General features: G+C 41.2%; 1 protein-coding gene, 2 long non-coding RNA genes and 1 other non-coding gene across 8 annotated transcripts; 2 read left to right on the top strand and 2 right to left on the bottom strand.

The window, feature by feature from the left end:
* Window positions 1-18084: 18084 nt before the first annotated feature.
* On the bottom strand, window positions 18085-29531 carry LOC129058929 (uncharacterized). The gene is made up of 5 exons (XR_008524378.1): window positions 28843-29531; window positions 25243-25589; window positions 22504-22558; window positions 20675-20925; window positions 18085-18511 (listed from the first exon to the last, which is right to left on the bottom strand). It is a non-coding gene; the product is annotated as an uncharacterized LOC129058929 (long non-coding RNA).
* A 20645-nt stretch (window positions 29532-50176) lies between these two features.
* Window positions 50177-89681, bottom strand: SEPSECS (Sep (O-phosphoserine) tRNA:Sec (selenocysteine) tRNA synthase). Of its 5 annotated transcripts, XM_054553237.2 has the most exons (12): window positions 89361-89588; window positions 88612-88866; window positions 88063-88217; window positions 85973-86091; window positions 85171-85329; window positions 84135-84288; window positions 81092-81194; window positions 74115-74244; window positions 73902-73993; window positions 56475-56568; window positions 54904-54994; window positions 50177-53418 (listed from the first exon to the last, which is right to left on the bottom strand). In XM_054553237.2, the coding sequence occupies exons 1-12, from the start codon at window positions 89472-89474 to the stop codon at window positions 53124-53126; spliced, it is 1761 nt and encodes a 586-aa protein (XP_054409212.1). In that variant the 5' UTR covers window positions 89475-89588; the 3' UTR covers window positions 50177-53123.
* LOC103890387 (uncharacterized) lies at window positions 89585-90789 on the top strand. The gene is made up of 2 exons (XR_008524380.1): window positions 89585-89857; window positions 90518-90789. It is a non-coding gene; the product is annotated as an uncharacterized LOC103890387 (long non-coding RNA).
* A 12933-nt stretch (window positions 90790-103722) lies between these two features.
* On the top strand, window positions 103723-103784 carry LOC112133249 (U7 small nuclear RNA). The gene has a single exon (XR_002914923.1). It is a non-coding gene; the product is annotated as a U7 small nuclear RNA (small nuclear RNA).
* Window positions 103785-144179: the final 40395 nt, after the last annotated feature.

Here is a 144179-nt window from a genome sequence, read left to right on the forward strand (position 1 = left end):
TTGAGACCAGCCTGGGCAACATGGTGAAACCCTGTCTCTACAAAAATTAGCCAGGTGTGGTGGTGGGTGCCTGTAATCCCAGCTACCTGGGAGGCTGAGGCAGGAGAATCGCTTGAACCCAGGCAGCCGAGGTTGCAGTGAGCCGAGATTGCACCACTGCACTTTAACCTGGGCGACAGAGCCAGACTCCGTCTCAAAAAACAAACAAAAAAAATGACACCAGCAAATCAGAAAGGAGGAGGTATGGCGAGAACATAGAAGGAAGCTTCTCAGCGGGGACCTCTCACTAAAACAGAAATTCAGCTCCTCCCACACAGGCAAAGTGCAAGGAAAGAGGTTTCTTCTGTTCCCCATTTTCTTTAGGGTGTCATTTTCTCTTCTGGCTCTTCCAGGCCTTCCTTCGACTTCATCTCCTTGGTGAGGCTCCAGGCACCTTGGGTCACTTCAGGGCTCCAGAAGGAGACTCTGCAGAGGGGCAATGCTTAACCCACAGAAAGGGTGATTTGAATTAAGTCATCCTGTTGTGTGCATTTACTAATGCTTCCAGAAATTCCAAGAGTAGATGGTATCAGCTCCTTTTTACAGATAAGGAGAGTAAAGCTCAGAGAGATTAACACCTTACCCAAAGTCACAGAGGGACTCAGATACAAAACAGACACAACATGGCACCAAACATGGAAGAGGCCCTTGGCAAATGCTGACAGGCTTGGTTTCCCCTTAGCCATCCACCAGCTTTTGTATGTTTATTGAACACTTACTGTGTACCAGGTGCAGTGCACGGTCTTTACTTGCATCTCCCAGTTGAGTCTCCCAATAGCCCTTTCACTATCCCCATTGTGGAGATGAAGAAACTGAGGCACAGAGAGATTAAGTATTCTATCCAAGGTGGCCCAGCTGATAATGGACAGAACCAGAGTTTGAGCCTGAGCCTGTGCCCTCCCTTAGCACTGCCAGACAAAATGCATGGTGCCCAGTTACATTTACATTTCAGATAAATAACAAATACTTTTTTCGTACAAATATACCCCAATATTGCATGAGACATACAAAAAAATGATTCACTGCTGATCTGAAATTCAAATGTAACTAGGCATCTGGTATTTTAGTTGCTAAATCTGGCCACCCTACTCTATTTCAATGCTTGAGTAAAAAATATTTACCTCTCTGTTCTGTGAGGTTCATAATGTGGAAAGTTTTCTAACATTTTCTTTTCACTCTTGTTGCTGCTCCACATCCAACTTTACTTTTCTAAGTTCCCAGATGTATGTTCTATCTCTGGGTCATTTTTCTACACTTTCCTCTTCAAAGTTTTAAAAAGGTTATCAAGCTCTTAGCTTGTTGTGATGAAACAGATATTGATATAGAATAGAGAAGAAACATTCTGTTGAAACACTTTTTTAAAAACAGGAGATAGTAGTGGGTGATGTGCTAAGAAGAAATGACATTATGTTTAGACCAAAGACTGGGAGAAGCAGCCTTGCTGGGTGACAGCCAGTTGAGACAGCCTTTCCTAATGGATAGTGCAAGCATTGTTTGGGGACATTTACTGCAGAATACAATGGGGTAAAGGCACCAAAGGTGAACAAAATATCATCCTTCATAGGCAGAAAGCACAGGCTGTGACAGGAAATAAATTGCTGGTGAAGCATCTCTTAAAGAAGAATAGGTTTAAATGTCTGCCTGACTTGAGGACCAGAGGCTCCTGGGATTTTTATCAACTGGAGGGTTGTAGCTCAGCAAAAGAAGCTTGTTTTATTTTTCTTTTGGGGAATAGCAAGATGTACAGAGGGTAGTTTGGTGTGGAAAGAGGGACATATGAAAATGCCTAGCTTTTTGTACAGAAGTAAGCAGTTTTTTAAGGCCATCTATTTAACCTCAAATAGATAGTTTGAGTGCAATGTGGACAATACAGTAACAGCAGAGTGTAATGCCAAGGCCACCAAATAGGGTATCAGAGAGAAGTGGGGTTGAATACTGACTCCAGTGGCTATTAGCTATAAAAAGTGATATGGTTGGCTGTGTCCCACCCAAATCTCATCTTGAATTGTAACTCCCACAATTCCCATATATGTGGGAAGGACCCAGTGGGAGGTAACTGAATCATGGGGGTGGGTCTATCCTGTGCTATTCTCATGATAGTGAATAAGTCTCACAACATCTGACAGTTTTAGAAAGCAGTTTCCCAGAACAAGTTCTCTTCTCTTGTCTGCCACCATGTGAGATGTGCCTTTCACCTTCTGCCATGATTGTAAGGCTTCCCCAGCCACGTGGAACTGTGAGTCCATTAAACCTCTTTTTCTTCATAAATTACCCTGTCTCAGGTATGTCTTTATCAGCAGTGTGAAAATGAACTAATACAGTAAGTCATTGGGTCTCTCTATATTAGGGTAGGATAGGCTTTGCTACAGTAATAAATATGCACAATATCTCAATTTGATTTCTTGTTCATGCCCCAGTTTGATGCAGGTTGGACACCAATTCTTGATGGCTCTGTCCAAGCAGGGACTCAAGATTCAGACTCTTGTCATCTTTTAACACTGCCACCTTAAATATGTAGCCTCTTAGGTTGCTGCAGAAGGGTGAAAGAGTGTGGGAGATAGCACAGGGGGTTATGGCCAGGCTTGGAAATGATATTCATCACTTCTGCCTATTTTCTATTGGCTAGAACCTAGTAGTAAGGCCCCACCTACCCTGCATAGAGGCTAGAAAAGGTGGTCTTCCAGTGTGAGCACATAGAATTGTCTCTGCCACACTGCGTGGTCATCTGTTCAGTGGAGGTTGCAATAGTACCTACTGAGATAGTTGCTCTGTAATTAACTGCTTAATCAAGGGTAGTTATAGTTATTTGATTTTATTTGAGCTGTTATAGGAATAACTAATCTGTCATAAAATTAGGTCTGGGTTGCAGTCAGATTCGGAGACAGAAAGTAGAACGCTGGTTGCCAGGGGCTAGCAGGAGGGAGGAATGGGGAGTTATTGTTGAATGGGCACAGAGTCTCAGTTTCGCAAGATGAAAAGTTTCTGAAAATGAATAGTGGGTTTATTAGTTCATTTTCACACTGCTATAAAGAAATACCCGAGACTGGGTAATTTATAAAGGAAAGAGGTTTAATTGACTCACAGTTCTGCATGGCGGGGAAGCCTCAGGAAACTTACAATCATGGGGGAAGGCAAAGGGGATGCAAGCTTGGGCCTTCTCACATGGTGGCAGGAGACAGAAGAGTGAGCAAGAGCAGGAAAAACTGCCTTAGAAAACCATCAGATCTCGTGAGAACTCACTCACTATCACAACAGCATGGGGGAAACCGGCTCATGACCCAATCACCTCCCACCAGGTCCCTCCCTCAACACGTGGGGATTATGTGGATTACAATTTAAGATGAGATTTGGGTGGGGACACAGAGTCAAACCATATCAATGGGGATGGCTGCACAACATTGTGTATAGAGTTAATGCCACCAAGCTGTATAGGTAAAAATGATTAAAGTGGTAAATTTTATGTTACGTATATTTGACCACGATTTTAAAAATTAAAAAAAAAATACATTAAATCAGGTCTGGATTAACTCCAGGTATAGGTTAACCTGGCCCAGGGACAGGATGACGGCTCTCTAGTGGCATTTGTGTCAGACGGTAGTCTGGCTGGTTCTGGGCCTGAGCTACTGATGAAATTAAAGAAGTTTCAGATGGTTTGCTCTCTGTGCTTTAGGGAAACGTGGTATTTAAAGTTCTTCAAGTTTATCTTGAATGCAGAGTCACTTATCATTAAAAAGAAGGAAGAAGAAAGAAATTGTGATTCTTGTCTTCCTTCTCCCAGGCTCCCTAGTCTCGGAGTCTTACCTCTGCCCAGGTCACCTCAGGACTTACTTTCAGCTCCAACCCATCCAGCCGTGGTTCACAGCCCTGATTGCACATCAGATTCACCTGGGGAGCTTTAGAAGCAAACTGATGCCCAGGCCGCAGCCCAGTTCAATTCAGTCAGGCTCTCCAGGAGGCGCCTGGGCCCAGTGCTGTTTTAAAGGCTCCCCAGCTGATGTGAATGTGCCTCCAGGGCTGAGAACCGCTGACTGCAGTCTGTTCTGGCTTCTTCCTGGCTGCGTCTCTGCAGAACTGCTAAGAGCCAGGAGCTTCAGGCAGATGCAGGCTGAAGACCCACCTCAGCCGCCCCGGCACTGAGTGGTCTTGCGCACACTGTATAACCTCTCTGTCTTCTCGTCTGTACAATGAGGGCAATGAGAGTGGATAATTCGTGGGAAATGGTGCAGTTCCTGGCACACAGATTAAGTACTTCGTACTCAGTACTTGTTATTGTGAACATTTCTTGTTACTATGACTTCCTAATGTGAGGACAAACTTGCCATTTTCTCACAGGAATATGATTTGTATTTTGTAGCCTGCTCCACTGAGATCCCTAACTCCGTCAAAAGTGAGGAAGCGGCTACCTCTTTCCCCTCTGTTAAAGTGTCCCCCCCCCTTACCCCGCATCCGCCCGTCACCTCTCTTCTCTTGACACATTCCTTTCCTTCCCTCAGATCATTCTAAATCCTATCAAGCAGAACCAAAAGTGAATATAAATAATCAAATACAGATCTCTGCCTATCATGCACCTGCCATGAAGTGTGACAGGGCTGTTTTTACAGGAGCGGGTGGCTCTCTCCCCAAGGCGGCTTGCAGGAATTTGTTCAGGCTGGCTTGAAGCTTAAGACTGTGGGGTAATAACGAGTTGGAACCAGCCTGAGTTAAGCCAAGTCTGGTTCTTAATCTCCTTAAACAAACCCAATTCAGACAGGCTGAGGCAAGAGGCCACTTGAACTGTTGGGGGTGTCAAGGCTGCTGGAGCAGCAGCTGGTGGAGGCTGGGATGGAGCTCCAGGAGCCTGCCCAGGGATGGCATGACCTAGGACTTGGTCAGAATGGGAGGCGAGGCCCAGAAGCAAAATTACCAGAATCCTGTGGCCCCAGACATTGTGTGAGTTTTATTCTGGCACAATACTCGCTTTATTTATTATATGTAAAATTAAATTCGAGTCAAGCCACCACCCAACAGAGTCCTTTGCTTGGGAAGAATCTTTTTCAGGGTTGAGTGGAGGGAGGCAGGAGTTTATAGGTAACAAAGAGCATGTCCGAACGGTCCTTTAGTGCCCGACTCTCACTAGACAGGGCTGATGAGCCCATTGTCCGAGCCTTCTGCCAGGAGGAACCTGGGGACCTCCTGTGCCGTGCCCCATGTGGGAGGCTCCCAGAGTCCATGCTCAGTGAATCCCCTTCTGGGAGCTCTCAGGCCAAAGGAGCCTCAGAACTGAGGGGTAGGCTGTGCCACCTCCTGCCAGTCTCCCAAACCCACAGACTTCCAGTCTTTGGGAACCTCCCTTGCAGTTCTTGCAACTTTGAAGTCACCCACTTAACTGCTCAGTGCTTCCGTTTTCTTATCTATAAAATGAAAACAATTGTGTTCTCCTCATAGGGTCAGATTGAAAAATAAATGAGTTCATATCAAATCCTTGGCACAGTGCTCAGCACAAAGGAAGTGCTGAATAAGTGTGATACTCTGCAGATATTGTGAACCCTCAGAGTGTCCCCAACCCCTTCCCAGCCTCTCCCAACCCCTCCCAGTCTCCCCCAACCTTCCAGCCCCCTCCCAACCGCTCTCAGTGTCCCCCAACCTCCTTCCAGCCCCTCCCAACACCTCCTACTCTCCCCCAACCTCCTTCCAGCCCTCAGACTCCTAAGTAAGCTTTCAGGAACAGGGACCTCTTCCTTCTGCCCCAAAGGTAACAAAATACATACTCTCAAGACTCCAAGTTTCCAAGTTCTGCTAGCTTCTTGAGGAGGAAAAGACAAAAAAAGGCCTTCTAGAAGCCACAAGGACAAACACAAACTGTGGCTCAATACCTTTTCCAGCAGCTGGGAGCATAAGGTTCAGTTCCCGAAGAAGGAAGGCAGGGCCATCCATCATTCATTCACTTGTTCATCTTTTATTAAGCACCAACTGTGTGCCAGTAAGACAGCCCCCTGCCCTCAAGGACACCACAGCCTAGGACGGGGTTCTCAAGCCCAGGTCACATTAGGATTACCTAGAAGCTCTAAAAAGCTTCTGTGCATCCAGACACATTAAATCAGAATCTCCAAGGGTGGAAGCCAGGTAGCAATTTTTTTTTTTTTTTTTTTTTTTTGAGATGGAGCCTTGCTCTGTTGCCCGGGCTGGAGTGCAGTGGTGGGATCTCAGCTCAATGCAACCTCCGCCTCCTGGGTTCAAGCAATTCCCCTGCCTCAGCCTCCCGAAGTGCTAGGATTACAGGCATAAGCCACCATGCCCAGCCCAGGTGGCAATTTTTTTTACGTTCCCCAGATGAATCCAAAGTGAGAACCAGTAGGAATGGCATATATAAGATTATTCCAAGCCAGTGTTGTTAGAAATGAAAGGTGATGTATGGTACGTATATATCTCAATAAAGCTGAAGAAAAAGAAAAAGAGAGAGACAGAGAGGAAGGAGGGAAGGAAAGAAGGCAGGCAGGAAGGAAAGAATAAAGAAAAGAAAAGAAATTAGAAAAAAAAGGAAAAAAATGAAGCTGTTGAAAATACACAGGAAGGGTAGGGTTACAGAAACCCAGTGGGGGAGCCTGATTCAGGCTGTGGCTGGGGTCACAATCAGGGAAGGCTCCCCAAAAGGAGGAGTGTATTCTGTTTAGATATCAGCAATAGTCAGACATGCTGAGGTAATGAAAGGGAAAGTGTGTATTTAATTCTCATTGCTAAAGCAACAGCAACCTATGGTATTGACATTATAGAACACACTGCATAATTAAGTCTGTTAATGAGTATTAATAAAATTGGCACTTCTTTTTTCATTGAGATGAACACTTCGCAAGCCTCAGGAATAGTTTTTGATGGTTCTGTGAGAACCGATTAGGAACTCTGAGAGAGGAAATCTGATGTGTGAGCAAAAACAGCAAGTCCTGAAGCAGAACATCTCAGTGGCAGCTTTGACTCACCCCCATGTCTGAGCAGTCTCCAATCCTGACCAGGTCGCCATGGTGGAAAGAATCCAGAGACAGCTTCCAATAATTTCTCCCCTCCCTGGGTTTTTGTGCCCTTCCTCAGTCCAAGAGATGGAGTCCGTGTGCCCTCCCCTGGGATCTGACCGGCCTATGGCTTGTTTTTCACTGGTAGAAGGTTATGGAGGCTATTCTGTAGAACTTCCAAGCCTGGGCCTGAAGAGGATGGGCAGATGCTACTATCGCTCTGGAGCACAGGTGCCATGCTTTAAGGAAGTCTAGGCTAGATGACTTCGAGGTCAGAGGTTATGTGAAGAGAGGCCTTGAAGGAAGAGCAGTTTCAGATCTAGCCAAGCTTCTAAGTGAATTCAGATGCATGAGAAACCCAAGGGAAACCAACAGAAAATCACCCTGCTGAGCCCTGGTGTATTAGTCTGTTTTCATGATGCTTATAAAGACATACCCTAGGCTGGGCAATTTACAAAAGAAAGAGGGTTAATTGGACTTACAGTTCCACGTGACTGGGGAAGCTTCACAATCATGGCGGAAGGTAAGGAGGAGCAAGTCACATCTTACTTGAATGGCAGCAGGCAAAGAGAGAATGAGCACCAAAGAGAAGGGTTTCCTCTTATCAAACCATCAGATCTTGTGAAACTTACTACCATGAGAAAGGCATGGGAGAAGCCTCCCCCACGATTCAATGATTTTCCACCGGGTCCCTCCCAAGACATGTGGGAATTCAAGATGAGATTGGGGTGGGGACACAGCCAAATTATATCACCTGGCCAGAGTCCTGATCTACAGAATCATGAGGAAATGTAAACCATTGTTCTAAGCCACTAAGTTTTGGAGTTTTATTACAGCAATAATAATTGAAAAGTTTCTCCTTCTGGCTCTGTAATTGGACTGTAAGTTCAATTAGTCCAATTATGGCATTGTATTATATTTTCATTGTATTTCTATTGTATTGCAGTCTGGCCTAAGCCCATTTGGTCATACCCAATAATTAGCTGGGCAGCTATTGGTAGCCTCCAATCAAGGGTGTTTATCCCAAGAATCATGAAATTCAAGGAAGTTGTGAACACAGATTGGGAAAAAGATAACATCTTTATTTTCATTAATGCTTAACTGAAATTTAGCATTGCCTTTCATTACAAATGAGACAAGAAACCACAGTAGTATAAAAATTCTTGTGGCTTTGTCACAAGTGATTTCTACTGTCACTAATAGAAATCACAGATTTTTTTCATATCACATTACAATTGACTTCGTTGTTTAAGATACTAACAAGGAAGTACATATATAGTTACATAATAAATTTGTTTTTAATAATTTGATAACTATAATATAATTGGTTTCCTCTGTAGTAATAAGTATTTTATTTTATGCATTTGGAACCATTATTTTGCAAAGGGATCCAGAGGCATTACCAGACTCTTAAAGGGTCCAAGGCCCTAAAAAATATAAGAACATCTCTACCCAGAGGTAGAGATGGGTCAAAGATCATTACTCCACAAACCTCCTACTCAGTTTTGTTGAAAGCAAGTTTCATACAGACTCCTGCCATCCACACAGACATTGATTAGCAAACTGACACTAAAACAGTTCCTGCCTACAACTTGTTCTGGAAGCAAGATCAAGTTCTGGCACCCTCTCTCTTTTTAGGAGTTCCAACAGTATCTCATATGAAAGGTTCATTCAGGGCAAATATTCCAGTAGCAGGTTTCAGCCAATTAGTTACAGCGGACTACGAACATGAATTCTCCAAGATAGCAGCTAGACACCATAATCATGCCTTGGGAAATTTTCCAAAGACCAAAGTAAAAATAGTTGAATAAGAATAATATAATAATGGCTAACACTTAATTGATAACTTCCTGCTTGCCAGACACTATTCTAAGCACTCATCATAGAATAATTCATGAAATCCTCATGATCAGCAGATGGGGTAGGCATTATCATACCCATCTTACAGATTAGGAGACAGGCTCAGAGAGGTTAAAGAACTTACGCAAGGTCACATAGCTCCTAAGAGACAGACTTAAGTGTGAGCTGTTGCAATGCTTCTCAAACTCTGCCATGCATTAGAATCACTGTGCAGCTTTAAAAATCCCAATTCCCAGGGTGCACACCAGCAACACACCATTACATTGGCCCTTGCCAAGTCTGCCAATTAAGTCAGTCTCTAGAAGTAGAGCCCAGATACTACATTGATATTTTTTAAAGCTTCCCATCAGGTGATTACAATATGCAGCCAAGACTGGGCTCCTTGGATTATTAAATGCAGTTCATCAAGAGCAGGGGTCCTGCTATAACACATCAAGCCAATCTTGAATGCTCCTTATTTCACCAATAACAAAAATAACTTCTAGCACCTATTACGTTAGCTAACAAAGCCTCTGATATTGATCTGAAATTTAAAAATAGTAACTGAAATCTTGTGGTAGCCACCTCAGGTTAGACGTCTGGCTTGAAGTTATTAAATGCTAACCAACCAGCCTTGCAGTGTTGTGATTAGAACACTTAAAACATTAACTGTCTCTAGAGAATAGATTAAAATGAACCCACACACACTGGATATTACACTATTTCTGTTAAAATATTTTAAATGAAACTACAGACAGCGTAACACATTGCCATCACATTCACTCCCTTCTTATGTTGAAAAGCCTACCAATGCTCCCACCTGCCCTGCAGTCACCAGATGAAATTGCCTAAATCACCTAATTAGTAATTGATATGGTTTGGATATTTGTCTCCTCTAAATCGCATGTTAAAACGTGATTCCTAATATTGGAGGTGGAGCCTGGTGGGAGATATTTGGGCCATGGAGGTGGGTCCCTTGTGAATGGATTGGTGCCCTCCTCTTGGTAATGAGTGAGTTCTCGCTCAGTTAGTTCACATGAGATCTGGTTGTTTAAGAGTGTGGCACCTCCTCCCCCTCTCTCTCTTGCTCCCACTACCACTATGTGATGAGCCTGCTCCCCCTTCACCTTCTGCCGTGATTGTAAGCTCCCTGAGGCCTCACCTGGAGCAGATGCCAGCACCATGCTTCCTGTATAGCCTGCAGAACCTGAGCCAATTAATCCTCTTTTCTTTATAAATTACTCAGTCCCGGATATTCCTTTATAGTGACACAAAAACAAACTAACACGATAATGTTACAGTTCTTTTTTACCTCCCAGATCTTCGACATGTGACTTTGAGGTCAGGTGGTGTTTCCTTACCCCTTGAGATCAAAGTTAGATCATCTTAAGACACCTGTCCCCTGTCCTTACTCTACCACCATCATTCTGTCAGGGTCTGAGAGGAGTCTGAAACATTCCCTACTTGCAAGCTTATAAGTTAGCCTGGCCAAGTCCAGTGACTCACACCTATAATCCCAGCACTTTGGGAGGCTGAGGCACGTGGATCACTTGAGGTCAGGGGTTTGGGACCAGCCTGGCCAACATGGTGAAACCCCGTTTCTACCAAAAAATACAAAAATTAGCTGGGTGTGGTGGCACACACCTGTAGTCCTAGCTACTCAGGAGGCTGAGGCGGGAGAATCGCTTGAACCTGGGAGGCAGAGATTGCAATGAGCCAAAGATCACGCCACTGCACTCCAGCCTGGGTTATAGAGAGAGACTCCATCTCAAAAAAAAAAAAAAAAAAAGTTAGCCTGCTACTGTTTCATGGATGCTGGCAGAAGATATGAAACTCTTGGGTCAGAGACAAAGGAATTTTTATTAGTCACAGCAGAACAAGTAGAGAGCATGATGTTAGCTCGGGTCTCGACGTCTCCCAAGTCCTATGGAGGTGACAGAGGCAGGCCCAGGGAGATGCCACACATTACGGGTGATTTCCATCACACCCAAAGAACACTGATCCTGGGAAAGTGAGCAGTAAACAAACCTGCTCTTTGTCTGGTGGGAAACAAGACTGCCTGATGCAAACACAACCCTGAGAAATAACCCAGGTAAAAGCAGGATGGTTTGGCATTCCTGGCATACCCAGCAATCAAGAGCAGGGACGCTCAGAACTCACAATGGATTGCCTCTTCCGACACCCATTGACTTTGTTTTATTTTCTTCTCAGCACTTAACTTCCAGATATATTCTTATTAGTATGTCCTTATCTGTCTCTTTCAATGCAGTGGAAGTTCCAGGAGCTTGGGGTCATCTGTCCGTTCATTGTTAATTTCCCAGCACGAAGGAGAATGACAGGCCTGCAGAAGGCATTCAGTGGAAGTTTGTTGAATGAATGAGTGGGACTAACCTCAATTTCCAACATAGGCCACAAATTCTCCACTCCAATCAAACAGGATTCTTAACTGCCCCCAAACCTGCCTAACTTCATGGCTTTGGCCTGGAGAAACCTTGGCCGCAGGTGGCTTACCTCTCCTGCCCCACACGGTTCAACCCCTGCAAAGCCCACTGCGGTATCTTCTCTGTTTCCTTCTACCCATGAATCTTCTCTGAACTTTTATAGCTCTCCTCTTTGGCCTCATACATTATTAATATTTCCATCATTATATTCTTTTTTTCATCATTATTATGTAGTTGTTAAGGCCTATGAGTCTTGTTAAAACGTAAATATCCCTGAGTTGGGAAAAGAAAGAAAGATGAGACCACAGCGGTGGTAAAGGGTAATGGTGACAGCCTCTAGACACCTGTGTTGCTACTTACTAGCTGTTTTACCTTAGGCAAGCAGTTAAACCTCTCCGAGTCTTAGTTTTCTCATCTGCAAAATGGGGAAAGTGACCATACCTACCTCCTAGGGTTATTCTGAGGATCCAGTGAGATATTTTATGGAAAGGACTGAGAAAAGTGCTTTTGGTTATTTGTGGTACATCATGCCATGCCATGCTGGATGCATTCCCTGGAGACCCCTCAAGAGCACCTCACCCCATTGGAGTGCCAGCCCCTTGAAAGAGAAGATGCATGGACTTCATTCTGTATCCACTGCATTTCCTCACTCTGTCCCAGAACATAGGACTGGGAGGAGGGGAAGGGCATGAGAAGCACGTTGAGCAGATGTTCCCAGATGAAGTTAAATCTTTCACAGGAGTGGGAGTGTAGCAGAAAGAGCTGCAGACAAAACCCCTCAGACACCGAGTTAAAGAAGGAAGGGCTTTATTCGGTCGGGAGCATCAGCAAGACTCACGTCTCAAAAACCGAGCTCACCAAGTGAGTAATTCCTGTCCCTTTTAAGGGCTTACAACTCTAAGGGGGTCCACATGAGAGGGTCATGATCGATTGAGCAAGCAGGGGGTACGTGACTGGGGGCTGCATGCACCAGTAATCAGAACGGAACAGAACAGAACAGGGATTTTCACAGTGCTTTTCCATACAATGTCTGAAATCTATAGATAACACAAGCAGTTAGGTTAGGGGTGGATTTTTAACTACCAGGCCCAGGGTGTGGTGCTGGGCTATCTGCCTGTGGATTCCATTTCTGCCTTTTAGTTTTTACTTCTTTTTTCTTTGGAGGCAGAAATTGGGCATAAGACAATATGAGGGGTGGTCTCCTCCCTTAGGAGGAATGTTCAGTTGATGCAGCCCCACATGAGAAAGGACTCTTCCATGACTTTGACTTTGATTCTGGTCAAAAAGAAGAGACTCGCTGAGCGAAATGGCTAGACAGCAGTTATTTCACATTTCAGGTCTGGCAATGGAAGCAAGAGTTATAGTGGGTAACCTTGGAGCTGAGTTTTCTGCGCTGCAGAAGGCAAGTATTTCTAACTGGTGCTGGGCTGGCCTGAAGCAGTCTTTCTCTTTGAGTACTATTTTATTCAATAATAAGAAGTTATACATTCATAGAACTTTGCAAAGCACTTGAACATGTATCATCTCCTTTGACCTTCACAATCTTCAGAGGGAGGTATGTCCAGCAGCTTCATCATCCCCCATTTTACAGAGGAGGAAACTGAGGCACAGAGGCTACACATGGTAGAGCTGGGATTCAAACTCTGCCTCAACCTTATAGTAAGTAGAGTAAGGCATTCCCAAAGATGCCCATGTCCTAATTCCCAAAACTTATGAATATGTTACCTTACATGACAAAAGGAACTTTGCAGATGTGATGAAGTCAAGCATCTTTTTTTTTAGATGGAGTCTCGCTCTGTTGCCCAAGCTGGAGTGCAATGGCTCGATCTCAGCTCTCTGCAACCTCCACCTCCTGGGTTCAAGCTATTCTCCTGCCTCAGCCTCCCAAGTAGCTGGGATTACAGGCACGTGGCACCGTGCCTGGCTAATTTTTCTATTTTTTAGTAGAGACAGGGTTTCACCATGTTGGCCAGACTGGTCTCAAACTCCTGACCTTGTGATCTGCCTGCCTCAGCCTGCCAAAGTGCTGGGATTACAGGCATGAGCCACTGTGACCAACCCAAGTCAAGCATCTTGAGAGGGGAAGATGATCCCGAATTATCCAGGTGAGCCTAATCACAAGGATCCTTACCCAGACGAGGTCAGAGTTGTAGACTGGAAGATGCCACCAACTTTGACAATGAAGAGGCTACAGCCAAGGAAAGCAGCCAGCCACTGGAAGCTGGAAGGGCAAAGGATGCCTCTCCTCTAGCGCCTCCAGAAGGAATACAGCCCCGCCAATACCTTGATGTTAGCCTAATTAGACCCAGTTAAGACTTCTGACCTCCTGCACTGGAAGCTAAATCTGTATTAAGCTACCAAGTTTGTGGCAATTTGTTACAGCAGCATCAGGAAATTAACACACCCCCCCAAAGCCTGCCAGGGCATCATGGTCATTTCAGGCAGCATGGTATTTTTAAATAAATTCATACTTGATGGGAACAGCACAGACGGCATGCAGGACCCACAAAGGCCCTCCAACTACCCTGTGCTACCAGCTCCCGGAATTCTTCAGCAGGATGTCCGTGGAGGCAGGACAGTGCATGGCTGGAAACACACCTTCTGGAGCTGGCAGCCTGGATTTATAACCCCAGCTCACTAGCTGTGAGACTATAAACAAGTTATTTAGCCTCCCTGTTCCTTGTTTTCCTCATCTGTGGATGGAAGTGAAAATAGCACAGACTTCAAGGACCAGAAGAATTAACAGATGCTTAGGACAGTGCTGGGCACATGGCTGTTAGTTATTATTATTATTATTAAAGGGCTTTTAGTTTTTTTTTTTTTTTTTTTTTTTTGATAGAGGGTCTTGCTCTGTTGCCCAGGCTGGAGTGCAGTGGTGCAATCTGGGCTCACTGCAGCCTCCACCTCCTGAGCTCAAGCAATCCTCCCACCTCAACCTCCTGAGCAGCGGGGATAAAGTGACTAATAGGCACGTCCCAGGACTATTGGAAGAACCAAAAGAGATAATAGGCATGAGATTCTTTTGCAAACGGAAACATGCCATTCAGATGAAATGGGTGAGCATAATTACTGGCAAGGGGTCATTCCGGCTGGAATGAAATTGAGGAGAGGCAGGGGTGGGGGGTAACCCAGATGCAGATGCAGCACCTCGGGGATGGGGAACAGGACTGGAGCCAAAGACCAGCCTGGTGCATTTCCACCAAGCAGCGTGTGTTTTGGAGGCTGGCTCTGGGCAGGGCACTGCGCAAGACAGTTGAGCACTTAGCCCACGGGCCAGCCCTGCTCCCCAGGAGTGGCAGATTCCCACACACTTCCTCCTACTTAGAGAAAAAAAGAAATGGAGGCTTTGAAGGAAGTGTGTGAACATTTCAAAGTGCCACTAATTCATGACCAGCAACCACAGCTGAAATGCTGAGTAGAGTAAGTTCTGGCTCACAGCGCATCAGCTGATAGATTTCTCAGTAAGAAGTGGCCAGGCCCTTTGGGGTGAGTTAGCAACCTGCTCCAAAAGCAGATGTTTTGCAGTGGCTGGTAGGTCTCTGTGCTGCATGCTCCAGACAGGGTGGCTAACCATCCCGGTTTTCTGAGGACACAGGAGTTTCCTGGGACACAGAACTCTCAGTGCTAAAACTGGGAATGTCTTGGCCAAACTAGGACAAATTGATCACCTTATTCCCAGGACTCTGCACCTCCCTTCACCAAAATCCTCCTGGAAATGCTGCCCAGCTCACCCTGAAATAGTACAGCCTTCATGCTCTTGCTTTTAGATTCATTACATAAAGCAGAGATTGGCAGTGTTTCCAGACCAATTCCAAACACTGTCCATTCACTGAGTGCTTTACAGTTTGCAAAGTGGTTTCCCATACATTCACATGTTTGGTCTTTAGAACAATCTCAAGGCCAAGGATAATAAAGATGGCTGTGCGGCCGGGTGCGGTGGCTCACGCCTGTAATCCCAGCACTTTGGGAGGCCGAGGAGGGTGGATCACAAGGTCAGGAGACCGAGACCATCCTGGATAACATGGTGAAACCCTTTCTCTACTAAAAAATACAAAAAATTAGCCAGTGGTGGTGGACGCCTGTAGTCCCAGCTACTCGGGAGGCTGAGGCAGGAGAATGGCGTGAACCCGGGAGGCGGAGCTTGCAGTGAGCTGAGATCGCGCCACTGCACTCCAGCCTGGGCGACAGAGCAAGACTCTGTCTCAAAAAAAAAAAAAAAAAAAAAAAGATGGCTGTGCTAGAAATGCTTCAGAATGTAAAAGACAGAAAATATAACTAGAATGACTTAAGGAAATAGGTTGTTATTGTTTTCCAAAACAAAAAGTCTAGAAGTAGGCAGTTGCTGGGTTTGTGTCCTTAGCATGATATCAAGGCAAGCTGACTGCAACTCTTCCAGTCTTCCCTCATGGCTGCCACAACACTAGATACCTGGTTTCATCTTAGGGAGGAAGAAGGCGGCTGATGGAACACAGCCGGCAGAATTCTGCTTAGGTTTCTTTGGCCAGAGCAGTGTTACAGGGGCATTTCCAGCTGCATGGCCATTAGAGATATGAAGTATTTAGCTTCCTAGCCTCTGTAGTAGAGGAAGGTGAGGGATAAAAGGAATAGGAGCAGTGTTGAATGAGTCACTTACAGTATCCGCCACGGTATGAACAGAGGGCGGCTTACTACAAGGCAGACAAGGCTAGCGGGACTTGGGATCTCATGGAGCCCTGTGATTCTCAACACTTTTGTACATTGAATCAGCTGGAGCCCTTTTAAAATAATGATGCCCTGGTCTACCCCAGACAACCAAAATCAGAATCTCTGAGAATAGGTCCTAGCATAATTATCTTTCAAATCTCCCTAGTTGACTGAAGTGTGCAGCTGGCCTTCTAAAGCTGCACCGTTCAAGAGCTAGCCCCTAGCCACATGTGGTTATTGACATTGAAATTAAGTGAAATAGTTTCTCGGTCATAGTGGCCACATTTCAAACAGTCAGTAGCTGCACGTGGCTCGTGGCTACCCTTTGTACAGAGCAGATACAAAACATTTCCACCATCATAGAGAGTGCTGTGACTGGACAGTGCTGTTCTAGGGGAACCTGAGAGCGACGGAGCCTGTTTGGAAGTTCAAGCAGGGCTGGGCTGAGTGAGGCAAGTCGGATAGCCCTGACCTGGATGCAGTACAGAAGAATGGTTAAGGGCATGAACAGGGAGCCAGGTGGCCCCAGTTTCAATCGCAGACCCTCCACTCACCAGCTGGGCAACTTCAAACAAGTCACTGTCCTCTCTGGCCTCTCTTTCTCCGCCTGCAAAATGCAGGTGATAACAGCATACCAACTTGAGGGGTTGCAGTGAGGACTCTAAGCTGATCCTTGTAACATGCTCAGGATGGTGCCCTGGCACATGCTACCTGCTGCAAATGTCGGCTGTTGATGTTATCCAGGAGGCCTCACAGAGGGCCTCTTCCCGGGCACATCAGTGATTTTAACTGTCAACCCAAGACTTTCTCCCAGGTTTCCCAGCTGGGGCCCTGACACTGGCTTTTCCATGTCACCCCTTGCTCTGGGTCTGATTTCCTGGTACTCAGCCAGTCAGCCCACCCCAGGTCCAAGTATGTAGGAGGAGTGAAAGAATGAATGAGTGCACAAACACCGAACACATCCCTGGGATCATTCACTGAGTATAACCAGCCCCTTGACTTGTAACTTGGCCCTGGGTTCAGCAGGTGCAGAGGGCGTGGAGCAGGGAGTCAGTCTGTGTGGGCCTGGGCAGGTCGCTGGGCCTCTCTGAGAATACCTGATCTATAAAATCAGGGGTTCAATCCAACACAGAGTACAGCCTCTCTGAAAGGCATTTAATCTCTGAAACACAGAATTTTCCTTCCTTGGGGAAAAATTACAGCTTCTTAACTAGGGTGCCTGTGCCCTGATCTTCCCAGGTTTCCCATCTCCCCAGGATGCAATAGGAGTCCTTGGTCATCGCTCAGAGCTGCCACCCAGCCTTCCCTGTCCCCTCCATCTCTCCAGGTTGTGCTGTCTAGGAAGTTGGCCCAGGGGGTGCATCAGGAAGAAGACATATTCACTGCAGCAGAAATGAGTGAGATGCCCCCTCCTTGCTCTATGAGGACTGTCAGAAACTGGGGGGCGACGCCCCTTGATACAGGCCTGCTCAAACAGCCCCACCTCCCAGGGAAGGAAGGGCACTTTCAGATGCAACAACCTTGAGCCTCAGCACATCTGCTCCTGGCGTGCGAATGCCACAGCGCGGCAGACACGCCGCGATGGGTCCCGGTCATTAACTGGCTGTCAGGTTCCTCAGATGATGGAGCTAAAAATAGCGCGCTATAGATAGAAGCTTCTCCCACGCAGGCAGGCGCCGGCTGCAAATGGAAGTGGGGAGCAGGGGCTGTGCGCGGCTCTCTCCCCTAAAGCGAGGTTCGTGCTCATCTCTAGCCCCCGCCGCTCTCGTGGGCCACGTCCTGCTTCGCTCCGCAGCATCCCCGCTCGGGAACCGCAGATGCGCCCAAATGTTCCAAACCCGCGCGGGGCGGGGGCTCATTTGTATGCCGCACCCTGGATACAAGTGATAAGGCCCCAAACACTCCAAGGAAACCGCGCAGATGAAACCCGGCGCTGCTCGCTCAGGAGGCGAGATATTTATAGAATCCAAATATCAGCATTTTCTACCCATTTACACAAAGCAATTTCAGCCTTTTCGGATGAGAAAAGAGCAGCCCCGGCCGTCATTCACTCGGGTGCCGGAATCACATTTGGGACCAGGAAGCCCTGATTTTATAGGAAACCTCGAGGCAGGCTCGGATTAAAGATCAATGGCGACATAAAATGTGGGCTGTCATATTTTCGCTCTGAACATGTCCTGGTAATAAAAAATGTTGTTTTAGTAAATAAACTCAAGGAGATGCATTGCCCGCTGTTTATTCTCTTCAGCTTTGGTGCTTGGAGCAAAGGATGACGAGAGAGAGAGAGAGAGAGACAGAGAGAGAGAGAGAGAGAGAGAGAATGAATATCATCTTCAGAGTCCACAGCTGAGCCTACCAGCTGCAGGGGAAGCCTCTGACCCTCTCTCCATCTCCTGAGCCAGCGCAGCGCACTGTGTATTTCTCTGCCGAGATGCTCATTTTGCTGCTTCTTTAAGAAAAGTGTGAAATGTGTTTCCAAAAAATAATGAGGCCGGCAGCTGAACAGGCGGGCTGTCAGTGCAGATCCTGGGGAGAGATAGGCGGGAGGTCAAGTCCTGGCCCTGCCGCATCCGGGCTGAATGGGTCTGGGGAAGTTACGTAATACCGCTAAGGCTCAGTCTCCTCATCTGTTAGATGGGGATATCGTAGTCCCTCCCTCATTGAGGCATAGTGAGGATTAAATGATAAAACGCAGGAAAAGTGCCTGGCAGGCCAGTCAATAGTAGATTTTATTATTGTGCCCAGGAATTGGAAGGTGAATTCAGGGTATCCGTGGATATCTCCCTGAACCATAGGTCTTCAAGATTTGCTGAGCAGCTCCCAATCTGCCTGAAGTTTGACCAGGAAAAACATCATTATGGGGTTCCCCCATAATCCAGTTTTGTTAAATATAACAGGCAGCCAGGCACTGGGGCTCACACCTGTAATCCCAGCACTTTGGGAGGCTGAGGTGGGAGGATCACTTGAGCCCAAGAGTTAGAGACCAGACTGAGCAGCATAGTGAGAACTCATTTCTACAAAAACTTTAAAAAATTAGCCGGGTGTGGCAGCTTGTGCCTGTAGTCCCAACTATTTGGGAGGCTAAGGCTGGAGGATCACTTGTGCCCTGGAGTTAGAGGCTGTAGTGAGCTATGATTGCACCATTGCACTCCAGACTGGATGACAGAGTGAGGACTTGTCTCAAATAGTAATAATAATAACATGCTTAATATGAGGGCAGAGATCTGGGCCTTTCTGGCTTTGCAGTCTGAATGATCCTCGGGAGGAACTTAAGAGGTCTTCCCAACATGTCCCAAAGCCCTGTTGACAGTGGGCCAAGGCGGTGGCTTTGTGGGTCCAGCATGCAGTCATGCCTCATCTGAGATCTCTTTGGGAAACTGGGCATAGATCCTTGTGTATTCAGACCAATCCCCTCCAAGCCTCCTGGGCATTTCTGACACCACCCTCCTCCTTTGGGCACACCAGGCAGGGGGGGACCTGGCATAGGGCTATCTTGTCTCAGGATCTCACTCATTCCCTGCTTTTCTGCAACTCACCTTTCTCCCTGATGTCTAGCTTAGTCGTTCTCAAATTTTAGTATCATTAAAATCACCAGGACAGATCCTAGACTGCTTGAGCTCCACCCCCAGAGTTTCTGATTCAGTATCACTGGGATTAGGGCCCAGGAATATATATTCCTAACAAGTTCTCAGATTATGCCAAGTGATGTTGATTTCCAGACCACATTGGGAGAACCGACGGTCTAAAGAAATTCATATGGAGGGTGAGGGACTGGGAAGTTCTGCAATTACTCATCATGTCTCATAGGGTCTTGATGCATCAGCTCTTTTGGTTTTGTGGGTCTGAATCCTTTGAAATACTACAATAAATAATTATAAATTTAGATAAGTGCTCTGTAGGAAAACTCAGTGTGCCTTCAGAGAGCACATAGAGGGTCCTGACTGAGAGTCGGGAAGGACTGCTTTAAAGACACGGCAATAGAAGCTGAGGATGAGGGTGCATAAAATTAGTTAGATGAGGAGCCAGGGAACAGCATTCCAAGGAGCAGGACTGGACTATGCTTTGGAGCCACATTGTCATGGGTTTGTTGCTCAAAGAAACCAACTAACAGCTGTGATTTCATTGAGCCTCAATGATAAGAGGTCAGGGCCAGGTGCCATGGGTCATGCCTATAATCTCAGCATTTTGAGAGGCTGAGGTGAGAGGATCACTTGAGTCCAGGAGTTTGAGCCAGGCTGGGCAACATACTGAGACCTCATTTCTACAAAAAAATTTAAAAATTAGCCAGGTGTGGTGGTGCGTGCCTATGGTCCCAGCTATCAGGAGGCTGAGGTGGGAGGATCACTTGAGCCTGGGAGTTTGAGGCTGCAGTGAGCTGTGATCGAAGCACTGCACTCCAGCCTGGGAGACAGAGGGAGACCTGTCTCAAAAGTAATAGTCATAATAATAAAAGGTCAGAAGAGAGACCCAGGCCCTTCCTTCTCACCTGTCCCTGCCCCTTCCTCCTCCCCTGTTTCCCCTCCTATCTGCCCTAGCACCATCAAGTCCTATTGCTGGGTGCCCTGCCTTAGTTGACTCTTGTCTTCATTGTACATTGTGTCAGTTATCTATTATCGCTGCATAACAAACCCTAACATTTAGTTCTCCCAATTTGTGCGGTTGGCTGGGTGGTTTGGCTGCTGGACTCACCTGGGCTCACTCATGCAGCTGCACTCGGCTAGCAGCTGGTGAGGCAGCTGGGCTCTGGCTCTCTGGGCTGGGCATCTCTCTCCATATGGTCTTTCACTGCTCGTTCTTCATGGTATGGCCATGTCAGGGCAATATTCCAAGATGGGCAGGAGGGAAGCACCAGGCCTTCCAAGGTCCAGGCTCCAGAACCTACCTACTTGTCACTTCTGCCACATTCTATTGGTTGAGAGTGTTGGCCTGAAAGGAAGAGGCTGAGGCATAAAATATAATTTAAAGAGTTTACTTAAGCCAAAGTGAGGAGAGCTGCCTGGAAGACTCAGACCCAAGTAACCTTGCCTATGGGCTTCATTCTGCCTTTCTTAAAAGCAGGTTTTTAAAGGCAAAGAAGGGGGACACGGAGGCAGTGGGCTGCTACAACACTGTCAGGAATCCTCATTGGTTTACAGAAATAACATTGATTAGGGATTGGCTATACATTGTGAAGCTATAGGGTATGGGTTATAGTGTCTGGTGTGGCATTATTGGGTTAATTTACAGCTCCTTGTGGTAATAGCAAGCAGTTTCAAGAGATGAATGCATAGCTCACAGTGAAGTGTAGGATGTGAGTGCTGTCTCATTGTCTTGTCTCTCTGGGCTTGATCATTTAAAAGGACTTGCATTCCTCAGATAAAAGTTCTTTTTTTCTCAGGGGAAACCGGAAGGTAGTGGAGCAGAGAAAATGAGCTTGTTTCCTCCTGTTTTCTTCCTGTTCCCATCTGCACAGCCTCAGCACCAGCCTTCAGCCTTGCAGCAGCGGTTGTTTCCAGCTTTTTCCCACCCTTCCAGAGCCAGCCTGGATACCAGCTTTACAGGGCACTTCCTCCGTGCCTCTAAGTCCTCATAACCCCAACCTCTTCTGATTCTCCAGTCTTAAGGGTGGAAGCTGCTTCCTTCAGTTACTACCTCTTTGAGATCTCAGTGGTCCCACTTTGCCTTTTCAATACTCAGTTCAGCCAATTCCTTGTATTAAACTATCTCTATTAATATAATAGATGTGGCCGGGCATGGTGGCTCATGCCTGTAATCCCAGCACTTTGGGAGGCTGAGGTGGGTGGATCACTTGAGGTCAGGAGTTCGAGACCAGCCTGGCCAATATGGAGAAACCCCTTCTCTACTAAAAATACAAAATTTAGCCAGGCATGGTTGCATGAGCCTGTAATCCCAGCTACTCAGGAGGCTGAGGCAGAAGAATCACTTGAACCTTGGAGGTGGAGGTTGCAGTGAGCCGAGATCGCACTACAGCATTCTAGCCTGGGTGACAGAGCAAAACTCTGTCTCAAAAAAATAAAAATAAAAAATAGATGTAGTTTCTATTTTCCTGACTGAACCCTAATACTTAGTATATCAACAAAAATACACTCTGCTGCAAGTATCAGATACCCAAATATTGGTGGATTAAACCATAAGGTCATTTACAATTTACTCAAGAAAAGGCCTAGAGCCTTTGGTTTAGTTTCTCAACAAAAGATCTTCTTGCAAAAGATCCAACTTCTATCTTCCTACTCTGCCATCTATGGATGGTTGTCTTTTCATCCTCATGCTTGTTACCTCATGGTAGCAAGATGGCTGCTTTTGTTCCAGACATCATGGCTACATTCAAAGGCAGAAAGCCAGCATCTCTTCTTCCTTGGCTCTCAGAACTTCTTCCTTGGCTTGCTCTTACTCTCTCTCTCAAAATTTCCTCAACAGACTTTCCTTTACATCTCATTGGCCCAAACTAAAACAATAGTCACACCTAGCTGCAAGAGAGGCTGGTAAATTTAATACTTAGCAAAGGAGGATAGGATTACCATGATGGGCTGAGGTCAATCATCATTCTACCCCTGGGGCTGTATCTTCTACTACCTGAAAGAAAAATCAGAGATCTCTCCTCAGTGGAGAGCAGGGAAGGGGTATCAGGAGTGGGATTGCAGCTGAGAAAACACTTCTGCATCCACCCGCTGGCCTTGACTGCCTTCCTTGCCCCTGGCAGATGCACTGGCACTTTGCTTGCTTCCAAGTTTCCTTATCCATGGTTTGCTGGAACCTCTGGGTCCAACCCACGCAGCTCAGGAAAGCAGACTGAGAAACAAACCCTGGCCCTCCTGGTGCTCCACATGCAGGCCACTGGACAGGCCTGAGCTCCAGGGCTTCTGGGCCTCTCCAACTGTGCTTGGCTTCCACACTGCTAGCTGAAGGTTCACTTTCTCTTCCCCCAAGCTCTGTCTCTCCACGTGTACCCTGGGTTGTGAGGCAGAAGAGAAACCCAGTTCTTTAGAAAATTCACAGTCTAACCAGCAGCCTGTGTCCCTTTCTTCCTGTGACTGCCTGTTTTCTGGCCTATGTTAAATAGTGAAATGAAGGAATTTAGAAAAAAAGCAATTTCTCTCCCTTCAGGGCTTGGTTTTTTCAAAACAAAAGAGGGCAGGAAGCTGGAAAGCGCCACCTCAGGCTTGTGTGGTGGCCAGCTCCCGCTCCCTCCTCTGCTTCTCATCATCGCTCCAGAGCTGAGTTGGGGCCTGCAGCCTCCCCTGAGCCCTGACTACCCAGTGGAAAAGGTGCAAGCTCTGTGTGCTCTAGTACACTCGTGCCTGTCTGGATATTCCTAGAGCTACCCACTCCAGCCATGCCTGCTGGGAATGGAAAAACTACGTGACATTTTCAGTCTCTCTCTAGTGCCATTTTTCTCCCACAACCACTGTCTCCCATCCCCCAGGGACAGAAGGAAGGTGATACAGTGATGTGTGTCCCTGCCCAAATCTCATGCTGAAATGGAATCCCCATTGTTGAAGGTGGGGCCTGGTGAGAGGTGATTGGATAATGGAGGTGGATTTCTTATGAATGGTTTAGCACCATTTTCATGGTGCTGTCCACATGATAGTGAGCTCTCCAGAGATCTGGTCATTTAAAAGTGTGTGGCACCTCCACCCCCTTGCTCTTGCTTTCACCATGTGAGATGCCCACTCCCTCTTTGCCTTCCACCATGATTGTAAGTTTCCTGAGGCCTCCCGGAAGCCAAGCAGATCCTAGCATCAAGCTTCCTGTACAGCCTGCAGAAATGTGACCCAGTTAAATCCCTTTCTTTAGAAATTACCCAGTCTCAGGTATTTCCTTATAACAATGCGAAAATGACCCAATACAGATAATAAGGGATTTCCATCCCCTTTGTTATATTTTCTTTTTCTTAATTTGTAACTTAATATGTAACATATGTAACTAAATACATATACACCGATAAACTATATATACCATGTACATATTTTATGTATATGTATATTATATGTGCATATGTAATATGTGTTATAACATGGATTATACATTACAATATATAATTGCACACATGCAGGTATACTAAATTGCATATATACAGGTAAATTATATATACAATGTACATATTTTATGTATATGTATATTATACATTATGTGTATATGTAATATTTGTAATAACATATGGATTATATATTATGTATAATAATTCTAATAATGAGCCTTCCTTTGTTCCAGGCACAGGTCTACATTCTTTATTTTTTTTTGACACAGAGTCTCGCTCTGTCTCCCAGGCTGAAGTGCAATGGCACGATCTCGGTTCACTGCAACCTCTGCCTCCCGGGTTCAAGCAATTCTCCTGCCTCAGCCTCCTGAGCAGCTGGGATTACAGGCCTGCACCATCATGCCCGGCTAATTTTTGTATTTTTAATAAAAAGGGGGTTTCACCACGTTGGCCAGGCTGGTCCGGAAATCCTCACCTCGTGATCTGCCCGCCTCAGCCTCCCAAAGTGCTGGGATTACAGCCGTGAACCACCACCGTGCCCGGCCAGGTCTACATTCTTTGCATATTACCTCACTCCATCCCCCCAGCAGCCCGGAGAGTTGCCCAAGGCCACGCAGTCAGTGGGTAAAACAACTGAGATTCTAGTATTGGAAACCACCTGGTTTGAAAAGTGATCCTAAGGAAAGGGCAGGTGGCCTTTTGCCCTTGGTAAATCCGGGAAAGCTTCTTGAAGGTGGGGGTGGGTTCGCTGGTTAAAGGAGAGGAAGAGTGTCCTCTTGGTGGGAGGTGGCGGAAAATAACCCGGAGGAGTGGGCGGTCCTGGGCACAGCCGTTTGCTCTTCATCTGTCCTCCACTCATCTGGCCTTAAGTCAGCAACATCAAGAGCAACTGCATTATCTGGTTCCAGGGCATGATGGTTCCAACGCACATTACCCCCATATGCTGACTGCGCCAGCCCTGCGCTGCTGGAAATGCGCCGGTCTCGGCCTATCAAAGCTCTAGTGAGCGGTTCCGGCGGATTATCAGGATGCATTATTTCCCGCCTAGGCATTCAGTGAATTGCATAAATGCCATCCACTGTGGCTAAAGGGCTCCTGCTCCATCTGCATCATTTCCGAGGCTGTCAGTCGGCGTGACATGTGTGCGCCGGGCCTCTCGCCGCCATCTGGCAGCCTCTTGGAAACCACAGCTCCCCCTGCATCCCCCATCCCGTGCTCCATCAGGAGCGGGGGCCTGAGCCAAGACCGTGGGTAAAGCAAGATCGGGACTTAGGCGTACCTGTGCAGTGATAGCCAGGATTTAGGCGCCTCGATTGCTTTCTGACATGTCCATAGCTCTTCCGGGCGTTACCTCTGCAGCCGTTGAATCCGCAGGAGGCAAGAAGCAGAAATTGCATTTTCCACAGTGCACGCTTTGGGGAGGCCCATTCTTCAGGTCTAGAGGCAACTACCTGGGAAGGTTCCAGCAGCTGCCACTGCCTCCAACGGCCTGCCCTGGCCAGCTCCCCACGGGGGGAAGTTGCCCGTCCCAGGCAAGGGGACTGTCACTCGGACAGACAGAGCAGCAAGAGTGTGCTCTCCTCTGCGGCCACTGAGTAGGCAAATGGAAGTCCTCCCCTGAGAATCCTGAAAAATCCCAAGAGAATTTCGCATTTTAGGGACAACTTAGCCACAAACATTCCCACGGCAGCAGGGGTACGGACACATCAGCAGCCACACTTAGCCAGTTCTCTAAATCCCGCAGACCAAAGAATGTTCTCCCACAGCGAGGTTACACAAGAACCAGGGAGAGAGATTTCGCCTCCTGACACCAGAACAAAGGGGCTGATGTGAGGGTGTAAAGGGCAGGGAGGGTGCTGGAAGAACGGGTTATTTGTTTTGATGCAAACCCTAAATCCCCCTTCTCTATTTCACTCTAACATCTACTAGGTGAGTGTTGCCCCGAGCCATGGCTCCCAAGTTTCGCCATGTCAAGGAATTTCCTGATAGAGGTGCCAGGACCTGCCCAATCTCAGGAGCTCCAACCCACTTGCTTTGTGGTGAAGACAGGAAAATGCATTTTTAATAAGTATTCATTCAGGGCTCTCCTGCAGGTGGTTCTGAGCTGTAGGTTAAGAAACCGCGGCCACTGCACAGAGAGTCCCTTCCTCCTTCATGGGATCTCTCCCTGAGGGGTGAGGCAAGGATGCCAACCGCGAATGCAGTGAGGGAGTGTCTGCCTCATTGAGGGAGGTCTCACTGCTCCGCGCTTCCTCCTTTCCACCTTAGACACTATGTCGTCTCCCAGGACACGCCCTCTGTAACCCACCCCATGGGGGGACCCTCATTTTCTTGTGTTCTCCCTCCCACAGCATTGTTTCTTTCCAAAGGTGGGTGCCGACCATGTAAGATAACATGTCATGTCTCCATGTGGCCAGCAGCAGAAACAATGACATATTTCTCTGCATGTCCTTGGGCACCTAGCACGGTGATGGGCTTTACAGACATTCTTAAGCAACTGCATTACATGTTTATTAAGTACTTCCCTTACTTCAGGCTCTGGGCTAGCTACTGGTAAAGAAAAGAAAGAAGGCAGACGAATAATTTTAACTCAAATTGATAAATGGAGCTTTAAGTATAAAGCATCAAACCTATCTGATTGGCAAAGACTGAAAAAAAGGAGAAGACCCAGCTGCGGTGGAGCAAGGAGGAACTCCGACAACGTATGGCGGACCGTAAGTGGGCAGGACTGTTCTGGAAGGCGAGGGGGCAATGTGTGACCAAAATTAAAATGTCTGTTCCCTTTGATCCCAAAATTCTAGTTCTAGGTACTTTTCCTAAGGAGATAACAGAACGAGGATATGAAGCTGTTTGCTCAAGTTATTCCCCAAACATCTGCAGAGAACCTACCAGACACAGGGCAGGTGCTAGGTACGAGGCACAGAGTAGAAATGAAATGGGCAGGAGGATGTCTGAGAGTGGATGGGTGCAGAGAGGATCACTCTGGTGGGGTCTCTGAGAGCAAAAAAGTGGCAACAACCTAAGAGTCCATCCATGGGTGTCTGAGTCCATTTATTTTGATACAGCCATTAACAGAATATTAAGCCATCATTTAAAATGTTGATGTGAGCCAGGCTCGGAGGTTCATGCCTACAATCCCAACACTTTGGGAGGCTGAGGTGGGAGAATCACTTGAGGCAAGGAGCTCAAGACCAGCCTGGGCAACATAGCAAGACACCGTCTCTATAAAAATAATAAATAGGCCAGGCATGGTGGCTCATGCCGGTAATCCCAGCACTTTGGGAGGCTGAGGCGGGTGGATCACAAAGTCAGGAGCTCGAGATCAGCCTGGCCAAGATGGTGAAACCCCGTCTCTACTAAAAATATAAAAATTAGCTGGGCACGGTGACAGGCGCCTGTGATCCCAGCTACTTGGGAGGCTGAGGCAGGAGAATCACTTGAACCCGAGATTGTGCCACTGCACTCTAGCCTGGGCAACAGAGAAGGACTCTGTCTCAAAAAATACATCATCATCATAATAAATAAAATAATTTTAAATGTTGAGGTGGGCCGGGCATGGTGGCTTATGCCTGTAATCCCAGCATTTTGGGAGGCTGAGGCAAGTGGATCACTTGAGGTCAGGAGTTCAAGACCAGCCTGGCCAACATGGTGAAACCCCATCTCTACTAAAAATACAAAATTCAGCTGAGTGTGTTGGCGCACGCCTGTAATCCCAGCTACTCAGGGGGCTGAGGCACAAGAATCGCTTGATCCTGGGAGGCAGAGGTTGCAGTGAGCCAAGATCACACCACTGCATTCCAGCCTGGGAGACAGAGCAAGATTCTGTCTCAAAATAATAATAATAATATAAAAATGTTGATGTGTGCATGTATAGTTATTGTTGGAGGAAGCTGTGTATGGCATTGTTGAGTAAAAAATGCAAATTAGGAAACCAAAAATTCTCATTATGTAAAATTACATATAAATGTCTATGTGAGTACATACATAGGAGAAAGTTGTCGAAGATGTCATCTGTTAGATGTCAGAATGTTCAAATAATTTGTTTCCAGCACATTCCTCCTTCTACCTTTCTGTTTTTGAATTTTCTACAATAGCATGGAGCCAGAATGCAAACATTATCTTTGCAAGCAGAACAAACGAACAAACAAATGAACAAAGGAAAGAAAGAAAGAAAGAAAGAAAGAAGAGAAAGTGAAAGAGAGAAAGAAGGAAAGAAAGAGAAAAAAGAGAAAGAAAGAAAGAAGAGGAGAAACAAAGAGGAGAAAGAAAGAAGAAGAGAAAGTGAGAGAAAGAGAGAAAGAAGAAGGAAAGAAAGAAAAAAGAGAAAGAAAGAAAGAAGGAAAGAGGAGAAACAAAGAGGAGAAAGAAAAAGAAAGAAAAAGAAAGAAAGAAAGAAAGAAAGAAAGAAAGAAAGAAAGAAAGAAAGAAAGAAAGAAAGAAAGAAAGAGAAAGAAAAGAAAGAGAAAGCAAAACAGCACCAAAGCCCAACCAGGGCGCTAACAGCCTCAGAGGGTGAAGCAGCCTCTTGGGAAGCCTGGTACTCCTCACACTGCCTCGAGTACTATTTGCCCTGCAGGATTTCAGTTCACAGAGGTTAGGAGTGGGGCTGGCACATGGTGGGGATCTGATAACTGTTTGTCCCTTTGTTGTGGCTGCTGTCCTCCTGCTGTGTTCTGAGATGAAACACTTGTACCCCAGAAAGACTCATGGGTCTCCTCTAACCTGACAAGTGCTCCATGACCTTCCTGGGCTTCTGTCTTCCAACGTGAGAATCTCAGAGGCTGGGACTGCCATCTGACAACATGTATCATCAACCCCGGGCCCAACGCCAGGCTGGGATTTGGCCGGCTGGCCCCGGGCCTGGGTTGTTCTTTCTTACCTACTGAGGCTTCGTTGAACTGGCCAACTGATGAGGCACAGCTGAGGTGGTGAAATCTTCCCGAGCAATACATGTGGCTGTCAGGATTATTCACAGTAGTTTGTGTCCCCTGTCCAAGACCCTTCTCCCCATAGACACCCTTCCAAACCCAGCTCATGACTAATAAACCCATACCCAAATTGATCTCACAGCTGTTCTGCAAATGTTGTGCCAGCCCACTCCTCGGAGCCAAGCTGTTTGGACTTGCAGTAAATTGGGGCAATTTCTCATCTGGGGCTTGTCACTGGTTTCAGAAACTGTTCTCATTCAGCACAGGCTTTTCAGTGGCGACAGTAACATGTCTTGGCAAAAACACTGAGTTTGGAGAACTGGTTTCTCCTACCACCAGACACACTAGCAAAAAGCCCCTGTCCAGCTGCTAATTCATTCAGTTCTTCAATGGATGCATGATTTGCTCATGAAAAAGAAAACAGTCAAGGCCCCCTCCTCATGGCTTTCTTCCAACAAACTGAGGCACGACTTCAAACGGTGTGGCCCAGATGGAGGAGGGAGACAGGAAATTAAACATCAGTTGACCAAGTTAGTATTAGGCAGCTGGGGAAAGAGGATGGGGTGGAGGTTATTTGGAATAGGTGTCAGGTTATCCATGAGGGCAAGAGCTGCCAACCACTTGAAGGCCAGCAGTGGCCAAAGTTCTAGAACCAGTAGCTACGATCGAGGTAGTAACAGTGGTGGGAGAAGTAACAATTGTAACCACAAACATCTGTGTGAAGCTCTACCCTTTATAAAGCCTGTTTCCATACATAATCCCATCAGCTGAAGTTAAAAAAGCAGGCTTTCCCTTAGATCCAGAGCACCCAAGGGCCATAAGGATCCGTTTATTCATTTATTCATTCATTCACTTATCCACAAAGACTTTTTGCCAAGCACTCCACTAGGTAACTATATTCACCAACATTCTACAGAGAAACAGAACCAATAAGATGTGCATATATAAAGAGGGAGGTTTATTTTGAGAAGTCACTTACAAAATTACGGAGGCTGGCAAGTCCATCCACATTTTGGAGGGTGGGCCAGAAGGCTGGAGATCCAGGAAGAGCCAATTTGCAGTTGACTTCAAAGGTCATCTGCTGTCAGAGTCCCTTCTTGCTCATGGGAGGTCAGTCTCTGTTTTATTCAGGCCTTCAACTGATTGGATGAGGCCCACCCATATTATGGAGGGCAGTTCGCTTTATTCAAAGTTCACTGATTTAAATGTTCATCTCATCCAAAAACACCCTCACAGAAACATCGAGAAAAATATTTGGCCAAATAGCTGGGCATCATGGCCCAGCTAAGTTGACAGATAACATTTTATTTGCTTATTATCCTTTTTATTTTTACAAATTGATGGGGTACATGTGCAATTTTGTTACATGCATAAATTGCACAGTGGCCAAGTCAGGGCTTTTAGGGTATCCATCACCCAAATAGTGTACCTTGTAACCATTCATCAATTTCTCTTCATCCTCCCCACCTCCACCTCCTCACCCTTCCGAGTCTCTATTGCACATGAAATTAACCATCACAGTAATGAAGGCACTGAGCTGAATAAACCTAGCCCTCTAGAAGGTCATAGGCTAGTAGTAAAAGCAATGGTATGTGCTAGAATAACTGTACAAGATTGAAAGTGATGCATGCTATAAAATAGACATAGATGAAAGTGCTAGAAACCTGAATGTATTTCCTTTAGTCATGGGAGGAAGTGAGGGGGCAAGGGGCTTTCTGGAAAAGGAGGATTTGAGTGGGATCTTGAAGAGTAGGTAGGATTTGGATGGGTGCACATGCACATAGAGGGAGGAACATGACACCAGCTAGATGGACGAGCATAAACAAAGAGAGATTAGAATCTGTACAGGGAGCATCCAGGAAGTCATTGTACTTATAGGCAGATGAAATACTGAAAGAATTAAAAAGCAATATGGCAACCAACAGAGTAGACACAGGCCCATGCACCCTGTTGATGCATACCAGCTATTCAGCCTCAGCTATAGCACAGGGTTTTGAATATCTTCTTTCCCGTCCCACTCCTGTAATAAGTGGTCTTATTTCTTTGCACAGTTATCACTAACAATGGGTGAGCCAGGTTGTAGGAGGCAAGCATTACGGTGCTTGCCCCAGCATCCACTAAACCCAACTGTGGTTTCCCTCCCCAGTCTCCAGCCCATACTCTTCAGTTTGTACTTCATCACTGGCTCTAGATGGGCCATGTGATGCAGTCCTAAGCTAGTCAGAGCCTCACACCCTCACTGCCAGGGCGATTGGTCAGGAACAATGACACCACTGGAGCCAATTATACACTGCAAGGCTATTGCTGTATTTTCACTCTTCTGCTCTCATCCTGAATACAAGAGGTGATAGGAGTGGAGCCACTGTCCTGTGTTCAGTTTGAGACTGAAGCCCAATACATTCATGGGCAGAGCAGAGAAACAGAGAGAAGATGGGTCCTGGTTACTTCAAATCCAGCCCACAGCACATGGAGGAGGCTGTGAGACAGAAAGCATGAGTCCAAATCCACAAGCAGCTGGCAGTGATTCAAAACCATGAAAATAATCTTAACATCCAATGTTTATTAAGCACTTACCATGTATCAAGCACTAACATTGTATTTAATCCTTTCAACCTTCAAAGGCAGTTACTATGATCTCTCATTTTATAGCTGAGAAAACTGCCTCAAAAAAAAAAATTTAAGAAACATTCTCAAGGGCCCCCTCACAAGTCAGCAGTGAAATCAAGTTTCAAAACCAGGTCTCTCAGATGTTGAACTCCGAGCTCTTGCTGCCTAAGTGGTTCAGAAATACCTGGAAAAAGGCCGGGTGTGGTGACTTATGCCTATAAATTCCAGCATTTTGGGAGGCCGAGGTGGGTGGATCACCTGAGGTCAGGAGTTCAAGACCAGCCTGGGCAACAAGGTGAAATCCCATCTCTACTAAAAATACAAAAATTAGCCAGGTGTGGTGGCGCACATCTGCAGTCCCAGCTACTGGGGAGGCTGAGGAGGGAGAATTGCTTGAACCCAGGAGGCAGAGGTTGCAGTGAGCTCGGATTGCATGACTCCACTCCAGCCTGGGTGACAGAGCGAGACTCTGCCTCAAAAAAGAAAGGAGACAGACAGACAGACAGACAGACAGACAGAAAGAAAGAAAGAAAGAAAGAAAGAAAGAAAGAAAGAAAGAAAGAAAGAAAGGAGGGAGGGAAGAAAGAAAGAAAGAAAAGACTGGAAAGATTTTTTTTTTTAATTACAGAGATCCAGGCCAACCCCTAGAGATCTGGGTCACTGGGTCTGGGGTGGGGGCCCAGACACCAGATTTTTTTCAGTGCTCCCAAAGTACTGCAAATGGGCAGCCAGGATCAAGAGCCACTGGTCAAGGCATGTGGGATGAAGCTCTTATTTCTGTAAAGCAGTTTCAGGCATTTGTACAAAAACCATGTGATACTGACCTCCCAAACTCCCAGCAGCTTGGGGCAACCCCATGTTTCAGTAAACAACTTCCTTTAGATTACCTACACAATCTCGGCCAGCTCCTGATGGATGGAACTGAGATCTGACTTAAAGGAAGTGAGTGAGGGGTGAGGAATGGACTAGGTGAGAAGAAGAGAAGCTCTCTTTTTTATTTGGCCTGTCATTTTTAGAAAACACACTTTATAGTACTATGAAGGAACAGAAAGCAGCTGCTTTGGGAAACTCTGGGGGATGTCAGCTCCTGGCTTGTCACGGTTATGATCCATGTTCTGTTCCACTTCACTTACAAGAACAAATTTCCCCATGAAACGCCGGGTACAGTGTACACAGCTGGGCCCACCACACACACTGCAGCAAGGGCCAGGAAAGGGCCTGGCTGAGATAGGGCACGAGCCAGCCTTCCACATCCTGGGGCCAGTTGGTTTTGTAGTTGTTGGAGGAGGGGAAGGGAGTTATTTGGTTTTTTTCCCAGAGGTTGGATGAATATAACCATTCAGGAGTTCCTCTCTGAACATTCTTCCTTGCTTTTAAAAAAAAAAAAAAAAGCCTGGACTGCAATTTTGTCTTTATGGCCTTTCCCAGGAGATCGGCTTTTATTTCAAAAGTAAAACCCCAGCACAAAGGGTAAGGAAGCTTGCAAACCTTTTGAGGATGGCTGTATAGCAAAAGCTTTCATGAGAATGATTCTGCAAGTCCTATATTATCAGGAAAACGGCTTTTGCACTTGTTCTCAAAAATCTCCAGGTTCCTTCTGATTTTATGATTCTGAGTCTCTTGGTTCTAACACAGTGCTGGGCACATAGTTGATATTAAGCAGGAAAATGGTGGTTTTTTGTTTTGTTTTGTTTTGTTTTGTTTGTGTGTGTGTGTGTGTGTGTGTGAAAAAACATGAGCAGAAAAGAACGCCTATTGGCCAACTAGCTTCCTTCTTCATCAGCAAGACTCAGGACTTCAGTATCCCCTGAAATGTGAAATGATTACCAAATGGCTTGAATTTTGATGATACATTTCACCACTGGAGTGAAATTTAAGAAAAAAAATGCAAATACAAAATTATCCTATGTTTGTTGTTAGTATTTTAATGTGTTTCTACAAACAAACAAGAAAATGTTAAAACTATATTCAGAGGGGTGGGGAGGGAGAGGAGATTCCATCCAGTGCTGGGAAGGATTTTATCCATTTCTAAAAGGCAACAGGGAGACCTTTGAACCCAGGACTCAACTCTTAAGACCTTCCTTTCAAACTGATTGTTACTCAACATCCTTTGCCTACAACCAAAGACAAATCAACCTATCTGTGCCAGATCACACTTCTCCTTCCTGTCCAAAAGGATAATGTGAGGGTCTCTGATAACATCTCACAAGATCAAGGTCCACCTGGTCTGCAGCATTTCGCAAATCTATATTAACCACATCCCAAAAGAGCCAGTGAGCCCATGAGAGTCCTGGGTGATTTTTACTCTTTTCTTTTACCAGTGTGCCAAACTGCCTAACAATTTTATAAGGGATTAACACCCTCCTGTCTGGAATTTCTGCAATTTACCCTTTTTCCCTTAAAAAGGAACTAAAAAAGCTCTTTCCATCGCCGGCTCTCTCATGCCACTCCCATACCTCGTGATTCCTCAGGGAATACTCACAGCTGTTCCATGGCCATATCAGCAAGTTTTTCAGTGTCCTAGGGTGCAATTTAGCTGAGCTTTGGACATGGATGGCACTAATTTAAAGGAACTAGACATTTTTTCACTGTCCTCCCGGTCCAAAGGATCAGTTTGCTTGTTCCCTAAATAGTTGCTTTAAAGGTAAGCTTCTCTGAAGAAGCTAAAAGCAGACTTAGTGTGGTTATAGTCTGTTCTGGGCTTCAACACTTGCTGCTTATAGGCTCACAAGGAATCCTTGCAACAACTCTATGCAGTAGGTACAGCTGTTTACCCTCTCGTGCAGAAGAGAAAACTGAAGCACAAAGAGGGTAACTTTCCCAAGGTCACACAGCTCGTAAGTGGCAGAGCCGGCCATGCAACCCCTGTCCTGAACCGCCATGCTACACTGATCTGTTCCTTGTCACTTTTTTTGAGCTTAGCTTGAAAAGTCCTTCATGATTGGCGGGTGGAATTATGGGAAATGATTTTCTCTTTTCTGTTCAAGTGTTTTGCATCAAACAATTGTTTTTAAAGCCCTTTGAGATAGCTCTAGTGCCCCGACTGGCCCCAGCCTTCATGGAACCCGAGCCTTCCTCTACCAGCCCCTGGCCTCCCTGCCTCCTTCAGGCTCCCCCTGGTTGAGAGCATCAGTCACGGGGCTGCTGCCTCCTTCACTCTGCAGCGGGAAAGCCCACCTGGCTCCTTGTCTGCCTCCTGACTCACCCCCTGTCAGTCCTTTTGGGAGCCACAGATCCAATGGAGCTGGATGGTAAGGACCAAAGTCTCTCCCCTGGAAACATCATGACTCCAAGAAAAGACTTGACATTATGAGTTGAATTCTGTCCCCTCAAATTCATATGTTGAAGCCCTAACTCCCAGCTCCTTAGAATGTGACCTTACTTAGAAATAGGGTCATTGCAGATGTAATTAATTAAGATGAGGTCATAGTGGAGGTGAGTAGGCCCAATCCAGTAAGACTGGTGTCCTTACAGAAAGGGGAAATTTGAACACAGATCTACACAGAGAACACCATGGGAAGATGAAGGCAGAGATGGGGTGATGCATCTACAAACCAAGGAACACCAAAGACAGCCAGCAAACCACCAGGAGCTAGGCAGGGGCATGGAACAGATGCTGCCTCACAGCCTCAGAAGGAACCAGCTCAGCTGACACATTGACCTGGGCTTCCAGCCTCCAGAATTATGAGGTAATATACTTCTGTTGATTATACCACCCAGTTTGTGGTACTTAGTTACACAGCCCTAGGAAACGAATACACTGAATATCACATGATAAAGAGGAAAAAAAGAAAATTCCAGTTAACAAAATCCTCCAGCTCTCCTCTTAGATTCCCTTCTTTTGGGAAGCCTTTCCAGAGGCCTTGACCATGGCCCTACTGAAGAGGGGACTGGCAGAGCTCGCTGGCAGAAGAGAAGGCCAGGACGTGGCGTTGAGATGGTGTGTTGCAGGGATAACATGCTAGTGTGTTTATTTGTGGTGCCTTTGGTGGAAAGCTTGTGAGGCTGGGAGGAAATAAAGGCACCTCCGAGGCCCCCGTAAGGCTCCATCCTGCCCCGAGTCTGGGTAAGGTGCTCCTTCCACGTGTTTCCTGCCTTAGCTCCTTAGGCTTCCCCCGTCCTCCCTCCCATCGCATGGCCTGAAGGTCATCTCTTTCCTTGTTGGCTCCCCAGCTAGACTCACCCTCAGGACCAGACTAAGGTCAGGACATGCCCACTGGCTCCCCATTGTATCTGCATGGCCAAGCAACATGCCAGGGCCACCGTACACATCTGTTAGGTGGATGGATGGATCATGTGTGTATAGGAGGAAAACGAGAGCCAAAGAGCTACGAAGATGAAGCCAGGTGTGGTGGCTCATGCCTGTAATTCCAACATTTTGGGAGGCCAAGGTGGAAGGATAGCTTGAGACCAGGTGTTCAAGACCAGCCTGCGCAACAAAGCAAGACCCCGTCTGTACAAAAAGTAAAAAAAAAACCAGTTTAGTGGCATGCATCTACAGTCTCAGCTACTTGGGAGGCCGAGAGAGAGGATTTCTTGAGCCCAGGAGTTCAAGGTTACAGTGAGCTATGATTGCATCACTACACCCCAGCCTGAGTGACACAGCAAGACTCTTTCTCAAAAAACAAACAACAACAACAAAAACTATGAAGATGAAAAGCAGAAAGGGAAGGTAAAGAAGAAGCAGAATATTTTTAAAATAGGAGTGAAAAGGGAGAGAAAAGAGAGAAAAAGGACAAAGAAAGAATGAGAGAAGGACAAGAAGAATATGCATTTTTCTGACATGGATTCACAATTCCTGGTCTGATCCTCTTGGGACCAGGTGTTTCCCATATTCCAAATCTGGGGGTTTTTAAGGAGGGTACTGTGGGGCATTGTACCCATATGGGGGCAGCCTCCTGTACACAAACACACATTGGCATTTCTGCAGCAAAAAGGTATGTAAACACACATTGGCATTTCTGCAGCAAAAAGGTTCACACAACGTGGGATAAACAAAGACTAGAAAGAGCCTCGTGTAGTTGGAGTCGGGTCAGATTTTCTTAAACTTTAGGTTTTCAGAGGATTTTGGACTTAGGAGGATGTTCATGGAGCATGGTTCTGTTATGGGGCCTCTGCAGCCCAAGCCAGGCTAAGATGGAGTCTGCTCACACTTCTTGTATCTAAGAAGGCAAAATGCCCGGGGCCGAGAGCCTTTCCCTGCTGTTGTGTTCTCAGGTCTCATCCAAGGTGAGTTTTGGGCCAAGTGTTCCCAAAGAAAGCATTGAGGACAAACCATTTGTTCAATCTAGAAAAAGACAGGGTTTTGTTCACAATCAAAGCAAGATGAAGAATTAGAGAAAGGGAGAGAAGCCTTCGTATGGAAAATCCAGTCCTTTAGTTGCATACTCTTCACTTTTCCCCACTAATAAGCCCCATTTTCCATTATTCTTTTCTGGGAAATAGTTCCACAGTCATTTTCCCAGCTGCTGGGCCCCCGCCCCTGCTGTCCTGGCTGCAGATGGTCTGGGCAGCGTCTGGTGGAATCCCCAATGGGGCCTCCAAGCATTGAGAGTGCTCCCCTCCTACAGGATTTGTCCTGGAACCAGCTGAGCTTACTATTCAATGGCCTACGGCAGCCACAGACATATTTCTGCTGTCACTCAAGGATCCTGGAGCGTGTCCAAGCCCAACTCCCAGCGCCATATCTAGAGGTGAGGGTTAGGATAGGGCAGAGAAAAGAAAATAAGATTCACGGCCAGGCAGGTCTGGCTTTCAGGCTTGTACCCTGCCACTTGTCATGTGATCTTAGGCACATGACTTCATCTTTCTGAATTTCAGTCTCCTCCTCTGTAGAAAGTGAATAGTGATATTCTCTTGCAGAGCTGTTGTGAAGGTGAAAGGAGATAACATAGGATAATATAGAAAAAGCCTAGGCCCTTACTGAATAGCAAGTGTTCCTATGTTTGTTGTTCCATGAACCATCTGTTGACTCTTCTTCGGGGAGTGGTTTCCTGTTTCCTAGGTGGTGGTTGGGGTGATGGCTGTGGGAGAAATTGGAAGACTTTTGGAGCAAGTCCCTGAGTTTCTCCTGCCCTGGTCCATACTCCCCAGACCTCAGGCAATTCCACAACTTTTGGAACCCTCCAGAAAGCTGTCCTGCAATTGAACCGGTTCCTACAAAGGGAAGTTGACTTCAAAACCTCCAAGATGTCAATGGTTAGAAGCAATCCACTGGTGATCACACCAGCTCACTCGACCTGGCCTACCTAGGGCCCAGTGCAGCTCCAGGGCTGGCCCTGCCCCACGCAGACACCTCCACCTGCCTGAGCACATCTGCCCTGGACCAGCCTCTTGGTGCTTCCCAAGTCAGCTGCTGCAGTGTTCGGCAGCTCACAGAGCTCTCATAGACAGGGAGGAGACCCAGCCAGCACTGACCACTGGTATTGATGCCCAGGGCAACACAAGGCCTCCTCAGCTCCCAGCTCTTAGGACTCACCTGCATCAGGTTGAGATTCTACTCACTGTGCATGGTCACTATTGTCTGTGCAGTGCTGTTGGCTGCTGGTGTCTCTCCGTGGAGTCCTCATGGTCCAAGATGGTTGCTTGAGCTCCAGCTACCATGTCTGTGTTCCGATTGCTTCCTAGGGGCCTCCCCACCCAGTGACCATCACTGAGCACACGTCTCACTGATTCATGTGATGGTTCTAAACAAATCTACACATTCTTTGAGAAAGGCGGGAGTCTATGTCCCCTCCTCCTGAGACTGGGCCAGCCTTTGTGACTTACTTGTTACCAATAAAAGGCAATGGAAGAAAGGCCGCGTGCCTCATCCCAGAAAGGTCATGCACTTTCCAGCTGGTACTCTTGCCAGGCATGCTCTTGGGGACAGCCACCACTAAGTCTCACGCCCCAGGATCGTCATGTTGAAAGGTCACACCTGAAGGGAATAGTGTTGTTATAAAGACTACTGGATAGGGCCAGGCACGGTGGCTCATGCTTGTAATCCCAGCACTTTGGGAGGCCGAGGCGGGCAGATCACTTGAGGTCAGGAGTTTGAGACCAGCCTGGCCAACATGGTGAAATCCCGTCTCTACTAAAAATACAAAAATTAGCCAGGTGTGGTGTCACGCGCCTGTAGTCCCAGCTACTTGGGAGGCTGAGGCAGGAGAATCACTTGGGGAGGCAGGAGAATCACCTGGGAGGCGGAGGTTACAGAGAGACAAGATTGCTCCACTGCACTCCAGCCTAGGCAACAGAGCCAGACTCCGTCTCAAAAAAAAAAAAAGACTACTGCATCGGAGTCAGTGGGCCCAGTGCTGGTCAGGCCAAAGTTCCTGAGAAGTAGTTCCTTTCTCTACCCTGCCGTGGAAGTAGTTGGGGGAGCTGCTAGGAGTGTGAGCTCTGGAGGCTGAGTGTTGGGAGTCACATGCCACTTCTTCCACTCCTTGGCGTGTGTCCTTATGCAGGCAATGTTACCCACCTCCCGGGCCTCCTTTTTCATCTGTAAAATGGGTATGATCATTGTCACCGCCTCACAGAGTTGACATGAAAATTAGATTAGCTAATACACGAGACAGTCTCACCTGTTTTATTTCATGCCACCAATTATTTCATAAAATTACTGTTTCCTCATATATAGCTTTCTCTCCACTAAAATGTGGCTGTACAGGGCAGGCACTATGGTCACTGTGCTGGTGACCATCCTATCCTCACTGCTGGGTCACCACAGCCTCAAAGAGTGTCTGTCACACAGCAGGGACTTCAATCAGTTTGGATCAGGGTTTTTTGCTTTTTCTTTTATTTTTGAGTTTGGATCAGGTTTGACTATGTGTAACAGATCAACTCAAAACAATAGCGGCTTTAAAAGGGAGCAGTTTATCTGCCTCTCAGGAATAAGAGGTGTCTGGAGGCATACACCCCAGGAAAAGTTTTGTGAAACTGTCATTGTCAGAGGTCCAGACTCCTTCCACCTTGCTCCAGCAGCAGGTTTAGTGTGTCTACTTCATGGTCCACGATGGCTGCTTAAGCTCCAGCCATCACATCTGATTTCTGTGTCAGGAACGAAAAGGCACAAAGAGGCGTAAAAAGGCATACCAGTTTTCTTTTAGGGAAAATTTCTAGCAGTTCTATACAATAATTCAGTTTACATCTCATTGGCCTAACCTTAATGCATGGTTACATCAGCTAGGAAGCTTATCCCACTGGGAAAGGCAGTGTTATTCCCACCGGGAAGGGCAGCGTTATTCCCAGTTAAAGTTAGGATTCTAAGGGACAGGAGGAAATACTGAGAAGCAATGAGCAGTCTCTGGCCAGTGCTCAGTAACTCTCAGACAGACAGATAAATGGTCCAGCCTGCCTCCACCCTTTCCACCCACGCCCTGGGGGTTCCCACCGCCCTGCAGGCCAGCTGACCTGTGATTTGCGCCAGCTTCGTCTCTAGAAGGCTGTGACTACTGCCTGAGAGGGAGTCAAAAGGTAGGAAGGAGGCTGGCTCAGGAGAGGGGAATGGTGCAAGGCAGAAGCAGCCACTCTTCCATCCTTGGCATATCCATCCTTGACAATGACACTGTCATCAGTCATCCCTTCCATGCCCAGGGCCTGCTGTGGCAGGGACTTTGGGGGCTTGCTCCAAGGGAGTGAGGATGGCTAAGGACAAGACCAATCTTCTTTACTTTCTAAGATTTCATCACCCGAGGACTTCATCTGCTTGGTTACCAGATGGTTATCACCATCTACCCCCACAGGACACAAGCTGTCACCTTGTGGCCACTGTCAGTGCAAGTCAGCAGTCCTCTGGGCAGGTGTGAAGGTTCCAGCTGATGAATGGGAAACTTCAGGCCGGAGAGGGAGGGCAGGAGCCCTACTCAGCCTCTTGGGTCCCAAGAGCCCTGCATCCTCTTTGGCTCAAGGTGCAAAATCTTCTGAGAAGGTTGGGCCATAGTGAGTTCCGGAAACAGGTGCCAAGTCACAAGCTTCTGCTTCTGAAAGGGGAGAGCAGGGAGCCGGATTTGGGCAAATCTAGGCCAGGTTCACACATGCTGAGTGGACAGACTCTGGCTCCTACCTGGATCCTGCTCCTCTGCAGCTTTCTATGCTCACCGTCATTGTCCGCCTCGCTCTATCCTGGCCTTTTCTGCTGACCACCAGAGCCCCACAGACCATGACCTCTGGCCTGGGCTGAGTCTTCTGGCTGCTAGGAGTGGAGGATTCGCAAAGTTCACAGTCTCATTAGTCCTCAGGAATAAAAGGTCCTACTTAGCTACTAGATGATTCCTCACCGCCATCACCATCACCAAAGCCAAGATCAAGGGAAGACCGTCACGGGTCTCTTGAGGACCTGAGCATGGAGGCGGGCACCAATGCAGAACACTGAGCTCTTCATTGACTTTGGCAAAGTTCTTGTCCCATTCTATGCACTTTGCACCTAGCATCCTATTTCATTTTCCCCTCAACCCCGTGCTGTTGAGACCATTGTTATTATCCCCATTTCACCGATGAGGAAACTGAGGCGTAGAGAGGTAGACTTGCCCAAGGACCTCACCTACAGGGAAGCCCCAGTGACCCTGTGGGGAGGTAAAAAAAGACATCTAGAAAACATGTGATCTCCCCTTGGTGGCAGGGGCCTTGCTAGCAAAGCAAGAGCATTGCAGACATGAATTCTGGATCTAGATATTTTGGTTATCACCTGGCATGACAGAGTGTTAGAGGTGGACTGACCTGGGAGAGGACCATATCCAAAATTCTCCTTATACAGAGGAGGAAACAGAGGCCAGAGTGGGGAAGCACCTTGCCCTGGCTTCATGTCAGCAGGTCCAACGTGCAGCCTGCTCTCATTTAGTTTGGACATTTCTTGTCCCTGATTAAGTTGCTATTTGGTAAAAAGGCTTTTCTTTGGTTTAAAAAAAAAAAAGTATTTCTGTCCTGTTGGATTTACCCTCAACTTTTCACTAGCACCAAGTGCAAAAAAGGCTGAAGTTGTTACACAGTGACAAGCACCCCCTATCAGTATATTTTGGGAGGACAAACAACTTCAAGGGACTCTGCATCATCTTACCACGACACCTCCCACTCCGAAGAGTGATCTACGTAAGTATCATGCTAAACACTTCACAGTTACTCCATGGCATCCCCCAGTCCCTGACGGAGGAACTCCTCCTTAGTTTTCCCATCTTGTAGCTGAGGACACTGAGGTTTATCCAGGGAACCTATCCAAGATTACACACTTGATAAACAGCAGAACCAGCTCTAAAGGAGGGTTGGCAAACCACAGCCCACAAGTGAGATCCAACCAGCCGCCTATTTTTGCATGGCCCATGAGCTGAGAATAATTCTTACACTTTTAGAGGACTGGCGGGGGGGGAAGCAACCAAAGAAGAATATTTCACGACTCATGAAAATTATACGAATTTCAAATGTCAGAGTCCATAAATAAAGTTTTATTGGGACACTGCCATGCCCATTCATTTACAGATTGTGGCTGCTTTCGAGTAGTTGCAACAGAAATAGTATGGCCAGCAAAGCCTAAAATATTTACTGCCTGGCCCTTTACAGAAAAAGTTTGCTGACCACCCCCACTCTAAAGCAAAGGCTCCTACCCCATGTTTTAACATTCCAAGAAAGCTCCAAGGCTGGCATCAGAACTGTGAGCATCAGGGTTTCCAGACCTTACCCTCAGAATGATGCCAGACAAGACAAGCCATGGAAGTCACCAAACTTCTCTGGGGCTTAATTGCAAAATAAGGATAATCATCATGCCCTGCCTGGCTCCTAAAACTGTCAGAAGATGAAAACAAAATAATGTACATGAAAGCATTTTGTAATCCAGAAAGCACTCTACAGAAATGGAAATGATTCAGAGAAAGAGGGCTGGTATAAAGGAAAGAAGCCAACTGGAGGAGATGGGGGCGGGTTTGCCTTGCTTTTGCAGGATTCATTAATAAAACAGACCAAGCCTGTTGGGAATGGCCTTTGTCATAAACCCTGTGCCCCTTGCTCCCCCATGGAGCATATTCTTTGACCCTGAAGCATGGATTCATCTCTTAAAACATTTACATTTGGGGCCAGTGTCAGTGTCCCAGAGAAATGGCTTGCAGGGCATTCCCAGGTTTGGGCTTCTTCCCAAGGTGTGGGCTTCCTCCACGAGGCAATTTTAAGGTACTAGGAAGACTTCCCTGTCCCCAAATTCACTCTGCTCTTTTCTGCTCACTGATTTGCAAAATTTCACAGAGATTCTTTTCTGTGATTATTCCAAATCTGTTAAAACAAATATTTCTGGACTAGGCTATCATTAAACCCTGTTGGTTATTTCTAGAGTGTGAACAAATCGGTTGATCGTTTGTTCAAGAAATATTTGCTAAGGTCCCACAAAATGTAGGAGACCAATGGGCATTCGAGGGACAGACAGGAGAAGCTAGGAGGGTGAAACTGAATCAGATGCAGTCACCACTGTGTCCAACCAGCTCCATTTTTTAAGGTGTTTAAGAAAGAGAAGGGAGAAAGAAAAGAAGGTGTAGCAAGAGTTCCAGCAGGCATGGTGAGGGCTGGAATCCTTCTACGATGGAGAAGGGTGAGGCAGCAGAGCCCAAGAGCTAAGTTTTGTGGAGACATATTTTGATTGTGTGAAGGGGTATTTGGAGCTGCTGCCTGGTAACTCTGGGGTGGAGTCCACTGCTGCCATGAACCCCCTCCCACTTACAGGGGAATCTGCTGTTTTTGACTGTCAGCACACAAGCCATTCTGAATCCGACAGCAGCCCAGCTTTCCTATCACTCCCTACCCACAGCCGCAGCCTCCCTGCTGGCACCATGGATGCCTGACACTCAGCTGATCTTTTAAAAGTGAGAAACAAACAAAACTGTGTGCAGAATTGGATGTTTATTTCCACCATCTGCGTAGCAATACAAGTTCAAGTTATAATGGCATCCGCTCTCCATCAGTATTAGGCAACCATTTAAACATCTACAGCCATTTACTGATTATAAACACACACTAAAAAAAAGGCGGCAAGTGGCATGTGGCCCCGCACCTGCTGCCTCTGTGTGCGTCAGTCAATTTCATGCCTAGGAAGCTCTGGGCTCCATGGGGATGGATCTATAAAGCAGTTTGGTTGGTTGTGGGTTTTACTTTTTTTTCCCTGGGAACAGCATAAACCAAGCTGGCCCAAAATACACTTATTGCAAATAGATGGGAATAAATGGAAAATAGACAATGATCATAAATGCAAACCCAAAAAGTGCTGAATTTCCTAATGTTAAAAGGTCCATTTGCTTTTAATTAGAAGATAAAAACTGATGAGTGTTTTTACTGGCCTTCAAGAAAAGTTAGCAGGGATTACCGTTTAAATGCTCCTGCTCACCACCACCCCCACCTCTCCCACCCCAGGAAGGTCTGAGTCACCAGGCAAGGACGGAACAGCACATCAACTGGATGTGGTGAGAGAGGCACTGGAAACTAAAGAAATCGATGCATTTTATAGGGGGAAAAAAAGAAAAGTTGATCCAAAAACTGGGAAAACGTTTTCTTTGTCTTGCAAAAGGTTTTCCTACCTCCTTCAGACCTGCCCCTGGCCGTCATGGGCCTGTGGCTGGCTGCAGCCCGAGACCTGCCTCAGTGCCGTCCTGAAGGGGGCTGTGTGGTTTTGGGTTGCCATTCTCAGAATCTGCTTTATTACCTGGGAGAGCTAAAATGGGGAATTTCATTAGACTAATGGATTCCTAGGGACTCTGGATCTTACATTTCCAGGTTAATGTCTCCAACGTGAGGTTTGGTTTGGTTTGTCTGAGAGTTTTCTAACTAAAAGTACCTTCTGCCATTGTGGTGTAAAGGACCCACTTATTGCCCATGACCAAGTTTTTTGGAAGGAGGAGTGGGAATAGATCTCTCTCAGCTTCTGATCTCGTCAGAAGCTCCAAGTTCTCCCAGAAAGCTCCTTCATCTCTCTCATGTGATCCATGAAGCGCATCAGAGACTCTTCCACCAGGGGCACCACAGTAAGCTCCTCTGCTCCACCCCAGGGTGCCTCTCTGCCCCCCTTTCCTTTGAACACTGGTTTTGAGATGGCGCTCTGCCTTCTCGGCTCATTAAGCCTGGCTGGCGGGAACCCAGCATAGCTTGCTTTGTCTTCAATCCATTTTAGAATAAAAGTTAGCTCTATATAGCTACAACAATTACCACCCCACCACCAGCATATTACGGAACTAATCCTATTTGGGGTTCTAACTTAAAGCCTTGCATTGGGAAAGTTGGCATTGAAAGTGAATTACTACACACCAATCCACTGGACTCAAGTCCATTTCTCATGATAACCAACAAAACTTGAAGCTTGTCAAATTATAATTTCTCCAGCATCCTGAAAGACCTTTGGGAGCCTGTGTGGAGGCATAAACATCTCCTGTAAATCCAGTTTTATTAACCCAGGGGAAAGTTGTTTAAAAAAAAAAAAAAAAAAACGAAAACACTGTCTCAAGTACTTTCAATCTCCCCTCTCTGCACTTTTGTAATTGTCACTGGTTCCTAATTCTTCCTGATTCCCTCCTCCTACCCTTTTTCCACTAAAATCTACCCTTAGGTGATCTTATTTGGATCCTAACGGGTAAAAGAAAGGTCATTACAGAAATGAAACCGACAGCATATTTTATGACATCAAGACATTATTGTTAAATTTTTCAGGTGTGATAATGGTATTGTGACTTAAAAAACAAAAATGAGTCCTTTCCTTTGGTGACACATATTGAAATGTGAGCTGCACCCAGAAATGATGAGGATATTTGCTTAAAGTGATAGAGGGGAGGACTGGCTGGCGCTGTAGGTGAAACAAAATTGGACTTGGTATGTGCCAAAGCTGATTAATGGATACTAGGCGTCATCATATTTTTTGGTATATGCTTGAAAGTTTCTATAATAAAAAGTGTTTTTGTTTTTTTTTTTTTAACAAAAAGCCCACTCTTAGGGAAACATCCGATAAATACATCCAAAGTAAGATGTCACCAACTAATAAGGATAAATAGCAGTTACCTATTTCCTGAGGCATCTGCGTTTAACAGGACTTAAAAGGCCTTAAGACAAAGAAATGAATCCAACAGTGCAAGTCAGGCAGGAGCAAAGAGGAGGGGAGTGAGTGGCCACCTCCAAAAAGGCCACTGAAGCCAAGCGCTCTGAAGAGAGTTCCAGGCTCAATTTTCTTTCTTTATCAGAACGAATAGGATTTAATAAAGATAGGCCAAGAAACACAACTACATTTTACAAAGACTGTTTCTGGTGCTATGTTATTGAAGATCTTTTCCAGTTTATTTTTAACCACCATTTAATAATTTTAAATAAGATTCATTTAATAATAGCTACTATCAGACCACTTGCTATATATACGAGACTTTTTGCTAAGTACTTTATATATGATAGATTCTTCCATTTGATCTTTATTTCAATCCTGTGAGACATTATCCCCATTTTACTGATGAGTCAAAAGTAACCTGTGCAAGATCACTCGGCCACTAAGTGGCAGAGCCAGGGTTGAAGTCTGGCCTCTCACTTTGTGATCACTGTAGTGCCCAGGAGAAACCTCTTCCTGAAGGTTGGTCACTGAACAACTGATTCACCTTCTCACGGCATATGGACCACTTACCAAAGGTGTGCTAAATCATTAAGTCATGAACCATTCCTCAAAACAGTAGTTAGTATTTAAAATCATAAAATAGCTAAAAAATGATGCCAGACGAAAACAATGGCATAACCTGCGATAGCCAACACAGAAAAGATTCATGAGGCTAATGAACCTTACTGACGATTGGTGTCACTGGAATAGTACCAAGTGGATGCAACTGGGTTTAGTAGACATGTTTAGAGCAAGGGAGAAAAGAATAAGTAGAAAGGAGTGCAGAAGATTGTAGGTCATTCTGTTGGCCACAGGTATTGAAGGTTGGATTCTCTGGGAGGTACATACTGAAGCAAAGTTAGGACAGCAAAAGTTTTGTTGGGGAGTAACACCTGAAAAAGAAAAGAGGGGAAGCAGGCCATGGCAGGGGGAGCCCTCGGACTGTGATGCAGACCCAACCAAGTGTCCGCCAGCCCAGCAGGGAGCTCCAGAGCTGCACTGGGTGGAAATGGCTAGGCCCTTGTATATGCACCTTGCTCAGAAACTGGCTGAAGGCCATGACTTTGGCTCAAAGACGGGCTTGAGCTAACCTTGAAGGAGCTAACAGCAGGGAGGCTGTCAGCTAAGCACACTCCTTGCAGCTGGGTAGAGTCTTTCTGTGCAAGATCTGAACAGAACCTCTTTGTGTCTACCACCCAAGTAAAATTTTTAGAGCTCTATTCTAGGAGGGATGGAAAACCACTGAGTAGTTTCAATCAGACATGATGGGATTTCATACATAGTTATATAAATATTTAATAATACCTATTGAATCATTCATGCAATAAATATTTGAGTGTCTGTCATGCTCCAGGTGATGTTTAGGTGCTTGGGATACATGAGTGAACAAAACAAAGATTCTGCTTCAGTGGAGTTTATGCTATAGCCAGAGAGGGAGAGACAAACAGTACAACATAATAAATATGTAGATGACACACTATGTTGGACCTCTGCTCCTCAGTGTGGTCATGGGCCAGCAGTGTGGGCACGCCCTAGGGATTTGCTAGAGATGCTGCCCCACCCCAGACCTAGTGAATTTTAATCTGCATTTTAACAACTCCAGATGATTCTTACAAACCCTAAAACTGAGGTCCCACCCTCAATTTTAAGACAATTTTTACACAATGTTAACGGGGGGCAGGGGGAGGGGGAGATAGCTACAGTATTAAAAAGGGTAGTCGAGCTAGAGCTCATTGAAAAGGAAGAACTTTGGTAAAAAGTATGAAGGAAGTGAGTTAGCCAAGCATCTGGGTTAAGAGATGTTTCCAGGCAGAGGGACTAGCTTGAGGCAAGGCTCTAAGGCAAAGCACGCCTGGAGTGTTTGAGGAACAGCAAGATGGCCAGTTTGGCTGGAATGGAGCAGGCAAGGATGAAGAGTTGGGTCAGAAAGATAAAGGGGGAGTGGTTATGATGGCCAGTGCTGTGGGGCCTTTTGGGACACAGCAAGGCCTTGGGCTTATTCTCTGAGTGACATGGGAGCTACTGCAGGAGTTTGAACAGACAAGTGACAGGACCTATGTTTCCAGAGGATCACTCTGGCTGTGTGTGCGTCACATATCTAGGAAGCTCTGGGCTCCATGGGGATGGCTCTATAAAGCAGTTTGGTTGGTTGTGGGTTTTACTTTTTTTTCCCTGGGAACAGCATAAACCAAGTTGGCCCCATGTGTAAAGGGACATGGGTAGAACCAGGGGAATCAAGGGTACTGTCATAATCCAGACAAGAAACACTGGGAGTTCAGAACTGGCTGGTTACAGAGCAGGTGGGAAATGGCTTGATTCTGGATAAATTAGTACGGAGATACAGCATGATCTCTTGATGGATTTGGCGTAGGATGTGAGAGAGAAAAGTGGAGGATAACTCCAAGGTTTCTGGCCTAATCAACTGAAGGGAGGTTCAGATCACAGATTTTTAGGGGAGAAGGTCAAGGAATCAATCACTTTGTCATGTGGAGGTTAAGATGTCTATCAGACATGCAAAAGATGTTGACTAGGCAGTTGCATACAAGTGCAGGGTTCAGGAAAGAAGTCTGCTAAAGATATCCATTTGGGAGCTATGATCAGCTATTCTACTACAAAATCATGTAAGAATAGGGCTAAATATACTGAACAATTGGCATGCCTGTAGATCTGTCTATTATACCATAAATTTTGGTCAGATAATATAATCAATGTGGAAGTGATTGTGATGTGAACATTTTCTGTATATCTTTCCTGGGTTGTGATCTGAAATTTCAGGTAATTAGTCAATGCACTTTAAATATGGGTTTAAAAAAATTCTCAAAAATGCAAAACAAAAGAAAATCCATAAAAGCCAAAATAGAAAAACCCTGAAAATAAAAAATAATGGTCATCTAAAATCAACTGCATACTTTTAATTTCCACTAGCAAATGGACAAAATTCATTGATAACTCCCCCTCAAAAACAGTTCCACTGAATAAACTACATAATAATGAATACATTTAAATTTAAATCTAGCACAACTTACGACGGCACAGCTTTTTGTGGAGCATAATAGCAGTTATTAAGAGTAAGTACTCTATGCATAGACACTGAGTTAATCACGTTACCAAACATTATCTCATTTAATCTTCAATCCTATAAGGTTGTATCTATTTTATATTTGATGAGACTGAGACTCAAAGAGGCTGAATATGTGACCTCACATGGTTAATAAGCACCAGTGCAGAGATCAAATTCCAAATCAAAGGCCACTACCTGCAAACTTCAAATAGCACAATTTAGATGTGAAATCTAAAGGAGAAAGTGATATTAACCTATTTTCAAATAAAATATAGTATTTATTTTAGAAAAGATTAAATGCTTCTAAGTACTTTCTACAGTCAATAGATCCTTTGCAAAATGATTGCTGGAATATCGCCTCTTTCCTTTTTTTTTTAATTTAGCCCCCAGCCATGACTCACGCTTCTCATTAAGGTATGACTTTTCTTGCTGATTTCTAGACAAGCTGATACTGATGACTGAATCAAAAATGGGCAAGTAATTTAGTTGAGTTATTTGTACTTTCAGATTTTAACTGTCGTAATGATTAGGTAAAATAATGTACTGTCAGTGACTTATCAAAAATTTATTTCACATAATAAATTATATAATTTATTTTTATCTTTCAACAGTCTACACCAAAAACATTTTTGGAAACATCTCTTCCTTTTGGTAGAACAGGTTAGCAGGCTGACATCAGCTTCATATTCTCATGGCTAAAATCCCCCACGGTTATACAGTTAAGCATAGCCTTTCTTTGTATTTCTCAAGCTGACACCACTTGATAAAAAAACAAAACAATATAAACATTTCTAGATTTTGCCTAAAGCCTTAGCTTTAACTGCAGAGTAGTGAGTAGGAAATTACAAACATATATTCATTAGCCTTAAACTTATCATCTTACATGCGCACATACCAAAAGGGCAAAAGGAAAGTAAAAAGTAAGGCACAAAAGGATGCATTGAGTGTTAGGTCTGTCTACTAAGATTGGCCATAAGAGACATTAACCAACATAATATGACAGACAAGGCAAAAACTGACTAATAGAACCTTTTCTTAAAAAGCCGTTAATAGCATATTCAATTATTATCAAATTATTCAGGTTGTGAGACTTCTAAAATAACCAAATTTCTGTGTATGCAAAACTGGACTTTTTTCAGTTACAAAATAAGGTTGGCCTCAAAAATGCAAAACATAACAAAATCATTTAAGGGTCTGGCAGAAGTCAGTACATCTCAGAAAGTGGGAAAAGGAAACCCAACTCTTACATGCACCAAATGTGTATGTATTCCAAAAACTTTCTCCGAGTATGAGTCAGACTCACCAGAGTTTCATTATTGTTGTTTTCAGCTGTTGGTTATTTTCCTCTGTGAAATATAACTCTCAGGATGAACTACTAATTCAATATTAAAGTAACATCAGCAGTAAACACAAATTATCTGTTTAAATTTTACTAAAATCTATGGAAGCCACAGACATAGTCTAAAAATACAAGCACATTCTGTAGCCCAGTCCTCAACGACAGTTCTTATTATGAGGTGGTTAAAGACACAGAACCACAGTGAAGTGCTGATCATAATATTAGAAAAATTTAATTTATATTTAAATTTACCATTCTGTATATCAAGTGCCTATTGGCTGAACAGAACTGTATTCAATAATTCATATTGTATAACTTCATTCAACTAATACAAAAAGCTAAATAGAAAGATTTACAGTTGAACACCAGGTTCCTAAGGCTGGCGTCACATATCATTCCCTGATAGAGTGAGAATTCATCAGCAGAGGACCTAAGAACCAAACTGCGAGTTTGATTTAAAATTCCTTTCCCTGCCATGTATAAGTAACACATTGTGTAGTGACCAAAAGAATATTCTATGTTCCACCATTTTCTTTTCTAAGCAGACTGCCACAGCCCAATGACTTTAAAAACCTAACTCCAATATTTTACCTGATAGTTTTAATAAGGGTAGTTGGGTCAAAAAGATAGAAGAGGTTATCTTCGGCAATGATTGGTAATGTATCATCCACTGCCTTCGTCACAGTACAAAGATAACAAAGGCCAATTATGAGGCCTACCAATCAGTACTAGCGAATTATAATAAATACATCCTTTTTAATACTTATGTGTGGAAATGGGAGTGAGTGAAAATGACACTAGGGTGGGGACAAAGGAAAGCCTGAATAGACAGAACTCTTCAAAAACTCTTATGAATTCTATGCCCTCAAATTTTAAGCCAGGAGGAATAGAGCTAGAATTCCAAAACCACTGAAAAAGAAAGGGTTAATAATAAAACCCACAGCTGATTTTCTGCATCAGGAATGAAATATTGTAACATATCTATCATTCACATGTGAGTTCATGTAATTTATCTTCAATTAGAATTATTATCTATTCAGCAGCTGAAGCCCAAGAACTGCTGATACACTGCAGATGAGAAAACATTTGCTACTCTCCCAGCTCTGGCCTTTCTTAAGCTAAATGATGATCACAACAATATAGATCACTTGTTCTATAAAACGATTTTGGCTTACATGTATAGCAAGCTGCACTGCCAGCATTTACATTTGCAACAACATTTCAGTCCCTTTTTTTGATTCTAGAGGTTGCAACTCTTCAGTTTTATTGGTTCAGCAATTTAGTCCCAAATTCTCATTAAAAATTTACACTTTTTAATCCAGCATTTATTGCCTTGAAATGAGTTACTACAGCTATGTAAATTTTTTTAATGTTTGAACCCCAAAGATAAAATAAATACATTTTTAAATAACCTTCATGATATTCATAGTTAAATACTTCATCTCAAAATAGTCATTGACTTCCAAGGTGGTCAAGCCAGTGACCATAGGCGTCTACGTTACACATTAAAGTAAGTAGTATCTGTCCGAGCTCATGTTTACAAACAGTCTGGGACAAGGTACAATGTCAGCAAAATACCAGAAAATCCCTTTCTCATACATAGGTTACAATGCCAAATCAATACGAAAAATGCAGCCCAGAAGGCAACACAGCATTCTCTACCATAGTGTTTTTAAAAGTATGTTCAATGGGCTGTTAACAAATATTTCACTTTAAAAAAATGAGTTTCTCTTTGGATAAGGATATATTAAAACTGGGTTATTTAGTGAAGGAATTCTTAGAGCCTTCAATATGCCAACAGGCAGGTTTGCAAAGGCAGCTCCCAAAATTATTTGTCTGTAAACATTTTCTCCCAATGAGCATCTTTTAGGAACATGATCCACGGAGCTGGTTTTGAGAAACATAGCTTTGGCATGGTGGCATGTTCAGAAGCTTCAGTAAATCTTCAGGCTATGACATCTATTTCTTAAAATAGTCTTAAATAAGTCTATTTCTTAAATTAAGAACAAAAATTATTGTTAAAGCCAGTAAGTCTGGAATTTCAGACTCAGAAAAATGAGCACATGGGCAAGGAGAGGGGAATACACCTGTTTATCATACTATGTGATTTTCATCTTCCTGGCAAAAATATGTGCAAAAATACCCACGTTAGCTAATTTTGATGATGTCTGTGCACAACATCTGAACAAACTAACCAATATATGCAGGCTGCTTAAAGCAAAAACAGTAAATGGAATAATGTTTTCCCTTATCCAAAAGGAAAAATGCACCAGTGAGTGACATATAAAACAATTTATAATGACATGTTTGGAACCCGTGACCCTGGTTATCACTTAAGATTCTCTATATAGTATAGTTTGATGACATTTATAAAGCTATCTTCTTTGAAGTACTACTGAAAGTTGCTATGGTAAACTTCTCTTTACTCAAGGAGTTTATCTACTTTAGAGGAGTATTTCTCAACCTCAGCACTAATGACATTTTGGGCTGGATAGTTCTTTGTTGTGGGAGTTGTCCCGTGCATTGTAGGATGTTGAGCAGCACCCTGGCCTCTAACCTCTAGATGTTAACAGCATCCCACCAGTTGTGACAACCAAAAATGTCTGCAGACGCTGTTCAGATAAGCGAATCATCCCCAGTTGAGACCCACTGCTTTTGAGTCAAAACCAAAGTTTATACCTTGACTGTGCTTCCTTGGGGAATGTCCATTTTACAGGCACATTGTGACTTACACATCTCAACAAACAACTAGTAACTAGTGGCCTAAGAGATCTTTCTCAATTCTGTGTGATCAGAAATGGTAAAGAAAGGTTAGGAGGAAGCACTCTACATTTCAAAGAGAATTCAAGGTAATTTTACTGTCATTACACTAGTAAAAATTATCTGAGTCATGATGCTTAATTGATAGATATTCTAACAATTAGAAAAATGCTAATTGTATATTATAACCTGTTAAGGATCACAAGGATTGATGCAGTCTAAAAATGGGAAACTTAACAATCATCAATGGCTAGTTCAGACCACAGTCTGCTCCTTGACTGAATATTACCATGAAATTCTCAATTCAAAAATCTCAAGTCTTATCTTTAAACTGCTTGCTTGTACTACAGCCTTATCATTTCTTTCAAATGATCAAGAAGAAACCCTTTGCATGTCATGAAGAAGCATCCTGGTATGTGTCAAGAAGTACATTATCTAGTTTTAAAGCCATTTCTTCAATATCCACATCTTCAGTTTTGTCATAATTGTCATCACTCTCTTTACTTTGTTCTTTTCTTACTGCCTTTAAACACTTGTCAAGTCTCTTTATGAACAGGTCCACATCCTGCATCTTCATTCCGATGGCTGATGCAGCATTGAGGTAAGCACAAGGGTAATTATTTGTATGTGACATAAAGCCTCTGAAAGTATAGCCACTCACAGTTTGCACAGACCCAAGAGGCACAACCCTGAAAGAAGAAAGATTTACCAGTTTAATATGTCTGGTAATGGTAACACAATGTCACCCATAAACAAAAGATGTGTGTTATTACAAAGCCTTACATCCACTTATTACGAAGTTTAAAACAGCCATAAATCATGGCCTACGAAAATAGACTGTATCGACTTTAAAATGAAATTCTATAATACACTGCTTTTTTACATAGAAAAGTCCTGCCTCGTGATTATCGTTTACTTATCTTCTATTAAAGACCTATAAGCTCCAGGAATCTCTTTTGATTTTATTTTTGCCAGTATCTTTTCCTGTTTACCTGAAGCTCTAGGAATCTTAAACACCTCTACATCTTCTTTAAAGAGATAAAAAGAAAATGATTTGGTTTTGTACCAAATCTGGAATATGACTTCATATATACACACTTTACTCAAATATTGAAATTTGCAAGTCAAACCACTGTAATTGTCATGTGTTACCTCAAATAATCAACAAACTAAAAGTCTAACTTTTAGTTAGACTAAAATCAGTGCTATACAATGGATAGTTTTAAAGCACAGATACGGAAGAAGTTATGTAACTGTTTATAGTGGGGTGGTAGTCAGCAAACAGTAATATTCAGCAAAGGCACCTGCATTTTTAAAGCTTGATTTCACTGGCATATTAGATATAAGCAGATTTCTAATAGTTTAATTGCTTAGCTTTTTTTTTTTTTTTCCAAAGAAGTCAATTAGGCTCAACCTAAACACAAAGACAAATAGTGGCAATACTAAAAGCAATGTCAAGAAAACCATTTTACAAGTGTCAAAACTATATTGTATATAGATAAGAGTTCATCAAGGTAAAAAGTAAATTAATCAAAGATTTTACTTTAAAAAGTTGTCCTGTGATATAAAATCTCTATCCTCCGGTAACTACAGAAAAATTCTTTAATAGAAGCATATGAAGTATTTACAGCAAGATATTTCTTTTCAAGTCATTTTTCTCTGACCTCATCAAATCTAAAATGAAAAATGAGATTCATTTTTCAGGCCATGTATATAGAAGAGGAAAAAGTAAAATTTTCTGAGGCAGTTACATAGGCAAGGATTGCGTACTCTTTTTTTTAGTTTAGGAAGAAGGCTTTTCCTTAAGAACACTTTTACTTCAATTTAGTGATGAAGATGGCTTATTTTTAAAACCATAATGTAACTTGCCGAAGATCATCTAACAAAGGAAATAAAGACAAAAAATCTATGTAGAGAGGTAATAAAACTTTGTTTCTGTACATCTATGAAAACAAACAAGATTCATGTCTTTTTGTGACTATTTCAGGCATAAGCAGTCCACAGGTGGGCATTCAGTAGCCTTACAGATTCTCTAACTCATCATTCTTTACTCCATGATGAATTCGCAGGTATAGTTCAGGATATACTTGGGGGACTATTGTTGAGAAAAGGTATTTTATTGGAGTTAAGTTTGAAAAGACAAATAAACCCATATCTATCTTTAACATACTTACCTGGCTCCAGAAACCTGTCTGGTAAAAAGCATCGAGCCTAGCTGAGTGACAGCTTTGTCATGGTGTTCATCTAGTGTTTTAAGTGTCATAGCTAAAAAAGAAAAAAGTATCCTAATAAGCCTTGGTTTACTGGCATAAAAATCACTCAAATAATAACAATAATAATGATGAAGACATTACTTTTTATTCGATGTCAAGTGGCACAATTTCACTTTAATGTACTTAATAAATCATAGGGATTTGTTTATATATCAGACAAAAATATTTTAATGTAAATTAACATCTCCAAATACAAAACAGAATTTCCATATCATCCTTCAGGAGAGTAAATTTTTCCAACTAAATAGATGAAACAATAACATGATCAGTATGGCTGTTTATTCAAATTCAACCAAGTTTTAAAAACTTGTAAAGTGAGGATGTGGGATATATTTCAGTACATATATAAAACTAAGTAAGATCAAATTCTGCATATGGAAATGGAAATGGTCATTCTGAGGCTGTGTGGGTAAACTGGATTGCATACATAGCGCCACTCGTGGCTACCATTTACTAAGGACTCGCCATGCTAGATGCTTCCCAAACAATCTCAACCAACCATTTAACAATTTTGCACGTGAGGGTAAAGGAAGTCAGAGGCTAGGACATGGAAGATTCGGAATTCAAGCTACACAATATCACCTTCTATAACATCTACATAGATCATAAATCAGCAAAGGACTAATTGGGGTGGTTTTTATTATATATTGGTGTTCAAATGGTATTCCACAGAAGCCCATTCCTAAAAAAGGCTTCAGCTACAAATGATTCACCTTCCTTTCTTCAGATATATGTGAAATATGAAACATTATATTACATATATTCACAATTTAAAAGGGGGTAATTATGAAGCTTAAAAGATAATTTAGTTCATAAAAGTCAACATTCACATTATTGTTTTTAGTAGCCCCTACATTACATGATAAAAACACATAGTCCTTATATATACAAATGAAAATATCATAAATACAAATTTCTCTAACATCCGTAGGCTAAAGAAAGCAAGCAATAATGACATTAAAAACAACATAAGAAAAGATTTAATTTCTGATATGTTGGGGTTTTGTTAACTGGAGAAAGTTTTGTTTATTTGTTTAGTTTAAATAATAGAGACAAGGTCTCACTATGTTGCCCAGGCTGGTTTTGAGCTCCTGAGCTTAAGTGATCTCCTGCCTCAGCCTCCTAAAGTGCTAGGATTACAGGCGTGGGCCACCACACCCGACCTGGAGAAAGCTTTAATTATTTATAAATGGAGTTATGGTTAGAAACAGGACTTTAAGTATTATTTTCTGCATTTTTGTTATAATACTTAATATTGATTCTGATTCTCTCAGTGTATAGGCTTTATCTTAGAACTATATTAAAGCATTTCAAAAGCCTAACTAAACTTTTTCAATTTACAAATTAAAATACTGTGGTGAATTTAGAAATATCATTATAACTAGAAAGAGTTTTCTCTCCTTCTAGAAGTATCAGCTTCCTCCTAGAGTGGATCATAAGTATTTGTTTTTCTTTAGGAAAAAAGAAATTACCTAAAGATATGGGATTGTGAGGTGTATGCAACAGTCTTTCATTGTAGGCTTCTGACAACTTCTTTATTTGGTTGGACAAATATGAAAACATTTCCTGCAACAACAAAATGTCACATTTAAAACAAATCAAATATCTACTGCCAGATTTAATAAGACAAAAATCTGATTGGTATGAGGTCTACATTTTAAATTAACTCATCCACGTGCCTTAAGACCAGTTCTCTCCTTTGCCACAATACAGTGAAATTCAAAGCTGCCACAACTATCAGAAGCCACAGGATTTCAGCAAAGGCAAAGAACCAGCACATTTTCTCCCTTCACTATTAAGTATCTATCACAAATCCATCTTCTTCTCAGAACCTCCAGACCTACCAGTCTGGTCCTCGTAGCCATCAACCTCTTCCCTGGACACAGCAATAGATCCTAAATGATTTTTTTGCCTGTTCTCCACCCTTCTATAATCTGTTCTACACTCAGAGACTAGAGAGGTCTTTCAAAAGCATACCAGTTCATGCTTCTCCCCTGATGACTTCCTCCAGTAACTATTAGAAAACCACACTCTTCATCTCTAAGGCCCCACATAATGTGACCCAGCCAACATACTCAACCTAGTGACTATCATTTCCCCTAGTCACTACACACCAGTCACATTAGCATCCTTTCCAATCATTCTAGTGTTCAAACCTTTGTGCTTGCTTTCCCTGCATTTCCTAGATCATTCCCCAAGTGGTCCCTCTTGTCAAATGCTAAAGACACCTTCCTTTGTTAACTTTGCTATTAAAGTAGCTTTCCAACTCTGCCAGTCTCCTTCCCAATCCCAATCTCCTTCCAACATATTACCTATTTTGGTTCCTTCACTATACTTGCCACAATCTGAAATTATCTCATGTATTTGCTTAAATGGATATTGCCTATTACTACCCATTACAAGGGAAAAACTCCTTGACCACAAGGACTTTGTCTTCTTCACCACCGTTGCCCTAACACCAAGAAAAATGTGCCAGACTTTAGTACGCAAGTTATTTAGGAAAAGGTAGTTTATAAATGTGTTTCCTTTAAATCACACGACATTAAAGTGAACAATTCCCTTACTTCAATTAAAAGAATACAGCAACTCCTATAGTCCAAGCTTGAGCCCAGGAGTTCAACACCAGCCTGGGTAACATAACAAAAACAAAAACAAAAACAAAAAAAAACAAAAAAAGGCAACTAAAACTAAAAATTGTCCCACTGAAAAATAAAATATATTCAATAGTAGAAAATATAATAAAAATGTATTTTACAAGTATCAAACATCACATGTATATAAGCAGCAATTTAACAGTTACAAGTAAATATTAAGTTCGCAACTATTTGACCTAAAATTTTACTTTCTTCTCCTCACAAGACCTTTAAAAGTGTTGAAAAATCAGTATCTGTCCAACTACATCTGCAGCTAAACAAACCCATTTGCACTGAGCTCCTCTAATCACAGAAAAAACATATAAACTCTAAAGATACAACAAACAGCCAGGGGCTAACAGAGTACCCAAGCAGAGACAGCAAGAAATGACACTTCTCCAACCTCAGAGGCCAAGATACTCTCATCCCACACTGAGTCCCAGAGGAATTTTTCCATGTCTGAAGCACACAGATGACTAACTCCATCTTTTGTTAGGTAAAGCTTAAGAAAATTCCTAGCAGGTTTATGAATTACTAATGAGTCTACTTCAGACCACAAACATTTTCACTTCTGTCAACCCACTACATATATTTTATATTCTCACCTACAAATTTTTGAATAATCATTTTTAAATTTTAGGATACTTTATAAAATTAATTCTCAGAATGCTGGAATTACAAAAATCTTCGATCACTAAAATAAATTCATTCCTTTTATATTCAAAAAGTTAACATCTACAGTGGCCATACCTAATGAAGCTATTAATAAATGTTACTGTTACATGAGATAAGCCTTTCTCTTTTGTTATTTAAAGTATAGAGAAATATTTAAGGAGACAAATGTCATTATCATTTCCAGAAACAAACAAAAAAAACATCTTTTCTTAGACATATAAAAATATCCTGGGCCAAACGTGGTGGCTCATGCCTGTAATCCCAGCATTTTTGGGAGGCTGAGGCGGGTGGATCACCTGAGGTCAGCAGTTCGAGACCAGCCTGGCCAACATGGTGAAACCCCTTATCTACTGAAAATACAAAATTAGCCAGGCATGGTGACGTGAGCCTGCAATCCTAGCTACTCGGGAGGCTGAGGCATGAGATTCACTTGAGACCGGGAGGCGGAGGTTGCAGTGAGCCAAGATTGCGCCAGTTTCACTATGTTAGTCAGGCTGGTCTCAAACTCCTGACCTCAGGTGATCCACCTGCCTCGGCCTCCCAAAGTGCTGGGATTACACCTGGCCCTGGTCCCTCCTTCTTAACCCAATATTCCCATACTACGAAAGGTGAAACAATAAGATAACCAAATGGAACAAATCAACAGTTTTTCCAGCAATTAGAACAATTCATAATTTTTTAGTAACACACCAGGGTTAATAAAGAGGAGAATTCCTGGGTTTCATCCATATATTTTCATCTCCTATAACTAGGTTACTAATTTAAATGCTGTTTTTAAAGCAGTCACATATTTTCATTTAGATATTAAATGCTGATTTTTCTTCACTTATATTATTCACCAAAGTCTTAACTGGCCTCTGCCTTTCCAATTTACTCTGAAATTCATCAACCTCCCACAGGCAGAAACAAATCTCATAGGCAGGAAATGCCTTTTACAGAGACTTACCCCCTACAAACCGCCTAACAACAACATAACCCACATCCATCCTTCATTTATCCTCAAGCATATATTCATGAAGCAAAATTTTCTCCAGTTTACATATTTCAGTGGTGAAGACAATTTAAAATATTATTCTATCTACTTTGGCAGCCACATTAAATGCCAATGTGGTCACATTTGTGAACAAGCTGAACCTGATGAGTACTTAATTTGTACTCAGGTTAGCTATTTCTGAAAAAAGAGAAAGTGTTTCCTAAGTAACACCCCTAGAGGGTGCTTTTAAACTTACTGATGCATACATGGCTATTAAAAAGTGAATTTGCCCAATGTTCAACTTCTAATACTTTAACAAATTAGTTTTTACCAGTTCTATCAATCACTTGCTAATGCCACTAGAATTCCTTTTGAACTGTAGGTAATATTAGGATAGTATTTTTAGACTACGAAGATAACACTAAAGTAATTAAATCTCGTATCACTAGTACGGGAGTAATTAGATTTAAAAAAATTTGAAGCAAGTTCACATCCATCAACAAATATTTATAATATGTTTACTCTGTGTAAAGGGTTATAAGTAAACCAATAAGCAAATATGTTTTAAATATCTTAAAGCATAATATGCTGAATTCTATAATATTCCACATGTTAAGCTCCTAAATGCTCTCCTATTAATATTACTACATTTTAAAAATATTGCTTAGGAGACTATACCACTATCCTACACTAATACTTAGCTAAGCAGTTTTTTACCTGATATATTAAAGCTACTACAGAACCTGTACTATTTTTTGCTACAGTTAAATCTATAACTGACATTTATTATAAAATACTTCTGTAAAGAAAGAAATTTATAAGCAACCCAAGCAAATGTATATAGAAAGATCTTACTTAAAAGAAATGAAATATTATTGATTTTCCGTGTTCTCTGTGCTGTATTTAACGTAATTTTAAGAGACTTTTCACTAGAGATAAACTGAACTGTATACCTGAATGCTAATGTCAGCTACATTTCTAGAATAAAAATACAAAACTTTACACCACAGTTCAAGATGTTAATGGAAGAGAAGTTGAATTATGTTAAGCATTATCTTTCATATGGCCTTTTGCAAAGTGATTTGTAGTCATGAAATCCGACATCTATCCTGTCTCTCCCAGAATCCAAAGATGTGCATAATTCACTAAATTTTAAGTGAAACGGTCTTATGTAATCACGCCTTTGGAAACATACTGTTTCATGTTATAGGATAAAATAAAAATGGAACCTCACATATTATTACAATACATTTCACAAGGCAGGTAATAAACCAAAAGAAACATACCCAGTAGTCTACTATTTCAAAGATAACATGAATGGATGGATGGATGACCGACAGTAGGTAAATACTGAAGCAGACAGATGTCCATATTGGAGGAAAACAGTACTAAATATGACATGCTGCTGTCTACGACTGTGGTCAGCTAAAAGGATCCAGGCGCACTTGGCGAATCTTGCCTCAGAGGCTACACCCATCTGCATTCAAGTTGTTAAGGCCCCATATGTAGGCTTGAAATCAGATGCTTCTGCAGAGATTCAACTACTCCACTTGCAGGGCTGCAAATCTAGCAGTGTTTTCAAACTTAGCTCTGCTATAAGGACACTGAAGTGTATGACGTTCTTTTAAAACTTAGTTTGTCCCCCAGTTTTTAGCTCACAAATTCCAGCCACCGAGCAGCCATAGTGCTGTTATTCTTCTTCCACTTATCCAATTCAGCAAATATTTGCAACAATAAATGATTACCTGCCTTCCCTGTTCAGCAAAGTACTCTTCTAAAAGGAAAGCCAAACAGAATAATGATCTTCTCCAGAAGCAAAACAGAAGTGAGGATAAACTTCTAAGACCACAGACTTTCTTTCTGCATAGACAAACTAAAAGATACCGTCTTACATTTTAACCTCTTTTTTAAAAAGGGTTAAATTCATGGTTATTCCTCCCCTCAATGAAGCAAATGTGTTGATCAGGAAGGGGATAAGGGCAAAGAGGCTCAATTCACACACAGAGCTCCACTCTCTCTGATCCTTTCACCCTTCAAAAAAGAAAGCTTAAGAAGGAATGGCTTCAAGCTGAGTTCTTGTCTGCCACTACTGTGAAAAAGATAAAGCCTTTTCTGAAGAGATATAGCTAGATGAAATAACCTCTAAAAATATCATTGTGGTGAATAAGGGCATAGAATGAAAAAAATTCTAAGTTTTCTTTTAACATTCTTTTTTTAGTACACAATAACACCAATAATATAAAAAGGAGCTCTCAGTGATGGTATATAAATAGCTCCGGCTGGAGCAAAATAGCTTTGCCTCAGCTTCTCCAGAGCTGAACCAATAAACTATCACGATTAAATTTTCACAGTTCAAAAGCAAGTCCATTTAAACAAAAGAGGCCCTTATTTCTGCAACAAATCCAATAAAAAAACATATTTATGCTACATATATGCAATTATGGTTTATGGAAGACATCCACATTTTTCAACAGAGAAACCTGCCTTCTGAATGAAGTTGTTAAAAAAGCTAACTTACAGTGACAGAGTTCTCAAATGGGCATCTTAATACTTTGAAAATTACTCCTAGAGATACTCTCTCTTATAAATTCTATACAGAGAATTTTAAATAAAACCAATTAGTACATTAGAGAGCCTTTGGGGTTTTATATACCTCCACTAGATAGAGTGGGAGGGTCACAAGATCATCATCTTTATGGCTCAAATGCCTAGCACACAGCGAGTGATCACTCCCTCAACAATGGATGAGTGACTGGAAGCAGTGACAAGAAAGTGGTAAGACGGAAAGCGCACAGACTTTAGCATCACACAGACCTGGGTTTCAATGGCAATTCTGGTACTTATACGTGGTACTTGGGCGAGTACTTAACTCCTCTGGGCCTCAATTTTATCTGCAAAATGGGGATAATTCCTACCTCATACACTTGCTCTGGGTATTACAGGAAATAATAAATACAGTGAATCTAGCACAGTTCCTGGCATACAGCAGAGACATTGATAAAAATGTTAGCTCCCCACCTACCTATTTTTCCCCTAGCCTAAAAGGGTTTTCAGGATTAAAAAAAACTAAAGTTAGCTAGCAGGACTCCTACAGACACATGATAATACACTGTAGCTATAATCCTGTTCTTGTCCTGTTCCTGTTTATTCTACTCTGGTCTATATATCTAGATAAAAGGAAAAGAACAAAGTTCTGAATGTTACAAAGAGAGTTACCTCCTGACATCTGAGATGAAGGCATCCAATTCATGAATACTACTCCAACATAAAATTTCTCCCATAAAGTGTTTACCCAGTGATAATAAAGAACAAAGTCCCAATGAAACTGAGCAGCCTGCTGGATTCATTCACTAGCTGAGCTACATATTCCTGCAGGTCATTCTCAAAGGAGATGGATTTTCACTCATGCTAAGCAAAATGTACACATGCATGGGACTTTGGAATCAATTATCTACAAGTAGTCAAAAATCTTAAAGTCAAAAACCTAAATGTCACAAGACAGAACAATCAAGACATAACAGAAATTCCAAAAAGATGACAAAATCCCTAAAATCAACAATTCCAAAATCTTAAGGTTAGAAAAGTGCTTCTGCTAGGCAGGAAGTACAATGCCTGTTATATACAACAGGTAATCTCCATTCCTTTTCACAAGTTTTTGACTATATCCATATAGTTGAATATTTAGAGAAATGTTTCTATAAGAACATAGAAATATACAGTAGATTATTCCCTTAAAAAAAAAAAAAGGCTGGGTGCAGTAGCTTATGCCTGTATCCCAGCACTCTGGGAGGCTGAGGCAAGAGGACTGCTTGAGCTCAGGAGTTCGAGACCAAACTGGGCAACATGGCAAGACCCTGTCTCTACAAAAAGTAAAAAAAAAAAAAAAAATTTAGACCGGCATGGTGGCGTGCACCTGTGGACACCAGTTACTCAAGAGACTGAGGTGGGAGGATCACCTGAACCCAGGGAGGTCAAGGCTGCAGTGAGCCATGATCATGACACTACACTCCAGCCTGGGTGACAGAATGAGACCCCATCTTAAAAAAAAAAAAAAAAAGAGCATAGAATTCACAATGGAAATCAGTATCAAAATATTATTTGCAACTGGACACAGAGGTACATGCCTATAGTCTTAGCTACTTGGGAGGCTGAGATGGGAGGACTGCTTGAGCTCAGGAGTTCAAGCCCAGCCTGGGCAGCATAGCAAGACCCCATATCTTTAAAAATGTGTGTGTGTGTGTGTGTGTGTGTGTGTGTATAAAATTTGCTTTCTGACTAATTTTCCAGAAAGACACTTATTCTATATAAAATATGAGATGATTATACAACATTTGATCCAGGTGTTCTTAAATACCCTGTGTTCATACATTCAACAAACATATGATGAGCATCCACTATATATCAAGTAAGGGATGCTAAGAATAGAGGGATGGATGGCAAATCCCAAGTGGGCATTAGTCTACCAAAGTACTCATAATTAAGGACCAAGTTTCATTTCAGACACATAATAGTAATTTTTTAGAAGAGTACACTCAAACCCTCAGTTTAATTTGCTAATTAAATAAGTTTAACTACAAAATTACTCAAGATTTACATTAGTTTATTGTAGTAAATATTGCATATTATTATTTTTATTTATGGTTTCGAAGTCAAGAACAAAAGCAAGAAATACTAAATAACATGTTTACTTGGCATTATAAGGGCAGCATATAGAAATCTTAAAAGTTTCACCCCTCAGCAAATGCAAGAGAACTGAAATCATAACAGTCTCTCAGACCACAGCACAACTAAATTATAACTCAAGGTTAAGAAACTCACTCAAAACCACACAACTGAAACTGAACAACCTGCTCCTGAATGACTCCTGGGTAAATAACGAAATTAAGGCAGAAATAAAGAAGTTCTTTGAAACTAATGAGAACAAAGAGATAACATACTGGAATCTCTGGGATACAGCTAAAGCAATGTTAAGAGGGAAATTTATAGCTCTAAATGCTCACATCAAAAAGCCAGAAAGATCCCAAATTGACATTCTAACATCAACTAAAAGAAGTAGACAACCAAGAGCAAACAAATCCCAAAGCTAACAGAAGACAAGAAACAACCAAGATCACAGTGGAACTGAAGGAGACAGAGACACGAAAAACCGTTAAAAAAAAAAAAAAAAAAAAAAAAGCCAACGAATCCAGGAGCTGGTTTTTAAAAAAAATTAATAAAAAATAGGTAGATTGTTAGCTAGATTAATAACAAAAGAGAGAAGAATCAAATAGACACAACAAAAATGATAAATGGGGTATCACCACTGACCCACCGAAATACAAACAACCATCAGAGAATACTATAAACATCACTACGAAAATAAACTAGAAAATGTAGAAGAAATGGATAAATTCCTGCATACATACACCCTCCCAAGACTGAACCAGGAAGAAGTTGAGTCCCTGAATAGACCAAGAACAAGTTCTGAAATTGAGGCAGTAATTAACAGCCTACCAACCAAAAAAAGCCCAGGACCAGACGGATTTACAGCTGAATTCTACCAGAGGTACAAAGAGAAGCTGGTACCATTTCTTCTGAAACTATTGCAAACAATTGAAAAGGAGGGACTCCTCCTTAACTCATTTTATGAGGCGAGCATCATCCTGATATCAAAACCCGGCAGAAATTAAAAAAAAAACAAAACTTCAGGCCAATATCCCTGATGAACATCGACGCAAAAATCCTCAATAAATTCCTGGCAAACCACGAGAACATCCAGGAGCACATCCAGCAGCACATCAAAAAGCTTATCCACCATGACTCAGTAGGCTTCATTCCCAGGATGCAAGGCTGGTTCAACACACGCATCAATAAATGTAATTCATCAAATAAACAGAACTAAAGACAAAAACCATGATTATCTCAATAGATGCAGAAAATACCTTTGGTAAAATTCAACATCCCTTCATGTTAAAAACTCTCAATAAATTAAGTATTGAAGGAACATATCTCAAAATAATAATAGCCATTTATGACAAACCCACAGCCAATATCATACTGAATGGGCAAAAGCTGGAAACATTCCCCTTGAAAACCAGCTCAAGACAAGGATGCCCTCCCTCACCACTCTTATTCAACATACTATTGGAAGTTCTGGCCAGGCCAATCAGGCAAGAGAAAGAAATAAAGGGTATTCAAATGGGAAGAGAAGAAGTCAAACTGTCTCTGGTTGCAGATGACATGATACTGTATCTAGAAAACCCCATTGTCTCAGCCCTCTTCAAGGGAAACTACAAACCACTGCTCAAGGAAATTACAGAGGACACAAACAAATGTAAAAACATTCCATATTATGGATAGGAAGAACTACTATCATGAAAATGGCCACACTGCCCAAAGAAATTTATAGAGTCAATGTTATTTCCATCAAACTACCATTGACATTCCTCATAGAATTAGAAAAAAACTATTTAAAAATTCACATGGAACCAAAACAGAGTCCGCATAGCCAAGACAATCCTAAGCAAAAAGAACAAAGCTGGAGACATCATGCTACCCAACTTCAAACTATACTACAGGGCTACAGTAACCAAAACAGCATGGTACTGGTACAAAAACAGACACATAGGCCAATGAAACAGAATAGATAACTCAGAAATAAGACCACACATCTACAACCATCTGATCTTTGGCAAACCTGACAAAAACAAGCAATGGGGAAAGGATTCTCTATTTAATAAATGGTGCTGGGAAAACTGGCTAGCCATATGCAGAAACTTGAAACTGAACCCCTTCCTTACACCTTATACAAAAATTAACTCAAGATGGATTAAAGACTTAAATGTAAACCCCCAAATTATAAAAACCCTAGAAGAAAATCTAGGCAATACCATACAGGACATTGGCACAGGCAAAGATTTCATGACGAAAATGTCAAAAGCAACTGCAACAAAAGCAAACATTGACAAATGTGATCTAATTAAACTAAAGAGCTCCTGCACAGCAAAAGAAACTATCATCAGAGTGAACTGACAACCTACAGAATGGGAAAAAAATTTTGCAACTTACCCTTCTGACAAAGGTCTAATATCCAGTCTACAATGAACTTATCCAGTCTACAATGAACTTAAACAAATTTACAAGAAAAAAAATCAAACAACCCCATTAAAAAGTGGGCAAAGGACATGAACAGACACTTCTCAAAAGAAGACATCCATACAACCAACAAACATATGAATAAAAGCTCAAAATCACTGATCATGAGAGAAATGCAAATCAAAACCACAATGAGATACCATCTCATGCCAGTCAGAATGGTGATTATTAAAAAGTCAAGAAACAACAGATGCTGGCAAGGTTGCAGAGAAATAGGAACACTTTTACACTGTTGGTGGGAATGTAAATTAGTTCAACCATTGTGGAAAACAGTGTGGGGATTCCTCAAAGATCTAGAACCAGAAATGCCATTCGACCCAGCAATCCCATCACTGGATATATATCCAAAGGAATATAAATTATTCTATTATAAAGATACATGCACACGTATGTTCAATGCAGCACTATTCACAATAGCAAAGACATGGAATCAACCCAATTGCTCATCAATGATAGACTGGATAAAGAAAATGTGGCACATCTACACCATGGAATACTATGCAGCCTTAAAAAGAAATGACATCATGTCCTTTGCATGGACATGGATGGAGCTGAAAGACTATCCTCAGCAAACTAAAGCAGGAACAGAAAACCAAATACTGCATGGTCTCACTCTAAGTGGGAGCTGAACAATGAGAACACACAAACACAGGGAGGGGAACACCACACACTGGGGCCCGTCAGAGGGGTGCAGGGGGAGGGAGAGCATCAGAAAAAATAGCAAAGCATGCTGGGCTTAATACTTAGGTGATGGGTTGACAGGTGCAGCAAACCACCATGGCACACATTTACCTATGTAACAAACCTGCACGTCCTGTACATGTACCCCAGAACCTAAAATAATATTTTTTTAGTCTTAAAAGTTACTATCTATATAATAAAGTATACTTTTAAAATGACTTATAACTTTGTATAATGGTCTTATTGTTAGAGTTATAATATATTCCATTTATTTAGTTTAAAAATAAACTTAGGCTCATGCCTGTAATCCCAACACTTTGGGAGGCCAAGGCAGGAGAATGGCTTGAGTCCAGGAGTTCAAGACCAGCCTAGGCAACATAGCAAGACCCTATCTCTATTTAAAAACAAAATTAAATAAATAAATAAAATCAATTTATGATTTTAGCCAAATCTGAGGAGTGCTCAATATAAACAAAAAGCAGCTAAGAAAAAAGAAAAAATAATCTAAGAAAAAAGACTACAAAAGATCAGAAATAAATACAGATAACTAATGTTATATTTCCAAGTTTTGATATTTGGGATATTTATGCATTCCATCTCAAATGCCATAAAATATTATCTACCTATGTATAAGTGTTAAAATGCTATGACATCGTATGTTTCCTCTTCAAGTTTCGGTTATATATACAAGTGACCTATGTGCTCCAAAACAAGGGCTATCAAACATGAATCTGCACCAAAATTCATCAGGAAAATTTTGTTAAAAATGCAGTTGTCTAAGCCCTCCTTCTGACCTAATGAATCTGAATCTACCCTAAAGGAAAGCTAATTTTATAAAGTGACTAAAACATAAACTCTCAAATAACTGCACAGTACTACTTTGCTTTCTAGACTCAGTTTAAAACACCCTTTCATAGTTCCACAGTTGTACTAGCCATCAGTACTACCTTAGGATCACACCACGAATGTCAATGAACAAACGCACTGTCTTTTCTCCAGGGAGATTTTACCTGACCCTTCCAGATCTGGGGTAGGTGTCCCAGCTGGGTTTGGTAATAGATGCTCTCACACACTCTGCTTTCCTTTCATAATTCTCATCAGATTTGTAACTACTTAATATCTAGATTTCCTCCCAAAACTGTAATTTCCATGGAGGTAAAGACTAAGTCAGTCTTGTTTGTGGATTTAGCTTTAGGGCCTACACATAAATATTTGATTGAATGAATAAATGAATGAGCAGAGGCCAATACTATTTTTAAAGGAGTTTGAACTTTGTCTTGTAGGCAACCAGAACCCAAAGCAAAACAACTTGAAGAAAGTTGTGTCTTTTTTTTTTTTTTTTTTTTTTTTTTTGAGATGGAGTCTCGCTCTGTCGCCAGGCTGGAGTGCAGTGGCGCAATCTCGGCTCACTGCAACCTCCGCCTCCCGGGTTCAAGTGATTCTTCTGCCTCAGCCTCCCAAGTAGCTGGGACTACAGGTGTGTGCCACCACACCCAGCTACTTTTTGTATTTTTAGTAAAGACGGGGTTTCACCATGTTGGCCAGGATGGTCTCGATCTCTTGACCTCGTGATCTGCCCGCCTTGGCCTCTGAAAGTTGTGTCTTCAGAATATTAACCTGGCACTGCTCTACAATGTGACAAATTAGAGTAGACCAAGGTGGGGGAACAGGAGAAGTGTGAGTAAATTAGTGTAACCATCAGGTGTGATGTGGTAAGGACTTAAATTAGGGAGTGATAGCAGTGGAAATGGAAAGAAATGAATGTTGGAAACATTGTGAAGGACTTAATGATATAAGGGCTTAAGGGTATAAAAGGAATCAAAAGTATCAGCATTAGAAAGTTTAAAACAGAGAAGGGAATTTACTGCTTCATCTCACAGCCCAGTCCACAAGCAGGCATGGCTAGATAGAGTCTCAAATGACTTAATTCTGTGTTTCTTCTTATAGTCCCTAGTGTTGAGAAGTCTCTCTTGGCATGGCTAGAAATACGGCAGCTGACAGTTTTAAGATTATATCCTTATAGCTTACTATCTGCAAAGCAAGAGGTCCTGTCTCTAAAGGATCAATCAAATCTACTGGAAGGACGCTATCTCCACATGCCTGTGAACCAGGCTAGCCAGATCATCTGCCCACCATATGAAAGAGGAGGGACACTGTAATTGATAGACTCAGCAGGACCACCTGGAGTCAGGGAGGAGCAGTTCTCCAATGACAGTGATTCTGCACAAGCAAACAACATATATCCTCTCTAAAATATAACTGAGCTTTTTTGGCCAGAGTAGCTAGATTTATTCACTGTTTTTGTCTCCTTTAGTTATCAGTAGACCCATATCTTGAGATTTACAGCTATATAAATCCACCAGGCTAGATTATCATCTATATTTAAAAAGGCAAGTAGAATTTAGAAGTTAAGACAGAGAATAGGAGACCCAATTGCCTAGATTTCAGTCCATATTCCACAATTCACCTCATACATGTTACTTCTCGATTTCCTATGAAAATGATAACAATACCTCATAAGAATATTTTAAGGATTAAATGTATACATAAAAATGTACTTAGAAGAGTGCCTTCCACATAGTAAGTGCTCAGTATTACATGTAATTATTTCATATGTATATAAATGTATAAGGATGTATATGGTATTTGTATAAACACAAACTTTGCATGGGAAGACTATGTTAAGAATGATTTTTACATGAAACCTTTCTAACCAATGGTCAAATCTTAATGCTCACCCTACTCGACCTATCAGTGCCATCAGCTATGCTAATCACTCCCTCCTCCTTAACACACAGTTGGTCTTCCGTATCCATGAGTTCTGCCTCCACAGCTTCAACCAAGTGTGGATTGAAAATATTTGAAAAAAAAAAAATTGCATCTGTGCTGAATATGCACAAAGTTCTTCTCTTGACATTACTTCCTAAACAATACAGTATAACAACTACTTATGTAACATTTACATTGTATTCAGTATTATAAGTAATCTAGAGTTGATTTAAGGAATACAGGAGGATGTGCATAATTTATATGAAAATACTATGTCAGTTAATATATGGGACTTGAGCATCTAAAGATTTTGGTATCTGAGTGATACCAAGGGATGACTTAGGACACCATTCTTGGTCTTCCTCCTCACTGAATGTTCCTTCTAAGTCTCCTTTGCTGGTTGCTTTTCTCAGACCTCTTAATGTTGTAGTGCCCAGAGCTCAGTCCTTATACCTCTTTTCTGTTTAGACTTGCTCTCTTGCAATCTCATCTAGCCTCTTGGCCAATTAACTCCCAGATTTTTATTTCCAGTCCAGTTCTCTCTTAATCCTAAACTTGTATATCCTACTCTCTACTTTGCAACTCTATCTTAAGGTCAATTCAAATTCAATTTTGTCCAAAACTGAACTCCTAGTCTTCCCCCAAAACCTACAGCTTCCCCATCATAGCTAATGGCTGTTCCATCCTTCCAATTGCTCAGGTCAAAAATCTCAGAGTTATTATTTACTTTTCTCCACCATCCATCAAGAACTCCTACCCGCTCAATCTTCAACACAAACCTAGACTCTAACCGCTTCTTACTACCTCCACTGCCACCATCTAGCTCCCAGCCAATATCACTTCTTAACCACTATAAAAGGCTCCTAACAGGTATCCATCCAGCTTCTGCCCTTGCCCCCCCAATCTATTATCAAAACAGCAATCAACGTGAGCATTCAAAGCATGTCAGATCATTCTACTCAATTCAAACCTCCAATGGCTCCCTATTTCACTCAGAGTATGAGGCACGGACCTTACTGTGGCCCAGAAGGCCCCACATGATCAGCCCCATCCTCATTACCACCCTGTCCTCAACTCCCACAGTTCTCCTCCTTGCTCTTTTTGCTCCAGCCACACTGGCCTCCTTGCTGCTTTTCAAATACACAAGGTCCACATCTGGCCTAGAGTCCTGATACTGGCTTTCTGCCTGAAACGCACTTCACCATCATATGTGTATATTCCCTCAAACTTCAAGTTCACTCAAATGTCACGGTATTGGGCTGGGCGCGGAGGCTCACGCATGTAATCCCAACACTCTGGGAGGCCAAGGCGGGCGGATCACGTGAGGTCAGGAGTTCAAGACCAGCCTGGCCAACATGGCAAAACCCCGTCTCTACTAAAAATACAAAAATTAGCCAGGCATGGTGACGTGTGCCTGTAATCCCAGCTACTCAGGAGGCTGAGGCAGGAGAATAGCTTGAGCCCGGGAGGCAGAGGTTGCAGTGAGGCAAGATCATGCCACTGCACTCCAGCCTGGGTGACAGAATGAGACTCTGTCTCAAAAAAAAAAAAAAAAAAAAAAAAAGTCACCTTCTCAACGAGGCCTGCCCTAATCACTATATTTAAAAATCAGTTCCCACCACCTCATCATCCCAAATTCTCCTTATTCTTGCTTTTGTCCATAGCACTTTTCACCTTCAAGCAAACTTTGTAATTTCTATATTATGTTGCCTGTTTATTGCTGGTTTCCCCCATAGGCAATGTGTGCTCCCCAAGAGCAAGTATCTTTATCTACTGCATTGACTGCTATATCTATATATATCTACATGCCTGACACATGACATGTGGTCAATAAATACACAGTAAGTTAAATATTTACTCAATGAATCTTATCCCACATTCAACTTTACCTTTGCATTTCCATACTTTAGACTACGCTATTTTAAGTGGGCTTATTCAGATGCAGGGAGGGAAGCCCGGACAGCTTGATAAGGGTAAAAATGGGTATGAGGTAACATGAAACTGAAGAGACCATTGTGTTAAAAAGAAAAATTCAAATTTACAAAATGTCTAATTTATATTGCCAGTATGCCTTACACTGGATTACTAAATTACAGGCCAGTTCCCATGATTATTATGTCCAAAGTCCAGGAAGTAACTCTTTTAAGAAATACTCTAGAGTCTTTTAAAACTAAAAGTGGCCTGAGATATCAATTGTGTCTTTCACAAATGGGGAAATAAAATCTTTAAAACTTTTCCAGGACAAAACGACTAGTTATAGGAGAGCTAGGAACCACTGGCATCTGAAACAACTAAACTCTCATATAAGCAGATGACAAGTTTTCCTCATCTATAGAGAGTTGTTATCTGACATATGAATCTGTTTCCTTGAAAGATTTGCCACGGTCTTCTCCTGGCTACAACGATCTACGACCATGAATGATTACAATTTGGAGTTTATAAAACCAGAGTTTTATTCTTATTGTATAAAAATTCATTGTCAGACTTACTGAGGTATAATTCACTCACATATAGGAAAATTTGGGATGTCTGTTTTTTAGGTGCCCACTTCTATGAATTTTGACAAATATATACAGTCATGAAACCACTACCACTATCAAGACCCTAAAAAGTTCCCTCCCCAATCCCTACCCTTTAGCAACCATTAATCTTTCTTCTTTCTTTATATTCTTTACCTTTTCCAGGATGGCATATAAATGAAACTGTACAATATGTAGCCTTTTGAGTCTGGCTTCTGTCATTTAGCATAATGCATTTGAAAGTCATTATCTTGTTGCATATTTCGGTACATTAGCCATTCTAAAAGGTGTGTAGTGGTATTTCATTGTGGTTTCAAATTAGCATTTCCCTAATTACTAATGACATTGAGCATCTTTTCCTATATCACATAAATCTTAAGAAATGTCCTCACAATTAAACAATTACTTTCCCATGGAATGAATTAGTAGGGGAAGGAGGACTGGGGTAAAATAGAGCACAAGATTTTTAAACTTGTTATGTATTCATCCTAAGGCTATGAGAAGATCTATGAGACAATACCTATGAAAATGCTTTAGAATATATAAAGTACTATTATAAATATAAGGTACTACAATTGTTATTAAGTGCTAGAAAGTTATCAGATTTAAAAACTGCACCAGAGGACTCACTCTCTCCCAGACAGAAGATGAATAAAACACTGCCTGCCCTAGCTATACAAGCTCTGTCTTTTGGAGGTGTCCTGAATTAAGCTAGTTGTGTTGGAGATAAAGTCACGTTTTCAAATATAAATGTAACTTCTTTTCATAACCAATATAACCAATGAGTTCAGCATTCAACAATGACAAGAAATAGGCTGGGTGTGGTGGCTAACGTCTGTAATCCCAGCACTTTGGGAGGCTGAAGCGGGTGGATCACGAGGTCAGGAGTTGGAGACCAGCCTAGCCAACATAGTGAAACCCCGTCTCTACTAAAAATACAAAAAATTAGCTGGGCGTGGTGGCGGGCGCTTGTAATCCCAGCTACTCGGGAGGCTGAGGCAGGAGAATCGTTTGAACCTGGGAGGCGGAGGTTGCAGTGAGCCAAGATCATGCCATTGCACTCCAGCCCAAGACTCCTCTCAAAAAAAAAAAGATAGAGCTAACTTCTGACCTGGTTCTTCCTCTTGTGACTGACATCTCACTCCTAAACAATTTTCAAGTTTCCAAAAACTAAAAAGATGACTTGTCCATTTGTCTTTTAAGAGCTTCTACCTTCAAGTACCTTTAAGTGATAAATGAATTGAATTTTATTGAATAAGAGTCCCTAATGCGGGAGTTTCTAAAAAGTAAATAAAAGCAAAATCACCTAACCAAGATTCCTCGTAATATCTGGATAGACAGGCTGACAAACACTAATAGGAAACCACCTATGGTGGTTCCAGATCTGAATAAATACTGTCGGACCATACTAGATGTCTCCCTCCCAATGCAAGAAACCAATAGGCAGAAAACACCAATGATTTAGAGCACGGTTCTAGTCGAGAATGTTATTCGACACCTAAAGGGAAAGCTTACCTTTCTTTCTTTTAGTAGCTTCTTATAGCCATTTGATCCAAGTGACAATAAAGTAATAAGGACATCTAAAGAAGGTGAAGCTGAAGCTCTTCCTGAAATAAGAAGGATAAGATTGTGAGTAGCTTTGAAAATTAAGATTTATTACAATAGCCTATGTACAAATGGATTTTTGTTTGTTAGCTACTTTTTCTGAAAAGCAACTTATTTATTTACCTGGATACATCTTGCTGATTTCCTGAATGAAGGAATCATTAAAGCCAGCAATTATAGCGCCACCTACTGGAACCATAAAATTTTTGTCCAAGCTCTGAACAAAAGCATCTATTCTACCAACTCGAGCCCCCTAGAATCAATATGACATTACATATTAGTTGCTAGGAAAACAGACAACTGCTATTAACAAACAAATACCACAACAAAAAATTATAACTATTTGAGTTAATTAATATATTAGCCTGATTTAACCATTTTACAATATATACATGCATCAAAACATCAAATTGTACACTGTAAATATATACAATTTTTGTCAACTCTACCTTAGAATAAAAATAAACACCATTAAAACAATGCACAGAAAAAACAATTGAAAAATGTTATTTTTATTTTCTTTGTAATAGTGCCAAGAAAATGTTTTTAAGTATTAAACCAAAATTTTTAATGGCGCTCCTTGTATGTGCAACTTTTAAGTTTACAACCTGCTTTCACACATAAATCATTTAATCTTCGTAACAACTCTGTGCAAGCATGGTTTCAGTATCAGCTCAGGTGGGAACTTTAATGAAACAAAGCTTTACACCTTAAAATTTGATAAGAAAGAATGGATTCATCCCATGCCTCCCATCTGTGCTCCCTTTTTTGACAACAAATGTCTACAATGGGTCCTATAACTATTAAGTGGTTTTAAACACTCTCTGTGAGTTCGAGGGTGGCCACCATAACCTAATGGACTATAGCCATCTGAGTTGCCAAACAGTTAATTATACATGTGCCTCTCTTTAATGCTTGGACAATCTACTACCTGTATGACCATTTTAAGCACTCAGATAACAAAAAAGAAATGCAAAGTTTTACTTTTAACATCACTTAATGGAAGTTTTATTTGTTTACTCTTGGCAATTCTAGAAGCAACATTTGTACATAACTCATGCTCCCTAATATTATAAACTTAGATTATTTCATTCCACTGCAAATGAACTTCCAGTGAAAATCTAATATTCTGGTGAAAAACTGAATACTTACCTACTAGAAATGTAAAACTAAGTTCGGTCCTCATCCAACACAGTCTATGACCTTCTGTCTAATGTGCTTCAATTTTCTCCTCTTAAAAATAGAGATACTATCTAAATTACAACTAAGATAGTCTTTTTCTTTATCTGTAGCCACAGATTTTCAATCTGTATTCACAATCTGTATTCCTATTAATATTATAACCATATTTGACCTTCATTTTCACACCTCGCTATCTGAGGGAGAATAGAATGAGTAGATAGCTGGCCTAATCTAAGAGTCCAGATCCAGGCAACACGTGGAAGCAGCCAAAGCAGGGAAGAGGAGCAGCTGCTCTGGAGGCCATTATACAACTGTTCAAATCTTAACCTTCCTCTTCCTCTTTTTTCTAATATCCTAATAAACCATGATCAGAGAAAATCTCACCATATCACAGGAAAATAGAGAGATGCATATAAGACTAACAGAATAAAAAAAACCCAGAAAACATGCGAAGTAGCAGCATATAAAGATAAGTGGAACAGTCAGAGTTGCCTTTGTATTAACATTTTAGTACTGTCCAAGGCCTCCTGAGAAACAGGAACCTAAATTGGAAGCAGAAGTACTAGAGGAATCAGTTCACCAGACTTTGCTAGAACCCTTCCATCACTAAAACACAGAAAGCATTTAAAAGGCAGCACATTCTGTGGCAAGAAAACAAACAGGCCAGACCCAATCTCAGAAATGGTACAAGACCCCCTTTTTTGAGCTACATCTAACTCACCAGTAAATGCTCTAACATCCACTCTCAAAATACATCTGAATAAAAGCATTTATTACCACCTTCACAACTACCACCCTGGCCGAAGCCACCAACAAATCTCATATGGGTTGCTGCAACAGCCTTCCACTCTCGCCTCCCTACCGTCTATTTCCCACATAGCATGTCACTCTTTCCTGCTTGAAATCCTTCCACGGCCAATGATCACACCAAAAATAAAATCCCAAACCCTTAACACACCTCAAAGCTCTACAACCACTGTTCATCTTGTTCATTATGGTTCAGCCATACTAGCCTCCTTGGTATTTCTCACATATTCCAAGCACACTCCTGCCTCAGAGTCTTGGCTGTTAGCTTCTATCTGGAATCTCTCTCTCCAGAGAGCTGCAAAGCTTCCTCCTACGTCATTCAGAGCTCCACTCACATGTATTTCTTGAAGAGTGCTTCCTAGATCACTCCATCTAATGATATCCATCCTCCCCAAAGACAAGAGCTTTTATCCAAGACTTGTCATACTCAAGGTTTACTCTCTGCTTTCCCACAAAAAATAGAATGCTCTATGAGGGTTAAAGATTTTGTCAGATTCACTATTTCATCTCCAGCTCCTACCCAGGTGCCTGGTACACAAGCAGGAACCCAGAAAGTATTTGTTGAATGAAGTGACAATTGGGTTTGTGAATAAACAGTAGTAATACCTACTTCTCTCAAATTCTTAATAGGCAAAGTAGCTGCTTCCCACACTTTTGGAGCTTTACAATCCATTCTGATGCAAAATAGTCTTACACGCATATTTTTGTGACTCTACTATATCCCTCTCCATTAATCTATCCTAACATCCATAATTCATTAATCTCTTAAATTCGTCATTTTAGTAAATATAAACAGAAATATAGGTTACTCAAAACTAACTTCCCCTGGGGGTGGGGTTATGTGCATACAGAATATATGCTCAGCATTAAGTCATTCTGGGGTCTCATCTTAAAAATAAAAAAGTTAAAAACATAATGTTAAAACAATAAAAATAAAAAAATTTATGTATAGTTCTTTCTTCATTGATTATTGCAATATTATTTTCTCAAGAAAAGACTTACAGTATTAGTACTTTAGTACTTTGTATTTTAACAGAAAAATGGGACTTTGGAGTCGCACTGAACTAGATGGGCTATTTTGTAGCTATAGGACCTTAGGCAAGTTACTTAATCCCACTTATTTCTCCATGTGCAGAATGGGAATAAGAAGTACACCTTAAATTGTCAGGATTCAGCTGATAACTTTAAAAGCCTAGTAGGGGGCAGGGCGCGGTGGCTCACACCTGTAATCCCGGCACTTTTAGAGGCCGAGGCGGGCGGATCACGAGGTCAGGAGATCGAAACCATCCTGGCTAACACGGTGAAACCCTGTCTCTACTAAAAAATACAAAAAATTAGCCAGGCGTGGTGGTGGGCACCTGTAGTCCCAGCTACTCAGGAGGCTGAGGCAGGAGAATGGTGTGAACCTGGGAGGCGGAGCTTGCAGTGAGCCAAGATCACGCCACTGTACTCCAGCCTGGGCGACAGAGCGAGACTCCGTCTCAAAAAAAAAAAAAAAAAAAAAAAAAGCCTAGTAGGATGCCTGACACATGGAGAGTGTGTAGTAAATGGTATATATTAACCATAAGGACTATTGAGATGAATTAAAGCTAACTTTAATTTTTTAGAATGTCATGAAACAGCAACCCGCACTCAGCAAGACTCAAGCATTCATTTGATTTAAATCAATAGTGCCACAATCTCTTGTGGTGAAGGCCAATTTGGGAAAAATAGAATGTTTATATCTTTGCTTTTTTAGTTTTAAAGAAATGTCCATTTTAATAAGTTCTAACGTTCAATAGCACAGTACAATGACTATAGTTAACAACAATGCATTGTATATTTCAAAATACCTAGAAGAGAGGATGTGAAATGTTCCCAACACAAAAAGATATAATAAATGCCACGTAATGGATAGCCTAAATACTCTGACTTAATCATCCCACCATCTGTACATGTATCAAAATATCATATGCACCCCATAAATATATCCAGATATTAGGTATCAAAGAAATTTTTAAAGAAATGTCAACTTTAGAAGGTAATACATTATCTGCAAAAATATCTGCATTTAAAAGTTTACTCATCCATCTTATAGTTTTATTTTTTGGTTAAAATTTTAGTAAAACCACCTCCCAAATGCAGAGAGGTAATGACAAAGCAGAGCATTAGGGATGTGCAACTCCAACGGCACCTTTCTAACTGTATTCTGGAGCTTTTTTTTTTTTTTTTGGCGGAGTCTCGCTCTGTTGCCTAGGCTGAGTGCAGTGGGGCTATCTCGGCTCACTGCAAGCTCCGCCTCCTGGGTTCATGCCATTCTCCTGCCTCAGCCTCCTGAGTAGCTGGGACTACAAGTACACACCACCACACCCAGATAATTTTTTTTTTAATTTTAGTTTTGTAGAGATGGGGTCTCACTTTGTTGCCCAGGGAGGTCTCAAACTCCTGGCTTCAAGTGATCCACAAGCTTCAGCCTTCCAAAGTGCTGGAATTACAGAGGTGAGCCACCACACCCAGCCTCTCTTAGTTTTAACCTCTTCAAGTGCATCACCAAATTTTCTAGTATTTAAAAATATGTTGTATCATTAAAATGATCATTATGAAAACTTTATAGGCATCTGAAGGGTACAGAAATATAACACTAAAATAATTAAATGTACACAATGAATATAACTATGTAAAAACAATATGCATATAAAAAGAGAAAAAGTAAATACATAAATTGTTAAGGGTATTTGTTAGGGTAAGAGCATTATGAGTGATCTTCTACTCCTTCCTCATTTTCCTAAACTTTTAGTAATGCTGATGGTATTTGACTTTTAAAAGAAGAGAAGCTGCTAAAAATTACACAGAAGAAAAGCAAGAGAGAAAGGGAAAGGAGGAATAAAAATCAATCACTGAAATAAAATGTTTTTCAAGATTTCCAGTGTAGAAAATTATACACCCTTCCTCTATGACCATACAAATTAGATATAACCTAGTCTACAATAAGTGAAGAAGCCTTAAAAAGTTAAGGAATAACAAAAAGAAATACCAAGGAAATGGTAAACAGTCTTTCTCTAAAGGTTTTAAGAAATCCGAACACACCATGCCTACAACCCACTCCACCTCTGGACTTGCTACATAAATTAATCCATTTCCTTATTGGTTTAAGCCAACTTGAGTTGGGTGTCTGTTACTTGCTGCCAATGATATCCTAACTGATACAAAGTTGAGTAAAGAAATTAAGCAAATCAGTGATTACTATTTCATATAAACCACATTTATGTAAAAGATGATACTAGTATACTAAAAATAATATAAAAGACAAAAAAATGTACTAGATAGTATCTATTGTGCTTCAGAGCATTTACCATATTGGAGCAAGCCACAGGTAATCTGTGAATAACTTATGCCCACATAACACAAATCACATGTATGTCAAAACTGAATGTGTATATTAACATCATTATGCACACAAACTATGTAGTTCATATCATACATGCATAAATACAATACTTAATTTATTCACTGACTGTTCAGTAACCAGTTATTAATTGTCCATTATGTACCAGATATTGTCTTAAGTATTGAGGGCACAGCAGTGAACAAAACAAAGTTCTACCCCAACAGAACCTTAATTCTAATTACTGTCAATAACAAACATTATATCAAATGGTGATAAGTGTTCTGGAGAAAAATAGCAAGGAGCCATCAATTTTAAGAAACATCATTATTTTATATGTCACTACATAAAAAAAAATTGCCTATTAACATTGTAAGACACCACTGATTATTAGACATCACAATTTCAGATGTCAAAATGTAGAACATTGCATCTTAAAATCAATGAACGTGGTAAAAAAGCAAAAAGAAGGATAGAAAATGCTAGCAAGGGCTGGGTGCAGTGGCTCACACCTGCAATCCCAGCACTTTGTGGGGCCGAGGTGGGAGGCTGGCTTGAGCCTAGGAGTTTGAGACCAGTCTGGGCCACATGACAAAACCCCATTTCTAGAAAAAATACAAAAAGTTGGCTGGGTGTGGTGACACACACCTGTGGTCCCAGCTACCTGGGAGGCTGAGGTAGGAGGATCACTTGAGCGTGGCAGGTTGAGGCTGCAGTGAACTGTGGTTGCACCACCGCACTCCAACCTGGACAACAGAGTGAGACCCTATCTCAAAAAAATAAAAAAGTAGAAAACGCTAGCAAGGAAGGGGGAGGTGTTAGATAGGGTTTGACATGTATGTCAAAACTTTGTATGTATATTAACATCATTATGCACACAAACTATATAGCCTGTATCATACATGTATAAATAAACACAATATTTCATTCATTCATTCACTTTGTTCAGTAACCGGTTATTGATTGTCAATAATAACAATCATTGATAGAGTTTCTGAGGAAGTCTCACTGACCTAAAGAAAGCTACGCAACTCTCTAGAAGAGCAATCCAGTGAGTGGGATGAGCAAGAGCAAAGGCCTGGAAGTGCAGGCACGTGACAAAATGGAAAAAAGCTAAGGCAGCAAGGGTGGTTGGAGCACAGCAGGCAAAAGGAAAGCTGTAGAAAATGAAATCAGCAAATCAGCAAAGGCCTGAATACACAAAGCCTTGTAAGGCCATAGTTCTTATTACAAGTGACATGGGAAACAAAGACATATTTTCAAATTTAGAACCTAAAACAAATGACCAGAATCTAGCTGATGCTTAAAAAAAAAAATACAAAAACCTGCCAATTCCACAGCTATATACTGGCATGTTTATAAATGAAGTCACTTCTAATCTAAGATAATAAAGTACAATAATTCCTTAAATATAGACTAAATCATATATTTTTTAAATGGTATAATCCAGTATATTAGAAAAATGAAAATCCTGGTAATGAAACAGTCTTAGAAAGTTAAAAGCTAAACTACTAAAGTATTTCTATGTTGATTCTAGCCTACCAAAGCTATCAGTCCAATTATCACCATAGTATCAAAGAATAATGACTTTTATTGAGATGATCAGATGTAAGTTCCTAACACAACCTGAAGCAGATTGTCATAAATAACTGTTTTTACTATATCAGATTGTAAGAAAAAGTAATAATCCTATAATATGTTAAAATGAATTTTTCCTTGACATACATATCATTTTAAACTCTCTTACCTGCTGAATGAGATGCATACACTTTGAAGACTGCACTCCATAAGCATTATTGACTATATGTGGAATGTCGTAATTAGCACAAATCACAGCCAGTTCTTCTAATCTATAAACATAAATATTCAATAGAAAGACATACTCACACTGTGCTTTATAAATGATAGTGCAGAAAGTTTTTTAAAAATTTAATAGTTATCCTTAATGTACACCAAGGGGAAAAAAGACAAACACTGAAATTTCTATTGCAGTATCTTGACATGTAATTCAGCAGCTTGGAAATACATAGCAAGCTCTTTCGAATAAACCTAAAAAGGCTTTTAATGTTACCAATATACAAAAAAAACACAAAAATGTATGTAGATGGTAAATCATTTTAAAATTAAAAATTCCCTAAACAGAAAGCCAGAAGATTATTTATAAAGACCCCTCACAAGATGGTATGCTCTTTTTTTCCATTTTTGGTTGCTTACCATACTGAAGCTAGTATCTGCAAAATAATTAGCATATCTGGAATCTTAAGAAATCTCACATTAAACATCTCATAAAATAAAAAATGCATTCTCAAATAGACTTTAATGTATTAAAAAATACAGAACATTAAAATGTGTCATTACCAAAATAACTAACATTTTCCAACAACTTGGATACTGAGGAATCTTCCAAATAGCTACTGGTTTTAAATCCACCCTTATCTACTCTTACTTCTTCATTTTACACCTCTCATATTAATCTAATTTGAGAGTCTAACTTTATGCAAAGTAAGGTAATAAATTTCAGTGACAGCATAATAAACAGATGTTCTTTCACAAAGCCAAATACTTCCTGTGACTGAGCTCATCTTTAATAGAAATGTCTTCATGCTATGAAACTAAAACTAAATCCTATGTTTTAGTAAAATTATTAAAAGTTTTCTTTCTAAAGTATAAAGAATTTGAAAGCATTTTAATACAAGTAAAGTCCTTTTTGACAGGATATACTTCAAATATATAGTTTGAATTACCGATTTACGCATAATACATGTCCTATTTCTAGTAGATGTCATTAATATATTTTTAACTGTAAGTAGGAATACCATTATGTTCATCTGTTACAAGTTTTCTTTTTTTTGTCCAGTTTGCCTCAGACCAAAAACAAGTTATCAGTTTGCTTGCTTGAAGTCTTATGAATTAAAAACTCATTTTATCATTTATTTTCACAAACCCTACAAATTGATATAGAAATCCTTTTTGTTACTTCAAACTAATCAGATGATGTTTTTAACAAAATAGACCTTCTGGGATACACAGAAGTATTTTCTTCATAAAATAAAAGGCACTTTCACATGTGTGTGTTCTAATGAAAATATTCCTTAATAAAGAACTTCTTTGAAAATAAGGCTCCATAACATTAAGCTCTATTTTTAAAAGAAAAAAAATAACTTGTGAGTAGTTTTAAATAATCTGAATTACCTAAATCTGTTAATGGTTAGGGTGTGTTAAAAAAAAAAAAAAAAGTATTAAATGAAAGGAGAAGCAGAAAAAATATTTTTCATATGTATCAAATTGTTTTCTAACTTAGAAGCCAATTTAAGGTGTTTATCAGTTAGAAGAAATAATACCCTTCTTTTTTGCAACATTTCCCTTAAGTGAATTTCCTCCACAATAGTTTTTGTCTGATTGATTAACTAATAAAAACAAAATGTATACTGTACCCAAAAAATTAAAAGGAATGAAGCTGATGTAAAAAAGAAAAACAAAACGTGGTTTTAAAATTTAATAAAGTCAGAAATTCAAACATTACTGTGCATCACCCTTTTCCCAAACTTCGCTCTTACTCAGAAATATTCATTACACAACAGTGACAAATGAGAATTTTTCTGACTGATAAAAATCTTCATTAAACTTTTTCTAAAGGAGATAATACAGGTAAAACACTTAACACTGTGCCAGGCATACTGTAAACATTCAAAAGACGTTAGTCAAAATGAAACAAAAGCAAAGTATCCACAAGGATAAATAATCCAACTAATACAAATATCCATATGCTGTTTTTCAAAATGTGATTTCTATCACATTAAAAATTTTATAGCTATCAAAACCATCAATAAAGAACAATGCTTATTTAATATTTCAATACAAATTTGAAATCTGATTGGAAGTAATGAATAAACCACAAAGCATATGAAAAGTAATCTTAAAATAGAGTTCACAGGCTCATAAATGTAGCAAGGTAAATTTTTAAGAGCATAGTTAAAAAACTGTCTCTTACAATCTGCCTATAAGATAACAAAAGCCAACATAGAATTCATTATTGCCAAATAATGTAATTCCATGAATTAAAACCAAAGTATAACTTGATGCTACAAGAAAAGCCCAAAGTCAGTATAATTCTTACAAATTATTACCACTTCCATTCAAAATGTTAAAACGAAACAAAAAAAAAATTATAGTCAAAAACAGAAATCTGTATTACTAGACATGAGCCTATTACATTTTGAGAATAAAAATGTGTGGCTATCCTTTAGAAGAGTAAACCTTTGCTTTTTCTTTCCTTTTTTGCTTTTATTTTCTTAAATATTTGTATTATTCTCAAAACGCAATGACAACCACTATGCACACCTAAGGTATAATCTGAGTTAATCTTCCAATTACAGAAATTTGAAAGTAAACAATCCTAATTTTTTTTAAATTTATTAATACTGATAGCAATGAAAAGAAGTAAACCCAACATATAGCTTAGAAAAGAAACTTCTATTAAATAATAAGAAAAAACATGCTAAGAGATCAGAAACAGGACAAAGAGCAAGAAAACAGAGACAGTCTGCATCAACTCAGGTGATAAAGGGAGCTCCCCACCCTGTACTAGTTGTTTTTCCTTGTTACATTTCAAATGGTTGGTTTCCCAAGCTGTTAACGCTATTTCTCCACAAGGTCAATCTATTCTCTTAGAACAGACCATTCATCTATTTATTATGAAGTGTTATTTAAGCATATTTGAGAATTAGTATATCATATTTTATTTAAAAGACAGTTAAACAGCTAAAGGACAATATTCACAAATCATTTACCTATCAGGCACCCTTGGAGCAAAACAGGATGTAGTAGAATGAATACACAGAATGTAATCAGGCCCAAGTTCCTGGACTTTAGCCTCCACTGCTTTCAGGTCTGTACGCAGCTCGTCACCTTCCAAAACATTTTCTATCACCACAGGCTCAAAACCTAACCAAACCAACCAGACAACAAAATGTTAGTGTGAACTAAAATAAGGGAAGATCCTGAAACTCTAGGAAGCATGCTATTCTACACAAGAACTCTTAATATTTATTTTGGTAGATTAACCTTCCTCTGGTAATAAATACACAGCTCAGTACTGGTGTTAGTCAAAGGCAGGTCAAAATAATGTGAGGGACTACTACACAATTTTAGGACCATAAGTCTATTTAACACTTGGATATGACAAGAATGAATTCTGGAAAGTAAGGAAAACAAATGTTAAATAGATATCTATAGAAGTAATAACATAGACAGTGATGACAAAAAGGATCACTTTAATCCAGTTCAATTTCAATCCACAGAAAAGTAAGTCCACTCATTCTCTGGTGATATTTCTGTTTTATTTTAAAGTTCACTTTATTTCAGAGATGGACATAAATAATAATACAATTCACTCAGTGAAACAAATCACAATCATCTACTTAACGTTTTATCTCTAAAGAAAAACATAATAAATTTCAGTAGCCTAAGGATCACTGATCCATCTCATAGCCTACAAAAGCCTCCTATGAAAACAAAATGTATACTGTAAATTTTGCATGAAAATTGTTTTCACATTTTCAATTAAAACAGTACACTTAACTAGTATATAAGCAAAGGTCCCACAACAAATAATAATTATGGAACCATAGATATTTAGGCATCCATAAACTTAAAAGTTGCATAAAGTAATACAAACATTAAATTTTGTTACATATATTTTACCATAATTTTTTCTTTTAAAAAAATAACAGCGAACAGTTAATTTTTCATTTATCTATCTTTATATAAGAAATCTGAAATTCATAATTATGATGCTTAAAACATTATATACGACACTTCTCTTACCTGCAGTGATCATGGATTTAAAGCAGGACTTCTGGTCTATTCGTGGCCATATAATATACTTTGCCTTTGGTCTTTTGTGTCGTAATGTTAAGAAACACAGAGTTAGACTCATACCAGTTGCCATAGGAACTACAAAGCAGTTGGCTACTGTATGGACACCTACAAATAAGAAGCAAAACAGAAATCTGTTATCCCGCTAAGCACCCAGCATCCTTCTTGAGGAAATAATATATCTCATCTATAAAATAGTAAGAGTCGTAGCCCCAGTGCTTCTGTTTCTGTACTCACTCTTGGGAAGCTCAATGCCAAATTCAACTTCTGGGCTTACCGCTCTGATTTTCTATCTTATTCTAAAGACTTTTTATTTAAAAAAAAAAAAAAAGTCTTTTCGGCCGGGCGCGGTGGCTCATGCCTGTAATCCCAGCACTTTGGGAGGCCAAGGCGGGCAGATCACGAGGTCAGGAGATCCACACCATCATGGCTAACACGGTGAAACCCCGTCTCTACTAAAAATACAAAAAAAAATTAGCCGGGCGTGGCGGCGGGCGCCTGTAGTCCCAGCTGCTCCGGAGGCTGAGGCAGGAGAATGGCGTGAACCCGGGAGACACAGCTTGCAGTGAGCCGAGATCGCGCCACTGCACTCCGGCCTGGGCGACAGAGCGAGACTCTGTCTCAAAAAAAAAGAAGTCTTTTCAAAAGCCACTCATACTCTTTTTGGAAAGGGGCAATAATAAATGAAATGAGTCAAATGGTGTGTGTGTGTCCAGTCAGCCAAAGGCATTATGATTAAGATGGTACATACCAGCCAGCTTTATAATGTCCAGGACCAAAGAATTGGTAATTTTGTTCAAAAGGCTAGAGCCTGCAGCTTTTGGTTGCACAGCAGAAATATCACCCGATCGTCCAATGCCATGAATGAACCTAAGCAAAAAATGGGCCAAAAACTGGACAAATACATTCAGCATTCCGAGTAATACAATGTACAAATATGCAAATATAATAACCAAAAAAACACCAGGAGCAACATTTGGCTGTTACAGATACATGTCACAAACTATTAACGATGTGGAACTCTCCTACTTAAATTGAAACAACTTCATCAATTATGCTGTGATAGCTAGTTTCCAAAGACGCCGCCATCAATTCTTTTTCTCTCTATGCCCACATACTACTCCCACACCAAGAGATGGAGTCTACTTCCTCTCCACTTGAATCTGGGCTGAACTTAGTGACTTGCTTGGCCAGGAAGAATCTAGCAGAAGTGACTGTGTGAAATTTTCATGCTAGGCAAACCTTCAGATGACTAAACTCTCAGCCAGTATCTGACTGCAACTACATGACAGACCCAAAGCAATACTCACCTTGCTGAGCCCAGTTAATCCAAAAAGCTATGAGAGGTAATAATAAATGTTTTAAGCCACTTAATTTTAGGGTGGTTTGTTCTGTAGCAATAGAAAACTGGAATATATGAAACATTCAATTATCTTTTTTTTTTTTTCTTTTTGAGACAGAATCTCGCTCTGTCGCCCAGGCTGGAGTGCAGTGGCGCGATCTCGGCTCACTGCAAGCTCCGTCTCCCGGGTTCACGCCATTCTCCTGCCTCAGCCTCCCGAGTAGCTGGGACTACAGGCGCCCGCCACCACGCCGGGCTAATTTTTTTGTATTTTTAGTAGAGACGGGGTTTCACCATGTTAGCCAGGATGGTGTGATCTCCTGACCTCGTGATCCGCCCGCCTTGGCCTACCAAAGTGCTGGGATTACAGACGTGAGCCACCGTGCCGGCCAAATTATCTTTTTTCTTTACTTTTCCCCTAATCACACACTGGGCTAAGTTCCAATGATGGTTCAAATATTGCCTTAATTTTAAAAGAACTATATGCTCCTAGAAAATCAGTGTGCAAATCTCATTTTAAATTAGACGATATTATACATTGTTTAAAGATACCTCTCAATACTCTTTAAAATAAAAAACCCTTTTATAATTTGAGTAATTTCTAATTGACAGTCAAATATATCAGAAATTCGGTATAGGGGGATTATCGAAGAATACTAGTGTTGTACTTCCTCACCACTGAAATCTCATGTACAAAACATTTCTTACATATATTATCAAACCGTGTTATCAGCAAACTGTTAACTGAAATTTTCATCCAAGTTAGGCATTATCATCAGTTTTAACTGCAGTGGTTTTTACTGAAATACAAATTCTACTATGCCCACGAAATTTTCATTATAACGTAAAAGCATGGAAGACAGGAGTTTCATTTAAAAGAGTTTACACTTCACAGAAAGGTTAGTGGACAGAGCAATGAGTGATCATATTAACTACCAATTAACTACCAATTAAATCGTTATCAGAATTGATGAAAAGCTTTCTGCAATAATGTAAAAGAAAAAGGTCACTTAATAATCTAATACACCTTTCCCTGTATCTATTGCAACAGAGAGGTATTTATAAAATGGGATTCAGTTTAAACACAGTTTAAAACAAAATTTAAAGTTGATAACTATAAATCATTCTAAAAAAAAAAACTACCACTGTTAGAAAAGAAATATGGAAAACTATAAACAACCTTAATGGATTTTGACCTCTTACAACCAGATATGTTTATTAGGGTAACCGTTCCTAAGCAAACGTATAGCCTGCGTTAGTCACCCAGAACCTGACAGGGTAACCCCCACATATTTTTACTCTATTGTCTTTGCAAAGCACCTGCTGAGATAAAATTGTTTCCATCTCCCTGTTGCATTTGGTTTACATATCCATTAGAGCAGGGAAGAAGTGGTTTACAAACAGACATTTGATAATCTAATAAGATGAATACTGCTGCCATTATTTTGAACCACAAATAAATAAACGATATATCTCCCTTACTACTTAAAAAAAGATACCTGTAATGACGACGAGCAACCAATGCGGATGCCACTCTCCCTTCCCTTTCTCCCACACCACAATTGCCTAAGAAATTGTTGCTGTCCATGATTGCAAGTTCATGCAAAAAGAGTTCAAGTGTACTTTCATCCCAGCCATTCTCTGGACACTTGCCCTTAGAAAAAAAAAATTATGATTATATTTAATAAAACTATCGTTCTCTAGAACACTACAGGAACACATTTTTTCTTTTTAATGTGTATTTTGCCACGCTCCTTGTTTTCTAAAATTCAGGCATAAATTCACCACTATATAGAGACCGCAAGGAGGCAAAACGTTTGTACATTTGATTACAATTATTTACAGATTTCGAGAAGTGATGATAAATGCATACAATGAGGTTCACTCAGATATTTAAATTTCCGTAAGTGAAACTAACTGAAAACCAATACACCACATCCCCAATGAAGATGCTTCAAACCAAGGCATTACGATTGGGGCGGTGGGACGTGGAGAAGGGTGGTAGTTGTCAAACTTCAATGAAATATTGGCCAGGCGCGGTAGCTCACGCCTGTAATCCGAGCACTTTGGAAGGCCAGGAATGGCCGATCACTTGAAGTCAGGAGTTTGAGACCAGCCTGGCCAACATGGTGAAACCCTGTCTCTACTAAAAATACAAACATTAGCCGGGTGTGGTGGCGGGCGCCTGCAGTCCCAGCTACTCGGGAGACTGAGGCAGAACAATGGCGTGAACCCGGGAGGCGAAGGTTGCAGTGAGCCGAGATCGCGACACTGCACTCCAGCCTGGGCGAAAAAGCGAAACTCTGTCTCAAAAAAACAAAACACAACAAAACTTTTAATGAAATTAAAATACAGGAACGCTGGCAGGAGGGAGACCTGTGAAGTTCCGCGGAAAGCACGTGGTTCGAGTTAGCATACGGTGGTCTACAAACACCATTACGTGCTCTGAGTCGTTGAGGGTGGTGAAAGATGGAGGTGCGAACTTTGCCCTTTCCTCGAATAAAAAAAGTACACTGGGACTTTCCCTCACTTCCGCATCCCGAAGTTAGAAATAGCCCGACTCAAAACCCCCACCCCAATACCCCCTCCTAAGAACACCCTTTGGCTTTCAGTGGCTTTGGCAAGGCTGAGAAGGCACAGACCGCAGTCGGTCAGCTAGGGCAAGCCAAGCTGAGACAGACTTGGGACTAGTCTCAAGCAGCAAAGAGCTGCCGGTGAGGCAGCACCAGCGGGGACGCCCGGCGGAGCCAGAGCCCCGGGGTCGCGGCGGCTGGGGAGGGGACCGACAGCTCGGTACCTTCTCCAGAAGCAGCCGTATGAGATGCTCATGCGAGCGGCGGGCCTCACAGCCCTGCCGCACGTAAGCCGGCGACACCAGCCGCTCGCCCGCCGCGAAGCTCTCGCGGTTCATGACAGCGGTGGCGACAGTGGCGAATAAGCGGGAGCACTATCTCCACACGCCAGACACACGACGGAACCAGAATGCAACTCGCCGCCTGGACGATACGGCAGCGCCTTGGGACAAAAAAAACCAAAAACAAACAAACAAAAAAAACACACTTCTCTTTCTTGCACATGCGCAGACCTTCTCAGATGGCGCTCCAGGAGGAAGTTGGCGTATTTGAGCATGCGCGAGGAAGTCCGCGCTTTTCGCTGACTTCAGGCAAAGGAGGGACTAAAATTAGACCCGCCCCACCGCGGCTGATTGGTCTAGTTAAACCCTGGCGTTCCTGATACGAACTTCAGGAAAGGATTTTGCACTTGTGCAGACCGGGCGAGCAGAGTAAGAACCAGGTACGTGGGTTTTTCCAAGTTCTGTGTTTCAGTCCTGTTGGATGGTTGAGATCTGTGCAGGGTCTGTGCTTCCGCCTTATTCAAACTGTTTGTCAGATGCCAGAACCTTCGATCTTTACTTTGATACATTTCCACACTTACTACTGCCTCACAACCCCATAGGAAATAGCAGTGCCCCACTCCTTTTCCCCTTGACACTACTGTTTAGCCATAGCACTTACCACTCACCACGTGACATGCCAGACGTTTGTTTATACACACACACACACCCATGAATGTAAACTCTGTAACCGAACGGCAGGGCCTCGGTTTTTGCTGCGGTGCCCCCCTCCCCCGGACACTTAAAAAACAGTGCCCAGAATAAAGTAGGGCCTAAAAAAAAAAGTTGATATTGAATTAATGAATTAGTTTGACCATTCTGAAACTATCCCCAAGAACATTTTGTAAAATTGATTAAGGGGGGGAAAAATCCAACTAGGCTTACAAGCTGCTGTTATTAAGCCAGCTTGCCGTATGGCCGACTTTCTTGTAGCTGGTTGCTACTTACTACCCCAGGAGAATGTGGCCCTTGTCACAAGACTCTTCATTCTTTTTCTGCTCTATAGATAAAATCGAAGACATTATGAGAAGATAAGCTTTCTGTTTGCATTGCTTCTTTAGGTCCCGCATACCAACAAAACTAAGGATGCCAGCTTGTCTGGAAGGCCCAGTAAAAAGCTGATTCATGGAGGAATGCAATTGTCACATCCTACTGATTTCATCTCCCTTACCCCAACGAATCGATAACCCCAAATTTTCCAGCCCCTCACCCTCCACAAATCCCCTTAAAAACCTTTGCCTAGAACCCCTTGATGAAATGGATTGAAGCTTGAGAACTCTTCCTGTTTCCTGGCTTGTAACTTGTGATTATTAAAACTCTTTCTCTGCTGCAAGCCTTCTGTCGGAATATTGGTCTGTTCCTGCACAGCCGGCATAGGAACCTGGCAGTCCTGTAACAATTCAACAACTTAGAGGTTCACTGCTGGAGATCCCTGCCTCCAGTTTCCTTACAATCTTCATCTTATGTGAGCCTACAGTAATTCCTGATATTGCTTTCACCTGGTGGGTGGTATGTCCACTTGCACTGATTCACACCCACTTGCAAGAGCTGATTGTTAAATGTTCCGTAATTTTGTGAGCTAGTTTTTAAATACAGCCACTCAAAAATTATATTAAAAGCAAAAGTAAAAATACTCAAAATTTGTCACTTCCTAATTATTTTACATTTTACTATTATCTATGCTCTTCAGGTTATTTACATGCATTTTATCTATATGGTGGAAATTCAATATAATGTTATACTACTGCACATCTTCCAACTCCCCTTTTGATGATGTCACGTTGGCCATGGCGGGAGCATTTACACCATGGAAATCAGTAAACACCGCAAATCAGGCCCTTACCCTCCAAACCACTACCCTAGAAGTCAGTTGTTCAACACGTACCAGCTCATCACTGTTTCTACTGCATGTTCCCATGGCATCCAGCTATTAATATATATCAGTCTATTTATGGTATTTGTTGAATTGCATTTCAATTGTTAATTTTCTGTCTTAACTAGACTGTGAGCTCCTGGTTGACAAGGGCTATATTGATATCTGTGTTCAAAGCACAGCACTAAATACATAATAGCTGTTTGATAAATATTTGTTGAATGACATAGAGCATTTAACTACTTTAAACAGAAAGGTGAACCACAAAACAACAAGAATTTAGCTTACTTTCTAAAATGAGTATTTTTCAAACTTTTGGAAAGTTGGGTTCTTATTCTCAAAATGCAACTATTTTTGCAACTTCTTTGGAAAAGCCTTCAAAGCCGCTTTGTCAATCACATGCAAAATGTGCAAAAACCCCAAAATTAATGTCATTACTGAATGGACACACCAGGTTTTTGAGCCAGCTTGTTCTCTCACCTTATTCACCATCTTACTTCAGAAAAATGTTTGTCTGTTTCTAAAAATTAATCATTGTCAAGATATGCATTCATTAAGGGTGTTCAAAAGATACCAGCTTTGGAAGCAATTTCAAGAGAAGTATTCTAAAATTACTTTCATCCATTCACTCACCCAACAAGTATTTATCCATATCCCCATTTTACAGGTGAGGAAAGCAAAGCTCAAGAAGTTTGAGTAACGTATTTAAGGTTATACAACGAGTGACACTGGCAGAATTTAAACCTGTGTGTTCTGGACCTATTTTAAATGATGCTATCTATTAAAAATAGTGTGTAATAGTTATTTTAAAATAGTAGTTTGTAACTACTATTTTAAAATAGTATGTAATTACTATTTTTAATAATAGTATGTAATTACTATTTTTAACAGGGCAACATCAGAATAACCTCATGGTCTTTACAAGAGGAAGCATCATTTAAAATAGGTCGAGAACACACAGGTTTAAATTCTGCTAGTGTCACTCGTTGTATAACCTTAAATACATTACTCAAACTTCCTGGGCTTTGCTTTCCTTATCTGTAAAATGGGAATATGGAAGAGGCAGTTATGATGATTAAATGAGAGGTAATTGCTCAATGACATCTTCCCCTAGATAGACTGACTATACAAATGGACAATGGCCAGATCATATGTGATAACAGAACTCTCACCCACAACCTCTCTAGCAACTAGCTTTTCAAACCACCACCTCTGCAGCAATCAGCCAAGAATGGTTAAGACTTGGGCAATGATTGCCAGCTTCCCTCTTTTATTACTCGCTTCTAACTTAAGACCAACCAGAGAAAGCTAAATATCCTCCTTAAAAAATTACATAAGATGCCCTGTTTCTAGTTAGCCAGCCTCTAGCTTCTCCTTGCCAACACCTCCAACTGGCACACCTGAATTCTTCCCTGTACCTGAATCTTTCACTATAAAGCTTTCCCACTCCCCTGCCTGCCTTTGAGACTCTTGACAAATGCAAATGATGGTGACTGACTCCCTTCTCTAGCAAGCTCTGAATTTCCAGTTTTCCTGGAGACTTCACTGAGACGTGGTCTGTGCTGTCCACGGCGGTGGACCTCAGCCTTTGGCCACTTGTGGTGCCCACGGGGGCTCCTTGTGCCTTGTTGCTTATGGCTTGTTAAGTCCATGCCAACGTGGTAAATCCATGCTGGCTTGGAACTCCTCCCTGTTTGCCTTGAGTTCCTAAGCTGTTCATTTGAAGTTTGGTACTCAGATTGTTACTGGTTCCTATTTGCATCCTTAGTGGAATCAGGCAATTTCTTTTCATCCTTTGTGCTGTCCTTTGTACTTCTATTTTGTATTGTGCTATCTAAAAGTGTTGTTTTCCGTAAGAAGGAGAATCATAGGGTAGAACATGGCCATGGGCCCTACAACCCTGTTGTTTAAGCCAGTTTCACAGATCGATGAGTTTGCAGTTCTCACCAGACTACATCCGTTTGGACAAATTTTGTTGTGGGTAACCAATAAAACTGGATGAAGTTCTCCCTTCATCTTGATTTTTTGTTCTGAGGGCTTCCTTTTGATCCAAACAAAGAGGTCATTCTGATATTCTGTCTGCCAGGGGGCACAGATTGTTCGGTCTGTGTTCAAAAGGGCAAAAATCAGGCTGGGGGCTGAGACAGGATAAGCACGACCATAACTTTCAACACCGTAGCCAGCGTTCATGGGGTGCTCTAAGTCTAAATCCTCTCCACCAGGAAAAACTTCTGCTTCTTATACATACTCTCATTACAATCCTAATGCTTGTGCCTATCTCTCTAAGTGGCATAATTTCAGCAGTGAGGAGTTGGGCCTTCAGTGGCCACTCTGGGAAACACTTGACTTGACAAAATTTTTTATTTGATGGGCAAGAAAAGAAAGGGAATTAAGATTTCTTAGGTCTGATGGGCAACAGTTTTTGAATGGTACACAGAGGCCTCCAAAGGAAATTCTGATTCAAGAATTATTCCACTAAAAGATGCTTTGGCTAAAGCTAACAAGCAATTTGACATCTTAAGCAACAACCAACTAGACTCATTTCCTAGGAAATCTTCCCCTTTGGGTTGGCTCCCTATATCCAGATGTCCCTCTTATCCCTTAGCCTTCTGATATCTCTCTTCCTTCACTTCCGTCAACTCCCCCCTTCTCTTCCTCTTGTCCAGGACTCCTGCATTTTCCCAACAACTCTCCTAAAACTCTAAAATGTCAATTGCTTCTAAAGATCCCTCTCCCCTCAAAAGCCAGGTATGCAGGCAACTGCAGAATTTAAACTTTGCACCCAAGATGAATTAAGAGCAATAATCAAGGATTTCTCTACTTCCAAACAAGACCAGCAACTATTTATAGAAGAATTTAGGATTCATTTGAATGCGTATGATTCAGGGTTACCTAACCTAAATATATCAATGTATACATATATTGGCCAGATCCTCAGGTGTTAAATCTTGGATTTAAAGAAAAGCTGATTGGACTGACATAAGAAGGGATCTACAAGGATCGCTTTTTCCCCAATAAACTTAAGAGTCTGAAAAAAAAAAAAAAAAAGCCCTGAAAAGTAGAACACAGCCTCCTAGAAGCAATATCCCAAACGCTTTCTATAAAAATCTGTTGTACCATAATTCAATAATGCAAACACAGACAAGATGAAACTATAGGAGATTTTCAGGATAGACTATAATATACCTCCTGACAATATTCAGGAGTTGACAACGGTGCCAGTGTAACATCAGCCCTTTCATCTTATTTTGTCAATGGAGTTAAATCTGAAACTAGAAGGCTAATTCAAAAGTAGAAATTAGAATGGAAAATAGCTCTTTACCTGAACTAAACACCTGTCAGAACATTTTGAAAGGGCTTTAGAATAAAAATGACACAAGGCCCAAAATAAACTATGGTCTTACAGATCAAACAGCTAGGTGGCCCTCTTCCCACCAGCCATTTTGACAAGGACACTTACAGATATTGTAAACCAGAAAAAAAGGTTGTCCTATCTTATAAAAGAAAACCAAGACAAAAAAAAAAATCCCTCAATTCCAATCAATGAGAGTGCTCTCAGAAGAAGAAAAATGCTCCCAATATCCTGCCTTGCCCTTATCTCTCAAGTGAATTAACTATATAGATGATGGTATAGTCTGAATGTGTTCCCCAGAATCTATATGTTAGAAACTTAATCCCCAAGGCAAATGTGTTGGGGGATGGGGACTAATGGGAGATATTTAGGTCATGAGGATTCTACCTCGGGGATGAATTAATGCAACTATAAAAAGAACTTGAAGGAGTGAGTTCGTTCTTTTTGCTCTTCTGCCATGTGAGGACACAACATTTGCCCCCACTTGCCCTTCCACCTTCTGCCATGTGAGTACCATAGCAAGAAGGCCCCCAACAGACACCAGATACCAGCGCCTTGATCTTGGACTTCCCAGCCTCCAGAACCATGAGAAATACATTTGTGTTCTTTATAAATTACCCAGTATTCTGTCATAGCAGCATAAATGAATGAAGACAGATGGTCAATCTCATCAATTCCTAGTAGGTACATCTGCTGCTCTTTCTGCATTAAACTTCACCACCTTTGCTGAGCCTCCTCCTGAGAGCCACACTCCTCAGAGTGTGTAAGCATACACACAAGTGGTAGGTCTCTCAAATAACGCACAGATTTTTTTCTATCTCCCAGCCCTTAATTGTAACCCCTTGAGTGAAAACATCCCTTCCTGGTCTGTGAAACTGCCCTGCAAATTTAATAGCCTCCTCTTTGCAAATGGAATCATAATATTAAATGTGCAAGAGAGGAATTGTTTCTTAAAGTTCCAGAAGACTCATCTATTCATAATCAAGTTGTGCCTACTGTGGATATACCTTTGCCTCCTCCATTATATTTGATGGATACCCCCACATGAAGGTCTTCACACTGTACCTGACATTTTGTGGCCTTAAAAGTCCACAGACATAGAAAAAAATAACGAGTAGACACTGAAGAGAAGATAGGTTGTACCAAACTGTTACCCAATCAATCCCAATATCCCTTGAAGACAGAGCAAAGGAAGATTTTAAAGCTACATTTGAAGGCCTTATATCTAATGGTCTTTTCATACCCTGCACTAGCATTTGTAACACTCTAGTCTTGCCAGTAAAGAAACCAAATGTGTGAGAATATCAATTTTGCAAGACCTCAGGATAATCAACAGATTTTTGTTCCTTGCTTCCCAGTAGTACCTAACTCAGATACCATCTTGGCATCAATTCTGCCTGAAACCACTTGCTTCACTGTAGTGTATTTTTGCTCTGCCTTTTTATTTATTTATTTATTTATTTACTTATTTATTTATTTATTTATTTATTTTGGATGTGCCTCTAGACCACTTCTAGGACAGTCAATACCTTTTAGCTTTCATCTGGAGAAGATAACAATATACCTGGACAATTATGGGTTTTATTGAAGCCCCCTCCTGTTTTTCCCAGTTCCTCAAACAATTCTTAAAAGATGTGAATTTCTCTTGTGATTTAGTTCTGATATCATATGTAGATGATCTATTTTATTCAGAGAACAAGAAAACTTGTAAAAGTGTTCCATTTACTTGCTCTCAGCCTTAACAGAAAAGGAACAAACTTTCAACAGAAACATTTCAAGTTTTCCAAAGTACAATCCATTATTTAGGACATGGTATGTTTAAGGAGGGAAAAACATTCTCTCATTAGGCAAAAGATTGTCCAAACTTATTTTAGACCTCTCACTAAATGACAGTTGGTAGGACTTCTAAGTTTAACTAGTTATTGCATACAAATTTTCTGAGATTGTGATATCCTTTTATGAATTGACTCAGACCTCAGGAAGAGACTTTTTCTTCTGGGAACCAAAACTTGGAATAGGCTTTCTGCAACCTGAAGAAAGTTCTTCAACAGCTTCTTTCACTGGTCATCTTTAACTACAAAAATCCCTTTGGTCTATTTATGTATAAACTACATGGATAAGCCCTTGGGGTTTTAATTCAACTTGATGGGAACCATCAAAACTCATGACTTACTATATATAGCCTTACCTTTGATCTGGTTGGAAAGGCTTTCCTCTCTTATCTGTGTCGAAAGCTGCAATTAAGAAAAAAAAACAAAAATTACTTATCCATACTTATGCTGAAATAGTTCTAGATTCCCCACTTGATCTCATGGTCTCTCATATAGTACTGACATTACCACTGACTGAAAACACACAACACTTTTCAGCCAGCTGATTAACTTCTTAGGATATTGCTACTCTCTTCCTCTCACATTACCATTCACTACTGCAGCACCCTGAATCCTGCCATTCTTCTGCCCCTAACCAGAAAGGGAGCCTCACAATAGGAAATTTTCTGTATTCATATTTATCAGCGACTCCCACTGAGAACCTGACCTAATACTATTTGTTAATGGATCATACCTCAAAACTGAAACTGGCTGAGGTGGGAGGATTGCTTGAGCCCAGAAGTTCAAGACCAGCCTGAGCAACATAGTGAAATCTTGTCTCTGCAAAAAGAAAAAATTTGCCATGTAAGGTGGTGCATGTCTGTAGCTTCAACTACTCACAAGGCTGAGGCAGGGGGATCTCTTGAATCTAGGAGGTCAAGGCTGCAGTGAGCCGTGATTATGCCACTGCACTCCAGCCTGAGTGACAGGGCAAGATCCCATCTCAAAAACAAAAACTGAAACTGCAGGTTATCAAGCAGGTTAGGGTATCACTAATTTCTCTTTAGAATATAGTGTTCTCTACCTGGGTAAAAGTCAGCACAAATGGCAGAACATAATGCACGTATCCTAAGAAGTTAATCAGCTGGCTGAAAAGTGTTGTGTGTTTTCAGTCAGTAGTAATGTCAGTACTATATGAGAGACCATGAGATCAAGTGGGGAATCTAGAACTATTTCAGCATAAGTATGGATAAGTAATTTTTGTTTTTTTTTCTTAATTGCAGCTTTCGACACAGATAAGAGAGGAAAGCCTTTCCAACCAGATCAAAGGTAAGGCTATATATAGTAAGTCATGAGTTTTGATGGTTCCCATCAAGTTGAATTAAAACCCCAAGGGCTTATCCATGTAGTTTATACATAAATAGACCAAAGGGATTTTTGTAGTTAAAGATGATCAGTGAAATACGTGCATTATGTATTCTCTTTAGAATATAGTGTTCTCTACCTGGGTAAAAGTCAGCACAAATGCCAGAACATAATACACCTTGTCAATTAATTGAAGACCAGAGAATAAACAAATGTACAGAAAGCAAATATGCTGTTGGAATAGTACATGACTTTGAGATGCTTTGAGTTTCATCTCTGCTGAAACTCCCAAAACAATAGACAACAAGTTAATGAACTTTTCAATGCACTCCTGTTTGTTCGAGTGGTGGTCATTATAATGTAAAGGCTCATGCAAAAAGAGAAAATATGAAAGGTAAAGGAAATGTTCTAGCAGATCATTGTGACAGTATATGATCCTATCTGACCCCTCAGAGGATAAATCTCTGGAGGTATCCAAAGAGACAATTATAAAATATCAATGTTGGCGGGCGCGGTGGCTCATGCCTATAATCCTAGCACTTTGGGAGGCCGAGACAGGTGGATCACCTGAGGTCAGGAGTTCGAGACCAGCCTGGCCAACATAGTGAAACCCTGTCTCTACTAAAAATACAAAAATTAGCCAGGTGTGGTGGCAGGTGCCTTTAATCCCAGCTACTCAGGAGGCTGAGGCAGGAGAATCACTTAAACCAGGGAGGCGGAGGTTGCAGTGAGCTGAGATCGTGCCACTTCACTCCAGCCTAGGTGAAAGAGTGAAACTCCGTCTCAAAAATAAAATAAAAATATCAATGTTTAGGCCAAACCTTTGAAAAGGAAGAATGAGAAAAATCTGTTTGTGTCATCGCTGAAATTCCCGAGACAGTGGTTTGGTGACATCAGATGACTTCAAATGGAAGTTAGCTAAATTTCTCCAGAAAACTGCTCATCATGGTACAGACAAATTGCCTACTCCCTTATATGGACATTAGTTGGGAAACTTGAAAAAGACAGCTGAGGTTATTTTGGGGTCATGTGTCACCTGTTGACACATAATCCTGAAAAATCTGTAAAGGTGGGACATGGCCAAGAACCAAGGCCTCAACACCCTTTTGCACACCTTCAGATAGATTTTTTAAATGTTTTTATTGTATGTCTATTTTCAGAGTAGACTGCAGCATTTTTCTGCCAAAAAGCTACAGTCCTTACAGTCTCTAAAAAGCTGCGTGGTTTTATGTTTCCAACCTGGGGCATAACAACTTTTATATCAAATGACTAAAGCAAATACTTTATGGGAACTATTATAAAATAACTACCCCTTACTCAAAACTACACTATCCTTACTACCCACAATCTTCTGGACAGGTTAAAAAAAAACAATGGCATCCTTAAATTTAAATTAGCAAAACTTTCAGAAATCTTTGAGCTCCCTTGACCAAAGCTACTCCCGCTTTCACTAGCCTTTATGGTTATATGGTTTATTATTCCCTTGGGAATATATTCCCCTAAGAACTGGTAACTAGAAGACCCATGCATTGAGATATTTCACTTTAGATAATAGACTCTGTCCTACTGCACACAAAAATGACAAAATATTTCAAGGAATTCATGGACCATACCCAGTTCTAGCACCAAGATCATTATGCCAGCATCCCCACAACATCTTCCTAAACAGCCTCTTCGTGATCTTCAACAGGAAATTTTATGTATTTGGAAGTGATAACAGAAAGAAACTGTTCTTGAACCTCAACGAAAGTAGCCTTATCTAGCAGTGTTAATAGCAAACACAGCAATGAAACTCCAGGAAGTCAATCCCTGGGTTCACACTTCACAACTAAAGAAGCAATTCAGAATTCTATACAATTGAAATGCTAATCTAAAAAGATGCTTCAACCTGAGGATGGTTAGAGATCCTCTAGAAGTAGGCAGTCTTCTAAAGTTGGTAGCTGACCCTCAGAACCCAAGACCTTCAGAAGAAGTTGATGACCTAAAGTAGTGGACAGCTTCCTGCCAAGACATTGGACCAAGATCTGTAATTCCTGTTTTGTTTTTTATCTGCTTACTTATAATCATTCTTCTTCTCATTTTATACAGAACCCTGGCTTTGTCCTCCCCTTTTGGCCCTTTTCCTTTTTTTTTTTTTTTTTTTTTTTTTTGAGACAGGGTTTTGCTCTGTCACCCAGACTGGAGCACAGTAACACTATCTCGGCTCAACGCCGCCTTGACCTCCCGGGCTCAAGTCATCCTCTTGCCTCAGCCCCCCGAGTAGCTGGGACTACAGGTGTGTGCCACCACCCCTGGCTGATTTTTGCATGTTTTTGTGGAGATGGGGTTTCACCATGTTGGCCAGGCTGGTCTCAAATTCCTGGGCTCAAGTGATCTGCCTGCCTCAGCCTCCCAAAGTGCTGGAATTACAGGCATGAACCACTGCAACTACCCCCACTTTTCCTTTTATTCTCTCCTTAGTATAATTGTAAGCTCAAAACATACTTATCATAATGTCATTCTTTGGTTATTCCACGCAGTAGCCACTTCCCTCAATCTTACTAACTGTTGGATATGGCTTCCATTACCACACTTCCATGATAAAAATCTCAGAACTCTAATGCTAATCTCATTAAACAAGACATAGGGAATTATTTAAAAAATGATGTTTCCGATTGTAATTACATGGACAAATGGTCTTCAGGAAATCAACCTGCAACTGTGCTAGTGTCTCTCCTTCTCCCTGAACAAGAACCAATTTTTATAATCTATTGTTCAGACCCCAGGTATTTCTAAATTTGAATTCAGTAACCTTAATATGGTGATTGGCCACATACTGGAAGAGGCCAATTGAGATACAAGTATGTATCTCAGCTAACACAAGGCCTTGGTTCCAACCTTGCATCATGAGCAACTCCTTTTCTCTTGTATCTCCATGCACCCCTACCAGATACTACTTCCTTGGTGGCCAGGATACCTGGTCCTGTTTGCCTCTAACTAACACCTCATACACTATAGGAGTGGCATTCCAAGTGGTATTGTCTGTACATAGAGACTTTAATTCTGTAAGTCACCAAGACTGGAAATCTGGACTCACATGAGCTCCAAGACAAAGCCACTTGTGATTATTCAGGAACTTTCCCTTGGGGAATTAACGGCTCATTGTTCATGCTCTTCACAATGATGAGAATCACACTAACAGGGAAAAACTGTAAGAAAAGTATCACTAGCTGAAGAATTATTGATGATGCTGCCCCTGCACTAAATGGAATACAGATCAGTTGCAATTCCTTAGCATGAGTAGTGATGGACAATCACATTGCTCTAGATTCCTTGTTGGCCAGTCACAGTGGAATCTTTGCCATTGCCAATGTCTTGCTGTACTTGGATCAATGAAAAAGGCAATATAGAAAAGGCTGTATGTCACCTTAAGGAAAAAGCTACTTGGCTTTCTTAAGCTGACTGTCATAGCCTATGATTTTGTTCTCTTTGCCTGAGTTGGGGAGTGAGGTTCCTGGTTCTGAAGCATCTTAAAAGAACTATTACCTGTTCTTGTTTTCATCATAATTGTCATAATGCTGGTCCTTTGCATTCTATCCAGAGCCTTAAATTCTTCTCTACAGGCACCCTCCTATCAGATTATCACCATAATGGTAAAATGCAAAAAAGTCCAAAAGATCTCACAATAAGATTGATTGTGGAGGTGACTAAACAATCCCCAAGATCTGAAGATCTAGATCACTAGCCTTCCTTCAACTGGTCAAACTCTTGCAAGTAAGAGAGTGGCCAAAACGGAGACTGAGGGACTGAATATACAGGTGAGCAATAGCCAGGTGATATGACAATAGAACTCTGACCCATACCCTCTGCAGCAACCAGCTCAGGAAGCCAACCATACTCTGCAGTGATCATCCCCAAACAATTAGGACTTGGCCTGTAACCACCAGCTTCCCTTTATTTCACCTCCACTTCCAACTCAGGACCAACCAAAGAAAGCCAAATGTGCTCCCCAAACCAATTGCATAGGATGCCCCAATTCTAGTTAACCTGCCTCCAGCTTCTCGGTGCCAACAGCCTCCATATGGTACATACCTAACCCTTTCCTTTTTTCTATGATAAAGTTTCTCCATTCCCCTTGTCCTCATTGTCTTTGAGTTTCTGCCAAATATAAATGACAATGACTGACCCCCTTGCTATAGCAAGTTCTGAATAAACAGCCTCTAGCTGCTCTCATTTGTATGGTCTTCATTTATTTCTGCACCTTCCATAAAATTAAAAGTAACCAAGGCTGGCCACAGTGGCTCACAAAGTAATTGCAGCACTTTGGGAGGCCAAGGTAGGCAGACTGCTTGAGTTCAGGAGTTCAAGACCAGCCTAGGCAACATGGTGAAAGCCCATCTCTACCAAAAACACAAAAATTAGCTGGGTGTGATGGCACATGTCTGTGATCCCAGCTACTTGGGAGGCTGGGGCAGGAGGATCACTTGAGCCTGGGAGGCGGAGGTTACAGTGAGCCAAAATCTTGCCACCACACTCCAGCCTGGGCAATAGAATGAGACTCCATCTCAAAAGAAAAAAAATTAACCAAAAGCTAAAATGCATTGTGTATATAGCTAGAAGATCTCTCTCTACATTGAGAGTGACAAAGGAAAAAAATCAATCAATATAAATTGATTAACATCATATGTGCCAAACCCTGGTTTACATACTGAGGCTAAGGTATTAGGTGCTGAAAAGTACAAGACATACCTTTCCTTCAAGTATTATTATTTATTTGAAAAACAAAGCATAAACATTACAAGATAACTAACACTACAAGCTAACATATATTAAGTAGCCTGCAGGAGTCCCTGTGCCACTGGCCTAAAATGATCAAAAGTGGCTTCATTGAATAAGGGGCATGTAAGCCAAAACATTGGGGATTAGCCCAGTAGAGACAAGGGGAAGTCAACACTTCAAAGGAGGAAATGATTTCAGTTTAGAATCAGAAATAAAGATGTATTTCACAAAGATATGAGTCTAACTGGTTGGTCTTAAATCATAGGAGGGAAAGCTACAAAGTAAAACTAGAGCCTTATGTCAAAAGGCTCCCCTTGCCAGTCTGAAGAATCTAGATTTTTTCTGTAAGCCCTGAATTTTCACCTGAGCTTATCCTCCCATCCCCCCATGGATGTCCTCCAGTCACTTAGGCTACTTAGAGTCAACAAATACTCTACTGTACCCTCAAATCTGAACCGAAAGATAGCTAGAAGAAACCATCCAGAATAAAGCATGGCAGTTAAAAACAAAGATGAAAATATAGAAGAGAGTATAAGAGAATGAAAAGCATATGGAACACAGACGGAACAGTGGAAGCCAGAAGGCAATGAAATAAGAAAAGTGCTGAAATAAGTAACTGCCAATTTAGAATTCTCTATGCTGGGACACGTCTTGCACAAACAAAAAAAAAAATATATGCTTTCAAAGCATGGAAAGGTGTATGATATGGTCTGAATGTTGGTGTCACCCCAAAATTTATATGTTGAACTCCTAACCATCAGTGCCTTAGAGTGTGACTGTATATAGAGATAGGGCCTTTAAAGAGGTAATTACGGTAAAATGAGGTCCCAAGCGTGGGTTCCTAATCCAATATAACTGGGGTATTTATGAGAAGAGATTAGGACACAGACACACACAAAGGGAAGGCCACAAAGACAGAAAGAGAAGATGTCCATCTACAAGCCAAGGAGAGAGGCCTCAGAAGAAGTCAAACCTGCTGATACCTTGATTTCAGACTAGTCTCTAGAACTATGAAGAAATGAATTTCTATTGTTTAATCCACCCAGTCTTGTTATGGCAGCCCTAGCAAATTAATACATAGACAAACTCCAATTGAAAAATGTTCTAGAGTGTTATAGCTCTTTCAGAATTTGTCTAGCAGGCTTTCCGGTTTATGCCGAAGAGCACCCCCACCAAAAAAAAAAAAAAAAAAAAAAGCTCTAGAAAATACCTGGCCATTTAATTATTACAGACCAAAGGAAACTAATGAGACATGATAACTAAATGTAATGCGGTATCCTGGATTGGATCCTGCAACAGAAAAAAATACGAGTGGAGAAATACGAATAAAATCTGAAGTGTGTTCAAGAGTATGTAACTATGTTGATTTCTTAGTTTTGACAAATGTATTACAGTAAATATGATGTTAACATTAGAAAAAAATGTGAGTAAAGGATATATGGGAATCCTCTGCTCTATCTCTGTAAATCAAAAAATATTTCAAAATAAAAAGTTAGAGACATTTTCAGGCAAAAACAGAATTTTCCCCAGGAGAACTCCACTAAAAGAAATACCAAAGGGCATTCTTAAGGCAAAAGAAAAATGGTTCCAGATGAAATATCAAAATATCAAAGGCCAGGCACTGTGTCCCATGCAGTTTGGGAGGCTGAGGTGGGTGGATCATTTGAGCTCAGGAGTTCGAGACCAGCCTGGGCAACATGGCAAAACCCCATCTCTACACAAAATACAAAAATGCCAGGCATGGTGGTGCACCTCTGTGGTCCCAGCTACTTGGGAGGTTGAGGTGGGAGGATTGCTTGAGCCCAGGAGGTTGGGGCTTCAGTGAGCCATGATTGTGCCACTGCACACCAGCCTGGGTGACAGAGTGAGAACTGTCTCAAAAAAAAAAAAAAAAACCCAAAATATCAATCATGCAGGATGGGATAAAAACAATAAATAATAAATAAATAATAAATAAACAATAAATAATAAAACAATGGGATAAAACAATAAAAATGGTAAGTAAATATGTGGGTGAGGCCAGGCGCAGTGGCTCACACCTGTAATCCCGCACTTTGGGCAGCCAAGGTGGGTGGATCACTTGAGGTCAGGAGTTCGAGACCAGCATGACCAACATGGTGAAACCCTATCTCTACTAAAAATACAAAAATTAGTGGGGTGTGGTGGTGGATGCCTATGGTCCCAGCTACTTGGAAGGCTGAGGCAGGAGAATTGCTTGAACCTGGGAGGCGGAGGTTGCAGTGAGCTGAGATGGCACCACTGCACTCTAGCCTGGGTGACAGAACAAGACTCCATCTAAATATATATATATATGTATATATATGTATATATATATATAAAAATAAAATAAGTGGGTGAATGTAGATTAATATTATCTATATAAAAATTACAATAATGTGTTGTAGGGTTTAAAATATAGAGAAAGAACATTATTGGCATTTAAGTAGAGAGGAGCTAAAGAGAGTAAAGTGTTCTAAAGGCTTTCTAATCATAGAGTGGCTCATAGAGCTTATTAGAAGGCAGAATCTCAGAACTATCACTGAATCAGAATTTCTATTTTAACAAAATTCTCTATGATTCATATGCATATTAAGGTTTGGGAAGTATTGTTCCCAAAATGTGTGTATCATCTGAAAAGGGAGTAAAAGAACCAATTGATATTAGATTTTTGCATATCTAGAATTTATTTTGTAAACTCTATGGTAACCACTCAAGGAATGCTAAAAGAGTGCATAATTTCAAACACAGGGGAAAGTGAAAAAGTAAAAAATAATCGGCTCAAAATAAAGCAAGGAAAGAAAGAAAAAGAAACAGAACAGGTTGAATACATAGAAACCAAATATAAGTAAGCAAAATATCCATATTAGAAGACAATGATTATCCAACTAGATTTTTAAAGACAAAAACAATTACATATACAAGATGATGTTTATATTTCCATGTAAATGTGTATAGCAATTTACAATTTATAGTTTTTCACATACACTAAGGCTGAGAAACATTAAGACTAGGTTATTAATAATCTGAAGAGCAGTGGGTTGTTATATTAAGATCTTCTACAAAGTAACATACAAATCCCAGGATGTTACCAATCTAGTAAATCACTTATATTATTTAAAATGACCGGGTGCAGTGGCTCACACCCGTAATCCCAACACTTTGGGAGGCTGAGGTGGGTGGATCAGCTGAGGTCAGGAGTTTGAGACCAGCCTGGCCCACATGGTGAAACCCTGTCTCTACTAAAAATGCAAAAAATTAGCCAGGCGTGGTGGTGGGCGCCTGTAATCTCAGCTACTCAGGAGACTGGGGCAGGAGAATCACTTGAACCCCGGGAGGTGGAGCTTGCAGTGAGCCGAGATCACGCCATTGCACTCCAGGCTGGGCGACAAGAGCAAGACTGTCTCAAAAAAAAAAAAAAAAGAAAAAAGTCTTCAATAAAACTATGGGAAAAAAAATTGTATTACATACTGTTTTAACCAGGAATGTATCTAAAACAAAAGGCTACAGAAATATTGAAAATTGAAAGTAAAATAATGGAAAAAGATATAACATGCAAATACTAACAAAAAGAAAGCTGACATAAGTTATTAATTTTAGACAAAGTAGACTTTAAGATAAATGACATTACTAGCCATGAAAAATACTACATAATGATAAAAGGTTTAATTTACCATTATCAATGATTGTATGAGAAGATATAATAATTCTAAATTTGTATACACTTAATAATATAGTTCCAAAATACATAAAGCAAAAAATGAAAAATCTAAAAAGAAGAACAGACAAATCTGCAATCATAGTGGAATTTTATGACACCTTTTAGAAACTGATAGAATATGTTAATGGAAAAAATTAGTAAAGATATAGAAATACCATGTTTAGCAAACTTGACCTAATATACATTCCTGGAACACTGTACTCAATAACTGCAGAGTGAATAGTCTTTTCAAGCTCATAGGGAATATGTACCAGAATAAACTATATGCTGGTTCATAACATAAAACAAGTCACAACAAATTTCAAAGCAGTCAAATCATGCAAAGTACATCCTCTGACACAATGCACCTAAGCTAGCAATGAGTAACACAAACAAGGCTTATTTAGAAATTAAGCAATATTCTAAATAATCCATACGTCATAGAAAATGTTACAATAAAAATTATAAAGTATTTTCAACGGAATGATAATGAAAATACCACACATCAAGACTTATGAGAGGCAGCCAAAATCATGCTTGTGGGAAACATAATTTTAAAAGCATGTAACAGAAAAGAAAAAAAAAAAAAAGCTAAACATTTATGAGTTAAGATTTTAATCTCAAGAGTTGGTAAAATAATGGAAAATATACACTGGGAAGTTTTTAAAAGAATGGAAAATAAACCTAAAGGAAATTAAAGAAAACTAATAATAAAGATAAGATTGGAAATTAGGAAATAGAAAATGTCTCAGTCCATTAGAGGCTGCTATAACAATATATTATAAACTGAGTGGCTTCTGAACAACAGAAATGTATTTCTTACTGTTACAGAGGCTAAGAAGTCCAAGATCAAGGCCCTGGCAGATTCAGTGTCTGATGAAGGCCACTTCCTGGTTTATAAAAGACTGTCTTCTCTCTGTAACCTCACGTGGCAGAAAGGGCGGGGAATCTCTCTGATGTGTCTTTTCTAAGGGCACTAAACCCATTCATGAGAGCTCAGGCCTAATGACCTGCTCACCTCCCAAAGGCTCCACCCCCTAATACCATCACTTTGGAGGTTAGGGGTTAGGATTTCTTTTTTTTTGAGTCAGAATCTCGCACTGTTGCCTGAGTTGGAATGCAATGGTACGATCTCGGCTTACTGCAACCTCTGCCTCCGGGTTCAAGCGATTCTCCTGTCTCAGTCTCCCAAGTAGCTGGGATTTCAGGCGCTTGCCACCACACCTGGCTAATTTTTGTATTTTTAGTAGAGTTGGGATTTCACCATGTTGGCCAGGCAGGTCTCGAACTCGGAGGTTAGGATTTCACATATGAGTTTGGGAGAGACATATTCAGACTGTAGCAGAAAACAAGGAGAGAATTAGCAAAGGTGGGTTCTTTAAAAAGACTAAGGATGAGGTGGGAAGGGGGGTCTAATCGCGGAGGCCAGAAAAACGAAAATGTGGGGAGAGGTCCATACAGTTGCAGGTGAATAGAGAGGGAGAAGGGGCCAGATTTTCTGGCATTGTCACCCAAGCTGGAGTGCAGTGGTGAGATCTTTGGTTCAATGCAACCTCCGCCTCCCAGGCTCAGGTGATCCTCCCACCTCAAACTCTCCAGTAGCTGGGACTACAAGCATGCACCACCATGCCCAGCTAATTTTTACAATTTTGTAGAGATGGGGTTTCACCATGTTGCCCAGGCTGGTCTTGAAAACCTGACCTCAAGTGATCCTCCCGCCTCAGCCTCCCAAAGTGCTAGGATTATAGGCATAAGCCACCATGCCCAGCTGCCAGATTTTCATTAGGGATTTTGAAATGAAACACTGTGCAGTCTACTACTTCCAACTCCCTGTGAAATACTTAGTAAGGCAGACTTGTCTTGTGAATCCAGTCTAGGGTTGGATCTATTTGGAGCATGCCTTGAAGCACTAAATCCTGTTTTAAGGGTGGGTGTGGAGGGAAATAAAGGCAGCTCAAAAGTACCTTGTCCCCTGTGATTTACCCTAATATGAGCTAACACTGAGCCCATGTGCCAGGCACTGCTCCAAGGACTTCCCCCGTAGGAGTTCATACAATCCTCCCAGCAACCCCGCGAGGTAGGTACTATTATCTTCACCCTAATTTACAACTGAAGAAGCCAAGCCTCAGAGAAGCCAGATGAGATTATACCTATAGTCAAGAGAAATAGGATTCGGACGAGGTTGCCTGGCTTCAGAGACTGTGCTTAACCGCTCCTCGATACTGTCAGATTCAAGAGGCATTTCATGTTCTAAACTTGAGGCAGGTAAATAAATATGCAGCCTCTATTAGGAGTGGATGGCATTACAAGAATATAGCCAGGGGGAGAAGAGGTAGGTTGCCAAGAGGCATATTATGAAGTTATAAGGCCCATTAACCCCTCCATGGTGGTTAACCCCCACCCCTGCCATATCGGTGTTAGGATTCCTCACTGCTGAGCCCCAAACAGCATCTGAAAAAGCAGAGGGCATCATTAACTCCTCCGCTTCACTACCACTCACATCTCAGCTATCAGCAAATCTCATGTCCCCCACCTCCCACTCTCCACTTGATTCCAGAGACTGCACTCCCCGCCAGTACTTGATCCTCCCCACAGCCGCCGTCTCTCCAAGTCAAAGGCCCCTAAAGTTCTCCCTCACTCTGTTTCAAGTAGCAACAAGCCCCAGGTTCCAGGCCTGTTCACGGACTCCCGACAGATCTCCTGCAGCTTTTCTCTTGCTCCTGCTTTTACTGGGAATTATAACTATTTCAGCAGTTTTAGTGCTTGGAGGAAGCTTTCTCTACCTACCTCTCCTCCTCCTAGTCCAGGCTTCTGTCTGCTGCCCTTGGACAAGTGCAGTGGCCTCTGCATCCTCTTTGCCATCATCCCCTCATTCCAGTCCACTCCTCACTCAGTCGTGAGAATTCCTGAAGTAGACATCTCCTTCCTCCCCTGCTTGGAACCCTTCAACGGTTCCCATCACACTGAGCATACGATCGCAACTCCTTTCCTTGACCTGTAAGGCCCTGCAAGGTCTGGACCCACCGATTTCGAGGATCAGCCTCCCTCTGGCCAGTGGGCTTCCACCCTGTGCACCTCCTGGCACACCTGAAATACACCACCCTTTTCTTTTCCCACCTCATACCTTCCCACATGCTGTGCCTTCTGCCCTAAATGTTCTCTTCATTTTGCATGGCAGCTTTTTCCTTTTCCTTCAGTGTAAACGTCACCTCCTCTGAGAAGCCTTCCGTTTCCATTTTGTCTCAGTAAGAACCTAGTTTTGAGGAAATGCCCTATATATTCACTTTAATTTTTTTTTTTTTTTTTTTTTTGAGACCGAGTCTTACTCTGACACTCGGGCTGGATAGTAGTGGTACAATCTCAGCTCACTGCAATCTCCATCTCATGGGTTCAAGCGATTCTCCTGCCTCAGCCTTCCGAATAGTTGGAATTACAGGTGCCCGCCACCATGCCAGGCTAATTTTTGTATACTTAGTAGAGACGGGGTTTCACCATGGTGGTCAGGCTGGTCTCGAACTCCTACTTAAGGTGATCCTCCTGCTTCGGCCTCCCAAAGTGCTGGGATTAAAAGCATGAGCCACCACACCTGGCACCCACTTTAAATTATTTTATGAGTTGATCACTTGTGTAATGTCTGGATTGGAAGCGTCTGGAAGACGGGAACCCTATTTATTCACCTACTCTTCTGAGCACTTAGCATAGTGCCTGGCACATAGTAAGCATTCACAGTTTTGGATGGATAAATGATAATAATGGATCCCAAGGGTTGCTTTTCTTTTGGTGGTTACTGAATGAACCCAGATGTGGAGACGGGAGAGAGAGCAGGGACCAGTGACAAACAGGCGACACCTCGTATTTTGAGAGTATTTTAAATTGAAAAGGAGACGTTTTCCAATGGTGGATACAAATAGGCAAATAATGACCACATTGCTTTACCATTCCATCCGCGTATGTTTTACAATGTTTAGGGTAGAGGAAACGGCAAGTCTCTTAAGAGGCATGGCAGGATCTGACTGTCATCAACCTCATTAATGAGGCCTCTTAAACAACTTGAAGCGGAATAACTTCCCTACCAAAGCCGCTTCAAAGAGCAGTTGGAAGTGGAGAGTGAGGGAGTAATAGAATCAGTAACTAGGTTGCTGAGAGAAGTCTCCTGTGATTAGAAAAAGAAAAAAATGTAGTAATTACATTCTGTGGAGACTAAGAGAACTCAGAAACCATGGTCTTGCCTTCATCTTGATTTCTAATGGAGAGAGATGAAATAAAATCTGTGGATGTAGCAGAAGGTCATTTAAGGCCTTCCCTGTGATGAGTAAAGCAATCCTGTCCCCAGAGGGAGGAGAGGTAGGTAGAGAAAGCTTCCTCCAAGCACTAAAACTGCTGAAATAGTTATAATTCCCAGTAAAAGCAGGAGCAAGAGAAAAGCTGCAGGAGATCTGTCGGGAGTCCGCCAACAGGCCTGGAGCCTGGGGCTTGTTGCTACTTGAAACAGAGTGAGGGAGAACTTCAGGGGCCTTTGACTTGGAGAGACCGCGGCTGTGGGGAGGATCAAGTACTGGCAGGGAGTGCAGTCTCTGGAATCAGGCAAATGGAGTTCCAAGCCTGGCTCCCCTTGTTCCTCCATCATAGGTTTGTGCAAAATATCCCACACCTCTAGGCTTCAGCTGATTCTTCTATGAAAGGGGTTAATAATAAAGAGGGAAGGCAATGACCACGTGGTAGGGAAGGACCCCCCTGCCACGCCTGCCCTCGTGAATGTGACAGCTCATGATTACAGCTGATGCAGCTAGTCATAGCCATGGTGGCGAATAGGCCACTTGATCCTAGATGTGTGGAGAGTGTGGACTGGCTCCCTTCGACTCCTTCCAACCGACCTTACCAGGGGCTACAAAATGACAAACTATATTCTCCAGGCTCCCTCCCAACTAGCATTCCAGAAACAAATCAAGTTTGGCCATTAGATTATACTCAACTGAGATTTGGAAGGTGGATCTGGTGGAGACCAACTTGCTGTTCCATGACAAGCCTTTGTTGTCATTGGCAAACAAGGTAGTAGGAACATGAGGCTTTTCAGCCTTTCTGCATCCATTCTCCAGCCTTCTGCGTGTCTAGAGGCAGCGTGAGGAGCAGCGCTGTAACCAAATGCAGGTCCGGTTGCTTGTTGCCTACAGAGTTCAACAAGAGCAAGGTCTGGTGGAAAGAAAGTGACTTTATTAACCAAAACTAGTAATGGGGAAGTGGCTGGATTCCTATCCAAAGTGACCACTTTGAATTTGGGGGGAAAGACAAGGGGCAAGGGATTAAAAAGGGGAAACTTGATATGGAAGACATGCAAGAATTGTGCTGAATACAATGTCTGTGTGTCTCATTTCAGTGGCTATCTTGGGTCTCAGTCTACCTGGAGCGTGGGCTGACATCATCTCCACAATGGCTGGGTTGTTCACTAGCCACCTTGAGATAATCTCTGGAATTTTGCAGCTGGGTCTCCAGGCTTGGTCTGCCCATCTCAAGATTAGCCCCTGGAACTTCTAAGAAGGCACATAATTAGATACTAGCGTACCATTAGACAAATGTGGAGGGAGTGTATGCGGTGAGAAAGAGAGGGATGTGATGTTTATTTTTTTGAAGGCTAAGGGAAAAGGCTTCTGCAGTTTGTTTCAAGGTTACATCTTGAAACCCATTTTGAAGCCAAGCTGCTTGTTTAGTGTGGCTTCCTGATATGGGAACACAGTCTCACAGTTGAAATCAGTAGCCCTAGTGGTGGCCTCAGAGGCAGTAGCTCTTCTGGTGGGTCAGTTCTGCTTTTTTCTGGGAGTCATTTCTGGAAACCTAGTCTAAAGCCCATACCCTTAGACCTTCCAATGATTTTGTAAACAGCCATTCCCTGAATTAAATCCCTTGGAAGTTAAGACATCTTGAGTCATTTCTTTCTCCTGCCCTTAATCTTGACTCTTACACCAGATTTTCGCATTTTTTTCCTTCACAATCCCAACTGTGTACCACATTTTTATAAGTGAGAATATTTTTTTTCTAGAAAAAGCATCATTCACTTCACTTGGTTGTGTTACTTTTCCTGAATTATTTACATCAACGGAAAGACTGACCAATCACCCCATTCCTACATAATTAAGCCTGAGGCATTGCCATTCCCTGGTGACAGCTGCACAAACTGCAACTGTAATGCTGGGCAGGGAATAGAGTCAATAGAGCAACTTCACAATCCCAAGCCAATAAAGTGAAGCCTGATACTGATGTTTTAGTGGAATATTGAAAATGAAGAGTTGAGAGAAAAGACTTTCTCCAGCATTGTCCAAGAGAGATAGAGCATTGATGACTCAATGAGTCTTCCTGCCAGTTTGGCAGATACAGCCTTTTAATTGAGAGTGACTCACCATGCCTCAGTGGTGACTGTATTCCTTAAAAATAGCTCCCATTGCATTGGACTCAAATCCTTTTTGCAAGGAGGTAGGAAATAAACTCACTCTGCAACCTTCTCATTTCAACTTAGTTTCCCTACTGGTCATTCTAACCATCTGACATCTGTGCTGGTGTGGTTGTTACTTCTCTAAATCCATAGACACTAATAAATTAGCATTCTAGTCTTTTTTTTTAGCTTCTTGTGAGACTGGTTACAATGATTCAGTTCAACAGAGCTGGATTATCTCTAAGAGAACTGAGAAAAATTTGTGAACCTAAAGATCTGAGTCCAAATCTGAGACCCCAAAACCCATGAACCCTGAGATCTTCTTCTACCCCTAAAGCCTGATTTGCAGTCCCAGCAAGTGGGCAAACACACACTCTCTGGCCAATTCTTCATTATCTGCATGTGGGTCATTTGTAACCATTTATTTTCAATTATAAGACTAGTTGAAAAGGCCGGCCTCTTGAGTTCAAGAGATATGAGTTCAAATCTTGGCTATGCAGCTTCCTAGCTGTGTGATCTTGGACAAGTTACTTCACCTTTCTATGCTTCACTTTCCTCATCTGTAAGGAGTCAATAAGAAAACCCACTTGACATGGAATTAAAAATATATAAAGTAACTAGCATAAATAAATAATAGTGGCCAGGCATGGTGGCCCACACCTATAATCCCACCACTTTGCAAGGCTGAGGCAGGAGAATCTCTTAAGCCCAGGAGTTTGAGACCAGCCTGGGCAACATAGTGAAACTCCATCTCTACAAAAAATAAAAGATTAGCCAAGCGTGGTGACACATCCCTGTAGTCCCAGCTACTCCAGAGGCTGAGCTGGGAGGATCACTGTAGCCCAGGAGTTCAAGGCTGCAGTAAGCCATGATCGCGCCACTGCACTCCAGAGCCTGGGCAAAAGAGCACTCCCCTGTCTCAAAAAAAAAAAAAAAAAAAAAAAAAGTGGACTAGGGCTCTGTCTGAAGACAGATAGAAAAAGGGTTCCAGGAGAAGGAAAGTGTAGGAGGAATAGTGTGGTGATAAAAAGAAGCCTGATAGGCCTTTCTGTGACAGGCCTTTCTGTGACAGGCCTTAAAGGCCATTTTCAACTCAAATAGTCTGATTGCAAAAGCAGACACAAATGCTTCCTGCTCCCAGCATCCACGCCCTTAGGCAATCCTGTCTCACTCTGGACTTGGTCATGCAACTGGCTGTGACCAGCGGGATGGGTGGTAGCAAATGTGATTCAGGTAGAGGCATCCAAAGGGCTTGCGCATCTGGGCTGACCCCAAGGATGTGCAGTCATCCCTCCATATCCACGGGGGATTGGTTCCAGGACCTCCCAAAATCAATGGACACTCTAGTCTCTTATATAAAATGCTGCAGTGTTTCCATATAACCTATGCACATCCATTTGTATCCTTTAAATCATTTCTAGATTAGTTATGTTACCTAATACAATGTAAATGCTATGTAAATAGTTGTTATATTAAATTATGACAAGAAATAATGACAAGAAAAAAATCTATACGGGTTCAGTACAGTCTCAATTTCTTTCCAGAGTATTTTCTATCTGCAGTTGGTTGAAACCAGAGATGCGGAGCGCATGGATACGGAGGGCTGACTGTACTTGGAACATTTCTGTCACCATGTGAACAAGCCTGCTCTAGCCAGGTGGATGCTGAGAAACACGTGGCCCAGTCCTCTCCAACATCCCAGTCAACAGCCAGCACTGCCAGAGACACGGCCATCCAGCTCTCTGCAGCTGCCGATAGATTCACACACAACCCCAGTCAAGGCCAGTAGAATGGCCCAGTTGAGCCCTGTTCAAACTGTAACCCACAGAACCGTGACCAAAATAAATAGTAGTCATTTTAATCCATTACATTTTGGGATGGGTCGTGAAAGAAGTAAAAGCTTCCTGAAAATGGGGAGGTGGGCATTAGAAGTGGGGGCAGATGAGTGACATAGGCAGGTATGAAATGCTATCCAGATGGATGTACATTTAGGAAACTGGAGCATCCTAAATATTTGATTGAGCAAAATAACTATTTGCATAAATTTGCTTCAAGATAAATAGGTCAAGCTCCTCTTCCCTTTTCCCTTCCTTTTTTTCTCTCCTTTTCTCTACTTTTCCCTTCTTCCTTCCTCTCTTCCTCCTCCTCACAGAAAATAATAATAAATAAATAAATAGGTTGAGGAGTGATTACTGCCTGCAAAAGGCAGTGATTCATGATGTCTTACAGCCTTGTAGCTCTAGGTGCTGTCTGTGGACCGGAGGCATCGGCATCACCTGGAGCTTATTGGAAACATGGAAGTTGGGCCCCACTCTAGATCTAGTGATCATAATAGGAATTTCAGCATCCCCAGATATTTCTTTGGCGTGATCACAGTTTGAGAGGCACTATCCTATCCTAAAAACAGAATCCACATTGAGCACTGACCTCATTCTTTGTACTCTGCTTAGATTTTTTTTAAAAACTTCTTTAGCTGCTTCAACATCCCTTCCTTTCCACCTGCTCCCTACCATTGCATTAGTAAAACAAACAAACAAAAGCCACCTTTATCCTTTGAATTGTATCATCACAAAACTGTGTGCGTGTGTGTGTGTTCTTGGGAACTTTGAGTGGACCCCAGTAAATAAAAATTGCTTTTCCCATCCAGATTTTGAACCAATTAAGAAATAAGACAAATGATAACGCAAATAGAGGCCAAGATATCATCTTTATCACTGTTAAAGTCTAAGTTAGAGACATTGCCAAATGAGCTTCCTCTATAGCGTTCAGAATTAGCCAGATTTGTCCATTATCAGTTGTGGCCCAGGGCAGTCTCACCCCTGCCTTCCCCAAAAAGAAGGAAGAAAAAAGGACTGGTTGGGGGAAAGGACGGGAGTAAGAGATGGGCTGGAGAGAGCCAGGAGATTAGCCTCTGCATAAAAGGAATCTCTAAGAATGGAGAAAGCCATGTGTGCTGGTGGTAATGAGACAGATATGTTCTATAAAATGCAGTCATCATCACATCTAGAAATGTCTTAAAATCTAAATGGTTTAGAAATGCTCTTTAATGATGACTGATTGATGATAATCTGTTAAAATGAAATAATACAGATTGTACTGTGTAATTTTTAAAAATGATATTAGGTTTAGGTTTAAAGTTGATGATAACAAAGAACATGTTTGAAAGTTTATGTTTTATTTTTGTTTTTTTGTGTTTTTTTTTGTTTTGTTTTTGCGACAGGGTCTCACTTTGTCACCCAGGCTGGAGTGCAGTGGCATCATCTTGGCTCACTGCAGCCTCAACCACCTGGGCTCAAGCCATCCTCCTGCCTCAGCCCCATAAGTAGCTGGGACTATAGATGCAAGCTACCATGCCCAGCTAATTTTTTGTATTTTTAGTAGAGACAGGGTTTTGTCATGTTGCCCAGGCTGGTCTTGAACTCCTGAGCTCAAGCAATCCATTCGCCTCAGCCTCCTAAAGTGCTGGGATTACAGGTGTGAGCCACTGCACCCAGCTGGTTTGAAAGTTTATGACAAGAATACTGCAAAAAAAATGCTTGCCAGACAGAACATCTTCCTTTGACTCTTCTGTGAGTGAAATAAATGAACCTCTGTTATGTTTCAGCCACTGTACAAATATTTCTGCAGTGATGCAAAATAGATGTTGCTGAAAAACACATACTCAGCAAAAGCGAACATTAAAAAGACCGCTTTCAGGAATATCAGGATTATAGTCAGACCACTAAAAATTTATGCAACTTCGTAACTAGAGCACTAGCAAAACAGTATTGGTACCTTGAGAGACAACTTGGACAGTCCAGGCAGGAAGCTCAACACGTTTGGAATTTGCCTCAAGGCTTTAAAATGCTATCCAAAATAATTGTGGAATATCACAGAGATGAAGAACAGATTAGCCATTGCTGGGGTTAGGGATGGGTGGAAGGGGCTAGGTATGGCTATGAAGGGAGCCTTGTGGTAATGGAACAATTCTGTAGCTCAGTTGTGGTAGTGGCTATATTAATCTATACATGTGATACAATTGCACAGAGCTGCACACACACACACACACACACACACACAGTGTATATAAAAATGATGAAATCTGAATACACTCTGTAGATTGTACCAATAAGCAGTGTCAATTTCCTGGCTTTGTTCCTTTACTGTAGTTGTGCCAGATGTTACCATTGGGGCAGCTAGGTGCAGGGTATATGGAATACATATGTATAGCAATTTCCTGCAAAACTATATATTTTTCAAAAATCAAAAGTTAAAAAAAAATCGGCCAGGCACAGTGGCTCACACCTGTAATCCCAGCACTTTGGGAGGCCAAGATGGGCGGATCACCTGAGGTCAGGAGTTTGAGACCAGCCTGGCCAATATGGCGAAACCCCATCTCTAATAAAAATACAAAAAGTTAGCTGGGCATGGTGGTGGGCACCTGTTAGGAAGGCTGAGGCGGGAGAATCACTTGAACCCAGCAGGTGGAAGTTGCAGTGAGCCGAGATCGCGCCACTGCACCCCAGCCTGGGTGACAGAGGAAGACCCTGTCTCAGAAAAAGAAAAAAAAATTTTTTTTAACTACTGGGCAGAAGTGCTACCTGTGGTTGTAGAATCAATGCAGATGGAAATGGAGCCCTGAGCCAGTGGCACTGTATCTAGGCAGCCAGAAAAGGAAGTGTAACCTGCCCTGGGCAGGGCTGGGCAGGTCTGTTTAAAAAGGATGCCCAACATGTTGCACTTATTTTTATTTTCTCAACATATACCAGAAATAGTTCTTGCCTATGTATCAGCCAACCTAAGGATATTCTCCCCCTTTCTGTCAAGGTTATAATTCTATTCTCACTACTCAAGCTCCTCTTCTTTCAACATATGTTAGCGTTTTGAATTTGATGTGTTATCTTTATTCAGGATCTACGTAGCCATTTGGAAAGGTATACTTGATTGCAAGTGGGACATTTTCCACATATAAGCCATAATATATGTAAGGATCAGAGAGTCTTCTGGGAAGATTTGAATCATGTGAACAGATCTCCCTTTTGTGGAGATACTCAAGTGTATTTCTGGGAACTGGCTTCTGCAGACTGTTGATGTCCCCATGTGTAAATGAATACACAGGCTCAACAGAACTATAGTTGGTGACTGCAAAAGCCCTCAACTCAAAGGTCTTAACCATCATTGCGGAGGAATCACCAGGGGCATTTGTTTAAAATGCACATTTCCTGATCTTTTCCCAGAGTTTCTGAATCTGTTGGTCTGGGGACAAGGTCCAGGAATCTGCAGTGTCACATGCACCCAGGGCATGTTGACGCTGTCTCTCTGAGGACTGCTCTTTGAAAAACAGGCTTATATCTCAACAAGAAGGAGGCTGGCCCACTAGCTTTTAAGTATTTAGCTGATTTCCTGCTAAAATAGTGCAATGTGGTTAACAGTGAGCTTTGAAAGAGATGAGTAAAGGTGATGCTTCAAAGACATGCTGAGCAAACTGAAAAGCAAGTTAAAGCACCGTGACATTGCTTCCAAAAGCCGAGGATTGACAGCAGCTGACAGTCATGCTGGTACCCATGTCATCTTTGAATACAAAGAACATTGGGTATTTTGACTTATTTCAGCAGGGATAAAATGTTAGGGAGGAAAATATTCCCCTAACTGGCTTCCTCCTCTGAAACATCAATGTAGAAAAATAATGCCTTCTACTCATGTATCAGCTTTCCAATCACCAACTTATTTGAAGACATCACAAGAGAGACCTTTTAAATCATCTACCCTTAGGCAAATAGTACATTTCTTGAAATTCCTTGAATGTTGAAAAATGTACTTTTGAAAAAGACATTCCAAGTTCTTTATAGCTTAGAAACATTTCCTTCTCAGGATGTTAGGAGATGTCCAGGTGAAGTAAAAACACAGAAGGAGGCAAAAAGCTGGTTGGCAGATTATTCAGACATCCAGGAAAATTCTATACCCATGTGACTCTGTGTTGCATTTGAATTTATAAAAATCATGAGATCTGTGTGTTTCCAAACACTGCTTCAACCATTCAGTGAACAACATCCTTCTTGCACTCTTGGAGACACTGAGTTCTGCCTGGTCCATTTTTAGGACTTGCATTTGGAAGACCTTCGCCTCAAGGACTAGAGTTCATTGTTTTTGTATATTCAACATTTAGTATATTATCCAATGTGTAAAATATATTAAATAGTGTTGACAGATTGAAAGGCCTCTTCTAGATGGCACTAACTAGGGGGAATTTAGAATGGGGTGGAAGGAGGAAAAGGAAAGGTTATTACCAGACCCCTTCTCTCTTTTTGCTTTGAAATTCATGGTACTCAATAATTGGTTCACTTCCAAAGAGTTAACTGAACTAGATGAGGTGCTGTGTAACTTCTGCAGGCCAGAGGGAAGAGAAGAGAGTAAGAGGTAACAAGTATTCAAAAAAAAAAAAAGAAAAAAATGCTGAAACCTATAGTCTCGGCTGCTCAGGAGTCTGAGACAAGAAAATCCCTTGTGCCCAGGAGTTCAAGTACAGCCTAGGCAATATAGTGAGCCTTCGTCTCTAAAAAAATTTTTTTTTTCGTTTTTTAAAAAAGAAAAAAAAATAGAGCTAGAGATCTTCAACAAGTAAGACCCAGTGTCAAGGCAGGCCACTCTAATTAGATATTTGGATCAAATATAATTTAAGGTTAACAATAATTACTGCACCAGACCCTTTATTTGAATTATTACATTTAATCCATACAACAAACCTATGAAAAGGAATAATCTGTAAGAGGCTTATTGCAGCCCCAGCCACTATCACCTGATGGATGCCCAAATAATCGTGTTTTAATAAATGAAGGAATGAGTGAGGAAATCTTCACCTTTGCAGGTAAAGGAACTGAGGCTCAGAGAGGGAAGGGAGCTGTATTTGAATAGCCATTCTATATTTTCAATGTGCTAATAATAAATGTGGTTTCATGTAATCAAGTTTATTAAATGTGCTGATACATGTTATTCTACTCTCAGTGTGACCTCCAAGGTCTACCAGTTGTGAATCTTAGCAACGAGTAGGTGGCGTCCCCATGCAGTATTAATACTCAATGCTCATCCAGTAGCAGCCCCTTCCAAATTGAGGAAATAAGACCCCTCTGGAGCACTTCAAAATAGTAATTTATAACTAAGATAAAATGATCATTGAAAACTCCTGGAATTGCATCCCAATGGCTTTTATAAATATATTTTTGATAACAGAGTGAATTGTGCTACCCCTCCTCCACAAAAATATGGTCACCCCTAATCTCTAGAGCCTATGAATGTGACTCTATTTGAAAAAAGAGTCTTTGTGGATGTAAATAAGTATCACAAGATGAGCTCATTCTGGATTACCTAGGTCATTACCTAAATCCAATGGCATGTCCTTATGAGAGCAGAAGAGGAGAAGGTCATGTGAAGACAAAGATAGAGAGTGGCAGCCACATACCGAAGGATTTCTGCAGCCACCAAATAAGTAAAACTGTTTCAAAATCAAGGCAGATTGCTTAATAAAATCCTGATGTTTCAGTCAGGCATACTGACTCACACCTGTAATCCCAGCACTTTGGGAAGCCAAGGCAGGTGGATCTCAGGCCAGGAGTTCAAGACCAGCCTGGCCAACATGGTGAAACCCCATCTCTATTTAAAAAAAAAGAAAAGTAAAAACATTTTAAAAAAATAATAAAATAAACATGATGTTTCAAACTCAAGTACTTAACCAAAGTATTCAACCTGCTACATTATAGATCTTTGATGTGTCTATTACTTTGAACATGAATGTTTGTATCATTTGTGAGACAGAATTATATTGGAGACTTGTATTTTGATTTCCCCAAAGATAACAAACCTTGTCTCTTTTCTAAGATCATACCACTCCCATACATCATTCAAGAACAATGAGGCATTCAATTATCCATCACAACTTTTCCAAGCGCAGTATTAGAAGCAACTGGGGACCGTGGAGAGATAAATGTGCATTACAGTCATCTCTGAATAAGCCATTCTTGTCTTATTTATTATGACCTTGCATAGGCACTCATTCAAATACATTCAGCAAACACTTATAATCTACCTAGCAGTTGCCAGGTGCTCTACTAGGTGCTGAGCAGTCAACAGTGAATCAGATCTAGTTCTTGAAGTTTAGTTGAGAAAATCAAAGTCAGCTAGGAGAGAAGAGCAAGGAGTCAGATATGGTGCATGTGACAAGTGAGAATGGGTAGGGGTGGTGGAAGCACACGTAGGAGGCAACCTTCACTCAGGGCACAAGAGTGGGAAGAGGAGGAGATAGCGCCCAGGCTCCATCTTGAAAGCACAGTTAGCAGAAGTAGGGGCTGGGACACATGGTGGGAGGAAGCAGCAGTTAGGAGCAGAGATGTCTGGGAACCAGCCAGAGAGTCACTTTGTCTGGACTGGAGACTTAAATTGAGGAAAAGCCAGAGAGGCAAACAGAGCCATGATGGGGAAGGGCTTTGGTAAGGGGTTTGAATTTTCTCTTTAAAACAACAGAGCATCAATAAAGGGCTTTATATCAGTTACTGAGTGATAGGATCAGATTGCTTTTTTGGAAACATGAATCTGCTGGTGTGTAATGGTGAAACAGAATATGCGGCAGGGGTAGTGAGAGAAACCAGGTAAGAAGTGTTGAAACTATCCATGCAGACATTAGGAAAGCCTGGCAGCTGCAGAGGGGTGAAGAAGAGGAGAGAGTCTGGAGAGGGTTGATATGGTTAGGTTTTGTGTCCTCACCCAAATCCCACCTTGAATTGTAATCCCCGGGTGTTTAGGGGGAGACCTGGTGGGTAGTGATTGGATTATGGGGGTGGTTTCCCCCATGCTGTTCTTGTGATAGTGGGTGGATTCTCATGAGGTCTGATGGTTTTATAAATGATAGTTTCTCCTGCACTGACACACTGTCTCTCTTGCCTGTTGCCATGTAAGATGTGCCTACTTCCCCTTCTGCCATGATTGTAAGTTTCCTGAGGCCTCCCCAGCCATAGGACACTGTGAGTCAATTAAAGCTCTTTCCTTTATAAATTACCCAGTCTTGGAAAGTTCTTTATAGCGGTGTGAAAACAGACTAATACAAGGGTATTAAGGGAATAGTTCTTAGGATTAGATACGGAGGTGAAGGAGGAAAAAGTAGAATGGGAGAATTACTCTTACCAGTTTTTGAACTCCTGAAAGATTAAGCCCTGGCTTTTTATTCATCTCTGTACCAACCTAGCCACCTTGACAAAGTAAGTCCTCAATTTGTTAGCGGTAGAATAGAATTTCCTGGTTTTCTGTTAGAAACTGAGTCTCTGAGTCGTTTCCACAGTGCTCCTGGAATACCCTTCACTTTCAAGTATATAAAGCTGTTAGGAGAGTGAATTTATGACTCTCAGAAGGGCCTCCTGTTTTTGTTCATCTGCCCATTGAGTGGCTTCTTACTGAATTAATGGCCTGGTGCATGAATCACAGGGACAGACAGTGCAGAATTGAGTGCTGACAGGCGGTTTCGACTCTCTCATATATCTGTTGCTGCCTTGAGCTCTAGGCAAGGGTCAGCCAAGGCTGAAGCCTTCCCCTGCATCCGTCCCTGCCCCCAGGTCTCTCACAGGCATCAATAGCATACGTATTTATACTCATTCTGTAGAAAGGCCACTGTTCGCGTCTCTCTGCCTACAACCCCTGAGTAAATTCCTACAGCTCTACTGATTGAGGCCTTTTTAAATCATTTTTTTGACTGAATGACTGAGCAAATGAAGCATTGTGCTCATGAAGTGCTAGATAGGTGAGTAGCAGACTTGCTTTCTGAAGCCAGAGTGCCTTCAATGTGTTTCAACAGGAAGGCACCCAGAAGAGAAGGAAACCAGAGAACACAGGACTGAAATCTCTATAGGAGCAGCAGAGATGGTGTTAACAGATAGTCATTCAAGAGGCAGAGATGACTTGGGGCCTCGATGGGCAGAGAAAGCCTCACAGAGGAAAACCCTAAAAACAGTTAGAATTTATCCAAACATAGGGGGGCGGGGGGAAGGTGTACTATTGGCCTATTGGGCTGAAGGACTCCTTTTGTGGGTCTGCTCCTTGCATGGTATGATGTTCAGAATCCCTGAACCCTGCCCACTAAGTGCAGCAGGTCCAAAATACCCCCTCCCTGGAGGGCTGTACTTCCCTGGGTGTGAATCATGGATGGATAGCAGAGGGGAGTGTGACCAAATGGAGAAGACTAAGGTGTGGGGAAGACACATGAGGCTCATTTGCAGACTGCTGACAGAGCATCATGATTGTGGTAGAAGGTGCACCAGGAAAACGATGTTTCAAACAGGCTGAAAATGAGGGTTATCTCTAAGTGCTAGTCACAACATGTCCAGATGACTCCAAAGGACTATGTTAACACGAATGTCAGGCCCAATGAAGAGGTCAAAGGCATTACCAGGTGTCGTGGTGCATGCCTGTAGTCCCAGATACTCCAGAGGCGGAGGTGGGAGGATCGCTTGAGCCCAGGCAGTTGAGGCTGCAGTGAGCTATGATGACACACTACACTCTAGCCTAGGTGACAGAGTAAGATGCTGTCTCAAAAAAAAAAAAAAAAGTCAAAGGAATGTGGTGAATATGATGTGAGCTTTGAACTTGGAACTAATTTGGAATACTACTTACCACTTACCAGCTGTTTCCTTGGGCAAGTTATTTATGTTTTCTCAGCCGGTTTAATCATCTTCAAAATGAAGATCATACTTGCTCAAAGAGTTATTGGAATTTACATAAAGTGCCAGTTTTGATCACTTGTGTTCATGTTAATTGAGGGTGTTACACATTAAAAGGACCACGACAAAATGGGCAGGACTATTTGTAGGACATTCAAGAGATCCACAAAAATATAAGATGATCTTTATTGAACTATATTATTCTACACCTACTCTGTGCTAAATGCTAATATTAATAACATGTATTTTTTTCAATTCTACTCTGAGGTAGCCTTTAATCACTTTGTAGAGGGGGTAAATTAGGCTCAAAAAGTTGCCTAATGTAGATAAAAATTAACCATTCCAATTCCTACCTCACCTTACTCATAAACAGTGATTGAGATAGATCATTCTTCTAAGTATAAAAGCTAGAACTATAATGCTTCTAGAAAATAACATAGAACAATGTCTTTGCAACCTTGGGATAAGCAAAGATTTCTTAGAAAGAACACAAAAGCACTAACTGTAAAGAAAATTGATACCCTAGAGTCCATCAAAATTAAAAACTTATGCCTATCCAATAACACTTTTAAGAAAATGACTCTTTTTAGACAGGACACAAAAAGTATTAACCACTGAAGAAAAATATCTATCAGTAGGAAAATGGATAAATAAATTGTGATAGATGCGTGGAACAGAATACCACTCAGCAGTTTAAAAATTAAAAAAAGAGGCCCAGGTGCAAACTACTGTATTGATACATGCAATATTGTAGTTGAATCTTACTTCATATTGTTGAGATAAAGAAGCCAAACTCAAAAGAATTTACATTGTATAATTCCATTTTTATACAGTTTTTAAACAAGCAAAACAAATGCGTGGCAATAGAAATCAGAACACGAGTCACCTATAGGCCAGGCACAGTGACTCATGTCTATAATCCCAGTACTTTGGAAAGCTGAGGCAGGTGGATGGTTTGAGCCCAGGAGTTCAAGACCAGCCTGGGCAACATGGGTAAACCCTGTCTCTACTAAAAATACAAAAACTAGCCGGGCATGGTGACATGCACCTGTAATCCCAGCTACTTGGAGGGCTAAGGCAGGAGGATCACCTGAGCTTTGGGAGGTTGAGATTGCAGTGAGCCGAGATCATGCCACTGCACTCCAGCCTGGGCAACAGAGTGAAACCCTGTCTCAAAAAAACAAAAACAAAACAAAACAAAAAAACACAGGTCACCTATAAGGGTAGGAATTAACTGGAAGGGGAATTGAAGGAGCTTTCTGGAGTAATGAGAACATTCTATACTTTATTTGAGTATGGGTTACATGAGCATATACCTTTGTTAAAACTCTATGAGAAATACGCTTAAAATCTTTGCATTTCACCTCACTAAAACTTTACCTCACTAAAAAGATAAACTGGGATGGGTTTGGAAGACCTGCACATTGTACTTCTAGCTTCTTTCATGATCTCATCTAGTAGTCATGAGATGCATAGCTAGCAAAGACAACTCTCCCCTTAATTCTGAAGAATGACCAATAATAATCCATTCCTTTTCCTGACCCCTTTGAGAATTACAAAGTGTGTATTTAATGAAAAATTAAGTAATGAGTATTTGTTAACTAAAGAAGTTAATGATGATAGGATACTTGCACATAACATATCAACATTTACATCATCATGAGGGCTGTAATTTTATCACTGATAATATGAATAAATACAAAAGTATTTTGGGTTTTGTTTTTGTTTTTGTTTTGAGGCAAGGTCTCACTCTGTCACCCAGTCTGGAGTGCAGTGGTATGAACACAGCTCACTGCAGCCTTGACCTCCCAGGCCCAAGTGATCCTCCTGCCTTAGTCTCCCGTGTAGCTGGGACCACAGGTGTGTGCCACTATGCCTGGCTATTTTTTTTTCTTTTTTGTTCAGGCTAGTCTCAAACTCCTGAGTTCAAGTGATCACTCTGCCTTGGCCTCCCAAAGTGTGGGGATTACAGGTGTAAGCCATCGTGCCTGGTCATAAATACAAATTTTTGAAGAAACATCAGCATCTGTTTTTAAAACTAGAAGTTATTTTAAGTCTGTGCCTAAAGTTGACCATTAACATGTGTAGCTGCAAAAGGTGGATTTATCTATCACTCTATGACGCATGACTTTTAGATCAAACAACATTCATATTTTTGCTCGTTTTCCTTCATTTTTTCTTGTGTATATAGAAAAAGTGATAGCAGTATACGTGATGAAGAAAACCTTTACAGTTGAATGGTGCTAATTGTATATCATTGCCATCAGCTTCAAATAGAAAACCAGTTCAGTCCAATAATTATTTAATTTTTTCCACCCAGTGCATAGAATCAAAGTAAAGCTTTTGAAGTTTATTCTCTTGAGGGTTTAATGTATGAAATTATTATGACTGTTATTCTATAATAAATTAAAATTTTCAAGCCAGGCCCAGCGGCTCACGCATGTAATCCCAGCAATTTTGGAGGCTGAGGTGGGTGGATCCCCTGAGGTCAGGAGCTCAAGACCAGCCTGCCTGTCTTTACTAAAAAATACAAAAAAAAAAAAAAATAGCCGAGAGTAGTGATGTGTGCCTGTAATGTCAGCTACTCAGGAGGCTGAGGCAGGAGAATTGCTTGAACCTGGGTTGTGGAGGCTGCAGTGAATCGAGATCATGCCACTGCACTCCAGCCTGGGTGATAGAGTAAGACTCCAGCTTAAAAAAATAAAAATTTCAATGCTAAAGAAAATTGATTAATTTTTGTGGTGATAACATACATACAAATTTTGAAAAAAGTAGTGTTCTTACTAAAGAGATTTACTTTCATTTGGATGTGGCACACACATGATTTATAACTGCATTCAAACTCTCAAAAAATAATTATTTTAATTATCAAAAAGAAACTGTAATTGCCGGGCCAGGCATGGTGGCTCACGCCTGTAATCCCAGCACTTTGGGAGGCTGAGGCGGGCGGATCACCTGAGGTCAGAAGTTCGAGACTAGCCTGACCAACATGGCAAAGCCCCGTCTCTACTGAAAATACAAAAAGTAGCCGGGCGTGGTGGTAGGTGCCTGTAATCCCAACTACTCAGGAGGCTGAGTCAGGAGAATCACTTGAACCCAGGAGGCAGAGGTGGCAGTGAGCCGAGATCACGCCATTGCACTCCAGCCTGGGGGACAGAGCAAGACTCTATCTCAAAAAAAAAAAAATGTAATTGCCAAATATTTTTACATATGCACAGAATAACTAGATTACAAAATCTTGTGACAATGCTGACATTGAATATAAAAACATATTTCAATATGGCATTATGTGTTTTCTCTCTGCTACCTGTCATCAATCTGATGTTTAAAAATGTTCAAGCCTTTGAATATCTATTTTATAAACCAATATAGATATTCAACCATTGTACTGAACTTTGTACAAACAAGTCCTCTTAATTTTGGTTGTATTTTGTTCAAAATTGGTTGGAAACTGCCTTCTCCTTTTTGTTTATCAAGGTAATATTTATACTAATTTTTTTTTTTTTTTTGAGACAGAGTCTCACTGTATTGCCCAGGCTAGAGTGCAATGGCGTGATCTCGGCTCACTGCAACCTCTGCCTCCTTGGTTCAAGCCATTCTCCTGCCTTAGCCTCCTGAGTAGCTGGGATTACAAGTGTCTGCCACTGTGCCCAGCTACTTTTTGTATTTTTAGTAGAGATGGACTTTCACCATGTTGGCCAGGCTAGTCTTGAACTCCTGACCTCGTGATCCACCCGCCTCAGCCTCCCAAAGTGCTGGGATTACAGGCGTGAGCCACCATGCCCAGCCTATTTATACTAATTTTAAGCATCCAGGTTGGTAAATTTTGGTTATTATGTCTAATCATTTAACCAAATCAAAAAATGGAGCAATTCTTCACCCCAGAAAGTTTTCTCATACCTGTATATATTCACTTATCTTCCCTAACCCTGGCACCAGGCAGCCATTGATTCTCTCTCTGTCCCTATAGTTTTACATAATAGAGAATTTCACATGAGTAGATTCACATAGTATGGAATCTTTTGTGATTGACTTCTTTCTCTTAACACAATATTTTTAGGATGTATCCATGTTATTGTCTGTATTATGTCTTTTCTTTGTATTGCTGAATAGTTTTCTGTGGTATGAATATATCACACTTTGTTTATCCATCTAATAGTGATGGACATTTGTGTTGTTTCCAGTTGGGGCTGTTATGAATAATGCTGCTATAAACATTCATGTACGTGTTGTTTTGTGGGTTTTTGTTTTTTGGGTTTTTTTCTGAGATGGAGTCCCACTCTGTCACCCAGGCTGGAGTGGACACCCACTCTGTCACCCAGGCGCGATCTTGGCTCACTGCAACCTCCACCTCCTAGGTCCAAGCGATTCTCCTGCATCAGCCTCCTGAGTAGCTGGGATTACAGGTGTCCACCACCACGCCCCACTATCATGTTCATGTTTTTGTTTGGACATATGTTTTTATTTCTCTTGGGTAAATATCTGGAAGTAGAATTTCTGGATCATATGGTAATGAATCTAACTTGATAACGTAATGCCATGCCACCGGGTACTTACCATTTTGCATTCCTACCAGCAACGTCTGAGAATTCCAGTTGCAGCTTATCTTTGCCAACACTTGGTAGTGTCAATCTTTATGATTCCCCATTTTAGTGTGTAGTGGTATCTCATTGGAGTTTTAATTGGTATTTTTCTGATGAATAATAAAGTTGAGCACGTTTTCATATGCTTATAAAAAGTTTTAATCAAAGTATTTGTCAAATGAAATACCAAAATGCAGTTATTGGAAAAATGATTTGCAAACAGAGAAACTTGAAATTTATCCTTTCATAAGCACAGTGAGTACTGAACAAATTAAACAATAAGCCCTCAAATAGTATACAATATTAACATTGAAATTCTGTAATTGCATTTTAGAATATTTCAACTTGTAGGATAAATCATTTGCTGAAGCACCTATTTTTAATTAGATAAATTTATGTTCTGTACTGGAATAAAATGAAATTGTGGAAGCCCATAATTATGTGGAATCATAAATAGAGACAATTTATATTATGAAGTTGTTCTTTTGAAATATTTGTTGAAGAAAGCTATTCTGAATGAAGACAAAAAAGACAGCATCTGTGAAAATACTGAGGCTGAAATATTTATACATTTAAATGCACAAAAACATAGAATGATGAATATCCTTGTATTAGTTTGCTAGGGCTGTTATAACAAAATATCATAGACTGTGTGACTTAAAACAACAGCAGTTTATTTCTCACAAATCTGGAGGCTGGGAAGTCCAAGGTGTCAGTAGGTTTGGCTTCTTCTGAGGCCTCTCTCCTTGGCTTGCAGACGGCCACCTTCTTGCTGTGTCCTCATGTGGCCTTTCCTCTGGGTAGGTTAATTCCTAGCATCTCTTTGTGTATCCAAATTTCCCTTAGAGGACACCAGTCAGATTGGATTAGGGGCTACCCTCATAACCTCATCTTAACTTAAGCACCTATCTCCAAATAGGGCCACATTCTGAAGTACTGTGGGTTAGGACTTCACCATATGAATTTGAAGGGGCAGGATACAATTCAGCCCATAGCAATCCTCCATTTCGCAGACCAGGTTCTGATATTCCTTTAGCTTCCATATGATGGAGGAGGAGACGTGACCACAAAGGTCTGGTGAGAGATAAAAGTTGGGCAGAAAGTAGTGCCCTCTGCCCTGGAATCAGGAACCACCCTGTGTTATGTGCTTTGCTACATGTCACTGTTGATCTGTCAGGCTCCAAAGTCTACCTATTGAGGCCAATAATATCTACCTGACCCTCTCACATTGGCATCTTTTAAAAAATAGTTTTATTTCTACTGTTTATAAAATACATGCTCATTGCAAAATAGAAATAAAATGCTAATGAAGAATACAAAAGAAAAAAGGATCACCTCCAAAACATACCCAGTGATAGCCACTGTTACCATGCTGGATATATGTCCATCAAAATGCTTTCTCTATACAAACAACTTGTATGCTTTTAATATAAAAAATAGAAATCACAGTATATACTCTTTTTCAGCTTTTAAAATTGCATATATTTCAGGTTTAAAATGTTGAACATGGTCCAGCATATGAACATATCAATACCCTAACATAGTCAGCTTTCCTTTTCTACCTAACATCATGGACATCTTTCCTTTCAATAAATAGATACTTTAAGAACTATCAAAGGCCGGGCATGGTGGCTCACACCTGTAATCCCAGCACTTTGGAAGGCCAAAGCAGGAGAATCGTTTGAACCTGGGAAGCGGAGGTTGCAGTGAGCCAAGATCACGCCATTGCACTCCAGCTTGGGCAACAAGAGCGAAACTCTCAAAACAAGCAAACAAACAACAACAACAACAATAAAAATCCCAAAATTTAGACTGGCTACCCCACCCTGATCCTGAGACTAGATTGTGCTTAGATTCATTGGAACATGGTAGAAATTTCAGGGCCAAAAGCAGCAAAAACCACTCAGTGCTAAGCAGAGTTCAAGCATTTGCCCCTGCTGTTTGCAACCCTCTGCCTGAGTGTAGGATACCAAATGTTGCTGAGCCTCAAGTTAGGGAAGCTCTCTCAGTGATCTGGGAGTAGACGAGGGGTCTCTGGTATCCTGCAGGTCTGTTTCTGCAGGTCTGCGGAGATTGTCTTTCCAAGGTGGGAGCTGCCCTTACCTCTTTAATTTACTTTCCTCCAGGCTGAAATTGTGAACCTTGGCCACTCCCAATTAAAATCCTCTTCTCTCATTTGGGACACTGAAGGGCATCTTTCAGCCCCAACTGTCAAATAGAAACATAGAAAGCAACTCAACATAGCCTTCAACAACCAGGAACTGTAGAAAAGGAATTTGCAAACATTGCACATTCTCCTTTGTTGCTTCAAATATGTGGTATCTTCTAGGAACTGGGCCCAGAGGTGAGTGAGTAAGAAAAGCAGATGTTTGTCCTAGTCTGTTCATTCCATCTCCAAACAAGATAAAAATTACAGGGTGAAAGGATCATCAGCCCAGTAACACAAAATCCTTTTTTTGGAGACATAGTCTCACTCTGTTGCCCAGGCTGGAGTGCAGTGGCACGATCTCAGCTCACTGCAACCTCCGCCTCCCAGGTTCAAGTGATCCTCCTACCTCAGCCTCCCAAGTATCTGGGATTACAGGCACCAGTCACCACGCCCAGCTAATTTTTGTATTTTTAGTAGAGATGGGGTTTCACCATGTTGGCCAGGCTGGTCTCAAACTCCTACCCTCAAGTGATCCGCCCACCTCAGCCTCCCGAAGTGCTGGGATTACAGGCGTGAGCTACTGCTCCTGGCCTTATCTTCTTCTTTTTCTTTTTTTTTTTTTTTTTTTTGAGACAGGGTCTCACTCTGCAACCCAGGTTGGAGTCCAGTGAAATGATCTCAGCTCCTTGCAACCTCCACTTTCCAGGCTCAAGAGATCCTCCCACTTCAGCTTCCCAAGTAGCTGGGACCACAGGTGCATGCCACCATGCCCAGCTCATTTTTTGTATTTTTGGTAGACACTGGGTTTTGCCATGTTGCTCAGGCTGGTCTCAAACTTCTGAGCTCAGGAGATTCACCTGCCTTGGCCTCCCAAAGTGCTGGTATTTCAGGTGTGAGCCACTACACCCAGCTATCAACAAAATCCTTTTAAATAAGTGCTAGGTATTCCACTGCCTAATAGAAACTGTGTCATAACTTATCAATAGATCTTTGAGGTTATTTCAAAATTTATTACACAATACATCAATGAACATCTTATACATATATTTTGCATTCTTGTCTGAATATATTTTATTAAAGCTGTGTGCAGTGGTGCCTGCTTTTAGTTCCAACTACTTGGGAGGATGAGGTGGGAGGATCACTTGAGCTCAGAAGTTTGAGAATAGCCTGGGGAAAAAAAAAAGAAAATATATACTTCCTTAAAATATATTACCAGAGGTAGAATTTATGGGTCAAATAGGATTACATCCCAGAAATATTATACCAATTTATATCATTTCAATTGTCTTGGGTCTATATCTAGGAGTGAAATTGATGGGTCATTTGGTAAACCTATATTTAACTTTCAGAGTAACTGCCACACAGTTTTCCAGAGAGTTTTTATAGTAACTGTTGAACAGTTTTTCAGAGAAGCTGCACCATTTTATATCCTCTCAACAGTGTATAAGGGTTCTGTTTTTTTTAAATTATTCATTCATATTTTTTTTAAATATAAAGATGGGAGTCTTACTATGTTGCCTAGGCTGGTCTCAAACTCCTGAGTTCAAGCAGTCCTCCTACCTCAGTCTCCCAAAGTGCAGGGATTATAGGTGTGAGCCATTGCACCTAGGGTTCTAATTTTTTCACATACTGATCAATACTTGTTATTATCTGGCTTTTTTTTTTTTTTTTTTGAGACAGAGTCTTACTCTGTCACCCAGGCTGTAGTGCAGTGGCATGATCTCAGCTCACTGCAACCTCTGCCTCCTGGGTTCAAGCGATTCTCTTGACTCAGCCTCTTGAGTAGCTGGAATTACAGGTGCCTGCCACCACGCCTGGCTAATTTTTGTATTTTAGTAGAGATGGGGTTTCACCATGTTAGTCAAGCTGGTCTCGAACTCCTGACCTCAAATGATCCGCCTGCCTCAGCCTCCCAAAGTGCTGGGATTACAGGTGTGAGCCACAGCGCCCGGCCTATCTGGCTGGCTTTTTTATTATAACTGTACTAGTAGGTATGATGTAGTATCTCACTGTGATTTTGGTTTGCATTTCTCTGATGGCTACTGAGGTTGAGTATCTTCATGTGCTTATTGGCCATTTGTAAATCTTCCTTTAAGAAATTTCTAAGGCCAGGCACAGTGACTCACACCTGTAATCCCAGCAATTTGGGAGGCTGAGGTAGGTGGATTGCTTGAGGCCAGGAGTTGAAGACCAGCCTGGGCAATACAGTGGGACCCCATCGCTACAAAAAATTGAGAAGTTAGTCTGGTGTGGTGGCAATGCACCTATAGTCTCAGCTACTCAGTGGGGCTGAGATGGGAGGGTCTCTTGATCCCAGATGGTTGAGGCTGCAGTGAGCTATGATTGTGCCACTGCACCCCAGCCTGGGTGACAGAGTGAGATACTGCCTTAAAAAGAAAGACTAAGTCTAACTTCAAATGGTATGGGGAGGTACATTCTTCCCACAGCTGATTATATATAGGTAATTAAAAATCCAGTCTATCACATAAGTACTTTATATATATTAATTTGTTTAATCCTCTCAACAATTCCCTGTTGCTATCTTCATTTTACAGGTAAAAAAACAGAGACACAGAGAGGTTAAGCAATAGCTCAGAGTCACACAGCTCATAAGGGCAGAGCTGAAATGCCTGATTTTAAGACCAGGAGCTCTAGCTTTATTGTCCATGCTCTTTAAGACAACTAAAGGGGACAAACAAATTTGTGGTGGAAAACTAGGACTAGTATAACCAGTCCCCACTTTCCAAAGGCACAATCACCACCACTATGACTATATCACCCTCATTTTACCCCAATTAGGATCAAATCTTACCCACCCACTTACAGAGATTTTAGAAGGGCAAAAGAAAGAGATAAGGGAAAAATGAAGATGAAGGTGAATGAAATGAAATGAAAGTTACCAAAAGCCCAAGAGGATAAGTTATTTGCCACTTCTTACTTCAAAATTGTTAATAACAGATAAAGCATAAGCACTGCCCAATTTGATGCCAACCAGAAACTGCTGCTCTACCTGTACTGGTGCCCTCTGGCTCAGAATCAGCCCTGTCCTTAGCCTTGCCCTCCAGAGTAGATACCTTTTTATGGAACTATTGGAGAAAGAAGTTATTTTTTTTCTGAGTTTGCCGAGAAGACAAACTACTGGCAGGTATTTTGTTACCTCTAGAGACTGGCTTGTCTGAGAATGAAGCCACTATAGAGGAAAGCAGGCAAGACAGGAAACAGGCAAACCAATTCTTTGACACTTTTGAGCTCCTGGATCTAGCCATGCCTGAAGTCACATATGACCTAGATTTTCAGTTGTGTGAGCTAATCAGTTCCTTTTTTTTTTTTTTTTTTTGGAGACGGAGTCTTGCTCTGTCACCCAGGCTGGAGTGCAGTGACGCCATCTCGGCTCACTGCAACCTCCGCCTCCCAGGTTCAAGCAATTCTCTGCCTTAGCCTCTCGAGTAGCTAGGATTACAGGCACCCGCCACCATGCCCAGCTAATTTTTGTATTTTTAGTAGAGATGGGGTTTCACCATCTTGGCCAGGCTGGTCTTGAACTCCTGATCTCATGATCCACCCACCTCAGCCTCCCAAAGTGCTGGGATTACAGGCGTGAGCCACCATGCCTGGCCATCAATTCCCTTTTTATGGATAAGAAGTTAAGCTGAATTTCTAATATTGAAATAAAAGAATCTTATATACCCACAAAGTCTTCCCGTCTTTTTTCTTTTATCTTTTTTTTTTTAATAGGGTATTACCCTGTCACCCAGGCTGAAGTGCAGTGGTACAATCATATCTTACTACGACCTCTAACTCCTGGGCTCAAGTGATCCTCCTGCCTTGGCCTCCCAAATCTTCCCCTTTTTAAAGTCAATTCCAAAGAAGCCATCATATACCCTACACAGGAAGAGGAAAAGGCTTGTATTTAAGAAATGAGAATTGGCCGGGTGCGGTGGCTCACACCTGTAACCCCTTTGGGAGGCTGAGGCAGGAGGATCTCTTGAGGCCAGGAGTTTGAGACTAGCATGAGCAACATAGCAAGACCCTGTCTCTACAAAAAAGAAAGAAAATAGTCAGGTAACATGGCATAGGCCTGTAGTCCCAGCTACGTAGGAGGCTGAAGCAGGAGGATCTCTTGAGCCCAGGAGGTCGAGGCTGAGTAAGCCACAATTGCACCACTGCACTCCAGCCTGGGTGACAAGAGATAGACTCTGTCTCAAAAAAAAAAAAAAAAAGAGAATCAACTTAAGAAAAGCAAATGAAGCTCATGAGGGATGATACGACTTTCCTAGGCACCAACTCTTGAAATTATCACCCCTTCCACCCATCCTCACAGCCTCCAGTTTTTAGAAAAGCATGAATAGCAGCAGAGGAGGAATTGGCCACCAGGATGCATGGAGAGACACCAGCATACTAAGTCTCTTAGGTCTCCACTAAAAAGATTTAGTGCTAGAAAGCTGCAGTGAAGTCTCCTATTCCTAAAATTCATTGCAGCCATAAAAGCACCACCGTATTTTCATGAGCTATTAAAACAAACAGTTAAAAATAAAGTCCATTTGGTGTCCAATATCCTTCACATGACTATATTTTTTCATGTATTTGTGAAGCAAAACAATTCGTTTAACTGCAATACATCTCCCTGTAACTGATTCAGATTTCCAAAGTCTATTTTGCATCCTAAAATAATAAACTGCAATTTCTCCAGCCATATAATTTATAAATTACATACACATATCACAACATTAAATACATTCTCTTAGTTTCTTCTCTTCACTTTTCTCAACTGGTGTTTTATTTGGACAATTGATGAAATCACAAATGTTGAGCACCAGAGAAGTAAGAATAGTATAAAGGGAGGGTATTAGTATTTATTTGACACCTATCACATCCCATTTTTTTTTTCACTTAATACTGATCCTAATCTTTAAAGCAATTGTTATTGTTCCCATTTTTCTGATGGAAAAGCCAGAAAGTGAGTAAGTTACTTACCCAAGTTTAAACAGCTATAAAATAGCTATGGCAGATACTGTTGGTTGCTTGTCTATAACCATTTTTCTTCTTCTTTGCTGGCTGAACATGCTTCTCATTAAAGAAGTTGAAAATGCTGGAAACTCAAAAAGAAGGAAAATGCTGGAAACTTTTTTAAATTTTTGAAACACGGTCTTGCTTTGTTGCCCCAGGCTGGAGTGCAGTGGCACTATCTCGGCTCACTGCAGCCTTGACCTCCTGGGCTCAAGCAATCCTCCTCCCTCAGCCTCCCAAAGTGCTGGGATCACAGGCATGAGCCACTGCACCCAGTCATTGGAAACTCTTCATCCAGACTTTGCTGCTATGGCACGAGCATATCACCTAACCCAGCCAATGGGGCCAGAGGGAAAGCTTGCTGTGGAGTTATGAGAAAGTTTTCTTTTTGATTAAAAAATAAAATAAAATGCACACACATGGAGAACCGTTCCCCTTCTCCTCACCCGCTTTTTGTTTGTGGATGAGGTCTTGTAATGATACTAATGTAATACCTGAAACTGCAGAAACCATCTTCAGACCATAAGGGTAGGAATGAGGAGATGAAGTTCAGTGCCCTAAAACACTCTAAAGAGGGTAAAAAGAAAAAGTGGTCCCTAACATCTTTGATTCTCTCAATTGACTAACCCTGGAACTTCCCCAGCTCAGGACTTAGGACTGTACCTGATGCATAGTAGCATTTACCATTTATTGAATAAATAATTAAGTGACTTTTTTTTTTTTTGAGACAGTCTCGCTGTGTTGCCCAGGCTGGAGTGCAAGTGGCGCGATCTTGGCTCACAACTGCAACCTCCGTCTCCCGGGTTCAAAAGATTCTCCTGCCTCAACTTCCTGAGTATCTAGGATTACGGGTGCCCACCACCATGCCTGGCTAATTTTTAAAAATATTTTTAGTGGAGACAGGGTTTCACCAACTTGGCCAGGCTGCTCTTGAACTCCTGACCTCAGGTAATCCACCCGCCTTGGCCTCCCAAAGTGCTGGGATTACAGGCGTGAGCCATCGCGCCTGACCAACTTTAACTTTTCAAAATCTGTCTTCGTAGACAATAATGGAAATATCTACCAAAGCTAAATATTCACCTACCCCATGACCCAGCAATTTTACTCGTAGGTATATATACCAAAAAAAATGAGTGTTCTGTGTCCACTAGAGATACGTGCCAAAGTGTTCATAATAGATCCAAACTGGAAACAGCTCAAATGTCCATCAATAGCAGAAAGGATTAACAAATGTTGGGATGTTCAGAGCTTGAAATATGACACAATATAAAAGGACAAACTATTAAAACTCACAACAGCATGGATAAATCTTACAGACATAATTATTGAGCAAAAGATACCAGAAACACAAAAATATATACTGTTTGATTCCTTTAAATAAAGGTTAAGATGATTCTCCCTCCTGCAGCCTCATGAAGAAGGTGCCTTTCTTCCCCTTCGCCTTCTGCCATGATTGTAAGTTTCCTGAGGCCTCCCCAGCCATGTTGAATTCTCATTGTCCCTGATAAAATAGCACCCTCTCTTCCTCTGCTCTTCCCTTTTCCCCTTCTGCTGTGCAACTGAAGACTAGGAAAGAATGACATGCAAAATAAGAGGTTTTGGATTCAGCATAGGACTAACTACTGGATGCTACTTACAGAAAACTTTATATTTGTCCTGAAAAATCTTGTTATCTAGGTGAAAGCCAATGCTATCCTAATGACAAAATTGTTGAGGAAATAAATCTATAAGAGACTTTATTTAAAGAAATAAAAGAAAAAATAATAAAGCTTAAGACAAAAAACTAATCCATTTTGGTAGACATCAGCACTTACCTCTGAGAAGGAAAATGGTTACTGATGGGGAAGTGGGAGGCATAAGAGAATCTTCTGGGTGATGAAAATGTTCTATTTCTTGATCTGAATTGTAGTTACTTGGGTTTATACGTATGCTTAAAAATCATCAAGTTATGTGATTAAAATATGTGCACCTTACAGTATATAAGCGACACTTCAATTTTTTTTAAAGGTCCCCACAACGTTGTTGTTTTCAAGGAAGTACAGGAAATATCTTTTACTCTGTGTTAATTCAGGGAAGTTATCTCCGTAAGTGTTTTACAAAATAATCTTCATTATATAGTAGCACCATTAAGTAGGCATTATTATCTCTGTATCACAAATGCACAATATGAGAGTCAGAGAGGTTAAGTTATTTTCCAAAGTCACACAGCTAATCAATGGGTAACCTAGGATTTTTTTTTTTTTTCTTTTTTGAGACAGAGTCTTGCTCTGTCACCCAGGCTGGAGTGCAGTGGTATGATTTCAGCTCACTGCAACCTTCGCCTCCCAGGTTCAAGCAATTCTCATGACTCAGCCTCCCAAGTAGCTGGGATTTCAGGTGTGCAACCACCACACCCAGATAATTTTTGTATTTTTGGTAGAGATAGGGTTTCACATGTTGGCCAAGCTGGTCTTGAACTCTTGACCTCAAGTGATCCACCCATCTCAGCCTTCCCAAGTGCTGGGATTACAGGTGTGAGCCACCACACTCGGCCAAAGCTAGGATTTGAATATAAGTTTGTCTGACCTGCAAAACCCATGCTCCTTCCTCTGTGTTAGCCAACTTCCTGCATAGCCAACTTCCCAGGGTCATGGAAAGAATCATCAATGCAACCCAGGAATGCTCTCCTGGAGTATGGCTGTATCTAGAGAAATTGTGGAAAGAGGCCAGGCACGGTGGCTCACTCCTGTAATTCCAGAACTTTGGGAGGCCAAGGTGGGAGAATCACTTGAGGCCAAGAGTTCAAGACCAACTTGGACAACATAGTGAGAACCCTTTCTTTATTCAAAAAAAAAGAAAGAAAGAGTTTGCCTAAATACAACAGAAAAGGCTGTATGTGCAAGACAGTTACTGCAGGATTTATAATAGTAAAAAGCTAGAAAAAAACTAATTATTCAACAGTACATAATTAAGCAAAGTATAATACATATATTCAATAGGATATTAAGCAGCCACTAAAAGTCATACTTAAGAAAGCTTATGATATAATTTTCACTGAGGTAAAACTGAATAAAAGTTGCATATACTTTAAGAATACAACCATGAAAAACAAAGCTTTTTAAACTTATGCACAGAGAAAGGAAAAGCCAGAAAGTGTTTGTATGTAAACACCATTAGTTTGTGTTGTCTGTGATTTTTTTTCAGCTGTGTTTTGTAGCTTTTCCTTGTAGATGTCTTTCACCTCCTTGGTTAGGTATATTCCTAAGTTTTTTTGTTTTTTTTTTTTTTTTTTTTGCAGCTATCGTAAAAGGGGTTGCATTATTGATTTGATTCTCAGCTTGGTCGCTGTTGGTGTATAGAAGAGCTACTGATTTGTGTATATTAATTTTGTATCCAGAAAACTTTCCCGAATTCTTTTATCAGTTATAGGAGCTTTCTGGAGGAGTCTTTAGGGTTTTCTAGGTAAACAATCATATCATCAGCAAACAGCAACAGTTTGACTTCTTCTTTACCAATTTGGATGCGCTTTATTTCATTCTCTTGTCTGATTGCTCAGGCTCGGACTTCCAGCACTATGTTGAGGAGGAGCTCATGCATGGGTAGAATCAATATTGTGAAAATGACCATACTGCTAAAAGCAATCTACAAATTCAACACAATTCCCATCAAAATACCACCATCATTCTTCACAGAATTAGAGAAAACAATTCTAAAATTCATATGGAACCAAAAAAGAGCCCACATAGCCAAAGCAATACTATGCAAAAAGAACAAATCTGGAGGCATCACATTACCTGATTTCAAACTATACTATAAGGCCATAGTCACCAAAACAGCATGGTACTGGTATAAAAACAGGCACATAGACCAATGGAACAGAACAGAGAACTCAGAAATAAACCCAAATACTTACAGCCAATTGATCTTTGACAAAGCAAACAAAAACATAAAGTGGGGAAAGGACATCCTTTTCAACAAATGGTGCTGGGATAATTGGCTAGCCACATACAGGAGAATGAAACTGGATCCTCATCTCTCACCTTATACAAAAATCAACTCAAGATGGATTAAGGACTTAATCTAAGACCTGAAACTATAAAAATTCTAGAAGATATCATTGGAAAAACCCTTCTAGACATTGGCTTAGGCAAGGATTTCATAACCAAGAACCTAAAAGCAAATGCAATAAAACCAAAGATAAATTGCTGGGACTTAATTAAACTAAGAAGCTTTCTCATGGCAAAAGGAACAGTCAGCAGAGTAAAGAGATAACCCACAGAGTGGGAAAAAACCTTCACAATCTATATGTCTGACAAAGGACTAATATCCAGAATCTACAAGGAGCTCAAACAAATTAGCAAGAAAAGAAAATGATCCCATCAAAAAGTGGGCTAAGGACATGAATAGATAATTCCCAAAAGAAGATATACAAATGGCCAACAAACATATAAAAAAATGTCCAACATCACTAATGATCAGGGAAATGCAAATCAAAACCACAATGTGATACCACTTTACTCCTGCAAGAATGGCCATAATCTAAAAATCAAAAAATAGTAGATGTTGGCATGGATGTGGTGATCAGGGAACACTTCTACATGGCTGGTGGGAATGTAAACTAGTATAGCCACTATGGAAAACACTGTGGAGATTCCTTAAAGAACTAAAAGTAGACCTATCATTTGATCCAGCAATCCCACTACTGGGTATCTACTCAGAGGAAAAGAAGTCATTATACGAAAAAGATACACACGCATGTTTGTAGCAGCACAATTCACAATTGCAAAACCACAGCACCAATCCAAATGCCCATCAATCAATGAGCAGATAAAGAAATTGTGGTATGTATATATGATGGACTACTACTTAGCCACAAAAAGGAATGAATTAACAGCATTCATGGTGACCTGGATGAGAAAGGAGACTATTATTCTAAGTCAAGTAACTCAGGGATGGAAAACCAACATTGTATATCCTCACTCATAAGTGGGAGCTAAGCTATGAGGATGCAAAGGCATAAGAATGACACAATGGACTTTGAAGACTCAGGGGGAAAGGGTAGAAAGGGGGTGAGGGATAAAAAACTACAAATAGGGCGCAGTGTATACTGCTCAGGTGATGGGTGCACCAAAATCTCACAAATCACCACTGAAGAACTTACTCATGTAGCCAAACACCATCTGTTTCCCAATAACCTATGGAAACTTTTAAAAAAATGAAAAATGAAAAATAAAAAATAAAAAAATCATCTAAATTGGAAAAACAAAGACCGTTAACAACGTCTGACTCTGAAGAGTATAATTTAATAAGGTGGGGGTAGGAGTTAGGATAGGTGAGGGGTTGGAGGGAGGATAGGGACTTTCATTTTTTGCTTTACAAATTCGGTATTTAACTTTTTTTTACAATAAACATGCATAATTTTATGATAAAATTTTAACTAATTTGTTAAAAAAAAAGCTAGAAGGAAATTTACAAAATATGATTGTCTTTAAGTAATGGGATTTGGAAGATTTTTTTGATGTCTTCTTTCAGCTTTTCTATACTTTCTAAAATTCCTATAAAAAAGCACTTGTTTCTTTTTATTGGTGGGGGCGAAGTAAATTTATTTCAATGAGTTGATGCATTTGAAAGCACTCTGGAATCTGTGAAGCACTTCAATTATAAAAAGTGATTTTATTACTATTGTTGAAAATATTAAATGCTGGCAATGGCATTTTGTAATGGCAGAGGCAGATCCTCTATCCACCTGTCCAAGCACCCAGAATGGCTGCAGCCTCCACCTTCCTGAAAGTGAGAGGGAGGTTAGATAAACCACTACCCACCCACCTGGAACAATTGTAATGCTTAGGAGTTTTTCTGGCTGAACTTCAGGTGTTAAACTGGAAAATCATTTCTTGAGGCTGTGTTTCTCTGCCCTGGCTGCACATTCGGATCACTTGGGGAGTTTTTTAACTGCTCCACCCCCAGAGATTACATACAATTCAATTGCTTAGGGCAAGACACCTTGGGATTTTTGAAATGCTTCCTAGTTGGTGTCAATAAACATGCGATGCTGTGGATAAACTCTAGGGTAAGTGCAGGGAAGAGTTTCAAACTCCTCCAGGAAAGTTTAACCAAAAAACTGAAAAACATTGCTTTCCTCACACCAACCTGAGTTAAAAAATAAAAAAGTAAGAATTTTAATCACCAATTATATATTTACAGTTTACAAAGGTCATGTGCAGAGATAATGCCTTTTGATGATCTCATTTGATTATGGTAACGAATGTAAACTGCTAACAGATATAACCGCCTAGAGAATTCTGGACAGTAAGTGAAGCAGAAACCGTTATTTACATTTTGCCCAGGAGAGAATTGAAAGGGAACAGTTCAGAGTTTCCCAAAATCAAATTACCAAAGATTTGAGCCCCAATACTCCTACCTGCAACTACAGCATGTTGTTACTGGGAACTGGCTTATATCTTGAAGTTGCCAATTTCACTACAACAGAAGATTTGAAGAAGCCCCTTGCCTGCCTCCGTCCTACTCATCCCCAGAGGATAAAAAACAATAGAAACATATTGTGCATGGAGTTGTGCTATCACCCAATAGCTCTGCCTACCACAGGGCTTGGACACATAAGTAAGTGTACATTGAATGAAACAATGAATGACTATCTTCTACAAGATAACATTTGATCCCCATTTTACAGAACAGGTAAGTAAGACTCCAGCAGAGAAGATAACATATCCGAGATCACAAAACCTGTAAGAGACAGAGCTAGAATGAGGGGGAGCTCAGGATGGCTGACTTTGTATTCTTCTCCATGCTACTACCAACTGTAGTTTTTTAAAGACTAAGCCCCAAGGACAATGGCCGTAGAAACAATTTATGTAAAAACTCCTCTCTAGATATGATACACAGATATTATAATAGGAGGAATATTGAATAGGAGTTGGCAACAGTGATTTTCTATTATAATGTTTTATTGAAAACAATTTATTTTACATAAGATTTACTTCCAATATCCTTAGTCTGACTAATGACAATCTTCTGAAATGATTTTTTTAGAATTATTTTGCTTCCTGAAAAATTCACATAATATAGTATGTGACAGATCACCATAGTCATATATTTAGATTCACCAGTACTAGATACAAATAAAAGATAGCTAGAGAGACGACATCATACATGCTTTTAATCAGGAAAGAAAAGGACCTCTCCAATCAATGTCTTGGAAAACCATTAACCAAAGTCCTAAACTGAAGCTCAAATAATTGAAAAATGAAAATGATCTATCTACTCGTGACAGGGAGATTGCAGTTTTATAAAAATGTTGAATGCACATATGGATGAAAGGGATTGACACTGTCATTTAGTAATTGGCTATCAGTCATAGACAAATGTGAGAAATAACTAAGCTAAGAGCAGAAGTCAGAATTTTCTCCATTGCTGTCAAGAGGCCACAACATGTTCATTCAAAAGTTTGATGTTTAAATCATTAGTTACATGGAATAGAATTGACAATGGTTAAAGGTATTACAATTTATCCATCCATCCATTCATCCATTTATCCATCCATCCCCTGGGTTTAACCACATGAAATTTCCCTATTTTCCAATTGTGCTTAATGCTTATTAAACATGCTACCAGGTTTAACACACCATGTAAGGTTTGGAGAGTAAGGGTTAAATGAAAAACACTATCTCTGCAAATCTCCAATTGGGGGAGGGGGAGGAAGCACACACCCACAACTATTTATAAGAGAGTTACGAATGTACAAAGTGCTATGAGATTATATTGACATATATGCATAGAAAGAACATAGAGCAAATTGTCAGCAGAAATGTGGTTGGTGGGAGTTTATGAAATTATTTTTCCTTTTGTTTACCTCTATCTTTAAAACTTTTAATTTGATGAACATGTATTCTTTTTATAATTAAAAATTTTTAGAAAATGTACTATGGAGTTTGCAGAATTGATGGCTATGAATAGATATGTGTAAGATAAAGGATTTAAAAGTTAAAATAAATGAAGCAATCTAGGTAAAATGATAAGTGAGATGCCAGACCATCTATCAAAGTAGAACTCTGAGGCCGGACACAGTGGCTCATGCCTGTAATCACAGCACTATGGGAGGCTGAGGTGGGCAAATCGCTTGAGCCAAGAGTTTGAGACCAGCCTGGACAACATAGTGAGACATCGTCTCTATAAAAAATACAAAATTTGGCTGTGCATGGTGGTGCATACCTATAGTTCCAGCTACTCGGGATGCTGAGGTGGGAGGACCACTTGAGCCCAGGAGGTCTAGGCTGCAGTGAGCTGTGATTGAGCTACTGCACTCCAGCCTGGGTGACAGAGTGAGACCATCTCTGTCTTTCTCTTTATATATATACGTGTATGTGTGTGTGTGTTTATATATATATATATATAAACACACACACACATATATATACACACACACACACACACACACATATATATATATATATTTTTTAAGTAGAACTTCCTGACCCACAATCTGTAGTAACCAACCCATTATCTCTAGCCAACAGCCCAGGAAGCTAAACAGTAACCCCTGTAGCCGTTGGCCCAAAATGGCCAAGACTTGATTAATAACTGCCAGCTTCCCTAATTTTAATCCCTGCTTCCAATTCAAGGCCAACCAGAGAAAGCCAAATATTATACCCAAATCAATCACACAGGATGCCCTCTTTCTGATTAGCTGCCTCCAATTTCTCCATGCCAACAGCCTCCCATTAGGGTGTACCTGAAGCCTTCCCTTTTTGTTACTATGAAACTTTCCCACCCCTCTACCTGCCTTTGAGTCTCTGCCAAACACAAGTGATGGTGGCTGACTCCCTTGCTATAACAAGCTGTAAATAAGGAGCTTTTGCCTGCTCTCGTTTGAGTAGGTCTTTGTTTATTTCCATGGAAGAGAAGATAAATAGAATCATGAATGAGCTTAGCACATAGAATGCAAATGGCAAAGTCTTATACATTTATGAGAAATGTGAATTATAGCAGCTCTCCATATCCCACTGTCTGCAGTAACTTGCTGGGTTCTGAC

Source organism: Pongo abelii, chromosome 3, assembly GCF_028885655.2.
Source record: "Pongo abelii isolate AG06213 chromosome 3, NHGRI_mPonAbe1-v2.0_pri, whole genome shotgun sequence".
Taxonomy (NCBI): domain Eukaryota; kingdom Metazoa; phylum Chordata; class Mammalia; order Primates; family Hominidae; genus Pongo; species Pongo abelii.

Bases quoted from the DNA above. Each gene is read 5' to 3' on its own strand.
- SEPSECS (XM_054553237.2), bottom strand. From the start codon at position 89,474: ATGAACCGCGAGAGCTTCGCGGCGGGCGAGCGGCTGGTGTCGCCGGCT. The intron at 74,245-81,091 runs GTAAGAGAGTTT...TATTGATTCTAG, and splicing joins GTATGCATCTCATTCAGCAG to GGGGCTCGAGTTGGTAGAAT. The intron at 54,995-56,474 runs GTAATTTCTTTT...TTTCTTTTTTAG, and splicing joins TCACAATCCCATATCTTTAG to CTATGACACTTAAAACACTA.